The sequence below is a fragment of the Haliotis cracherodii genome, unplaced genomic scaffold (assembly GCF_022045235.1).
Source record: "Haliotis cracherodii isolate W230 unplaced genomic scaffold, xgHalCrac1.p SCAF_4, whole genome shotgun sequence".
In the NCBI taxonomy this organism is placed as follows: Eukaryota; Metazoa; Mollusca; class Gastropoda; order Lepetellida; family Haliotidae; genus Haliotis; species Haliotis cracherodii.
The window spans coordinates 40305496-40416224 of NW_027266297.1; the positions used below are offsets into that span (position 1 = coordinate 40305496).

Below are 110729 nucleotides of genomic sequence, written 5' to 3' on the forward strand. Positions count from 1 at the left end.
GCATATAGTGGTATATCTTCTACTAATCACGCCATATTGTGGTGAATCTTCCACTAACCACGCCAAATAGTGGTGTATCTTCCACTGACCACGCCATATAGTGGTGTATCTTCTACTGACCACGCCAAATAGTGGTGTATCTTCCACTAACCACTCCCTATAGTGGTGTATCTTCCACTAATCACGCCATATGGTAGTGAATCTTCCACTTACGTTGTACCATGCCATATAGTGGTGTATCTTCCACTTACCACGCCATATAGTGGTGTATCTTCCACCAACCACGCCATATAGTGGTGTATCTTCCACCAACCACGCCATAGAGTGGTGGATCTTCCACTTACCACGCCATATAGTGGTGTATCTTCCACTAACCACGCCATATAGTGGTGGATCTTCCACTTACCACGCCATATAGTGGTGTATCTTCCACTTACCACTCCATATAGTGGTGAATCTTCCACTTACCACGCCATATAGTGGTGTATCTTCCACTTACCACTCCATATAGTGGTGAATCTTCCACTTACCACGCCATATAGTGGTGAATCTTCCACTTACCAGGCCATATAGTGGTGTATCTTCCACTTACCACTCCATATAGTGGTGAATCTTCTACTTACCACGCCATAAAATGGTGAATCTTCTACTTACCACGCCATATAATGGTGTATCTTCCACTTACCACTCCATATAGTGGTGAATCTTCCACTTACCACGCCATATAATGGTGAAACTTCCACTTACCACGCCATATAGTGGCGTATCTTCCACTTACCACTCCATATAGTGGTGAATCTTCTACTTACCACGCCATAAAATGGTGAATCTTCTACTTACCACGCCATATAATGGTGTATCTTCCACTTACCACTCCATATAGTGATGCATCTTCTACTAACCACGCAAAATGGATCTTGGTGGATCTTGAAATGTATAATTTAAACACGACCTGTATAAAATTCGATGATTTATCATCACTTGCCAGTTACTTAGCTGCATTAACACCCAAACTCACTGACAGCTGTTACATTCGTTATCACTTCCAGTTACTAGAGTTATATCCCTTAGACCGCGTGCGCTTGTAGCTCGCACATTCCTTTATAACTGTTCTAGTCAGGTACTTCATGAAAGTGTCTTGGTATACTCCTAATATTGGTGATTGCGAATTGAAAAGTGCCGAGCATAATTTCATGAGTTGATTCTAAGAATGATGAGCGACGTAGAGTTCGACGCATCTTTAAGCAATATCAGATTCACCTTACTGTTAGGTATACCACCAATCTACTTACAATCAGTTGATGTAGTCCAATACCATACTCACCTGCGTGACGATATGAGGACACCGCCACAGCAGAATATAAAGAATATAAATCGAACATAAATCCGACTGAGATGAAGTAAAGCCGCGTCATTAAATTGTTTCTGACCGACATGACATCTCCAAACAAAAGGGAGTACGAATGAAAGAATATATGTGTCCTGTGTGAGTTTTCATTTGTACAATGAGGCGGTGAAGACGTGAAGCCGAATCGTTTTAGACATCTCATTTGCTCAAGAACTAACGCATCCTTCATTTAGATTTGGAAGTAAAAGTTCGTCCATGGTTCATCGCGACCTTGTATGGCGGTGTCCTCAGATCTTGACGCAGACAGAAATCGCATCGGAGTAAAATATCTGGTTTTAATGAGATTGGTTAACCCTATTTACATTATACTACAATGACTTGTTGTTTCCTTTGCAGCAATACTTGATCCCGAGGTTATTTGTCATTACATGATTAAATACTACCTGGCAGTGCATGGCTTGTACTCAGTCCTGGTCCTTTTCTAATGTTGTTGGAGGGTCTGTGTAATTGTTTTTCTGGCTTCATTTATTTAATACGAATCATATGTAAACAGCATATATAAAAATAACGCAATCTACCTAATCTAGCCTAGCCACACTCACACTGTGACCAGGCGAAAAAGGTACTTTCACAGGTAAAATGATGATAAACTTCGTATAAAAATATTCGTGTGTTGTGATGCATGTGTGAAGCAGCCTATAGTCTGAGATAATTCCCAAACACCTATCCCGGGGTGATTCGCACAGACAATATTATCATGATTATAATGGTGTCGCATGGGCATATTTCTATAGTACGTTTCAGACTTCCCTTGTTTCACGTTCGATAGGGCTCCTTTTGACTATAATACTTCAAACGACAGGTAGATAGATCGGTAGTTACTCGATATGTCAATACTAACAGTCTGTTCAATAATCTATCTTGTTTTAACGGATAAAAGCATTTTTCTAGCATTTTCGACAGTTGCAATTGGTGACGGAAGTTCAGTAGAATCACAGTTCAGTAGAACCACTGTTCTGTAAAATCACAGTTCAGTTCAATACATTACAGTTGTGTTTAACGCTGTACTCAGCAATATTCCAGCTATATGACGGCGGTCTGTAAATAATCGAGTCTGGACCAGACAATTCAGTGATTAATATCATAAGCATCGATCCACGCAATTGACCTGACCAACCGATCCGTTAGTCGCCTGTTACGACAAGCATAGTCGCCTTGTACGGCAAGCATGGGTTGCTGAAGACATATTCTACCCCGAAAAGTTCACGGGTCGAGCTGTTAGTAAAAAACCGAGTGAGTTAGTACATAAAAGAGTGAAAAGAATGTACCGTATGATTAGTTTGACTTGTTTTTCTTCTTTGTTTCAGGCCGTGTGTGGCCTTATTTCATCCTCCCTTTGCTCTTGTGTGGCTTCCTTTTGGGCAGTGTGCATAAGAAACAGATTTTGTTCATTGTACATAAAAGATTGACCCCTTGTTGGAATTCAAGGTAAGTATTTAAACATTATATATGTTCTGTAAGCCATATTGCCTATTGTTTCTAAATAGAATTTATGTATCATTGTCTATGCTTTTACTTAGAATTATTGGTTTTTGGAACATTTTCGCATATATTGGACCACGATAAGCAGAGTCATTAACATTCTGTACGTACACGTAGGTATTGAATTTGTTTTGGTACTAACATATTGTACGTCACGTTGGCCAAGAGAAGTGCATACGACTTTGACCTAGTTACCAGGAACACCTTCTAAGTGTAAAGTGAACATTATGTGTAGATCTAAGGCAGAAAGCGCGGATGTTTCGGGGGTATTACAGCATGAAAATTCATTATATGACGACCATATATGCATTTCGCAGATCAACTGTGACCAAACTACTCAAAGCTGTAGAACATGCGTCTGTTTCCCATAGATAGTCATAATGATAAAAATACACGTTTCACCTTGTCCCCTTTTCTCTGCATAGCCCTAATGAATCACACAATTACCATGGCCCCGATGAACCACAAAACAACCAGGACCACAATGAACCACACAACTACCAGGACCACCAGACAAAAAACAACAACACTTTTTCTGGTGTTATAAATAGTTTCTTAAACACCTTTGGGTGACAAACATATTTGATATATCAGATAAAAAACATATCGAATCTGGGTCCATGGTCGGCTACTTCTTGGTAATAACCGAAGGTCAGATTATGACGGACTACTTTCCTGTTTGTAATTCATTGATACGTTTGTCGTGCGTCAGTCGAATTCACCTACGTGACCTACGGCATGGTCGCTCTGACAATGTCAAGTCGTATCTCACGAGGCTAGCACAATAAAACCGGCGAAGGAGCCCAACTCAATCCCAGGCTCAAATCACTCTTTTAAATGTCCATGTTTGATTGTATGTTCTGGTTTAAGTTTAAAACAATAAATGTATTGGAGGCGTATGTTTTTGGTGTAGTGGGGGGTGCGTGTTCTCACGTGCCCTCACCCAACGATATTGCGTCACTTTCTCAGATGTAAATGTGTTCAAAACTTCAAAGATTCGTGTCACTACATATTTTCTTTTCCACTCTACTCTAAACTTACGAAAACACCTATTAGTTTTACATTAGAAATATATAAATTCGGACTGATGAACACTATTTGATAGTGTCCCACAGACACAGACAGATACAATCGGAATGAAACAATGAACTCTGCATTTAGATTTCTTATCATAATAGAAAATGTTTTGTCGTATACGCTTAATAAATTATACAAAACCAGGTTGAACATGTTGTTTTTGGTGTGTGTTTTTAATGTTTATTGCATATTATATTTATGTTTTATTTGAACATGGAAATGAGTTTGTGTATGGTACCTTTCCCTGAGCGTGTATAAATGTGCTTAATTGGAATCCAAATTATCTGTCTCATGTGCAGAAACAGTTCCAGATATCAATAGTCTCTGTAAACACGTTCTACATGTACGTACATTTTACACGGGATGTTGACAAGGCCCCAGCTTGCAGACAAGGATTCTTGGAGCTTACGGTTTCGGTATAACTTTGTATATTCATCTGAGACAAATACATTGTCTGGTGGGATGTTTGAGTGGGGTGGTGTATCTGTCAAAAGGTAACACAGGTGTTCTTAGGCGAGCTCGGAATCTGCCTATTGGAATCTGTTTCCTTGTATAGTCGAGACTGGTTATTCTCTTGCTTAGACGTTTTATATTTCTTCCACAATGGTTGTATACGACAAAATCTGGTGTTTCCTGATAGCAAATAAAAAATGTGTGTACATTCTCTGTCAGCTAAAGTTCGTTTCAAGGCGCCAATAGCGGTATTCTGACCGTGGTTGCTGTTAATAACGGTGAGTTGTGCGATCTTCCGATCGCTTCACACACGATTTCGCCGAAATTAACAAAAACAATATTATACGGAATTTTGTCATGAGTTGCATAATTGAAGGGAAGTAACTCTTCCAGTAAGAAGCTGGTTTCAGTTATACGGAAATTCGTTTATACGGACGAATTGTGAAGTGACGCAAGTGTCCGTATAAACGAGGCACGACTGTATGGCTGTAATGTTTGGCTGAGATTCAATAACAATAACAATAATTCAACACATTTATTTGGTGATGATACGTCTACTGGTGCATCGTCTGTTAGAATAATAATCACTTGGAAGAAATCTTGAATCATGATTTATCTTACCTTTACAACTGGGCGTATAATTGAATTGTGAAATTTATTTCCGACAAAACAATATATATATTATTCAGTTAAACAAACAGTATTGCCAAACTTAGTTTGATCTGTAAACATACATCCTTCGTCATTCGAATACTCATAAACACATCCGTATTATTCAATCCAAAACATGCAATAGTCTGCCCATATTATTAGTATAAGCAAGTCTGCTTCAAAAAGGATATTTTCTTTACTTCAATATTTACTTGACACACCATATCTATATCGTTTTTATACGATCTATTCTCGAATACGCATCGGATATCTGGGATGACTGTACCAATGCCAAACAGGAATCAGCTAAAATAGTTACTGGTCTTCCTAAATACACATCACGAAATAGTTTATATTATGAAACACTATATTATGACACTCACAAACAGATGTGAAGCTGGAAAAAATATGCACTTGATATAAAATTGTTAACTTTTGCCCATATTTCTTGAATAACCTTTTACCACCAAGAGTAGCCAACATTAGTTACCATATTCTTAGAAATAGAAACAATATTAGTATTCCACACTTTCGAACTGTCACTTACCAGCACTCTTTTATACCAGTCACACTCAAATTATAGATTAAACTTTCTCAGGATTTTCTCCCACTCTTTCATGTTTTACATGGAGTGTTAAACCAGAACAAAAATGGCCATCTTGTTACTTTTTAACTGGGGAAGAAGAGCAAAATACTTCACACTCGTTTAAGACATTCCTGTAGTTACCTCAATGCAGAGCTATTTAAAGCTAACTTGTCAGAAAACTTAACATGCACACGTTAATGCACGCAACAATATATGGGAAATAATCTGTATTTCAATTTGTCCTCCTCGCTAACCAGAATAATAGTAGCTTCGGTTTAACCAAACAGATCCGTTGGCGATGAAATCTATCGCTGCCTCTTGCGTTTTATAGGAGGTGAGCTTGCCCCCTGATGATAACTATATAATCGCCATGCCGAAAATCCTGGTTCGATTATGTTTGTTTGTTTGTTTGTTTGTTTGTTTGTTTAATGCCGCACTCGGCAATATTCCAATGTTACTGTATCTAGAATTAATATATATCCCCATGTTAAAACAAGGATATTTCTTTGATCATTGTCAGTTGGTGTACTAGTTTCGATACACAAAGAAGGCGTCTAACATAACACTGATAACTACAGGGGCATAACAATAAGTGCTTTATCTAATTATTCATATTTGTCATCAACATAAGACTAGTGTGTTTTGTTTGTTTTTGTTTTTAAAAAATCTTTATTCACATTTCCAATAAAATACAATGTGTAGCATTTCATCAATTATACATTATTCAAAAACCAATCCCTTTACATCTAACTTTCGAAACATATTGCAAATATAGACAATCATAAAATATGATATCGTACTAGTATTCTTTGCTAGGATTGAAAAGTCTTTGGAAGGAAGACCAGGACTGAGAGAAAGCTGTATAATTGCAATTTGAGAATGCAATTAACTTGGTCATATTGTAGTATCTAATAACTTCACGTTGAATATGTTTCAACTTTAGCTGAAAACCCTTTCATGATTGTTTAAACACAATAAATTTGATTAGTAATATAATTACATTGAGAGAGTTGTTATTCTTCAATAGAAAAATTAATTCCCAATAATTTAAACGTGATAGGAGTCCAGTCAAGATTCCACTCTTTACAGAGCTTATATCGTGATCTCTTTTTTGAACCAATCTATATCAGTTTGGTTTTGTCAGTATTAACTTTTAATCCTGAAAACCTAGCAAAAATGTCGTGTGTATTTAACACATTGTAGAGGCCTTTTTCAGATCAATCTAACATCAAAGTCGTGTCATCTGCAAATTGTGCAAGTAAATGTTCAATACTGCCAGTCGTTATTCCCTTAACATTTTTGTTGTTTTTTCTTATCATTATTGCAAGTATCTCTGCACATATAATAAATATATATGGCGACACTGGATCCCCCTGACGACAACCTCTTGTTATCTTAAAATAAGGGCTAGCAAAACCATTGACTAATACACTTGATTCAATATCGCTGAAAAATGTTGATATCCATTTTTCTATACTTGGACCAAAGTTGAAAAATTTAAATGTATTCAAAATAAAATGTCTATCAACAGAGTCAAAAGCTTTTTCAAAGACAATCAGCATTAGTAACCCAGGTATTTGATATGATTCAGTATATTCCATCAAGTCATATATTAATCTTGTAACTTCCCCAATATATCTTCCCGGGACAAAACCTTTCTGATCTTCACTAATAATTATACTTAAAACTTCTTTAATTCTATTTGCGATTACTGCTGACGCTAGTTTATACGAGGTATTCAAGAGAGAGATGGGGCGCCATTTTTTTAGGAAACGTTTCGACTTATTTTCCTTAGGAATACATGTTATAAATCCCTGATATTGTGTTACTTATAAAGATTCATTTCTATATGCACGATTAACAGACTTAATCCAAAATTGTCTGTAATAACATCTCTTAGTTTTGCATAAAATTCAGGCTTATCTGGATTCGGGCCATATATATTAACAATAGTACAAACAATGTCTTGTATCCTTATATTTAGTGCTAAAACATTTCCTTCCGCATCATCTCTGATTGCTTTTTAAAATTTTAAATTCAATATTATTATTAAATAAGATTGTCGTGCCATTTGCATAACTTTTGTAAGGACTAAAGTAACATTCCCTGTATAACCATTGCTGCTTTATTAATTGTTCCTGCTCTGCGGTAAAGTGTACATCTTGCAGACAATATATTTGTGTTTTACGCTTTCGCAAGAACCTAATTACCTTTTTCCTCTTCAATGGATTATTTAGTGCTCTACAATTATAAGATATAACTTTAACTTTTTTCCTTCATAGTCATATATTTGGATGTTTCCAATGTATTTCCCTAAGGGAGAGATAAAAGTGAAAAGGTACACATTGTATTCATAAAATTCAAATTTTACATCAAGAAAATATACAATATAAACATGAAAATGACTTAACCGGTTTTCCATCATATAGCGTTTCCCACACTCATACAAAACCCATACTTTTTCATAAATATTTAAAGGTACCCACACGCCTCAAGGAATCAAAATGAAAAATCATAGCATCAACCTCAAAGGATGTAGTCTCCCTTCTCCTCTAAAGTTAATAATGTAAACCTTCAGAGACCTATTCAAAGTCCTAGCTAAATTCGATACCAAGTCAGTTTGAAAGTTTGTCTAAACAATTATACAAATCAAATTTGGAAATAAAAATATTGGTAGACAGGTATCTTTCCCCATCATAAAATAAATCTACACGACCAGGTAAATTTTCTATTTAAGTCACGTATTTTTGCAGTGTCATGATAAACAGATATCTTGATCTAATTCAATCAAATCTACCTTGTCACTTGATATCTCTAACACTCATTAGTGCAAAATTGCCCGGGACCAATATAAAACTGTAGCTGGCTCCATAAACTTACTAAACATACATATATATATATAATGTTTAGATCTATTATAATGTTGAGAGTTGCACTAATCAAATAAAAGAAAAGTTGAAATCAGACAGTAAAAAGGTTCACATGCTAGTCACATGATTAATCACTCCACACCAAGTCAAACACAGCACTAGAGCTATTTATCCTGTTCCAACGTGCACCAGTTGTACGTGGGTAAATAAGGATCGCATTCGTTTCTTCGAAACTGAACTATCACTATATACTTTCCGGGGACTTAATTCTATGGAACTAGATTAGAAATGATGTTTAAACACCTTACGATAGTTCACATGAATACACTAAAGCGTAAATAAAAAGTCACGTGTTCATAACGTGATGTTCTATATTTGGGTGGTTCACGTGGGTAGGTCTACAAGTTCGTACTTTTAGCAGAAGAACTCGTTTAGTTTTTGAAATCTTAAAATAATGCGATCAAATGTTATTCTTGCTAAAATTAAAAAGTCATAAATCCTAGTTCCGCATGAATCAAATACGAATGATACGAACAGTTTTCTTAATAGTTTAACAATACGTTAATTATCACTGTAAATGCAATATCTGGGAAGGCAGGATAACATTCTAACACAATGAGCATTTGAGGCGATATTTATGTGTAAAACATCATTTATATCTAACATCTAAGGAAGAGTGAAAAGTAATAAACTACTTGCCTTTAGGAGTTCCTGTATAATCCTTTTCCAAGAAATTCCATGAAAAACACAAATCGCAACTACCTGTTATTTTACACACCAGCCACCTCACACTTTTGGCAGATAACATGAGATCGCTATGTGTCCCGAAAATAAAACTGGAGAATAACCGGTCATTTTCCAATGAAGAAAAGATGGACATACAGTCCTTGAACACTGTCTTAAACAAACACTGTCCAAACCGTTGCTAGTGTTAACACATGTGTAAACACACCCATGGTCCTGAATGACCCTGTAACTAGTCAATGCACCGTATCATCTAGTCCAATGCTGATCCACTCTGCACTTGAATTTCTTCTAGTGTTTTGGTAAGGTACAATGGACACAATAAGTGAGTCGCAAGGGTGTGGACATTTTACTCTTTGTTTGTCCATGTTGCAAAAGCTTTTGATTCTGTCCAGAGAAGTTTTGGATTCTTATTTCGAACGTGATATTAGATGGTGTTTGAAACAAGGTAGAATTATCTGAAACACTTAACATTGACCTTAACACTTAACTTAGACAAGGCTCTATAGTAAACCCCTTTCCATTTTATTTTTTCATAAATGAACTTGTATTACAAATTCATGGTAACTGTGAAAATGGTATACAATTAAATGCAGGTGTTGTTACAAATTATTCCTGTTACTATTTGCTGATGATAATGTATTGGTATCAAGTACTGTTTCCAATTTAACAGAAACAAATTGCATAACCTGACTGATACTGTGCCAAGTGGAAACTAACTGTTAATCGTAGTAACCTAAAGTAGTTGTTTTCAAAACTGACTGTCACTTACATGCATGTGGAAGTTATCACGGTATTAACGCCGTGATATGACTGGAATACTGTTAAAAGCGGCGTTAAACCCAACTCACTCACTCACTATCATTGTATTAAGACAGATATATCAAATGCTATGGCACATGGTGAATATGCCAGGTATCCTATGTTAATCTACTCTTATATTATGATAATGAAGTATTGGTTACAAATGTTAAACAAGTAACCCTTGGGGTATCCAAATATGTGTTAATAATATGATGTTAACGTATGACTTAAACGGGAAAAGAAATTGGATTACAAATGGAAGAAAACTGTTATTTAATCATGTTTTTGGCTATGTGTGGAATGAACAATATGTAGATTCTCATTTTCATTGTATAAACTCTTTGACACATGTGTAGTTGCAAAACTAGTGTCAATCTTTATCTTCATCCATTAAAGTTATGTATTTTGATATGTTATAACGCATTGTATGCATAACTGTATCTGTTTGCTGATAATGTTAAAAAAAGAAACCTTAGACGTGCTCTATCCAAAGGTAGATGTTCCACACATGAGCTTTAAATTGAAGTTGGACGCCATACACTGTGTAATCTTGATAAAGTTGGAGATGATTATAATTTTCTGCTTTCTATTCTCAGTTTAGAATTAAGTATATACTTTCTAGATACTCTGTGCGTCCAAATATATATACATTTCATTCTTTGTTAACAAGTTCTGGTTCTAAGAAGCATGTTCATGTATGTGTATCATGTACAACTGTACAGGAAATATATGTACCATTAGTCAATTACTCAACATAGTATGTGCATTGTACTATAGGCCTGTGGCCTTCTAAGTACGGAAATAAAACAACAAACAACAATATTCAGATAAGTAAAGTATTTAATCTTAGCACCTGGCGGCAACCCCCGCTGACCGTGTGTCGGGTCATCCCGCTGTCAAGGTCACACATAAAATATTGCGATCTGCTTGGATGGTACGCATCTACTTAAGGTTTTAACAGTCACCGCTCATAACATGGTACTCAATACACCCTCAATAACTTGGTAATGGTGCACAACCGATACAGTTTATCATTGTTAGTGTGAAACGTCATGTGATAGCAGCCACAATGGATATGCAATTTCTACATTGAATGAGTTTTGAAGCTTTGTGAAATGTGTATTGAAAGTTTCATTTACGACCGATGCAATCATTTGACGCGGCACTGTTGCTTTATGCTACACGTGAACATTAACAAATCAGTGAATGGCATTTCCCCATACCACCATCAGGTACTGAACGCTATTCATATTCTATTTATATTCACAGCATAATGCAGTCTTTGCAAATGCATCTAGCTCGATATTCCTTTTTCAGAAAACATCTGGTAACGCAATGCAAGATCGCAGTGTGTGTATGCTTGAACATGATATGGTTTATGGTTGTATTACGTTGTCTAGTCAAGGTAGACTTTAAATGTCATTATTTTAATACATTGTTAGCTGTGAGTGAGTGAGTGAGTGAGTTTTGGTTTTACGCGATTTTAGCAATATTCCAGCAATATCACGGCGGGGGACACCAGAAATGGGCTTCACACATTGTTGTTAGCTGTGGGTTGAAGAGGGTCAACCCTGTTACAAACTGTTTAATGGTCAAACCACACATTTACATGTGAAGGTATTAATCAGCAGATGTATGTATATGTATAACATATGATAGGTAACAGAGATTGAGTTTGAGTTATCTATTCATATCAGCTTCATCAAAATTTTGCCTTTTTCGTCAAATTACAGGGAACTATTTTTTAAATGTGCAATGTACATAATAATTTTCCCTTTTCAATATCTTCATTATGATTGATGTAAACAACAACAACCCAACGGTTTCCACCAATGTTGACAATATCAAACGTCGATACTAACACTACGTTGACAATGATATTGAAAAAACATTTCAAGTTAAATGTAGCTTATACATTTACATTTTTATTCAAATCTAAGGATAAACACATGACAAAATGACCAAAACAATAAGCCAATACTGATTATGCTGGCGCTACCAGATCACGATGTAACTATGTTGACCATTGCTAGCCTTATGTGAATGACTACAGCTTGTGAATTGGTATTCTAATGTGAAATGATCATTCTCTTTCAAAATATCAACTTTTGCACGATCAGAAGGTACATCCATGTGGACATCCGAAACTTCAGAACCATTCCGCTCGGTAAACACGTGTTCTGATTCTTCAGAATATGTCCTTGAACTCGGCTTATGTATTCTGAAATGTTAATAATGACTGTAAATTTCATATTCGGGTATTACTTAATCCATGTATACTTTCCACGAAACAGAACCATAAATATATATCAATCGAAATACAAATCTAAAGCTCTAATAAAATATGTTATCTGAACAATAAAATATTATGAGGGCATTTACTATAATCTTGAACAATATGTAATGACTAGAAGCTTGGAGATTGCGGTTGTACAATCAATAGACAAACGAGTATATTTTCCCCTAAACAAAGAGGGCTGTCGGGTAGCCTAGTGGTTAAAGCGTTCGCTCGTCACGCCGAAGACCCGGGTTCGATTCCCGACATGGGTACAATGTGTGAAGCCCATTTCTGGTGTCCCCCGCCGTGATATTGCTGGAATATTGCTAAAAGCGGCGTAAAACCAAACTCACTCACTCACTCACTCTAAACAAAGAAGAACATACCTTCTGTAGGTTGAGTACCGTAAAACGACAAGTACAGTCAATACTAAAGCTGGGACAACGGAAGCTATGATGAATGAATACGATGCTGTATCACAAGATACTGGAAAGAAATGTAAACTTGTATCAATCAAGTTTGCTATAAAGTGAACAAGTATAACTGAATTACATGCATAACCTTTTCACTTTATTGGCGTTCCGGATACCGCCATTTTGCGTTTTGCACCAATGGTGGATAATTTGCGGAGTTTCTGCCGATGATGTTTTGTATTTTAAAAATGACAAGGACATACTCAGACTGCTATAAATGAAATATGCCACACTGCAATGTTTTTGCAATAACTGTTGTAAATATATATTTCATAATCGGTGTTTGACTTCATGCCTTTGTTTAAAAAAATGTATAAAAGCGTTGTCGCAATTAGAACACAGTGATTCGATACTGTTTTCATGTGTATGGATTCTTTGACATCACATACCTTCGATGCTGTTAACATCATTGCGTTTTGTGTGCACCCTTGTGAAAGTGCTTCCAGCAGATGAACGATTCCCCTGAAAGCCTTTGGCAAGTCTCTCTTCTGGACAGCCTCCAGTGTGTTTGTCACATTTCAAACATCCAATAGGGCAATTCATCGTGCAGTTAACGCCATAGTAGCCATCTTCACATAGTTCAAAACATTCCCCAGTGTATCTGTCACATTTCTTACATCCCATGGGGCAATTCACTGTGCAGTTAACGCCACAGAGACCATCACTGCATTGTTCAACGCATTCCCCAGTTAGCTTGTCACAGTAATCACAGGGCTGAGAACACCTCTGTAAACATCTGGAACCATGGAAGCCGTTCCTGCAGGGCCCAGTACAATCCCCGGTATAACGGTCACATGTCAAACAGGGTCGCTTACAACGCGTGTTACACGTCAAGCCTCTGTACCCGTCCTGGCAGCCCTTAGTGCAGTTGACACTCCGACCACTAGACAGGAGCTCACAACACCCTTCTGCACAATTAGGAGGACAAGAACGGGTACAGCCGGGTCCGTAGAATCCAGTAGGACATTTGATGCAGTTGTCTGAACATTTGTGGCTAGAACATGCGTTGCATTCTTTATCACACAGCACGTTTGATGACAGAGATACACATATTGCAACTGTAAAATAAACAAATATTTTGAACATGATTCTATCCCTCCCACACACACGAAAGCCCACGCCACACTGCATCACATTATAAACTCTCAGTAAAATATCCAAAGCATCACGGCGTCGAGGAGCGATGACATAATACCCTATTGATCGACTCATACGTCATGGACCCAATGTTCCCGGATTCATTTGTTGAATAAATATTTTATACATGGTGTCCATATTTGCTTTTTCCTTATCGTCTTTCCTTTATCTGACACGAAACACTCTCCACAATGACGAGGCATGTATATACATGTATGTGCGGAACATGTTATACAGTCTGTCTCTAATATGTATGTCTCATAATAACGAAGTTCGGATTCCACGGAGTTCAAACTGATTGCCATAGAATCCTTACTTTACTTTGTTAACGTCAACTCAGTGTGCGAGCACTTTAAATCGGCATCAGTCCGGACTAGGACAAGCTGCCACACACACACGTGAGAATGGTTTTAAGTATTATAGTTAATGTACGTACCGCATCTCAAAGGGAAGATATGTTTACATATAATACATTATTACTCTAAATTTTAGGATAGACTATAAATTCCGTTTACAATGTCAACTATAAGTTATGACAACACTATGAATAAGGTGTTATATCACAATAATTGTACCCACATATTGCACCAAAAGCAAGGCAACATATGTAAAAGTACCCAAACACGAATCAGAGCACAAACAGGGAGATGTGGTTTATTGTTCCTTATATTAATAATAGATAGAGAATATTCCATGTGTCGAGTGAAATATCATGTTTCTCTCATCGAGTGACTGAGGGAAAGGAGATATTTTCACTCGTGGCTACGTCACTCGTGAAAATATCACTTCACGAGATGAGAGAAACATCATATTTCACGAGACAAATAAAATATCCTCTTTATTGTATACTTTTTGTTTAGTTTCTCTGCCGGAAATGAAAATATTTCATTGCAAATGTAAAACCTTGAAACGTAAATTCCCTATACCTCACACACAGGGACGGTTCACCACCTTTTATATTTGCGACTTAAAAAGTAGTTTATTGTTTGCAGAATCTTAAAAAAACATAAACAAAAGTATAAAAAATATTTAGCGTCACGAAAATTCTTTATCATACATTTCATATACAAAATCAACTTTAACAAAATATATTCTTGAAAAACTAGGAGACCACTGTTTGAAGCAAAAGAATACACGCTTGTCAAATAACAAAAATGGCGCTTTGCGAAACGGACAGTCTGGTTAACAATAAGAAATTTACAGTATATAACGAAACATTTTCGAGAAAATAACAAACAGCAAGAAGTTATATTAACTCCATATAAATGACAATCTGTCATTATTTTGCCAACCTTCTTTAGTCGGTAATAAAACAAATACAACTTCAAACAGAAATAAGTCGAGCGGCGAGTCCAGCAAAGAGGCGAATCCTGATAAATACTTGTGCAGTCGGAATACCAGACAACTACCAGTAAAGTAAACATATATATACACTCGTGAGCAACAATGGACAGGCTATTACGTTGCCTTGAACATGGGACTTATGGACATAGGACACGGTCAAGGGGAGGAGGGATTAATGATATAAATTTCATTATGTGAAATGCTGCGTTAAACAAATGCTCACTTTACCGCTGTTACCCATGGATTACATCATGTTAAATAGTCTAGATTTTCTTAACCATATGTAACTCAACACTGTACAACAGGGAAGGCTAGTTCATAAGCTATAATTCATAAAAAGATAATACAGAATGCGATTAAGTCACTCTGGGACAATATGATAACATTTCAGAACGTGCACTACAACGTACAATCGGAAATTGTCTTGAAGTGAGCACTATGATTATACATTATCATATAATGGATAGTGTTTTCGATACGATAAAACCGATCCCCAAAATATGCAAACGGGGATGTCTAGCAGGAATTATTTTTAGTTAGGTATATATTAATCCGATGCCTGCTTTCTCAAAAATATTTGCATACAGTTCTCGACATACTGAGATGGAGGTTTTCGGGTGTGATAAGGCTTATGTGAACGGACATGGCTGCATGTCAGTTGGTACTCTATCATTAATGGGTCGGTTCACTGATGTCACCCTGACCGCCTCCGTGGTCTAGTGGTAGAGCGTCCGCCCGGAGAGCGGAAGGTCCGGGGTTCGATACCCGGCCGCGTAGATGTTAAAAGATGGACTGTACGGCTCGGAGTCAGTATACTGTGTCTGAGTGGGGTATTCATGTTAAACTGCGGCATGGTATCTCAGTGTGCTAGCATCAGTCCGGACTAGTACTAGCAGCCACACACACGTGCATGCACGTCGGTATATAAGTGCAATAATCTTGGACGCGACGTTAAACCCCATTTCACCTCATCTCACCACTGATATCACGGTATTCTTACGAGATTTCTTAAGTTTGATTTGATAAAGAAAGTATTACTCTCTGGTGTTTCCGTTTCGTAAATGTCATATATTAGGAATTGTGAGATGTTGATGGCCTCAGTAATCCATGCGTGTCGTAAGAGTTGACTTAATCAATCAGGTGGTGCGATACGATGACTTGGCATGGGACGTAGCTCATACTATCAACCACAGTGTTGTCTTGTTTGACGTGATCATTTACAGGCTACCGTAAATATTGCTGAGAGCGGCGTAAACAACAAACAAATCATATATATTTAACAAATATAATATAAACTTGTACACAGTATTTCAAAGCTCTAATCATAGAAGATTATCACAAATCGTATGACAAAATGCCAAAGCTAAAATTACATATCTGTATATGTAAATGATTTATTGTATGTTTAGCAAGGTGTTAAGTGCTAACTCAAACAACATACCATCGACTGCAGCACTTACCTTCAGTAAAGGCGATTGTCAGGAATAGTGTTAGCGTGTGACAAAACATGACAACTGAAGACCCAGAGGAAGTAAGTCCGGGACGAGACGAGTGCACACCTGCCTAATGCGAAATACAAATGCGATTTACAAACGCCAGAATACAAATAACACAACACTTTTCATCGGTTTAGCGTGACCTACTTTGCAGTTGTAGGAAATGTACAAATCGTTGCGTGTGACATGTTATGGAAACACGCAAACAGACTCAAGGGCTATTTTAAAGGATATGATTTTATTGCTAATATAATACTTTATAACGCTGAAGTCGTTTGCTTAAACCCTCACGTACCATCTGCAGATAAATCCTAAATATGTCATCTGCTGATGTCAATGTAGACAGTCGGGCGTACTGCTGGTGTCAATGTAGACAGTCGGGTGTACTGCCGATGTCAATGTAGACAGTCGGGTGTACTGCTGATGTCAGTGTCGACATTCGGGAGTACTGCTGGTGTCAATGTAAACAGTCGGGTGTACTGTTGATGTCAATGTAGACAGTCGGGTGTACTGTTGATGTCAATGTAGACAGTCGGGTGTACTGCTGGTGTCAATGTAGACAGTCGGGTGTACTGCTGATGCCAATGTAGACAGTCGGGTGTACTGCTGGTGTCAATGTAGACAGTCGGGTGTACTGTTGATGTCAATGTAGACAGTCGGGTGTACTGTTGGTGTCAATGTAGACAGTCGGGTGTACTGCTGGTGTCAATGTCGACAGTCGGGAGTACTGTTGATGTCAATGTAGACAGTCGGGAGTACTGTTGATGTCAATGTAGACAGTCGGGTGTACTGTTGATGTCAATGCAGACAGTCGGATGTACTGCTGGTGTCAATGTAGACAGTCGGGTGTACTGCTGGTGTCAATGTAGACAGTCGGGTGTACTGCTGATGTCAATGTAGACAGTCGGGTGTACTGTTGGTGTCAATGTAGACAGTCGGGTGTACTGTTGGTGTCAATGAAGACAGTCGGGTGTACTGTTGATGTCAATGTAGACAGTCGGGTGTACTGTTGATGTCAATGTAGACAGTCGGATGTACTGCTGATGTCATTGTCGACAGTCGGGTGTACTGCTGGTGTCAATGTAGACAGTCGGGTGTACTGCTGATGTCAATGTAGACAGTCGGGTATGCTGCTGATGTCAATATAGACAGTCGGGTGTACTGCTGGTGTCAATATAGACAGTCGGGTGTACTGCTGATGTCAATGTAGACAGTCGGGTGTACTGCTGATGTCAATGTAGACAGTCGGGTGTACTGCTGGTGTCAATGTAGACAGTCAGGTGTACTGCTGGTGTCAATGTAGACAGTCGGGTGTACTGTTGATGTCAATGTAGACAGTCGGGTGTACTGTTGATGTCAATGTAGACAGTCGGGAGTACTGTTGGTGTCAATGTAGACAGTCGGGTGTACTGCTGATGTCAATGTAGACAGTCGGGTGTACTGCTGATGTCAATGTAGACAGTCGGGTGTACTGCTGATGTCAATGTAGACAGTCGGGTGTACTGCTGGTGTCAATGTAGACAGTCAGGTGTACTGCTGGTGTCAATGTAGACAGTCGGGTGTACTGCTGGTGTCAATGTAGACAGTCAGGTGTACTGCTGATGTCAATGTAGACAGTCGGGTGTACTGCTGATGTCAATGTAGACAGTCGGGTGTACTGCTGATGTCAATGTAGACAGTCGGGTGTACTGCTGGTGTCAATGTAGACAGTCGGGTGTACTGCTGGTGTCAATGTAGACAGTCGGGTGTACTGCTGGTGTCAATGTAGACAGTCGGGTGTACTGTTGATGTCAATGTAGACAGTCGGGTGTACTGCTGGTGTCAATGTAGACAGTCGGGTGTACTGTTGATGTCAATGAAGACAGTCGGGTGTACTGCTGGTGTCAATGTAGACAGTCGGGTGTACTGTTGATGTCAATGTAGACAGTCGGGAGTACTGTTGGTGTCAATGTAGACAGTCGGGTGTACTGTTGATGTCAATGTAGACAGTCGGGTGTACTGCTGGTGTCAATGTAGACAGTCGGGTGTACTGCTGATGTCAATGTAGACAGTCGGGTGTACTGTTGGTGTCAATGTAGACAGTCGGGTGTACTGCTGGTGTCAATGTAGACAGTCGGGTGTACTGCTGATGTCAATGTAGACAGTCGGGTGTACTGCTGGTGTCAATGTAGACAGTCGGGAGTACTGTTGATGTCAGAGATGACCGGTGGGTATTATCTTGGTTATCAAACGAACAAATCAAATTTATCACACAAATTGAGCAAAAGCATATTCTATAGAACATAGAAGGTCAAATATTACCCTTGCGCCACGTCGTTCCTGTCAGTATGCCCTGTATTGATTGCGTCGCAGTTTATACGCCAGGTGCACAGTAGCTCTATCATGTTTATTTTTAGATAATCTCTGTTGCTTGTCCAATGACGTGCTGCTCAGCTGAAACAGGCGAAACAACAGGATCATTTGTGGGTGGAATCGTACAGTGTTCTGTGTTTTTACCAGAGATTTCCGTTGGTTATGGGATGATTTAGTATTTCCATGAATTTGGAGACATAGTACATTTGGACTTATTACCTGTTTGGAAATCCGTTCCGGGTCCAACTATACTTTGACCTGTTGAAGGTGAGTCGCTTGCGTATTATCTAAATAAGGAAACCCACGTTTTATATAAATACAAAACATCAACGCAGGAGAATAATCAGTCTCCATTAGCGGCCAAAACAGATTCCATTAGGCGTGTTGGTAATGCAGTGATGCAAATTATATGTAGTTAAATCATGTGTATTTTTCACAAAAAGTATTTGTGAACATTTGCATTAAAATAAGAAGTGTAATATGCTCTATCAATCGGAGTGTGAGTAACACTGACGCTTTTAGAGTCAATCAAAATAACCACAATGTTGGTTTTGAAATATGTTTCTTTTTTTATATATTCTTTACTTGAACTATTTTATGCATATATCGTCTAACCCATGGGCATTCAGGGTACAAATGTAGGTCCCCAGCGACCTATGATTATAAGAGGTTTCTAAATGGATCGGGTGATCCGGCTACGTGACTTGACTGATGCGTGTCATCCTATCCCATTTGCGTGGATTGAAGCTCATGTCAAACACTGGATTGTCTGGTCCAGATTGGATTATTTACAGACCGCCGTCATAAGTTGGAATATAGCTGAGTGCGGCGTTAAACAACACCCAAACCTTGTTTGCATTAGGTGATAATAGCCACATTTAGAAGAATGGAGTAGAAGGTAGGGGTGGGAGAGTGATAACTCATTTTGTAACCTTTCGAGGGCAGTGATGACGACGCACATTTTCCGTGATACAAGAAGCCCATTTTTTAATCCAATATACGAAGATGACATTTTCAACTTGCAGAGTTCCTGGTCCTTCAGTCAGTCCTAAACATGCGGCCATTTCACGTCAGCCACATAGCCATTCTCTTAACTTGTTTGATACGTAAGTACGATTACTATATTAAGGACCGAATATTTAGTATTCTGGGGGATGCTTGGAATTTTTGTTACAGAAAAAATGTCTTTGGTGACTGTTGCAAGACATAAAACTATTCAATCAGAAATGATTAGTCTACAATTATACTTTTCCGAGACAAAATTATTATTTTATATTTCTGTAACAAGTACTCTTATTTTTAAAAAAACAAACATTCCAGCTCTGAAGAATATAAAACGACGGAAACAGTAGTTTCATGGTGCAGTATTCACTCGTGAATTTCCGGGTTAGAATTGGTCTTCAGCAACCTACAGCAACGGGATCGGGTGGTCAGGCTCGCTGACTTGCTTGATGCATGTCATCGTACCCACAGGGCCTTGCAACGCAAAAATAAGCAGCAAGATATATACGGTCACTAACGGGGTTATAGTACCAAATAAAAGTATCCTTTTATATAGTACTTTAACCCCGCTAGTTACCGTATTTATTTTGCTGCTAATTTTTGCGTTACGGGACCCTGTGATCGTACCCCAATTGAGTAAAACGATGCTCATGATGTCATTCACTGGATTATCTGGTCCAGACTTGAATATTTACAGACAGCAGTCATTTAAATGGAATATTACTAAGTACGGTGTTAGACAACAAACAAACGTCCAAAATGACATTTACGCGAATGTAATATTAAATGTATGGGAATAAGTGTAAAGCTTGTATTTATGTCACTGCTGATACATGAGCCAGAATAGAAATTGAAACGTTTTGTCTGACCTCACTACTAGACATATAGAGAATCGCACCCTCGGGTCTTTTGATATGAAATATATCAACACGAGTTAATAAAAGTGGAAAAACTCTGTGGCTTGCCGAGTTTTTCCACTTTCATCACGAGTGTTGATATATTTCATATCAAAAGACCCGAGGGTGAGATGTTATTCATCATCCAACATCATTATTCCAACTTTTTCAGTTTTTAGACAGTAATAAGCAGTGAATAAGCAGTGTCTAGGTGTAAAAGGTGCTGCTAACTGCTTCAGTAGAAGAGTCATTAGTGATGTCATTTGATTGTGACGTCATGGTAACTAATGACGGCACAATGGTCTGCAAAGCATTGTGATGCAATTTCATTGTAGCGATATCTCCCGTGGGAGCCAGTTTTGGACGATAAATAGAGAATCTCACCAGAGTGTCTTTTGATATCAAATATATCAACACGAGTTGATAAAAGTGGGAAAACTCCGAGGCTTGCCGAGGATTGTTTCCACTTTTATCAACGAGTGTTGATATATTTGATATCAAAAGACACGAGGGTGAGATTTTATTTATCATCCAACATCATTCTTCCAACTTTTTCAGTTTGTAGACAGTAATAAGCAGTGTCTTAGGTGTAAAAAGTAATGCTAACAGCTTCAATAGGAGAGCCATTAGTGATGTCATTTGATTGTGACGTCATGGTAACCAATGACGTCACAATGGTCTGCAAAGCATTGTGATGCAATTTCATTGCAGCGATATCTACAGCGTAGATATCGCTTGTTATTACTTGCCCGTGAAGGGATCACCCGTTTAATAAACATACAGCTTTACTACACATTGTGTAATACCAAAACGCGTGCTTATGTACTCTCGGAACACGTTTCACGAACAAATATTGAAAGCTCTCAACATCCCCTGGCGTATTCAACGACATTGTATGTGGAGATGATAGATCACTGGGAGGAGCTTATGCACACTCGATGACCCCAGCAACCTTGTTGCTAGGCTGACGTCACATGGCATTGTTTCGCCGATGGATCTTGCAAAAAAATTCCACAAATTACGTCATCGGGTATTGTGACGTCATTGTAAACTTTGAGGTGCAAGGCCCCGTTCCACAAGGCGATCGTACGGTAGCGCAACGACAGTCGCTGGTCTAAGTTAAATTATGTGAGTTGTGATAGCCTTAGCGCTACGATAAGTTTGTGGGACGAACGCCTGAATTCTAAAGGTGGACCATTGTATGATATTAAATTCATACGTTTCAACTTTTGACGTGTTTGAAGTATTATTCTGTTAAACTCAATTGGATTATGCCATTAGGATCGTGTAGGTGTCAGCCTATTTACACTCAACAGTATAATTCTAAAAACTTTATAAATGACAAGTAATAAATAAAATACTTAACTCGCTCTCGTGTAAAACCAATTTTATGAAACTCGTGAATAGTTGTGGTATTTGACTCGCTTTCGCTCGTCAGATACCAGAACTATTCACTCGTTTCATAAAATTGGTATTACACGGGAGCTCGTTTAGTATTCTATATATCTCACCCAAGCGATATCTCCTGTGGGAGCCAGTTTTGGATGATAAACATCTTTATATTTTTTATATTTTTGTAGTATTCTCTATTTATATATTATTATCATGATAGTATTTTGTTTCAGGCGTGATCGGGACAGGTGATACATGCAGACACATCAGCTTGAATTGTGAACATTGCAATGACATTATGTGTACAGAATGCCCGAACGGGTATTATGGTCCCTTTTGTGATAAAAAATGCATTGGACATTGTAGCTGGGGATGTCATGTACACACTGGCAGATGTCAGTCTTGTGCTGATGGCTACCATGGGATCGACTGTTCAGTTAAATGTAGCAGACACTGTTCAGCCATTGGTGATAGACAACCCACATGTGACAGGTCAACGGGAGCATGCAGTGATGGATGTTCACAGGGATTCTGCGGCCCCGAGAAGCAATGCAGAGTAAAATGCAGCAAGGCTTGCCTAAACAATACATGTGATTTCATGACGTGCGCTTGCATGGACTGCCCCGTCGGTTTTAAGGGTGCGCATTGTGAAAAGGCTGGAACTAATCAAACACGCACCATCGAAAGACCGGAATATATCCGCAATGCAAACGGTGAGCTGGATGGGAGGGGATGGGGGTGGTGATACGGACAAGATCCAAAGAAATGTTTTGTTACACTGCAGCTATCAGTCAGTCATATAAAGGCTTCAAATACGTAATTATTATGTAATTCATAATGATACTAGTGAAAGGGACCTTCAATGTTAACCAACAAGTGCAATCACAATTATAGATTTAACTTACCACCTGTTTTGAACAAATGCAATAACAGCTTAAGCTCATTTAGCATTTGGTCATTTGAACTGGAAATGCCTTCAATTCGTTTTATTGAAATGATTGTGTAGTTTGTACACTCATTGAATTCCCATGTACACTCAATGAATTCCCATGAACACTCACTGAATTCCCATGTACACTCACTGAATTCCCATGTACACTCACTGAATTCCCATGTACACTCACTGAATTCCAATGTACACTCATTGAATTCCAATGTACACTCACTGAATTCCCATGTACACTCACTGAATTCCCATGTACACTCACTGAATTCCCATGTACACTCACTGAATTCCCATGTACTCACTGAATCCCCATGTACTTTCACTGAATTCCCATGTACACTCAATGAATTCCAATGTACACTCACTGAATTCCCATGTACACTCACTGAATTCCCATGTACTCACTGAATCCCCATGTACTTTCACTGAATTCCCATGTACACTCACTGAATTCCCATGTACACTCACTGAATCCCCATGTACAGTCATTGAATTCCCATGTAAACTCACTGAATGCCCATGTACAGTCATTGAATTCCCATGTACACTCACTGACTTCCCATGTACACTCAAGGTAAAAATTCAAGATGTGGCACCCGACTTTAAAACTTACTGAAGACAAAATATCAAAAGATGATCCATCAGCCACTCCACCACCCTACTCCTCATAATTGATAATAAAAAATTGTGACCCTCCACCTTGAAAACTTCTTGGGTCCACCTGTCATGTATTGCCTTAACAATTGTATAGTTGCCACACTACCACACTGTCATTCAAACTAGACTAGAACCTGGATAAACAATGTGATTATTTTGTAAATCTCACTTTCCAAATACTAAATTCATGTTACTTACAGATGGACAATTTTCTTTCAAAGCCTTAAAAGTTTACCTTTATTCAAATGTCAAGCCTGTGGATCCAAGTAAATGAAGGCAATAAACTCCATAACGTACACGAACCAATATGCAATGAGGTGTTATTACTGCCTTATCTTTCAGTATCTCTGGGGTTTGGTTGGCTTTACTGTCTCTTGTTCCACACCTTCTGGGTCATCGTATACTTCATCATTAACCGCTGCATGAAGAAGATGGGAATGCCCCTCAACATATTCCTGACAACCAGTAGAGACATATTCCTAGCTAGAATAGGGTTTGTATGCACATTATCAATCGGTCATAACAGTATAAGCAAACTTTGCAAGTCGTGTTTATCATGTTTACAGTAAATATGAGTGAGTGAGTTGGGCTTAACACCGCTTTTAACAGTATTCCAGTTATATCACAGTGTGTCAGCTTAATGTGGGAGGAAAGTGAAGCAGGCCTCAGACGTTTACCACTTCGGTGAGACCCACAGGCACGGGTATGGTGCTGACAAACCTAGAAACATAATCAGGGAGAACCTGGATTCGAACACACAATGATAGATTTCTGGCATGCCCATGGGACGCAACTCTGCACAGCGAATCGCGGCGCCTTAGACGACTGTGCCCCCATTAAATATGGATGTGTCTTCTCATTACATCATATTAAATGACAAAGGGGTAATTTTTAATACTTTCAGAAATAGAAATATATTTCTTATGTTTTTTCAAGATATTTTCAATGAACAAGTTCAAAAATAGGAAGCTAAACTTTCCATTGAAATAGTTCATTGCATCAGTGGCTACAGTGCATCATCATTTTGGGATGGCAATACCATTCCAGAGACATTTCAGGAAATATTACATCACTCACCTATGTCAGGTAGCATGTGTCACCTGTCATTGAGCTCTACTCGATAATGAGTGAGTGAGTGAGTTGGGTTTAACGCTGCTTTTAGCAATATTCCAGCAATATCACGGCGGGGGACACCAGAAATGAGCTTCACACATTGTACCCATGTCGGGAATCAAACCCTGATCTTCGGCGTGACGAGCGAACGCTTTAACTACTAGGCTACCCGACCGCCCCTACTCGATAATGAAGTGTTAGTGGGGAAGACATAACAGTCTTAGACTATTCAAATACACAATCATGCATTAATGCTCAATTTGAATTTACCAAAATGTTTATTCTTGCAATTATAAAAGGCTATTGTATGTTGCAGGCATTTGAATCAAACTGACAACGAAAATGGTACAGCTCCAAGACAAAAGCCACACTGGTGCTGTTATATATTATTGGGTACATGTCTTGTAATGTTTTTGGTGTCATATGCATGCATCATATATTGGCTGACAAGCCACAGTTAACATGGATTCCCCATTCAGACACGGTATCAGAATGATGAAGAAGTGTACCCATTTGTCAAGATAAGCCACACAGATGTTGCACACAGGCTTAACTGTTATTTACAAATTTGGTTCCATATAACAATGCATGGAAAATATACATGGCTAAGTTTTGTATTATTAATTTATCAAGACTGTTTAACAATTGTCAGAATTTAGATCATTAAAAGTAGTATATAGGAATATCTTTTTGCCTCACAGTGTAGTACAATGGACAAACAAGTAAAAAGTGATATTCATCCTCTATATATTGGCTATTACACATTTTATATAATCGTTCTGACCGAGTTTTTGGATATTTCCCACCCTCGATGATTAAATCATGCGATGAACATCAAAATCTTGCCAATGAATTACAGTATTTCTTTATATTTACATAAACAGATACTGTCCAGTGTTTATGTGAGTTTTCAACATTCTATAATATATACATTTATTCGATAATGTCAACGAAAATGACCACGATTGCAGATAAATATCTTTTAGCCTCTGTAGTAAAGAATTGGAAAACACACTTTCAGACTATGTTACATCTTCCCAAAGCAAGAGAGCTAACTGACTATAAAATTCCAGTGGAAACTGGTTAAAGTTAAAGTCAGTTGACTCTCTTGCCTCAGGAAGATGACTATGTCGACCCTATGTCATGAATCAGTGGGTAGAAGGGTCAGTGTTATGCCTGGCTTGGAACCAATTCACGAACCACCAACCACGTGGCCTGATGGTTGCTGATTCAGGATTGTAGGCTATCCCCATCTACATATCTACTAAAGAGTTGAGCTTCCAGAAGTGGAAGATTTTGTTGAAATATGAAAACTGCAGTTAAACAAACATTTTGCACCACTTGAGTAACTTGTGGGTTTCTTTGTTTGTTTGTTACGGAGATTGTACTGTTTGTTTGTTTAAAGCCGCACTCAGCAATATTCAAGCTATATGACGGCGGTCTGTAAATAATCGAGTCTGGACCAGACAATCCAGTGATTGATATCATGAGCATTGATCAACGCAATTGGGATACGATGACTTGTATCAACCAAGTCAGCGAGCCTGACCACCCGATCCCGTTAGTCGCCTCTTATGACAAGCATAGTTGCCTTTTACAGCAAGCATGGGATGCTGAAGACCTATGCAACCCCAAATCTTTACTTGTAACTTGCATGGTGTATGAGGATTAGTAATGTGAATAGTAATGTGACATGTATCAGTATCGGTGATAATCAAAATATTATTATAATATATACGTAAAGTGACGATTATTTTGTTTTAAAACTTTCCACATTCTTTTGAGGTAATGCTATCTTTCTGGATCATATATTTGGCTATGTGTTAGCAGCCACAGATCTGTTGTCAGATATGCACTATGGGTAATTAAGTCTTTGAATGGCATATAGAAGTGATACACATAAGGAAGAGAATTTATGGATGGCAGCTTCTTTATTATGAGGAACACAATGTTTAGGAGTATATACTTACTCCTTCATCATTCATCTGATGAAGAAGTAAGCATAATAAAGGAGCTGACATCCATGAACTCTCTTCCTTATAGCTAAAATATGAACTTTATGAAAGTAACAGTTAGACAGAAGGTGTGTGTGTAACTGTATTGTGCCACTGTCTCTCGGCAATGGTCTAGACTGGTGTTGTTACTTAAGTGACTTAAACAGTATTACTGTGATACCACATGGGGGGGGGGGGGGGGAGAAGACGAAATGTTTTTATGGTGCAAACAAACAAGCAGGGGGCATTTTTTGCCTACATTTTTCTATACATGATATGTACAAACTCAAATAAAATGTTTTATTTTCTGACCTTGTCATGTTTTAGGAGTGACAAAAAGAAGACTGAAAAGATTCCACATGAACATCTTTCCAGTCCTAATTAAAAGTTGCCAGAGGTGCATGTGTTCGCACTAAAGCTGGTTTAATAATGCAAGTCCACTGATACCATGTTACAGATAAACATGGATACCCATCAAGACACAGTATACCAACTCCTAGCCGACTTACTTTTGTTTTATCCCCTTCATGCAGAGTGCCAGGCAGGGTAACAACAAGTACCATATTTTACTGTCGATTGCAAGGTCAGCCCATCTTCCTGAGGCAAGAGCGTCCACAAGCCTTTTCATCAAAGCCTTGTTTCCACCCTTGCTACATCAAGCCCACTTTCCTTTGCTAAATAAGATTGGACTATCGCACATATCTATAGTCCAATCAGAGAATGTTTCACAAAATCAACATCCATGAATTGGTACACCTTCAAATAAAGGTGATTTACCGCTGACTGTCTTTGTTGACACAAATTTGTTTTTTTGTCTTTTAAACCCCCCAACCATTGCCTGTTTTTATGTCAGGGATAAAATCGCGAATGTTGTTGTTATCTGATCAACTAGGTCGTCGCCAATGGTAGTGGCCATATTTGTGAAACTAAACAGCGATGTGGTTGGATATAGAGTTTTCCTAACAAGGGGCACAACACAACACGTGAGGTGGCGCCAGGGTCGAGCCAAGAAAAGTGGCTTTGATGTGGCAAGGGTAGAAAGGGTAGCTTTGATATAGGCTTGTGGACACACTTGCCTCGGGAAGAGGCCAGCTTTGATATAGGCTAGTGGACACACTTGTCTCGGGAAGATGCTAGCTTTGATATAGGCTAGTGGACACACTTCACCTGGGAAGATGCTAGCTTTGATATAGGCTAGTGGACACACTTGCCTCGGGAAGATGCCAGCTTTGATATAGGCTAGTGGACACACTTGCCTCGAGAAGATGCCAGCTTTGATAAAGGCTAGTGGACACGCTTGCCTCGAGAAGATGCTAGCTTTGATATAGGCTAGTGGACACGCTTGCCTCGGGAAGATGCCAGCTTTGATATAGGCTAGTGGACACACTTGCCTCGGGAAGAGGCCAGCTTTGATATAGACTAGTGGACACACTTGCCTCGGGAAGAGGCCAGCTTTGATATAGGCTAGTGGACACGCTTGCCTCGAGAAGATGCTAGCTTTGATATAGACTAGTGGACACACTTGCCTCGAGAAGATGCCAGCTTTGATAAAGGCTAGTGGACACGCTTGCCTCGAGAAGATGCTAGCTTTGATATAGGCTAGTGGACACGCTTGCCTCGGGAAGATGCCAGCTTTGATATAGGCTAGTGGACACACTTGCCTCGGGAAGAGGCCAGCTTTGATATAGACTAGTGGACACACTTGCCTCGGGAAGAGGCCAGCTTTGATATAGGCTAGTGGACACGCTTGCCTCGGGAAGAGGCCAGCTTTGATATAGGCTAGTGGACACACTTGCCTCGGGAAGATGGGTACAGATAGGTGATCGAACCTATGACCTTCAGCGCGAGGTAGATTCTGTTCCCACTATTACACAGTACAGAGGCATTCTTTTCATATAAGAACTTTTTTCATCCACATAATGAGGAATCTGACATATTATCTACGAACCCCCCACCCCATCCCCCATATCTTCAAGTTCTGGGATTTCACGACACTAAATTCATAATTAAAACGGTATTTAAATACGAGCCCTCCACAGGACAGATAAGTTGTATGTTTCATCTGTTCTTTGAGGAATGGGACAGTAGGATAGGTTGTGTTTTGCAAGACTTTATTTAGTTTATTATGAATACCAACAAAGCATGTTTGTACATATTTCAAACACAGATCAAATTCTATATATTTTGAAATATCTTTATGCCTTTTGTCCAGTTGAGTGAGTGAGTGAGTGAGTGTGGTTTTAAGCTGCTTTTAGCAATTTTCCAGCAATATCATGGTGGGAGACACCAGAAATGGGCTTCACACATTGTAACCATGTCGGGAATCAAACCCGGGTCTTCGGCCACTAGGCTACCCGACCACCCCTCGAAGACTGAGAACAGAAAGCCAGTGAATGTATATGTACTTTATTTCTCTTGTATAAAAGAAGTGATAAATGTCTGGATGGAATCACTGATATCTGGATAAAGCTATCACTATTTCCAGGTAATTTCTCTAACTAGCGAGTGATGTCCCCGCTGAATTGAGCATTAAGATCACTGTACATTCAATGAGCGGGTTACTTGGTAACTAAAGATTCACTGCTCATAAATACTAAAATAAAACATGTGTACAATATCTACATTAACCAGATAAATAAATGAAATAATATCACAGACAGCTAAGTGAGGTCACAAGCATCAAGTGTACAGGAGAACAGAGGAATCAAAATATCATGAGGAAAGTCTTCAGGAGTAGTGGACCCACAGTGGAAGATGCACTGGAGCAGTGCTGGATCCACAAGATTATAAGCTTCTACATTCATACTTCAGAATACAGAGGAGAAATAGAAAAAAGTAGAGTTTCACAGGACTGTAAACATTAACAGGAATACTGGGGCGCATAGGATTAATGGAACAAAATCTTCCACACGAAAAGAAGCATCTAAGGAATTGGTGAAAGATCTGGAGGAATTGTTCAGAATCCACAGGATTAAAAGCATCCACAGGAATAGCAGGACCTATAGGATGAGTGGCTGCCCCACAGGATTATAGTACACAAAGGATTGGGGGGGGGGGGGGGGGGGAGATACATAGGGGGGTAATTATTATCGATAGTAACAACATTGTACTTCATTTATCTACAACTTTAATTATTTGCATTCAAACAGCAATAATCTTTGTTCACGGAGGCATTACAATTTTCTCTTGCTGAGACCAATTTGCAATACAAGATTTCAGTTTGAAATTACTAAAGCTCCATCATCCAAAACACATCTAATAAGCGCCCATGGCGATATTTGCTAATATATTAACTTGTGAACAATCTCAATTAGCACCCCTTCTGATTGATCAATGTACAAAAGTCTTATTTATTCGAGTATAATACGCACTCGTGTGTTATATGCACCCTTAATTATGGGCAATTACATTCAGGAAAAATATATCTGTCTTACATAAACATTTCATGCTGTCAGCATAAAACACGAAATTTATCTTTCAACTGTTTTTTTTCACCAAAATGATATTCTTATAACAGCCCCCTATTTCTAATTTTGAGAGCGCTCTGGGCGCTTATTACGTCGAATATGGTAACCATCATTGCGATACTTTATCATATCAAAAGGGCACAAACTCAGAAGAATGCCCCATTAATACATGCATGCCTCAAGACTACACATCATCTTCATCTGCAATGAGCCTATCCACTGCATCCCAGTCTATGACACTGGCCACGCTGCCACTTCCGATGGAGGCTGCATCAGCAATGTCCCATATCTCGTCAACGTCGACGGAGTTGGTGTAGAGGTAGTCGTCTTCGCCCATCACTTCATTGTAGTAGTCGGACCTACCGTCGGACATCGGGTAGTCCAAGGCTGAGGCTGTTCCTCCCACCTAGCACAGAAAACAGTAGAGTTTCAGCTGCAGCTATTCATCTTTCATAACCAGGTGTTGGTGGGTGGCTTATTATAGTGGATGGATGGTACAGGTAGGTATATTTCAGCCATATGATGAGTCTGCCAAACAGTCTCCTTACTGAGGGGGGACTACTGTATAGGGTGAGTGAGTGAGTGGATGGCTCTTGACCATCCCATTGAGTGAGTGAGTGGATGGCTCTTGACCATCCCATTGAGTGAGTGAGTGGATGGCTCTTGACCATCCCATTGAGTGAGTGAGTGGGTGGCTCTTGACCATCCCATTGAGTGAGTGAGTGGATGGCTCTTGACCATCCCATTGAGTGAGTGAGTGGGTGGGATGGAGGGAGGGTGTAGGTGCATGGGTGGGGGAATGATTTGTTGTGGGAGGGTTGTGTGTGCATGGGTTGTTTGAGCAGGTTGTGGAGTGTCTGGGTGTTTGGGCAAGTTAATGGGCTGTTGCATTAAATCTGGTTTTTTTTGGTTGTTTAACGCTGCACTCAGCAATATTCCAGGTATACGATGGCGATCTGTAAATAATCGAGTTTGGAGCAGACAATCCAATGATTGACATAATGAGCATCGATCTCTATTTCGCTGACGGAAGGTCAGTTGAAAAGTTGCACGCCCAATGGTCAGGAGTTAAAGTTACAGAGTTGAAAATCCAACAGTTTATTGATATTTTCTGAGAACTACATTAAACAGAACTATTCTTAATTTTACCCTTTAATATTTTTTGTTCGTTACACCAGCAAATTCTGGACTGGCAACATTTTATCTGGTCTTGTAACTTTGCAATGTTGCCAGTCGGGTTGTCTGACTGAAATTTTGGGAAATTTTATACACTGGTTGGAGGCAAGGTCAAGGTGGATGAGTGGGTGAATGATTTCTTGTTTGGAGGGTTTGGTTGTTTGAGCAGGTCGTTGAGTGTGTTGGTGTTTGGGAAAGTCGGAGGGAAATTTGGTGGTTGGTTTGGACTTTGGGTTGGTTGGGTAAGTGCGTGGGTGGATGTATGGGAGGTTTGTAAGTGATGCTGGTGTGTTGTTGGGTGGGTTTGTGAGTGTTTGGGTGGGAGAGTTAGTGGGAGGGTTGTTGGGCAGGTGTTTTTGCTGTTGGTAGTGGTTTTATTTCTTTTTTGTGAGGGAAGGAGGAGGGTTGGGGTTTGGTTGGGTGAATGAGGGAGGGATCAGGGGAATCAAACCCCGGTGTTTAACTTGATGACCACTCTAAATACCATTCACTATGGTACCCCATTATCAACTCTCAGACAGACACCATATACGTTTGTCCTTACCGTGTAGACAACAGACGCATCATCCTCTGCATACAGCAACTGTCGGACATCATCCTCCATGACCCAGTCGCTGACCTCGGACCTCGCCTCCCATCCCTCAGCGATATCTTCCTCCATCGACCTGTACGGGGTGCTGTAGGGGCGGGGCCGAGTCACACCCCTTCCAGTTGGGTATCTGCGACTCTGGGCTGCAACAAGTGATAAACATACACATGTAGATTCTGTGACTTAAACAAAATAATTCAAACAATATTGTGTCCCTTTAACATTTTTTAACCAAAAATATTTATGAAGAATCTCTTCACATTTACATACTAATTGTGCTCAAAAACTTTTCATTACATACATCATATACACTTCACTCATGTATTAATATTAAATTTTGTGACACAATTTGCTACGACCAATCACAAGTCAGGCATATGCTTTATCGAATAAAACACAGCATATTCACAGCACAGCATATTCACAAAATGATGGTTAATGGTTACCTGTTCGCCTGAGAGTTTCTGGAGCTTGAGCATTGATGTCCTGCAACTGCTCTACATAATTCTTGGCAGGATGTGCCGGCTTTCTTGCCTTCATGAATGTACGAGGCTGGATGGTCACTGTCTTGCCTCCTGTGAAGCAAGGTTAGTATTGTTACTCTTGTGAGTCTTGTTTTACAACATTATTAGCAATATTCCCGCAATATCATGTTGAGCTTCATCCAGGGTACATGAGGGAACGAAACCCAGTCGATACCATGACAAACAACAACACCAAGAAAGGACTTCATCTAGGTTACATGAGGGAACAAAACCCAGTCTATACCATGACAAACAACAACACCAAGAAAGGGCTTCATCCAGGGTACATGAGGGAACAAAACCCAGTCGATACCATGACAAACAACTACACCAAGAAAGGGCTTCATCCAGGTTACATGAGGGAACAAAACCCAGTCGATACCATGACAAACAACGACACCAAGAAAGGACTTCATCTAGGTTACATGAGGGAACAAAACCCAGTCGATACCATGACAAACAACTACACCAAGAAAGGGCTTCATCCAGGGTACATGAGGGAACAAAACCCAGTCTATACCATGACTAAAAACGACACCAAGAAAGGGCTTCATCCAGGATACATGAGGGAACAAAACCCAGTCGATACCATGACAAACAACTACACCAAGAAAGGGCTTCATCCAGGTTACATGAGGGAACGAAACCCAGTCTATACCATGACAAACAACTACACCAAGAAAGGGCTTCATCCAGGTTACATGAGGGAACAAAACCCAGTCGATACCATGACAAACAACTAAACCAAGAAAGGGCTTCATCCAGGTTACATGAGGGAACGAAACCCAGTCGATACCATGACAAACAACTACACCAAGAAAGGGCTTCATCCAGGTTACATGAGGGAACAAAACCCAGTCGATACCATGACAAACAACTACACCAAGAAAGGGCTTCATCCAGGGTACATGAGGGAACAAAACCCAGTCGATACCATGACAAACAACTACACCAAGAAAGGGCTTCATCCAGGGTACATGAGGGAACAAAACCCAGTCTATACCATGACAAACAACTACACCAAGAAAGGGCTTCATCCAGGTTACATAAGGGAACAAAACCCAGTCGATACCATGACAAACAACTACACCAAGAAAGGACTTCATCCAGGTTACATAAGGGAACAAAACCCAGTCGATACCATGACAAACAACTACACCAAGAAAGGGCTTCATCCAGGTTACATAAGGGAACAAAACCCAGTCGATACCATGACAAACAACTACACCAAGAAAGGGCTTCATCCAGGGTACATGAGGGAACAAAACCCAGTCGATACCATGACAAACAACTACACCAAGAAAGGGCTTCATCCAGGTTACATGAGGGAACAAAACCCAGTCGATACCATGACAAACAACTACACCAAGAAAGGGCTTCATCCAGGGTACATGAGGGAACAAAACCCAGTCGATACCATGACAAACAACTACACCAAGAAAGGGCTTCATCCAGGGTACATGAGGGAACAAAACCCAGTCGATACCATGACAAACAACTACACCAAGAAAGGGCTTCATCCAGGTTACATGAGGGAACAAAACCCAGTCGATACCATGACAAACAACTACACCAAGAAAGGACTTCATCCAGGGTACATGAGGGAACAAAACCCAGTCTATACCATGACAAACAACTACACCAAGAAAGGGCTTCATCCAGGTTACATAAGGGAACAAAACCCAGTCGATACCATGACAAACAACGACACCAAGAAAGGACTTCATCCAGGGTACATGAGGGAACAAAACCCAGTCGATACAATGACAAACAACTACACCAAGAAAGGGCTTCATCCAGGTTACATGAGGGAACAAAACCCAGTCTATACCATGACAAACAACTACACCAAGAAAGGACTTCATCCAGGGTACATGAGGGAACAAAACCCAGTCTATACCATGACAAACAACTACACCAAGAAAGGGCTTCATCCAGGGTACATGAGGGAACAAAACCCAGTCTATACCATGACAAACAACTACACCAAGAAAGGGCTTCATCCAGGGTACATGAGGGAACAAAACCCAGTCTATACCATGACAAACAACTACACCAAGAAAGGACTTCATCCAGGGTACATGAGGGAACAAAACCCAGTCTATACCATGACAAACAACTACACCAAGAAAGGGCTTCATCCAGGGTACATGAGGGAACAAAACCCAGTCGATACCATGACAAACAACTACACCAAGAAAGGGCTTCATCCAGGTTACATGAGGGAACAAAACCCAGTCTATACCATGACAAACAACGACACCAAGAAAGGGCTTTATCCAGGTTATATGAGGGAACAAAACCCAGTCTATACCATGACAAACAACAACTTCAACAACTGGACAAGTCCACAACATCTCCCTGAAGAAAAGAAGCCTTCAAAACCAATAGGGTTCAAATAGTTGCTGGATCTTAATTCAACTCTTGTTTAAGAAGCATTAGAAAGTCGGAACTTAAAACCTATTAAATATTAATTTTAATGTATATATGTATAAAATTTAAAACAAAACCGATCAAGCCAGGACTATAAAACACAGTGGTCGATTGCATGCAGTATGATGACACAAAATCACCTAGTTGACACACCGTCAGTCAGGTGACACACCATCAGACAGTGACACACCATCAGTCAGGTGACACACCATCAGTCAGGTGACACACCATCAGTCAGGTGACACACCGTCAGTCAGGTGACACACCGTCAGACAGGTGACACACAGTCAGTCAGGGGACATACCATCAGACAGGTGACACACAGGTGACACACCGTCAGACAGGTGACACACCATCAGACAGGTGACACACAGGTGACACACCGTCAGACAGGTGACACACGGGTGACACACAGTCAGGTGACACACCGTCAGACAGGTGACACACAGTCAGGGGACACACCGTCAGACAGGTGACACACAGTCAGTCAGGGGACATACCATCAGACAGGTGACACACAGTCAGGTGACACACCGTCAGACAGGTGACACACCGTCAGACAGGTGACATACCATCAGTCAGGTGACATACCGTCAGACAGGTGACACACCATCAGTCAGGTGACACACCATCAGTCAGGTGACACACCGTCAGTCAGGTGACACACCGTCAGTCAGGTGACACACCGTCAGTCAGGTGACACACCGTCAGTCAGGTGACACACAGTCAGACAGGGGACATACCATCAGACAGGTGACACACAGTCAGTCAGGTGACACACCATCAGACAGGTGACACACCATCAGTCAGGTGACACACCATCAGTCAGGTGACTCACCATCAGACAGGTGACACACAGTCAGTCAGGTGACACACCGTCAGACAGGTGACACACAGTCAGTCAGGGGACATACCATCAGACAGGTGACACACAGGTGACACACCATCAGACAGGTGACACACCGTCAGACAGGTGACACACCGTCAGTCAGGTGACACACAGTCAGACAGGGGACATACCATCAGACAGGTGACACACAGTCAGTCAGGTGACACACCATCAGACAGGTGACACACCATCAGTCAGGTGACACACCATCAGTCAGGTGACTCACCATCAGACAGGTGACACACAGTCAGTCAGGTGACACACCGTCAGACAGGTGACACACAGTCAGTCAGGGGACATACCATCAGACAGGTGACACACAGGTGACACACCGTCAGACAGGTGACACACCATCAGACAGGTGACACACAGGTGACACACCGTCAGACAGGTGACACACGGGTGACACACCGTCAGACAGGTGACACACAGTCAGGTGACACACCGTCAGACAGGTGACACACAGTCAGGGGACACACCGTCAGACAGGTGACACACAGTCAGGTGACACACCGTCAGACAGGTGACACACCGTCAGACAGGTGACATACCATCAGTCAGGTGACATACCGTCAGACAGGTGACACACCGTCAGACAGGTGACATACCATCAGACAGGTGACACACCGTCAGACAGGTGACATACCGTCAGACAGGTGACACACCATCAGACAGGTGACATACCATCAGTCAGGTGACATACCATCAGACAGGTGACACACCGTCAGACAGGTGACATACCATCAGACAGGTAACACACAGTCAGTCAGGTGACACACCGTCAGACAGGTGACATACCATCAGACAGGTGACATACCGTCAGACAGGTGACACACCGTCAGACAGGTGAAATATAGTTGTTTCACTCCAAACTCAATATTCGAGCCTGGTCCAGTCAATCCAGTGATTGATATCATGAGTATCCAAAGACAACTTGTGATATCAACAAATAAAGCCGACTTTCTGGAGTCCATGATTTCCCAGAACCAGTATAATGTGCCTGCTCCTCCCCACTGCTCTGGGGTCCTCACCTTTCAGAGTTCTCCTCGAGGTAGAGTTGGCATTCAGTCTCTTCAGCTGTTCCACGTAGGTCTGGGGTTTGTGCTTGGGACCTGTAGGAGTTGGCTTCCGATACGTTGCCTGCCAGCCCGCTGAGCGTGTTCTCACTGCAACATAGAACAGATCGTTGACTTCAACTTCATTAAATCTATATTTCATAACAGATAAATACAGTCCAAGAAGAATCCTAATTGTCCTACAATTTGGCTGAACTACCGCTACTGTAGTTGAACAGTCCAGTGCACTTAGAGTTTCACTGTATAGGTGGATATTATAATAACATAGCGATAAAGTAGGTCGATATTATAATAACAGTGACAAAGTAGGTCGATATTATAATATCAATGATAAAGTAGGTGGATAATATAAAATCATTGTGATAAAGTAGGTCGAAATTATAATAACAGTGATAAAGTAGGTGGATATTATAATACCAGTGATAAAGTAGGTCGATATTATAATACCACAGTGATAAAATAGGGGCATATTATAATAACATAGTGACAAAATAGGTGGATATAATAACAGTGATAAAATAGGTGGATATTATAACATAGTGATAAGTAGGTTGATATCATAAAAACAGTGATAAAATAGGTGGATATTATAATAACATAGTGATAAAATAGAGATAAAATAGGTGGATAATATAACAGTGATAAAATAAATGGATATCATAATACCATGGTGATAAAATAGGTGGATTTTATAATACCAGTGATAAAGTAGGTCGATATAATAATACCATAGTGATAAAATAGGTGGATTTTATAATACCAGTGATAAAGTAGGTCGATATAATAATACCATAGTGATAAAATAGGTGGATCTTATAATAACATAGTGACAAAATCGGTGGATATAATAACAGGGATAAAATAGGTGGATATTATAACATAGTGATAAAATAGGTGGATATAATAAGTGATAAAAGAGATGGATATTATAACATAGTGATAAAATAGGTGGATATCAAAATAACTAAGAGATTAAATAGTGATAAAATAGTCAAACCGAAAACCAATTACAATGGCACCATGTCTAAAAAGTAGTGCAATGAAATATAATGGTTGTACTGCAACACTAGACATAACGAACTGAAAGAGACCACCAGTTTGTTAAGCATACTTCTGGAGTTTCACTGTATAGTTCAGTTCAGTTTGTGTACAGACAAGTTTAGGGAGCTATTTCCCTACTACAAACTTGATTGACTTGAAGTTGCGATGCACATCTAATACATAGACAGTTATCAAGGTTTCAAACAGCAGGAAGCTGATACAGTAACACAAAGTATCACGGTCTGGTTATTAAAATTTCTTCATGATCACACTGCATAATCATTCATATCATTTTCACAAAACAAAAATCTAAAGAGAGTAAATGTTGTTTGATGTCAGCAATAATCTAGCTTTATCTTGTTTATCACAGTGGTTTTCAAACTGAGTAAGGACCAGAAAATATAGTGACTGAAAACATAAACAATATATACACCACTGGGCAAGATTGCAGGATACCAGCCATGCAAGCAGGACCACCGGATTCTTTTGGCCAAGCCTTACGACAGGCATCCTTCCCCAAAGTGTAATTAAATAGAGAAGAGTGTTTCCTTCTGACCTGACTCTGGGACATGCTGTCTGGGGACGACTGGCGTGGAGTACTGCGTCCTTGGCTTCATCTCCTGTAGACGCTCTGCGTACGTCTTCACCCGCCGTGGCCCTGTGGCCGCCTTCCGCGCTGTGCCAGGGATGTGCTTAGAACCTGCAGATCAAGTTGAGATAACCACATCATCAGTGTGAAATCAACTGTCTACATCCTTTTATCCAATCAGTCAATGATCCTTGAAACTATGGCAAGGAATTGGACATAGGGCATATATATATATCAGGATTACATGCCACAAAAAGACATTCACTCACATCTTAGAACACAATCAACAAGAAACAAGCCCCCTCATCAACACGCATCACAAACAACAGGTCAATGAATGTTTTTCATGGCATGTAAAGTATAATAAATCTTGGGGCTAGGGACCACCGGCTGGTACAAGTAAGTACTCGGGTACTCGGGTCGGGTGGGTACTGAAAAGGACCCAGATACCCACAGGAGTACACGGCCCCATGGTTAGTCACGTGATATATTGTTTAATGACATAAATTATCAAGAACTCCATGGTTACACAACAAGTCACTAATGTTCACATTTCTTTCTGACTATGTACACATTCCTTCTGACTTTTATATGGTTGAATACAGATAAAACTTCAGTCAACTTTTGTGTTTGCAGGACCAGATCGTTTTATACATGTGTCTAAATACATTTTTCAAAGGCTACGATCAGACTACTGTAAACAGCTTTATTTCTGCGCCGTTAAAATATTGCAAATACCACGCCAAAGACAATACTGCGACGAGATATTTTTGCGAGTTGCCGTGTTGAGATGACCCCTCGCGTACCAAACAATAGACAGCTTCTCTCCGAAGCTAGTTTTTCTGAGTTGGACGGAAATTTGACCGGAAGAGATTGCGACCAATTATCAAATACGATAATCATGTCATGTGTGGACAAAATTGCAAAGGACACTGACGCAATCAAGCGAGGTTGGAAGAAGGCAGAATTACTGTGAGGTAACAGTGACACTAACTGGTCTGTTTATACTGTCATTTGTGACGTATTGTGTGACCATTCTGCATTCATTTGTGTTTTTAACTTATTGAGTAACTTGTAGTTCTGGTTGATGATTTCAACATTTGATGACGCGTTGCAATGAATAAAGTATGTATGTATTATTTATACGTATTTTTGCGTTTTTAATTTTTGCGATTGAGTCTCGTTTGCAAAACTCGCAATAATAAAACAGTCGCAAAAAATTCCCTGTTTACAGTATTCCCAATCAGACATTTTGTACCCATCTCTTGAGACCTACAGCGGGTACCCGGGTAGGGTCAGGTAACAGGGGTAGGGTAACTGGGTAGTAAATTTGGACTCATCCCAGCCCAAGTTGATAGTCTGAGCACCATCACCAAAATGAGCAACACAACAGCTGAGGGTTGCCAGGCATAAGCCAAAGTCAGCGATGTCAATATTCAGTCCGGGATGCTCTTTTTCATCCTCAGATCAGCACAGTATCCTCTGCCCCTTTCAGTTACACAAACACATGCCCTCTTTCCCAAAGATCAGCAAATAGATGCCCTCTTTCCCAAAGATCAGCAAATAGATGCCCTCTTTCACAAAGATCAGCAAATAGATGCCCTCTTTCCCAAAGATCAGCAAACATACCCTCTTTCCCAAAGATCAACAAATAGATGCCCTCTTTCACAAAGATCAGCAAATAGATGCCCTCTTTCCCAAAGATCAGCAAATAGATGCCCTCTTTCACAAAGATCAGCAAATAGATGCCCTCTTTCACAAAGATCAGCAAATAGATACCCTCTTTCCCAAAGATCAGCAAATAGATGCCCTCTTTCCCAAAGATCAGCAAATAGATGCCCTCTTTCCCAAAGATCAGCAAATAGATGCCCTCTTTCCCAAAAATCAGCAAATAGATGTCCTCTTTCACAAAGATCAGCAAACATACCCTCTTTCCCAAAGATCAACAAATAGATGCCCTCTTTCCCAAAGATCAGCAAATAGATGCCCTCTTTCCCAAAGATCAGCAAACATACGCTCTTTCCCTAAGATCAACAAATAGATGCCCTCTTTCACAAAGATCAGCAAATAGATGCCCTCTTTCCAAAAGATCAGCAAATAGATGTCCTCTTTCCCAAAGATCAGCAAATAGATGTCCTCTTTCCCAAAGATCAGCAAATAGATGCCCTCTTTCCCAAAGATCAGCAAATAGATGTCCTCTTTCACAAAGATCAGCAAATAGATGTCCTCTTTCACAAAGATCAGCAAATAGATGCCCTCTTTCACAAAGATCAGCAAAAAGATGCCCTCTTTCACAAAGATCAGCAAATAGATGCCCTTTTTCGAAAAGATCAGCAAATAGATGCCCTCTTTCACAAAGATCAGCAAAAAGATGCCCTCTTTCACAAAGATCAGCAAATAGATGCCCTCTTTCACAAAGATCAGCAAACATACCCTCTTTCACTAAGATCAGCAAATAGATGTCCTCTTTCACTAAGATCAGCAAATAGATGCCTTCTTTCACTAAGATCAGCAAATAGATGTCCTCTTTCACTAAGATCAGCAAATAGATGCCCTCTTTCACTAAGATCAGCAAATAGATGCCTTCTTTCACAAAGATCAGCAAATAGATGCCCTCTTTCACAAAGATCAGCAAACATACCCTCTTTCACTAAGATCAGCAAATAGATGTCCTCTTTCACTAAGATCAGCAAATAGATGCCTTCTTTCACTAAGATCAGCAAATAGATGTCCTCTTTCACTAAGATCAGCAAATAGATGCCCTCTTTCACTAAGATCAGCAAATAGATGCCTTCTTTCACTAAGATCAGCAAATAGATGTCCTCTTTCACTAAGATCAGCAAATAGATGCCTTCTTTCACTAAGATCAGTAAATAGATGTCCTCTTTCACTAAGATCAGCAAATAGATGCCCTCTTTCACCAAGATCAGAAACAGATGCCCCTTTTCAATCTGAGATCAGCATGTTCCTTAACAGTGGATGATAAAGCCCTATGATAAGGCTCCGCCACATGCAGCAGTTGACAAGTATGGGATACCAGGATCCCAGTCCTGCGGTGAACACTAACAGCAACAACAGCCAACACATCACACTCACCATACAGCCTCTCCTTTTCCTCAGTAGTGGAATCCCGTGCTGTGTTCTGCCGACTCATACTAGATAGCCTCTCAACGTAGTTGGGCCCCGACCGCCTCACTGGACCTGTCCGGAGCTTCTCAGGTCGCTGCAGTCTCACCAGCTCGGTGAAGGACTTGGGCTTGTAGGGCTTCACAGGGACGTTGTTCTTCTTGGGTTCTGATCTGGAGTCCTTGGTGTCGCGTTCAAAGGGCAGAGGCTTGTCATCCATTTCCTCCACATGGCGTGCATAACTCAGGAGATCTGACGAAGAGAATGAAACATGTCAGGAGTGAAACAGTGTATCATCAGAAACAGAGACAATATATACTACTCAAAAGAAGTAAAAGAAAACCCGATTCTTTCATGTCACTATCCATGTTTTACAAAATTTTGAACACTAGCTTCTGCTATTCATGTGAAAACACTTGTATACTCATAAACATGCACAAATCATGTTTTTACTCAAACTAACAGCACTGTAAGTAACAGAGCGATAGGATCGATGTCATCAAGGTTCACACCCTGGCTAAAAGTGAGTAGCCTCTTTTATCAGTTTTTCATTTTTATCACAATGACCTTGACCTTTGACTTGTTGTGACCAAACTCTTTTCAAAGCAGGGCCCCATCCTCACGAATGCATCAAGGAAGTTTTATACAGGTCAAAGGGCAGTTAAAGTGTCAATGTAAATCAAATAGTAATTATACAGATTTTTTGGCAGTGTTCCATGACATAACTGTATATATAGGTTAACATGGGAATCCCACTCACATTACAGTACACATCAGTAAACAGTCTCACCTGCTGTGGAACCACCTGTTCTATCAAAGTCGGAGTCAAGTCCTTGTTCCAATAACAGTTCATCCGAGAAGGCGAGAACATCGTCCAGGCGTCTTGGTCGTTCCTCAAAGTTGTCGGAAGTCTTCAGGATGCCCTTCCTCGTGGGACTATCGGGACTCAGGGTCCTCCTGAAGTTGGTCTGAATCACCCTCGTTCTTTCCAAGTTCCTGGACCTTAGTGACAAGGTTGGACTTGCATCGGTCAGCGTTGGTCGAAGCACCCTCTGTCCTGCCCTCGGCGGAGAAATCTTCCTCTTGAACTTGGGGGTCAGAGATGAAGTACGTTGCGGTGACAGGGACGCTGTTCGCTTGGGTGAAACTTTTCGAGGAGCTTTCCGTGAAGGCTGTTCTTTAGGAAGTTGTGGCTTGTCAACCAAAATATCTCCAAGAAGCATCTCAGCTTCTTCAAATCGTCTTTCCATGTTCTCCTTGCCAGTGTTCTTCCTGAATGCTGTTCGCTCCTTCTCAGCTTCTTGAAGTGCTCTGCTCCGTAGTGTCGCCTGCATCATAGAACACAAGTATTAGTTGCAACCATCGACATTTGCAGGTACTTCAGACAATGAAACCGTATTGTTTTGTATAACAGTATAAAAATATATGATGGAAAGGGCCAAATACTATCATAATGCGTACATAACATGAGGCAAGTGCAAATGGAGCTTTCAGTAGCCAACTGGAAGTTCACTTGCCCAAACATCATGCCAGCAATATTTTTCTCCTTATCCAAGAAACCACGATATCGAAATGGATTAAAAAGGGAAGCGCAAACAGTGACTTTAGACTTGATGTTTCTGACTTTGTGTGAGTTCATTAGAGTATTATATTGTATTAACGTTGGACCTGATGACCCCTCTCCCAGGCCCCCACATCATTCAAAGCATAGTCATATGATATCATTACATGAATTTGGACATTCATGTTAGTATACCTTTCCTGACACAATGCATTGCAATTTTCTGTTTCACTTTGATCATGTAGCACAGAACCCAAAACAGGCCTCTTCTAACTTCAGAGACCCCATGCCCTTGGTTACCTTGCCCTTGGTTACCTTGCCCTTGGTTACCTTACCCTTGGTAACCCTGCCCTTGGTTACCCTGCCCTTGGTAACCTTGCCCTTGGTAACCTTGCCCTTGGTTTCCTTGCCCTTGGTTACCTTGCCCTTGGTTTCCTTGCCCTTGGTTACCTTGCCCTTGGTTACCTTGCCCTTGGTTACCTTGCACTTGGTAACCCTGCCCTTGGTTACCCTGCTCTTGGTAACCTTGCCCTTGGTTACCTTGCCCTTGGTTTTTTCTTGCCCTTGGTTTTTTCTTGCCCTTGGTTACCTTGCCCTTGGTTACCTTGCTCTTGGTTACCTGGCCCTTGGTTTCCTTGCACTTGGTTTCCTTGCCCTTGGTTTCCTTGCCCTTGGTTTCCTTGCCCATGGTAACCTTGCCCTTGGTTTCCTTGCCCTTGGTTTCCTTGCACTTGGTTTCCTTGCCCTTGGTTTCCTTGCCCTTGGTAACCTTGCCCATGGTAACCTTGCCCTTGGTTTCCTTGCCCTTGGTTTCCTTGCACTTGGTTTCCTTGCCCTTGGTTTCCTTGCCCTTGGTTTCCTTGCCCTTGGTTACCTTGCCCTTGGTTACCTTGCTCTTGGTTACCTTGCCCTTGGTTACCTTGCCCTTGGTTACCCTGCCCTTGGTTACCTCGCCCTTGGTTTCCTTGCCCTTGGTTACCTTGCCCTTGGTTACCTTGCCCTTGGTTACCTTGCCCTTGGTTTCCTTGCCCTTGGCTACCTTGACCTTGGTTACCTTGCCCTTGGTTTCCTTGCACTTGGTTTCCTTGCACTTGGTTTCCTTGCCCTTGGTTTCCTTGCACTTGGTTTCCTTGCCCTTGGTTTACTTGCCCTTGGTTACCTTGCCCTTGGTTTCCTTGCCCTTGGTTACCCTGCCCTTGGTTACCCTGCCCTTGGTTACCTTGCCCTTGGTAACCCTGCCCTTGGTTACCCTGCCCTTGGTAACCTTGCCCTTGGTTACCTTGCCCTTGGTTTCCTTGCCCTTGGTTACCTTGCCCTTGGTTACCTTGCCCTTGGTTACCTTGCCCTTGGTTTCCTTGCCCTTGGCTACCTTGCCCTTGGTTACCTTGCCCTTGGTTTCCTTGTCCTTGGTTTACTTGCACTTGGTTTCCTTGCACTTGGTTTCCTTGCCCTTGGTTTCCTTGCACTTGGTTTCCTTGCCCTTGGTTTACTTGCCCTTGGTTACCTTGCCCTTGGTTTCCTTGCCCCTGGTTACCCTGCCCTTGGTTACCTTGCCCTTGGTAACCCTGCCCTTGGTTACCCTGCTCTTGGTAACCTTGCCCTTGGTTACCTTGCCCTTGTTTTTTTCTTGCCCTTGGTTTTTTCTTGCCCTTGGTTACCTTGCCCTTGGTTACCTTGCTCTTGGTTACCTTGCCCTTGGTTTCCTTGCCCTTGGTTACCTTGCCCTTGGTTTCCTTGCCCTTGGTTACCTTGCTCTTGGTTACCTTGCTCTTGGTTATCTTTCCCTTGGTTACCCTGCCCTTGGTTACCTTGCCCTTGGTTACCCTGCCCTTGGTTACCTTGCTCTTGGTTACCTTGCCCTTGGTTTCCTTGCCCTTGGCTACCTTGCCCTTGGTTACCTTCCCCTTGGTTACCTATCAGAGTTATCTGTCCTCAATCACTCACTCTCCTTCTCATCACACAAGGGATACACATGTAACTGATGCCTTCTGTCTTACACATACCTCTGTGACAAGGTTGCTTGGTTTGAATGGACTGACTTCCCTCTCCCGTAGCTCGGCTCTCTGTCTCAGGAACTCCCGCTGTCTCTCCGAGTACTTCTCCGCCATCCAGTCCTGCAGCTCCCTCTGGCGTTCCTGGTCATTCTGGTTGGCGTTCCCTTGCGCCTGGGTCACCATCTGCTGCAGCTTCTCCACACTCATGCGTACCCTCTCATCCGCCGCAGCCCTGCTGCACAAACAACCACAATACCAGAGATGCAGAAGCTCATCTTTATGCAACCAAATACAATTTGAGGAGTTACTAAACTAGATTTATTGTCTCATACCCATCCTACACAACGCTCAGATGGGATGTTTGTTTCTTTGTTTATTTGTTGTTTAACGCCTCACTCAGCTATATTCCAGCTGTATGACAGCGGTCTGTAAATAATCGACTCTGGATCAGACAATCCAATGATTGACATCATGAGCATCAATCAACGCAATTGGGATTCGATGACATGCATCAAGAAAGTCAACGGGCCTGACCACCCGATGCTGTTAGTCACCTCTCATTGTTGTTGTTCTTCTCAGAATATTTAGTGCTGCCTTTTATATTTATTTAGGTATTTGAACGCTATGAAAGGACTTATTGGTACTGTGATCTGATATTTCCTGTAATACATGATCAATACATTCCATCCAGCACTTACCTCCCTTTGGCTTTATAAGCCAACATCTCAGCCTCTGCAGTGGTTATTCCAGCCTCTGCAAGGTCAACACCCCCGCCGGCGATGACCTCACCGATAATGTCACTGATGCCGCTCAGGCCAGACATGTGACTTGCATCCGCACTAAACAGAGACACAGAGATAGTGGACATACACAAGGGTCACAATGACACACAGACGGTTAATCACTGCTGACTTTAGTTGTGAGGGTACCAGTATCTGCCCATCAAGTGAAAATATTCACATACCTTTAAACATGCACAATCCATACTTTAACTCAAACTAACCTATCTGAAATACATCTAGTTCCAGCAATGCTAAGATCAATGGACTCAACATACTGACTAAAAAAGTGCATAGCATCTTAACAATATGTCCGTTTCATCACCATGAGTCAACTAACTGAATGAGGAAAATCCTTATTAAATCATTCACTTATTTGTTTCGGGCGGTCGGGTAGCCTACTGGTTAAAGCGTTTGCTCGTCACGCCGAAGACCCGGGTTCTATTCCTGACATGGGTACAATGTGTGAAGCCCATTTCTGGTATCCCCCGCCGTGATATTGCTGGAATATTGCCAAAAACGGCGTAAAACCATACTCATTCACTCACTCACTTATTTGTTTCATATCGCCTATCTTTGATAATTTGACTTTTAATTCTTGGCAGTACCCCTTCACCCTTCATTCTTCAATTAAGATTTGTCATGAAGGACTCCTAATACATCAGAGTTTGAGTTTCACTGTGACCCTAAAATCATAGCAACAGTCTCCCTTGACCCTCAACATCTAGATGCCATCTGAGGACATGTTCAGTGTCGTTCTGTGATGACAAAAGCTTGGGGTTACCTGGTCCTGGTCGACTTCTTGGAGCGTGCTGATCTGGCGCTCGGCTGAGGAGATCTCTGGGAAGACTTAGGTGTCAGTCTGCCTGATACACGGCCCTGCTTGAGACAAACACAGAAGTCAACACAAGCTCAAGTGGAGCAAAGTGCAGTCAGTTATACCTTATTTTAGGAATGCTTAAATTGGTGTGACATAATAAAATCAGAATTTGTGGCTTGAAAAATAAGCAACAACTTGCCTCTTGAGAATCTCTTAATGGTGAGGAACTTCTTGAATCTGAAGTTACCTCCCTTTGAGCTGAAGGATGTGCAGCATCCACCATTGCATCCAGGGTGTTGAGCATCTGGAAACCAGTAATTAAATAAAATCTCCACATATATTTTGTTTCCTACAGCCACAATCTGATTTTTCTGACAAATTTAAAAACAGGGTTATTCATTGGATAAATGCAATTAAGTTTTCAAAAATCTTTTTTAAAATAACACATTAAACTGCATCAACTATTCTCCGAGAATGAGGCATAAATACTTTTTTCAAGCGGAACAAACTCTCCACCACTCACAAGATGGGTGTTCATGAAGTCTGACTCCATGTTGTTTGACATCTCGTCTATAGCATGCATCTGCTCGTTCATTTCTCGAAGTCGGCGGATCATGGCCACCTTGGACTCCCTCATGCTTCCTCTCGGCATCAGAGCAACCGACACGCTGTGACATAATAAACAACAAGGTCAGTGTTTACTGAAGGCATCAGAGCAACCGACACTCTGTGACATAATAAACAACAAGGTCAGTGTTTACTGAAGGCATCAGAGCAACCTAAACTCTATCACACAACATACAAGACCTGTGTTTACCGAAGACAACAGCATTATATATACATGATACATTATAACAACAAGGTCAGTGTTTACCGAAGGCATCAGAGCAACCGACACTCTGTGACAAAATAAACAACAAGGTCAGTGTTTACTGAAGGCATCAGAGCAACCGACACTCTGTGACATAATAAACAACAAGGTCAGTGTTTACTGAAGGCATCAGAGCAACCTAAGCTCTATCACACAACATACAAGACCTGTGTTTACCGAAGACAACAGCATTATATATACATGATACATTATAACGACAAGGTCAGTGTTTACCGAAGGCATCAGAGCAACCGACACTCTATGACAAAATAAACGACAAGGTCAGTGTTTACTGAAGGCATCAGAGCAACCGACACGCTGTGACAAAATAAACAACAAGGTCAGTGTTTACTGAAGGCATCAGAGCAACCGACACTCTGTGACAAAATAAACAACAAGGTCGGTGTTTACTGAAGGCATCAGAGCAACCGACACGCTGTGACAAAATAAACAACAAGGTCGGTGTTTACTGAAGGCATCAGAGCAACCGACACTCTGTGACAAAATAAACAACAAGGTCAGTGTTTACTGAAGGCATCAGAGCAACCGACACGCTGTGACAAAATAAACAACAAGGTCAGTGTTTACTGAAGGCATCAGAGCAACCTAAACTCTATCACACAACATACAAGACCTGTGTTTACCGAAGACAACAGCATTATATATACATGATACATTATAACAACAAGGTCAGTGTTTACTGAAGGCATCAGAGCAACCGACACGCTGTGACAAAATAAACAACAAGGTCAGTGTTTACTGAAGGCATCAGAGCAACCTAAACTCTATCACACAACATACAAGACCTGTGTTTACCGAAGACAACAGCATTATATATACATGATACATTATAACAACAAGGTCAGTGTTTACTGAAGGCATCAGAGCAACCGACACGCTGTGACAAAATAAACAACAAGGTCAGTGTTTACTGAAGGCATCAGAGCAACCGACACTCTGTGACAAAATAAACAACAAGGTCGGTGTTTACTGAAGGCATCAGAGCAACCTAAACTCTATCACACAACATACAAGACCTGTGTTTACCGAAGACAACAGCATTATATATACATGATACATTATAACAACAAGGTCAGTGTTTACTAAAGGCATCAGAGCAACCGACACGCTGTGACAAAATAAACAACAAGGTCAGTGTTTACTGAAGGCATCAGAGCAACCTAAACTCTATCACACAACATACAAGACCTGTGTTTACCGAAGACAACAGCATTATATATACATGATACATTATAACTATTGGGATCAGGACACCCTACACTTCACCAGCATCACCTACCTGTCTTCCCCAGCCTGCCGAGATTCAAACATTCGGACGGTGACGGCATCATGATGATAACGCCGAGGTGGTTCCAAGTCCTCACGCAGACCTTCCTCTACAGCATCTACAACAAAAACATCATTGGAGGAATTAGGATAGGGGGACTGACACATAGCAGCAGGATGTCACATGATAGGAGGACGGACACATAGCAGAAGGATGTCACATAGTAGGATTGTCACATAGTTGAAGGATTGTCACAGAATAGGAGGATTATTACATAGTAGGAGGATTGTTACATAATAGGAGGATTGTCACATAGTACAATGATCGTCACATAATAGGGTTGTCAAATAATAGGAAGTTCGTCACATGATAGGGAGATTGTCCCATAGTAGGAGGATTGTCACATAGTACAATGATTGTCACATAATAGGGTTGTCACATAATAGGAAGTTTGTCACATGATAGGGAGATTGTCACATAGTACAAAGATTGTCTTATAATAGGCTTGTCACATAATAGGAGGATTGTTACATAGTACGGTTGTCAAACAATAGGAGGATTGTCACATAATAGGGCGATTGTCACATACTAGGATTATTACATAGAACAAGGATTGTCATATCATAGGAATAGTGTACCATAATATGAGGATTGTCACATAATTATATGATTGTTACATAGTAGGGTTGTCACATAATAAGAGGGTTTTCACATAAGAGGATTGTCACATAGAAGGATTGTCACATAATAGGATGATTGTCACATGATAGGATGATTCTGTTACCTGATAAGAGTGTGGCATTAAACAACAAACAAACAAACAAACATGATAAGAGGATTCAGTCACATCATAGGATGAGGGTGTCACAAAATCACTAGAAGACTTTCAACTGATGACCTTGATCTATAAATGTTGAATGTATCAATATGTTTTTGTGTATACTTACCATGAAGCAGAAATACAATGCCGTCATGCAAGGGCTTGTTCATCTTCCCGAGGCAAGGGAGCTAACTGACTGTAAAAAGTCCAGTTTCCAACCTTGCCGAACTAGGCTGGAATTTCAGGGCTCAATCGTAGCACCTCCAGTGGCTATTATGAGCTTTGTCCCTTCTATGCCCCTCCTCTTGACCAATCGGATTCCACCTCTCCTTAAATTTACATTTGTTTCAAACAAAATGGCAGCGCCCAGTTTAGATGATCTGATCAATAATCAAGATCTATATAGTAATAAAACGGGTCTTACTCTGCAAAGTGCATCAATACACGTGAGCATCTTGATTAAAAACATGAAAGATTTTGAAAATTTCTGTTGATGGCATGTTGAGGGTACACATACTTTGCAAATCCTGCAATCGACCAAAATCTGCACAGCAGTTTACGAACCGGATGACGATTTTGTTACACGATTTTGATTGGACTATGCATAGACTTGTGAGTCCAGCCAATTTATAACTCCGTAATTCCAGCCTCAATAGGAATGAAAGAGGAGGGACAGAGGAGGGACATAGCTGGTTATAGCCGCTAGTGGCGCTACGATTGAGCGCTGAAATTCCAGCTTAATTCGACAAGGGTGGAAACTGGACTTATATAGTCAGTTAGCTCCCTTGCCTTGGGAAGCCTGGGCTTGTTCCTAATGCAAGCTGTGAGGGAACACTCACCCATCCTCTGGCCCATCCTTCGTGCTGCAGTAGCGGAGATGGAGGAAGGTTTGAGGCTGATGTCAGGCTGTATCCTGTCCTCGGCCGGCCTCTCCGCCAGATCTCTCATCACAGCAGATGCTCGAATGTCCACCACGTTCAGGTAGGAACGACCTGGCCCCTTCTCCTGTAACATCATGTAACAATGTCCTCACTTCTCTACAGCACACTAGTCATGTCTCACAACACACAAACAAACCAGGCAACGATGAGTGTTGTTTTACACAAACATCCAACTAACATCAGTGGATGTAAACAATCAAGTCAGACAACACCATGGTTGAAAGCATCCTTCCAACACCCTGGTGAATAATGACACACTATCAGCCCCAGTCCCCAATTTAGTTGGGGCCCTTTTGACTCAAAGGGCAGTTACCAAGAAATCAACATTCCAACCTCAATAACTACCCTATATCAACCATCACAAGATCCACCTCTATCATGTTTGATACGCAAGTGAAGTATCCCATAGGTATAAAAACATTAAACTGATCTTATCATCCTCTTTTTCCTCTCAGTGTTGTGGGGATGACAAGTTCCTCAGTAACCCATTAAGAGCCGTCCTTATTGTGTACTTTGTGGTAAAAATGGGTGGCCTGACTGATTGTGCCATCACACCCTCAAGACTCATTTCCTGTTCCACACTCAAGTCTTTACAGACAGGTAGCAGTAGTACAGACACAACACTCACTCACTCAAAGTCATTTCCCCCACCCAAAAGTCACTCACTCACTCACTCACCCACTCACCCTTCCTAACCCTAACCAAGCCCCCTCACTCACCCACCCAAACTCACCCACAACTCACTCACTCACTCACTCCACTTACTCCAGGGGCCCCTCCTGATCCAGGCTGAGCCTCCCCATCTGGGAACCGGAGCCCCAAGAAGACATCGGGTGGCACTACCGTCCCTTGCATGGCTTGATTATACTCAATCAGGGCCTCCTGGATTGGGTCTACACCTGGAACAAGACAGGAAGCAATCAGTCGACCTTGGACCGCCAATGTTATAACTTACTGACACATGTCCGTGCATGTGGATGTCTTTACAAAGCAACCTTCACAACACTTTTTTGGCATAGTCATTTCAGATATAAATAAAAAGTTTTGATTTAACACGGATATATGTATATCTTTTCGGAAATATTTCTCTCAAAATTTTATACAATTTTTAACATTGATATTGATATTAACTCATGCCGAACCTGTTGTATGACTATCTCACCACTCCTGTGTCCCATCTCCTCTCACCTGTGTCCCCAACCTCCTACCTGTTTCCCCTTTCCCCTCACCTGTCTCATCTCCTCTCACCTGTGTCCCCAACCTCCTACCTGTTTCCCTACTCCCCTCACCTGTCTCATCTCCTCTCACCTGTGTACCCGACCTCCTACCTGTTTCCCTACTCCCCTCACCTGTCTCATCTCCTCTCACCTGTGTCCCCGACCTCCTACCTGTTTCCCCCCTCCCCTCACCTGTCTCATCTCCTCTCACCTGTGTCCCCAGCCTCCTACCTGTTTCCCCTCTCCCATCACCTGTCTCATCTCCTCTCACCTGTGTCCCCGACCTCCTACCTTTTTCTCCCCTCCCCTCACCTGTCCCATCTCCTCTCACCTGTGTCCCCAACCACCTACCTGTTTCCCCTCTCCCCTCACCTGTCTCATCTCCTCTCACCTGTGTCCCCGACCTCCTACCTGTTTCCCCCCTCCCCTCACCTGTCTCATCTCCTCTCACCTGTGTCCCCGACCTCCTACCTGTTTCTCCCCTCCCCTCACCTGTCCCATCTCCTCTCACCTGTGTCCCCAACCACCTACCTGTTCCCCCTCTCCCCTCACCTGTCTCATCTCCTCTCACCTGTGTCCCCGACCTCCTACCTGTTTCTCCCCTCCCCTCACCTGTCACATCTCCTCTCACCTGTGTCCCCAAACTCCTACCTGTTTCCCCCCTCCCCTCACCTGTCCCATCTCCTCTCACCTGTGTCCCCGACCTCCTACCTGTTCCCCTCTCCCCTCACCTGTCCCATCTCCTCTCACCTGTGTCCCCGACCTCCTACCTGTTTCCCCCCTCCCCTCACCTGTCTCATCTCCTCTCACCTGTGTCCCTGACCTCCTACCTGTTTCCCTACTCCCCTCACCTGTCTCATCTCCTCTCACCTGTGTCCCCGACCACCTACCTGTTCCCCCTCTCCCCTCACCTGTCTCATCTCCTCTCACCTGTGTCCCCGACCTCCTACCTGTTTCCCCCCTCCCCTCACCTGCCCAATCTCCTCTCACCTGTGAGCCCGACCTCCTACCTGTTTCCCCCCTCCCCTCACCTGCCCAATCTCCTCTCACCTGTGTCCCCGACCTCCTACCTGTTTCCCTCTACCCTCACCTGCCCAATCTCCTCTCACCTGTGTCCCCGACCTCCTACCTGTTTCCCCCCTCCCCTCACCTGCCCAATCTCCTCTCACCTGTGAGCCCGACCTCCTACCTGTTTCCCTCTACCCTCACCTGTCCCATCTCCTCTCACCTGTGTCCCCCACCTCCTACCTGTTTCCCCTCTCCCCTCACCTGTCCCATCTCCTCTCACCTGTGTCCCCAACCTCCTACCTGCTTCCCCTCTCCCCTCACCTGTGTCTTATCTCTTTTCACCTGTCCCCACTCATCTCACCTGTATCCCTTGTTATTGATGTGGCTGCCTCTGCTGTGCGTACAACCTCCATGGCCGGGTCTGTCGACATCTCCCCATCAACCAACTCTCTTGTCATGGTGGCAAAATCAACCTGTAACATATGTAGGTAAGTCATCTTTAAAAGATCCAATACGTGCTGATTTTTCATTCCATTTCTGTGGTAACATAGAGTAATGGAATATCTGACTTATGCCCACCCTACATCTCATCCTAGCCCTTCCATCACCATCATTTCACCAAACTGCACCCTTAGGCTAACATATCCCCTTACACATACTGCCACCTGTGAGTAGTACTGAGTCATCCATTCCTAAAACCTGGAAACCAGCATTCTCCCTCACTCAAACCATCACAACGTGCTCCGACCCCTCCCACTTCTCACCATTCCCCACCTTGCCCCTGTCCCCTTCTCCCTCCCTCACTGCTCACCATCCCTCGCCTTGCCCCTGTCCCCTTCTCCCTCCCCCACTGCTCACCACCCCCCCACCTTGCTCCTGACCCCTTCTCCCTCCCCCACTGCTCACCATCCCCTGCCTTGCCCCTGTCCCCTTCTCCCTCCCCCACTGCTCACCATCCCCCGCCTTGCCCCTGTCCCCTTCTCCCTCCCTCACTGCTCACCATCCCTCGCCTTGCCCCTGTCCCCTTCTCCCTCCCCCACTGCTCACCACCCCCCCCACCTTGCTCCTGACCCCTTCTCCCTCCCCCACTGCTCACCATCCCCCGCCTTGCCCCTGTCCCCTTCTCCCTCCCTCACTGCTCACCATCCCTCGCCTTGCCCCTGTCCCCTTCTCCCTCCCCCACTGCTCACCACCCCCCCTCTTGCTCCTGACCCCTTCTCCCTCCCCCACTGCTCACCATCCCCCGCCTTGCCCCTGTCCCCTTCTCCCTCCCCCACTGCTCACCATCCCCCGCCTTGCCCCTGACCCCTTCTCCCTCCCCAACTTCTCACCATCCCCCGCCTTGCCCCTGTCCCCTTCTCCCTCCCCCACTGCTCACCATCCCCTGCCTTGCCCCTGTCCCCTTCTCCCTCCCCCACTGCTCACCATCCCTCGTCTTGCCCCTGTCCCCTTCTCCCTCCCCCACTGCTCACCATCCCTCGCCTTGCCCCGGTCACCATCTCCCTCCCCCACTGCTCACCATCCCCTGCCTTGCCCCTGTCCCCTTCTCCCTCCCCCACTGCTCACCATCCCTCGTCTTGCCCCTGTCCCCTTCTCCCTCCCCCACTGCTCACCATCCCTCGTCTTGCCCCTGTCCCCTTCTCCCTCCCCCACTGCTCACCATCCCCCGCCTTGCCCCTGACCCCTTCTCCCTCCCCAACTTCTCACCATCCCCCGCCTTGCCCCTGTCCCCTTCTCCCTCCCCCACTGCTCACCATCCCCTGCCTTGCCCCTGTCCCCTTCTCCCTCCCCCACTGCTCACCATCCCTCGTCTTGCCCCTGTCCCCTTCTCCCTCCCCCACTGCTCACCATCCCTCGCCTTGCCCCGGTCACCATCTCCCTCCCCCACTGCTCACCATCCCCTGCCTTGCCCCTGTCCCCTTCTCCCTCCCCCACTGCTCACCATCCCTCGTCTTGCCCCTGTCCCCTTCTCCCTCCCCCACTGCTCACCATCCCTCGTCTTGCCCCTGTCCCCTTCTCCCTCCCCCACTGCTCACCATCCCTCGCTTTGCCCCGGTCACCATCTCCCTCCCCCACTGCTCACCTTCTTCCTCCTCCTGGTCTGTTGTTCCTTCATCTTCATGGCCAGCTGGTACTGGAAGCCGGCGGCCGTGTTGTCGTCCCTGACTCCCAGAGCCCGACCGAGGTGCAGGTACGCATCAAACGCACCTGAAATTGGGAGAAGGCAACAAATGATGCACGCAATGAACCAGTCTCTGAATCTGACCATCCCAACCATGGTTGCTGGGAACCTATTCTAACTGAGCTTGGGGTTCAATTGATAAGAAAGATGAGAAACTGACAATTTATAAAAACAAATATTGATAATTTTAGATATATGAAGACAACCTGGTGACATACCCTCCTTGGATAAAAACACATCAATAATCAACCATCAATCTGAATACTTCTATAAATAATAATGAAAGAAACTGCATTATGTGTATTTGTGAGTCAGTCTGAAGGACACATATCTCCTAAGCAATATTCAAGCAATGTCAGAACTTGCGGCATCAAACTGTACCCATTGGGACTTGAACCAAGATCTACAAAATGCTTTAAATCATGCATAGCTACCCTTCATTGTTGTGCCGCCAGTCATAAACTCTACTTACCAGGCCTGAGAGCATATCCATCATCAATCTCCTGCCCACTTTCTTCCTCCTCTGTCTCAAAGCTCTCCTCCTCTTCCTTTCTCTCCACCTCTTCCTCCTGAGGTTTCTCCTCCTGAGGCTTCTCCTCCATCTCCTCCTCAGTCTTCATCTGTCTCTCCAGACTCAACTCATCCTGGACAGCACTCTGCACACAGTATCACAACATCAGTAAAACACATCACACTTACAGTCTCTTGACTACCTGATCAGTGGGTTAAGATTTACCTGATCAGTGGGTTGGTTTTACCTCATCAGTGGGTTGGCTTTACCTGATCAGTGGGTTGGTTTTACCTGATCAGTGGGTTGGCTTTACCTGATCAGTGGGTTGGTTTTACCTGATCAGTGGGTTGGCTTTACCTGATCAGTGGGTTGGCTTTACCTGATCAGTGGGTTGGTTTTACCTGATCAGTGGGTTAAGATTTACCTGATCAGTGGGTTGGATTTACCTGATCAGTGGGTTGGCTTTACCTGATCAGTGGGTTGGTTTTACCTGATCAGTGGGTTGGCTTTACCTGATCAGTGGGTTGGCTTTACCTGATCAGTGGGTTGGTTTTACCTGATCAGTGGGTTGGATTTACCTGATCAGTGGGTTGGCTTTACCTGATCAGTGGGTTGGTTTTACCTGATCAGTGGGTTAAGATTTACCTGATCAGTGGGTTGGTTTTACCTGATCAGTGGGTTGGCTTTACCTGATCAGTGGGTTGGTTTTACCTGATCAGTGGGTTGGTTTTACCTGATCAGTGGGTTAAGATTTACCTGATCAGTGGGTTGGTTTTACCTGATCAGTGGGTTGGCTTTACCTGATCAGTGGGTTGGCTTTACCTGATCAGTGGGCTGGCTTTACCTGATCAGTGGGTTGGATTTACCTGATCAGTGGGTTGGCTTTACCTGATCAGTGGGTTGGTTTTACCTGATCAGTGGGTTAAGATTTACCTGATCAGTGGGTTGGTTTTACCTGATCAGTGGGCTGGCTTTACCTGATCAGTGGGTTGGTTTTACCTGATCAGTGGGTTGGCTTTACCTGATCAGTGGGTTGGTTTTACCTGATCAGTGGGTTGGTTTTACCTGATCTGTGGGTTGGATTTACCTGATCAGTGGGTTGGCTTTACCTGATCAGTGGGTTGGTTTTACCTGATCAGTGGGCTGGCTTTACCTGATCAGTGGGTTGGTTTTCCCTGATCAGTGGGCTGGCTTTACCTGATCAGTGGGTTGGTTTTACCTGATCAGTGGGTTGGTTTTACCTGATCAGTGGGTTGGTTTTACCTGATCAGTGGGTTGGCTTTACCTGATCAGTGGGCTGACTTTACCTGATCAGTGGGTTGGATTTACCTGATCAGTGGGTTGGATTTACCTGATCAGAGAGTTGGATTTAGGCTGCTTCCATACTTCAGCAATATTGCATACAACATTAGACTTCCAGTACCTGTCTTCGATATTATGAACATGACAGATTGACTATGTCATCACGACACTGCATGTACCTAATGTGCAGAGAATAAAGGTCATACACTCACTGAGGAGTTGATGAGATAGACAGGACACTGTTCTGTGACATTCATCCATCTCAGTTGGGCTAAGAAGCTGAATTACCTGTATGATAGGTTTGCTTAATAGTACTTCCTGAATCATGTGGTAAAGACTCTTCACTTACTTGAGCTGCTGGCTTTTCTGGGGGAGACTTGATTCTCCTGACTCTTCGTGGACTGTGGAATAACAGAATGCATAAGTGTGAGTGAGTGAGTTTGGTTTAATGCCACTTCGAACAGTATTTAAGTTATATCCCTGCGTACCAGCTTCATGTTAGAAGAGTGATGGAGGTATAGATGTTACAACATTGCTAAATCCCACAGCAACTGGCATGATGCCGAGATATCAAGAAACATAATCAGGGCGAATCTGGGATTCCAACCAGTCATAGATTTCACAACTCGACACAGCAAACTGCAGCACCTTGCCGGACTTGCGACCAGTGGTCCCGAACTTCTGTTTTACATCTTTGAAGACTATTTCTTACCAGCATGCAATAATGTCCAGCTATTCACTTCCATCTCTGTGCTGACATGGTAAAATAACTAAGTGAGTATGGTTCAGTGCTAACAGTCTTTCAGTAATGTAAGTCATCTTCATGTAGGAGTTCAACAGGTCGTAGACATTTACCACTTTTGTGGAACCCATGATCATGTTCTTTGTGCTGAGAATCACACCTTGGGCTAATCTGGGAGTTCCAACTAATGGTCACTGCACAACTAACGGAAGCAACTCCACAAAGCCAATTGCAGAACCACAGACCACTTGGCGACCCTTGCCCCTATGGTTGAAAGACACACAAAATGTTACCTCAATAATGTCAAAAGCATAGCAACAAACCATGAAAAACGGTTTCTGTTTAAAGTTTGAAAGCAGTACCATTTATAATATTGCAACCATTTTTCTAAATCTTTACCTTTTCTTAATTCCATAGCTCTCCTGTACTCTCTGAGTCTTCACACTGAGAAGCTGCTGGCCGAACCGCTGCTTGTCCATCTCCGTCTGCTCCTTGACATACTGTCTATGAAATTCCTCTAGGTGGCGCTGCTTTTCCAGCTCCCTCTGGTGGACCTCCTGGTGGTGACCGATCACATACTCCGGTGGGACCAAGCGGCCAAATCCTGGTGGTTGTCCGATGTTCAGGAAGGCTGACTCTTGCTTGGGCATTTTCAGCAACGGCATCCCAAGGTGGCCATCTTGAGATGATGAGAACTGATTGGACGGACTGTGGTCATATGGCGGGGGATGGATGGGGAACTGCCCCGGAGTTGTCTTATGGAAGAAATTGGACGGAGCCTGATTGAGATGAAGTAACGGCATTTCGGGAACTCCCTTCCCTTGCTGTTGGGTCGGATCATTCCATGCTGAGACAGGGATGTGAGGTAGTTTGAAGCCATCGTTCATATCTCTTCCTGCTGGTATTCGTAGGAATTTGGGGAAGGGAGAATCAGCAGGATGTCTCAAGTCAGAGATACCAAGTGGCAGAGAGTTCTCTTTCCCTGGTGAAAGGCCATGCTGGAGATTGGAGTGTTCTGTTGTTGTTCTTAAGTTCCGCATCTCTCTCAGCACCCCTCTTATTGGGGGCTGATGTGAGCGGTTAAGGTCATCCACGGTCATTGACCTGTCCTGACCTCTATAGGATGGAGCTTGTTGTTGAGGTGTGATAGGATAACTCTCAACATCGGGACCATCAATAGCACCCATCATCGCCATCAAGCTCTTGTGTTGAACCTGGCAGGAAAAGTCAGTTTTATTCATCAGTCATCAGGTGTAGAATATATATTAAAACTTTCCCAAATCATAGTACTATCTTAAACAATAACAATGTGAATTTTTTGTACAGCGCCAAATCCATCCCTAAACATGCTCAAACATCATTATTTGAGTCAATGGTTCAGTGTGCACTCAATTTTCATCTTCACTCAACCCAAGCTGCCTGGTGAGGTGCTATCACATTGCCATCTAATCCTCCCAGGTAACCATTTACCATTGAGTGAACAGAGGCATATTTCAAACAAAGACACTTGCTCAGGGAGACACCACAAGTGCTACATGTGCCTCAGGGCAGGGCAGGACAGACGCCCTGGAAACTCTCAGGAGTCAAGCCCCCAAACTTGATCACCCATCCAACTACTAACCACGACCAATGTTCCTTAGCTTCACCTGATTTGTGACTGGGCGCTGTGCACAGGACCACGTGCCACCACAACATGCCTCCAAATATTGCTGTTTAGAATAACTAAGACTAAACTGACTGAAACAGAAACAGAGTCAGTCATCTAGTAGGCAGCCTTCTTAAAACATAACCCTCAAAACTCTACATACCTTGCCAGTGCCAGTCCATGATAATTTTGCCTGGACACTAGGGCTGGGACGAGTACAAATTTACTACCCGGGTACCCACCACCTTATTAACCGACCCTACCCGGATACCTGCTGTTGATATTTAGAGATAGGTACAAACTGTCCGATATGGAAAAGTTTGAAAGTTTGACCTTATTCTTGGCAAAATGTATTTAGATATATGTGTAAAACGATCTGGTCATGCATACACTGAAGTTTTATCTTTATTCAAACATATAAAAGTCAGACGGAATGGGTGCATTGTCAGAAAGAAAAGGGAACATTAGTGACTAGATAAATTTTGTCATTAAACAATATATCAAGTGTATAACCACCCGTCCGGGTAGTCCTGTGGGTACCCGGGTCCTAGTGAGGACCCACCTGACCCGAGTATCCGAGTTACCCGTCCCAGCCTTACTGGACATCTACACGGATTTTAAACATGCCAATAATCGCATTAAAAATTGATTATCTGTTTGAGAATAGGTAATTCTGTGCAACAGACATCGGGACCCTCCACACTGACCTCCATAATCCTCCTCATCTCCGAGCGCACAATGTTCTGCAGCTGTGACGCCAGATCTCCACCAACAGCTGACCCTCCGCTTTGCCGTGCATTCTCCGACTGGTGTATCGACTCCCTCAATGAAGGGCTTGGAGACCGGACTTTCCGACTCCTGGTGGTGCTGTTCGGGCTCAGACGTGGACTCCTGGAGTTACCTCCCCTGCGTGAGCCCCTGGAAGAGGAGGTCTTGGGGAGGGAGGAGTTGAGAGGCTGTTGTATGGCTTCTGCGGGCAACTGGACGGTTCTGTTCAGCAGGGACACACTACCTTGTCTCTGGGGGCTACCAGTGCTGAAAGAGAGCAGGCATGCATTATCAAAAGTCTTAACAGTTTTATGTTTGTTTGTTGTTTAACAGCACAACTCCATTATTCCAGCTATATGACGGCGTTGGTAAATAATTGAGTCTGGATCAGACAAGTCATCGATTGACATCATGAGTATCGATCTGCACCCTTGTGATACAATACCATTTGATCCCGGAGTAATTATGGTAACAATGTCATGTTCTTTGATCATATAATTATTGTCATAGTTATTATAATTAGCATGACAAATCACCTACCCCCTGATGATGGAGAGTTGTCCTCCATCCAGTTCATCACTAGCCAGTGAACTCACATCAATAGAACTGCTGTCATCGCGACTGTTGATGGATGGAATGAACGACATCGTGAAAATAAAACTGGACATGGGCACTAGAGTTCATCTCAATCTATGATAATTATTTAGTGCCTAAAATCTAAATACCATAATACATACAAATAATCAGGATAATGTTGAAACTTGTTTAATAATATTACTATCATCACATTCTTAGTCAGCATACAGAATTTTATATATTTATTTTCAATCCACACTTGATGCACATTTGATTTGACACAATAATTACCAATAAAAATTTTCCATATATTTTTTTTTTCCTTTTCTAAAATAGATTTGATTTTAGTTAAAATCAAATATAAAACTGATCACAATCTATCAAGCGATTCTTAAGACATAAAATGCATTAATACTCTGTCTAAAATGGCTGTAGTTGATTGCCAACAATGACACTTAGTAATGGTCACATTGGTCATGAAGCATTTGGACATTAATACAAAACTCACCTATCAAGGACTTGCTTGTATATTTCATTCATATTCTCAACATCCAGAACTGCTGATGACTTCAACTCTATATCCCGACCTTGAGGGGACCGACTCAATGTCCTCACCCCTAGGGATTCGTGGGAGGGGCTTTTCCCCCGGGGTGAGAGAGATGACCTTGTCATGCCCCCCGGGGGACTGGAAGCATTGTTGTTAAATGCAACATAGTCCGCTAGGCGGCGTCTGCTCCTGGACCTCCGACCTCCAGCCTTTGCATCCTCCACTTCTGAAAGGTGCAGCGGTTGTTTGTTCCCAGTGTATTTGTTCTCTAGGAGCCACAGAGACAGCAGGATGAGGTGGGCGGGGATCGATATCTTCATCGTGGGTCTCAGATCAAACTGATGCTCCTTCTTCCCGAGGCCCAGCGAGTGAGGCTTCCTGCTCCAATTCTCGAGCCATTCTAACTGATTCTTCAGAGGTGTATACCGACGGCCAAAGTTGACATTCAGGGTCCAGAAATGATCGTTATCTTCCTGAGGATACAATGCCTCTTCAGACTGATAAAACCTTGATGCCAGCTCTGACAGGTTCTGTTGGCTGCCTTGTCTTGATGATCGAGCAGGTGTTCCTACCAACTCATTAATGCCATTCTCACTTTCATACCTCCGAACTGGAGAAGAAGGTTTATCTGAAGATCCCATTTCAACCACACTCTTACTTCGGAAGAGACCCTTAGCTTTCATCAGCCGCATATGGTCGCTGTCTCCCACAGAACCCTGTCTCCGGAAAACTGAACTGTCCTTCCCTCTGGGCAGAGTCTCAACAGATCCATCTCTTGGTGTCAGTACAACCAGAGAATGTTTTCTGTTTCCGTGAGATGATCTTTCAAGAAAAGTTGTCATTTCCCTGTTCATGATAACTTCCGCCCACGGCAATAATACAGGGTATCTCTTTTGAATATGTCTCTCTAATTCTGATTCAATCAGACGGCCAAAACTGACAGAACAGAAAGTGTCCATAAATTCAATGAAATATCTCTTCGTCTCATATGGCCTGGAACCAATATTGAGATCTGGAGGGTCTTTTGATGAATTTGCAAAAACAAATTCGTCATAATTCCCGAAACAGATTCTCCTTTTCTTCAAAACTTTTCCAGCAACTTGACACTGCTTGTGAAAATAAACAGACAGCGACTTTCCACGAGGAGATGCTTTAAAGAATGTGACTGATTTCCGTCCACCTGTTGGATCATCATCATCGTCTACATCAGCATCTACTTTAGCTGACCTCCCATCATCCTCAGGCTGGACAATGACCGTCTGCCACTCGTGCAGGATCTTGTCCACCTTCTCCTGGACCTCTGCGTCGAGGTTCTCCATGTCGTAGAAATACTCCGCCAAGATGTCTGCTGTGTCTTCAGACGGGGGTAGCTCCAGCAGGAGAGAGAGGACGACCTTGTACACACAACCCTCGTCTGGCAAGAAGCGGCTGAACGCCAGAAGGTGGACAGCCCACTGGAGGTTGGTGAAACACTCCTGTAGCCATCGCTCAGACCCGTTCTCCTACAAGTAGATGTCATGTATGCAAACAGTGAGATCGTCACGCATATATTAGTATTTCTCATGAAATCAATTCCATAATTTTCCAAATGTTACTGTTGAGAAGTATTCACATCAATAATCTTTACTAATTTAATCACTGTTTGCTTGTTTTTAGGAAACATGTTTTCCTCAGCATGAATACACAGAGATAATCCAGCTTATGTTTTCTTCATTTCATCAATTTTATAATAAATTCACTTTCACTGCCCTGTTTCTAAATTGAATGGCAATAATATAATTTTCATCAATTTTAGCTTGTTTGTTTACACAACATTAATTAAAAGACATACAAAGTGTATTCTCTTTAATAGTATTTAGCAGTATATTACATTTATTCCAAATTGCAATTATTGTTATGCACTTTTGCCTACACCTTACCACATAAGTAGTGCTTACATCAGACCATCTTTGGATTTCAGTGAACAATTTGTTCATTGTTACTCTTGGACATAAAACTACCAATATGGCCTCGTATGAACAAACAACAATGATTAAGTCTTCCTCTTTCCAACCTTCATGGAAGCACAACTGGTCCTGCTACCTTTGTCTCTTACAAAACAAGATGGGCTTACACCAGACAACTTTTGGTGTGAATGAATTCGAGATTCCTTTAGGGTAAAAAGCAAACAAAATCAGCTTGTATGAAAATAAGACAATGCCCTGTTCCCACTGACCTTGCCCTGTCTGTGGAAGCTGAGCTGGTCAAGGTACTTCTGTCTCTGCCGCAGACACAGGGAGAGTTTGTCTCGGGCGTGGAGCATCCACACCACACAGCAGACGTCACGGAAAGCTGACAGCACCAGCTGCACGGACTCCCCATCCTCATGTTCTGCCAGGCTCAAGTCCGATGCCAAGTGGTCCATCAGTCCACTGAGGAACTTCGGCAGCTCTGTACAGGGTCCTTCAGTGTTGGCCTGAGGAAGTCAACCTTAGATCACATCTATACCTGGTGCTTGTATTCATATGCGTGGGATAAGCTACGCCTTAAACTGTACTTCAGTTATACCATGTCAGGCTGAAGGAAAGTACAATACAGTCTGTGGACACACTATCACTGTATGGTCCTGACAGACCAAGGATCATAATCACGTCAAGTCTGAGAGTCAAACCATCTTCGGATCCTGCTATGCGTAAAAGTCACAACTTTATAATAAAATCCAATTTACATGAGGTTCTAAAGTGTTGATCACTTTAGAACCCCTTTATTCATTATAACTTGCTACAAAGCATTTTCCACATCAAAGTGATCCCATATCAATTGTCTGGGTGCATGCATGTTGCTTCCCTCTGACAATAAGCAAATAAACATTAGTGGACTTTTATTTTTATCACAACCATATCATTTCCAACTTTAAAATAATTCCACAAAGCCCGAAACTCAATCCATGAATATGAATGGCTTCACTCAGAATAATCTCCCTAGTACACCTAATCAACGCTGACCCTACACTGACCTTGAACTGTGTGGCCTTGTGCTGTGCCTGCAGGAGTCGGGTCACATACCAGTGCGTGACGTGCAGGGAGAGGTGACTGGCCTGCAGGAAACTCAGCATCAGCTGGATCAGAGATGCCGCCTTCCTCCGCAGCTGCATCTCCATCCCCACTGCGGATCTCACCGACTCCTGTGGGCAACAACGTCATCAGCAAACAGCAGAATCGTGACATACAACAGTGGGCGTTCCCAGGCCCTATCAGCAAACAGCACCATCTTCACATACAACAGTGGGCGTTCCCAGGCCCTATCAGCAAACAGCACCATCTTCACATACAACAGTGTTCCCAGGCTCAAACACACCTGGGACATCATGACTCTCAAAATATACTGTTAAAGAAATTTGCGATCCAGTCTGCATTTGTGATGTAATTGCAACTTTTGTGGAGTAAAAGCAGCTCTGGTTGATGAGGCGAGGTGAAATGGGGTTTAACGTTGTGTCCAAGATTATTGCACTTATATAGCGACATACATGCACGTGTGTGTGTGTGGCTGCTTGTACTAGTCAGGACTGAAGCCGATTTAAAATGCTATCTCACTGACATACTATGCCGCAATTTAACATGAATACCCCCTCAAACACAGTATACTGACTCCGAGCCGACCAGTCCTTGTTTTAGCCCTTAATGCAGAGCGACAGACAGGGTAACAAGTACCATCATTTAACGTCTTTTGGTATGACGCAGCCAGGGATCGAACCCTGGACCTTCCGCTCTCCGGGCAGTCGCTCTACCACTAGACCAGTGAGGCGGTCCTCTAGTCGATGACATATCACGGCTTCCCACACCTTTTAACCATCTGGGTCATTGAGACTCACAAGCAATTGTCTTATCAAACAAATCAAATGTTTGTGAGTCTGGGTTTGCTTCACAATGTGACTAGAGAGCCTTGTTAACTCTGTCAGATATACCAGCTGTATCTCTTACAAATAATACAGAGCTCTCCAATCTCAAAATTATCAGTCTCATTGCGACACAAATATGTTGTCAGTTTGTTTTGTAGTGCTGTGATTGGTTTGTGAAATGGGACCATGACTGTGACTAACAAGTGAGCAATTTTCATACTGTACTGTTGCATAAATATGGACTTTATACACTTTTTGCACAGACTATCACAAAAATATTCATGGAATATGTACATTCACAAGTTTGAGTGAGTGAGTATGGTTTTACGCCACTTTTAGCAATATTCCAGCAATATCACGGCAGGGGACACCAGAATTGGGCTTCACACATTGTAGCCATGTTGGGAATCAAACCCGGGTCTTCGGCGTGACGAGTGAACGCTTTAACCACTAGGCTACCCGACCGCCCCTGCACAAGTTTGAAGGACAGAATAGGAATTAGTGTGATTCAACAACATCTTGCTGCCACAACAAACTATAGTATGTCCACAGTGGTCTTAGCTACAATTGTCATAAGTCTACGCAAGAGTGACAGTGGCTCAAGAGATGCATGAATGGGACAGGGTAGAGATCTGGCCTGCAACTGGGGGAAAGGGGTAGAAATCTTTGGGGACAAGGGGAGGCAACTCTGACACAACAGTCTTCAGTTAAGACTCACCTGGCTTGTAGCTGAAGGCTGGGGGCAGTAGAGGGGAGGGGCAGGTAGGTAGAAGTCCTTGGGGACAAGGGGAGGCAACTCTGACACAAAAGCCTTCAGTTAAGACTCACCTGGCTTGTAGCTGAAGGCTGGGGGCAGTAGAGGGGAGCGAAGGGGTATGAGTCCTTGGGGACAAGGGGAGGCAACTCTGACACAACAGTCTTCAGTTAAGACTCAATTGGCTTGTAGCTGAAGGCTGGGGGCAGTAGAGGGGAGCGAAGGGGTAGAAGTCCTTGGGGACAAGGGGAGGCAACTCTGACACAACAGTCTTCAGTTAAGACTCACCTTGCTTGTAGCTGAAGGCTGGGGGCAGTAGAGGGGAGCGAAGGGGTAGAAGTCCTTGGGGACAAGGGGAGGCAACTCTGACACAACAGTCTTCAGTTAAGACTCAATTGGCTTGTAGCTGAAGGCTGGGGGCAGTAGAGGGGAGCGAAGGGGTAGAAGTCCTTGGGGACAAGGGGAGGCAACTCTGACACAACAGTCTTCAGTTAAGACTCACCTTGCTTGTAGCTGAAGGCTGGGGGCAGTAGAGGGGAGCGAAGGGGTAGAAGTCCTTGGGGACAAGGGGAGGCAACTCTGACACAACAGTCTTCAGTTAAGACTCACCTGGCTTGTAGCTGAAGGCTGGGGCCAGTAGAAGGGAGCGAAGGGGTAAAAGTCCTTGGGGACAAGGGGAGGCAACTCTGACACAAAAGCCTTCAGTTAAGACTCACCTGGCTTGTAGCTGAAGGCTGGGGGCAGTAGAGGGGAGCGAAGGGGTATGAGTCCTTGGGGACAAGGGGAGGCAACTCTGACACAACAGTCTTCAGTTAAGACTCACCTGGCTTGTAGCTGAAGGCTGGGGACAGTAGAGGGGCGCGAAGGGGTAGAAGTCCTTGGGGACAAGGGGAGGCAACTCTGACACAACAGTCTTCAGTTAAGACTCACCTTGCTTGTAGCTGAAGGCTGGGGGCAGTAGAGGGGAGGGGCAGGTAGGTAGAAATCCTTTGGGACAAGGGGAGGCAACTCTGATACAACAGTCTTCAGTTTCTCTACCAGAGTCTTCAGTAACCCTGGCAACACATCAACCCTCCCAACCATGGCACCTGTCAGGATATCCTCCAGGGTCTTCGTCAAGACTTTCATATTCGTGTCCTCGTCAATAGCAATGTAGTCTGGAAAAAACAGGTCCATTCACATCAATCCATCATCCCTGCAGTGTTAACCCAAATATCTGTCATCCCAAACATTGGTCCACTCGTTGATAGCTGCAAATGGACATACCTTGAGTGAGCTGTCGAGACTTGCTCAGTGCCTCACTTGACGTCTCTCCCAGAAGCATGCCAAGCTTCCTCTGTAATATGTTGCCCGGCAACAGGGAATCAGGAAGTGTCAGCGGTTTCCTCTTTCTATATAGAAAATATTCAGGAAATTATATACGCCCATCAAAGTCAAAGGATTCACAATGTCAAACTATCCTATTGTTCATATCATCCTCGCACAATTAGAATAGAATCAATCTTTAACATTGTACCTAAATTGTGGGATAGCCTACTGATTAGAATATTTGCTCATCACACAGGAGTTCTGGGTTTGATTCCACACATGGTACAATGTATGATCCCATCCTTTATATCCCCCTTGATATTGACATGGCAGGAATATTGATAATAGCAGCGTAAAAGTCACCTAGCTCACTCACAATTATGCATATTTGAGATGTATGTCATCAATTCAAGTAGAAATGCATGTACAGTCAAGTCTTGTTAATCTGACACTCGTTAATCTGACAATCAGCTTTATCCGGAACAAATGATGGGAACCAATTAAATCAGTGCTATTTTCACCCAGTTAATCCGACAGTCTCGCAAAATCTGACACACCTAATTTGCAATGAATTACCAACAATCTCGTTAATCCGACACAGTGATCAGCACACTCAGTTGTCATCTGACCGCTTGTACACATACTTAGATTACCTCAATCTCATTAAAATCAGATACAAGTTCTTGCTACGCTGAGAACATCTCATTACAGGTCAAGTCTGAACAACCTTTCGCGAACTTTGACTGACCAATGAAATGACTAACAGGAAGTCGACATTAGCCACTAAGAAAGCAGCTTTCTTGATCTTTGTGGCACTAGTTTCAAACTGGCGACTACCATTCCAAACTATGCTTTTTTTTAAGTATTTTGAATCAGTCTTACAGTCCGAAACTGTTGTTTTGTGTTAAGCTTCAGAGGTTGCATGACCAGAAAACATATCCCACTAACAATAAAACATAACAATATGAATATTTCATTTTTCATTTTTTAATTACAATGTGTTTGTATCGTTATCTATCGTGAAGTTGGCCAATTTTCGACCACAAATGTTGATACTACTAAGTTTTGTTTATCCGACATCCTCATTAATCCAACATAATCATATGCAACCAACCATGTTGGATTAACGGGACTTGACCGTATGTACTATGTACCTACTTCTCATAGACTTTGGGGGCTGTGAAATGGTGCTGAACACAACCCACAGCCATCAGGAAAGCAGCCTTCCAGTCGCCCATCTTGTCGGCGAACCACGTGGCCTCACAAGCCAGGCCACTGAGCAGTAGATACTCCAGAGTGCGCTCCACGGTCCACACACTGCCCAGCTTGTGCTGTCGGATCACGCCCGTGATGTCCTCGTGGTACTGAGGAATGATCCGATTGTCTGAAAAACAATTGGCAATTAATTTGGTGTTATTTGTTGTGCATTTTAAGCTTATCTACTATACTTTACATACAATTGATATGAATATTGTAAGGGCTTTATCTACTTATGATTTAGGCTTAACTGATACACTGTACATTTCCATGATAATTGATAAGATTATTGTGAGGGTTCTACTTACTGTACACTTTAGGATATATGTACAGAACATTATTGGTATATTTACAGTACACTTTTGTCTCTATAGTATGAACAGTTTAGGCTCTAAATAATGTATACTCTAGACTTCATATTTGTGGCTCCATGAAAAGTACATTTTAGGCTCAACATATATACTTTAGGCTCTTTTTATAACTTAGGCTCTAAATAATGTATATTTTAGGCTTTATATAACCTCCCATTTGGGTTTATACCTGAAAAGTTTGATGTATTATTTATACCAGTCACATGGTGGATCTCGCATGAACAAGTTTCTCTTATAATATGTAAAATAATTGGTAAAACAAGATATCACAACTTTGAGTTTATTAGATAACCCTAATAAGTACATAGAGCCCAAAATGTACATTTTATCATCACAAGGGGACATCCTATTTTTTCAACCATTTTGAACACTCGATTTCCGGTGACATACTGTGACAGAAATTACGACAGTGTATGTAGATTCCACCTTTATTCCACTGAAACACTGCACGACAATAGGTGAAACCACATGACAGTAGCTTAAACTGCACAACAATAGCTTTAACTGCATAATAGGTGCATCAGGTTAAACAACATGACAGTAAGTTGAACTGTATGACATGAGATTAAACTGCACAAGAATAGGTGAAACTGCATGACAATATATTAAAATGGACATTAGGTTGAATTGCATGACAACAAGTTAACTGCATGACAACATATTAAACTGCACAACAATAAGTCAAACTGCATGACAAGAGGTTAGCGCAAGTCAAACAAACAAGCCTAACAAACACTATAATGGTTGTGTGTACATACTGACAACAGCTGCTTCGAAATGGATGGCGGGGAGAGGTTGTGGGTTGTGGGGAGGGAAGACGTAGACTGTCTGGTTGGAGAAGTACGCTGCCATGAATCGTGCCATGGTCTGAACCAGCTGTCGGATACTCTTGTCTCGGATACAAGGAACCATGTCCGGGCTGTCAAATGCCTGCAAAGTAAAACAAACAGTTTTACTCTTTCATCTAAACATGGAAATCCTCCCAAAAATATACCAACCAATGTATGATTCTAACTGTACATCCATCCCTCAAACTATAGGATAAAGCACATAAACCTATTTCAAAAGCATCGTGAGGAAAAACACAAGCCTAATGTACACATGTGGAGAGCTAGAGTGACTACAAAGGACTAGAGATCGTAACATTTGTGAGTAACTTTCTGATTTTGGAAATTGAATTTGACACTCATTTTACAATATTAGAATGATACACACTCAGGTAATAGTTTCCTACTCTTGGTATTAGTTGTATTTTCAATCATCAGAACCATGTCAAAAACTGCTGTGGTGAAATAATCCTAACACTTGCGCTTTGTGTGAGTGAGTGATGACGTAAGCATCATGGTCATATCACATATGCAGCCCAGAGTTATTTCCCTTACACAACAATAACTACATATCTGACCTACCAGTGTCTTGAGTGTACTGGCCACTATGCTGCCCAGAGTTGTCTCCCCTACACAACAATAACTTCACTTCTGACCTACCAGTGTCTTCAGAGACATGTCACAATGCCACCCAGAGTTATCTCCCCTACACAACAATAGCTACATCTCTGACCTACCAGTGTCTTCACGCCACTATGACGTTCAGAGTTATCTCCCTTACACAACAATAGCTACATCTCTGACCTACCAGTGTCTTGAGAGTACTGGCCACTATGACGCCCAGAGTTATCTCCCCTACACAACAATAACTACAAATCTGACCTACCAGTGTCTTCACGCCACTATGACACTCAGAGTTATCTCCCCTACACAACAATAGCTACATCTCTATCCTACCAGTGTCTTGAGAGTACTGGCCACGATGACGCCCAGAGTTATCTCCCCTACACAACAATAGCTACATCTCTGACCTACCAGTGTCTTCACGCCACTATGACGTTCAGAGCTATCTCCCCTACACAACAATAGCTACATCTCTGACCTACCAGTGTCTTGAGAGTACTGGCCACTATGATGCCCAGAGTTATCTCCCCTACACAACAATAACTACATCTCTGACCTACCACTGTCTTGAGAGTACTGGCCACTATGACGTCCAGAGTTATCTCCCCTACACAACAATAACTACATCTATGACCTACCAGTGTCTTGAGAGTACTGGCCACTATGACGCCCAGAGTTATCTCCCCTACACAACAATAACTACATCTCTAACCTACCAGTGTCTTCACGCCACTATGACGTCCAGAGTTATCTCCCCTACACAACAATAACTACATATCTGTTCTACCAGTGTCTTGAGAGTACTGGCCACTATGACGTCCAGAGTTATCTCCCCTACACAACAATAACTACATATCTGACCTACCAGTGTCTTGAGAGTACTGCCCACTATGACGCCCAGAGTTATCTCCCCTACACAACAATAACTACATCTATGACCTACCAGTGTCTTGAGAGTACTGGCCACCATGACGCTCAGAGTTATCTCCCCTACACAACAATAGCTACATCTCTGACCTACCAGTGTCTTGAGAGTACTGGCCACTATGACGCCCAGAGTTATCTCCCCTACACAACAATAACTACATCTCTGACCTACCAGTGTCTTCACGCCACTATGACGTCCAGAGTTATCTCCCCTACACAACAATAACTACATATCTGTTCTACCAGTGTCTTGAGAGTACTGGCCTCGATGACGCCAATAGTTATCTCCCCTACACAACAATAACTACATATCTGACCTACCAGTGTCTTGAGAGTACTGGCCACTATGGTCATCAGGGGTAGTCGACTGTCCGAGGATGTTGTCCTGTTCAAGTGCTCGGGGTCCACCCCTACTGGGACGTTGGCTCTCAGAATGAGGCTGTCCACAAAGTCAACGGCAGTGAGCAGTTCCCCTCGTATGAGGTACGTGTACAGCAGGGAGTGTAACAGTCGGGCGGCCTTGTTACTGTCCTCCTTGGCTGAACAACAGGAGCATATCAACATCCACTTGAAACTTCATCATTTTAACTACAGTCCGTTTGACTCCAAATGAGAACAATGAATTGCAAAATAACTCGAAATCCATTGTCCACGGTTTGTCCCCCCTATGTGTCATGTACACATTTACATATATACAAAATTACATGATAGTTTCTTAAAGAACTTCGTCCGTCATGGGTCTTAAAAAAACCAAAATTCATATTTTGTTGGGTACAGGGTATTCATGGTCAAGTACCGTATTGATGTTTCATACACTTTCTGGATTTCGAGTTATTTTGCAATTCATTGTTCTTATTTGGAGTCAAACGGACTGTACACATCTATTCCCAATGAAGCATGTGTTCCCGATGGTATTCTCTATGATAGAGTTAACTTCATTATGCTGTCAATGCGATGTTTCGATACAGATTATCAAGCAAACTGTGAATAGCTTGATAAAGGTACTAGCATCTGTACCGATCACATTGAAAGAACATCACAGTTGAATCCGTAAGTCCACTCTATCTTCACTGATACAACAGCTTCAACAATGCCTGCCTATTGCAAACAGCTTGTGAACCTTATCTTGCCAATAAAACATTGACAATGGTGAAATGGAATTTTATTATGAACTTTTTCTCAAATTCTAAAGCTTACAAATACTTTTTCTTGATGATAAATAGAAATCACAACCTTGTTTTAAAACTAATCATCAAGTACTAGCCACCAACCTGACAAATACTAGTGAATAAACCATGTTTGAGATCAAATAAAGACAGTTGAGTTGGATAGTCTATGTAGGCTATCTACGGTACATATTATGGGAGATAAACCCTGCTCTCAAAGCACACCTCGCACTCACCTCCAATAGCCTTGAGCTGCTTGCTCCATGCATTCACAGCCTGTGTGTGGTGGCCGTCAAGGCTGTGTCTGTCACCTGCAACAATACAACACCAGCATAACAGAACAACATCAACTGCATCACAGGATCAAGGAACACACTAGTTTCAGGTATCCTGTTCAATAACTTGGCTGGAATTCATATGCTGGAGTGCTGTCAGGAGGATACCCATTAGGATTTAGCTTCAGCTCACCCAAGACCAACTTTCAGGTTTAATTGTCCGACCCACCATGGCTGATCCTGGGAGACAGCTAGTGCTGTATGGATGTAAGACTCACCATGGCTGATCCTGGGAGACACCTGCTGGGGTAAGGGTGACTCACCATGGCTGATCCTGGAAGACATCTAGTGCTGTATGGATGTAAGACTCACCATGGCTGATCCTGGGAAACAGCTAGTGCTGTATGGATGTAAGACTCACCATGGCTGATCCTGGGAGACACCTGCTGGGGTAAGGGTGACTCACCATGGCTGATCCTGGAAGACATCTAGTGCTGTATGGATGTAAGACTCACCATGGCTGATCCTGGGAAACAGCTAGTGCTGTATGGATGTAAGACTCACCATGGCTGATCTTGGGAGACAGCTAGTGCTGTATGGATGTAAGACTCACCATGGCTGATCCTGGGAGACAGCTACTGCTGTATGGATGTAAGACTCACCATGGCTGATCCTGGGAGACAGCTACTGCTGTATGGATGTAAGACTCACCATGGCTGATCCTGGGAGACACCTGCTGGGGTAAGGGTGACTCACCATGGCTGATCCTGGGAGACAGCTACTGCTGTATGGATGTAAGACTCACCATGGCTGATCCTGGGAGACACCTGCTGCTGTATGGATGTAAGACTCACCATGGCTGATCCTGGGAGACAGCTACTGCTGTATGGATGTAAGACTCACCATGGCTGATCCTGGGAGACAGCTACTGCTGTATGGATGTAAGACTCACCATGGCTGATCCTGGGAGACAGCTACTGCTGTATGGATGTAAGACTCACCATGGCTGATCCTGGGAAACAGCTACAGCTGTATGGATGTAAGACTCACCATGGCTGATCCTGGGAGACAGCTACTGCTGTATGGATGTAAGACTCACCATGACTGATCCTTGGAGAAAGGTACTGCTGTATGGATGTAAGACTCACCATGGCTGATCCTGGGAGACATCTAGTGCTGTATGGATGTAAGTCTCACCATGGCTGATCCTGGGAGACACCTGCTGCTGTATGGATGTAAGACTCACCATGGCTGATCCTAGGAGACATCTAGTGCTGTATGGATGTAAGTCTCACCATGGCTGATCCGGGAGACAGCTAGTGCTGTATGGATGTAAGACTCACCATGGCTGATCCTGGGAGACATCTGCTGGGGTAAGGGTGACTCACCATGGCTGATCCTGGGAGACAGCTACTGCTGTATGGATGTAAGACTCACCATGGCTGATCCTGGGAGACACCTGCTGCTGTATGGATGTAAGACTCACCATGGCTGATCCTGGGAGACAGCTACTGCTGTATGGATGTAAGACTCACCATGGCTGATCCTGGGAGACAGCTACTACTGTATGGATGTAAGACTCACCATGGCTGATCCTGGGAGACAGCTACTGCTGTATGGATGTAAGACTCACCATGGCTGATCCTGGGAGACATCTAGTGCTGTATGGATGTAAGACTCACCATGGCTGATCCTGGGAAACAGCTACAGCTGTATGGATGTAAGACTCACCATGGCTGATCCTGGGAGACAGCTACTGCTGTATGGATGTAAGACTCACCATGACTGATCCTTGGAGAAAGGTACTGCTGTATGGATGTAAGACCCACCATGGCTGATCCTGGGAGACATCTAGTGCTGTATGGATGTAAGTCTCACCATGGCTGATCCTGGGAGACACCTGCTGCAGTATGGATGTAAGACTCACCATGGCTGATCCTAGGAGACATCTAGTGCTGTATGGATGTAAGTCTCACCATGGCTGATCCGGGAGACAGCTAGTGCTGTATGGATGTAAGACTCACCATGGCTGATCCTGGGAGACAGCTAGTGCTGTATGGACGTAAGACTCACCATGGCTGATCCTGGGAGACAGCTACTGCTGTATGGATGTAAGACTCACCATGGCTGATCCTAGGAGACATCTAGTGCTGAATGGATGTAAGACTCACCATGGCTGATCCTAGGAGACATCTAGTGCTGAATGGATGTAAGACTCGCCATGGCTGATCCTAGGAGACACCTGCTGGGGTAAGGGTGACTCACCATGGCTGATCCTGGGAGGCAGCTACTGCTGTATGGATGTAAGACTCACCATGGCTGATCCTGCAAGACAGCTACTGCTGTATGGATGTAAGACTCACCATGGCTGATCCTGGGAGACAGCTACTGCTGTATGGATGTAAGACTCACCATGGCTGATCCTGCGAGACAGCTACTGCTGTATGGATGTAAGACTCACCATGGCTGATCCTGGGAGACAGCTACTGCTGTATGGATGTAAGACTCACCATGGCTGATCCTGGGAGACAGCTAGTACTGTATGGATGTAAGACTCACCATGGCTGATCCTGGGAGACGCCTGCTGGGGTATGGGTGTCTCCATATGCTGCATGGTCTCCTGGATTTGACACATGAGGTTCTGGGCCTGTCTGTATTCAGCCTCACTCTGACACTGGTGGGTCTGGAAGTGCACCAGGTTCTTGTACAGCATCATCCAGGTTGCCGACAGTCTGGAACAACAATACATAGCAAGTCACTAGACACCAGTACTGAATGACAAGCCAAAACACGATGCTGAATGAGGAGATGTTGATTTAATGTGCATCAACTTGGATGCTGACAGTGATACATCTCTAACCATGGCAACAAAAAAAGTCGTCACAATGCTGAACATAAAAAAACTTTTCAAATTACAAATACAGTAAACTTTGGTAACTACGAACTCAAAGGGACCACTACGTTTAGTTTATAATAACCACAGTTCATTATAGTGAGTGAGTGAGTGAGCATGGTCTTATGCTGCTTTTAGCAATATTCCTGTATTATCACGGCGGGGGACACCAAAAATGGGCTTCACACATTGTATCTATGTCGGAAATCGAACCCGGCTCTTCGGCATGACTAGAGAACGCTTTAACCACTAGGCTACCTGTGTGCCCCACAGTTCATTATTATAAAAGCATATATACGGCATATATAGAGTAAATGGCCGGGACCCCCCCCCAAAAGTTCATTATATCCGTCCGTTCATAGTTTACTGTACATGATTTTCCTTCACATTGTAAAATTGTGAAGTGGCTCTGTAAACAACGATAGAACCCAAGGGCCTCACCTCTTGGACAGCAGCTGGGATGCTGCCGTGTTGTCCACCCCATCAATCCGCCCCTGCTGGTACTGATCAGCCCCTCCCAGCCCTGACCGCGGAGTGAAGGGCTTGGAGGACACCGACTTGGGAAGCCACACATACGTCTTGTTGAACGTCTTCTCCGAAAACCTAAGCAGCGTGTAACATCCAGACAACGTCTTCAGTCTAGGGTCGAGCTGGTCTAGACCCGGGCTGTCCAGGACAAGCTTGGCCGTGTGGTGCATGAGCTGGAGTGAGACCGGAGTCAGGTGCTGGTGAAGCACGTCAAACTGCAACAGGTCCAGCATCTGCCGATACATCGTCATCACCTGGAACAGGCCGCTGTTCTGGATGGCCGGAGACTGGACGGACGGATTTATCATTTCACTGACCGGCGGACAGTTCAGGATGAGGGAAAACATCTTAACCATGTTCTGTGCGATCGACTTAGCTACACGGTCCAGAGCAGATGTCCAAATGTCGCTGTGTGATGCTGCCAGCTTCCATGACATGAAAAGAGCAACTTTTGCTGCCTGCATCCGTTTAGCTACAGCCTCCTGTTCCGCCATGCTGAGATAGGAAGAGTCCACAGTGGCCATCATCATCTCCGGCTCACCAAACATAATCTTCCCTGAGCTGAGGTTCTGCATAGCACCAAACTGACCGAAGCCGTCGTCCAACACAGCACTCACTTCGCTGTCCTGAGTGTCATTCAAAGATCCTGTCAAATCTTCAAAACTGTACCGTAAATTTTTCAACCTTTGAGGTTTTGATCTGGACTCTGCTAACATTCTCTCCCTCTTCCGATTCGCCATTCTGTCGTGTTCGGCTTTGTCCACCGGCAAGTTGTATGGACTTGCTAGAGTCATATCAATTCCTTCTTGGTCCTGTATCCACTTTAGATGTTTTGACGACTCAAAGACAAGGTCGCGCATGAAGGCCATGCATCTTGTGTCACATGGCAGTTGGACCACGGTCACCATGTAGCCATCAGAGAAGAGGATGATGGGAAGGGAGGGGTGTGTGGACACGGAGAATATCTGCTGTAGGGGGTCATCTCCGTGTTCATCCAAGACTGGCTCAGTTTCACCTTCTTGTCTAAAACAGAAGGATTTTTAAGAAATAACTACACCATAACATATTGTATAATAATAACAGAAGCATTCTTACATGTATTCATATCTCCAAATCTCAACATGCCAAAGGTGGACTGTCCCCTCAATCTAGGGCCTGAATAAATCTACAAAAAGCCTTGTGCACCTATTTACAGTCTAAGTCTACAAGAAGAGGTGAGGTGAGATGAAATTGGGTTTAACGGTGTGCACTAGTCCGGACTCATGCCGATTTATAGTGCTAGCTCACTGAGATACCATGCCACAGTTTAACATGAATACCCCACTCAGATAAAGTATACTGACTCCGAGCAGTCCAGTCCTAGTTTTAGCCCCTAATGCTGAGCGCCAGACAGGGTAACAACAAGTACCATCTTTTAACGTCTTTTGGTATGGCGCGGCCGAGGATCAAACCCCGGACCTTCCGCTCTCTGGGCGGACGCTCTACCACAAGACCACAGAGGCGGTTTCTACAAGAAGAAGCTTGAGTACTTTCTAGGTCTTCAGTAAGAGCATTCTGAGTTTGAATACAGTCTAGGTCACAACAGCCCTGAATACCCGAACAGATTTAAAGAGAAAAGAACAAAAACACAAAAACAATCAAAAATTATAAACATCTTTTCTCTCATTTCAAGAAAGCACTTACTGAACTCTAATGACGGGGTGTATTGGGATGAAGCGAGATGGACCAAGGTCAATAGAGCAGCCCGACGTCTGAATGCTGATTGGCTCCCCAAGCCGGGACACCAAACAAATGGAACCGTTCCGTAGAATACATGCCAGAAACAGATTGTCACAGGTCCAGGACATCGAGGACACCCAGTAGCAACTGAAATTGTATCATGTATCAGTATGTATTAAAATGTATCACAATGTAAGTTGTAACAATATGTATCATTATATGATTATGTACCAGTATGTAGAAGTACGAGTCAATATGTATCAGCATGTATCAATATGTTTGTTTGTTGTTTAATGCCGCACTCATCAATATTCCAGCTATGTGACAGCAGTCTGTAAATAATCGAATCTGGACCAGACAATCCAGTGATTGACATCATAAACATCGACCCTCGCAATTGGGATACGATGATATGCATCAACCAAGTCAGCGAGCCTGACCACCCGATCCCGTTAGTCGCCTCTTATGAAAGGATAGTCAACTTTTACGGCAAGCATGGGATGCTGAAGACCTATTCTGACCCGGATCTTTACATCGATCAATATGTATCAGGATGAGTCAATATTTACTACATATGAACAACGTTCAGCTTATAAGTCCTGTATATCCCACAAGTGACAAATGTATTGAATTTGTCATTACTAGTTGACAACTTACAAAGACATAAATACAGTGAAATATTTGCCTGTGACAATTAAATCTATCTCAGGACCACCAAGGGACTTTCAGTATGGTAACCATGGTGACTCAAAGTGCAACGAGAAACATTAAGACATGATAAGCAAGTGTATCATCCATACAGCCCAGCCAGTCAATTTGTATGGCTTTATCAAACAGTTAGCCAGATTCTTTAACAAGTAACAAATTTTCGTTGTGTTCATTGAAATTCCTGCATTCTGATTAGCTGAAATGGTCACGTGTTATTGCATTCATTTCTTAATGAATGTAAAAAAAATTTACAAACCCGTAGAGGTTATGAATTCTCTGATGAAATCCTCCTTGGGGCACTTATTGCATTTTCCTTGCTCAAGAAAATCTACATGACAAAGTTGTAACCATTTTCCTTAATAAAAAATGTTACCACACAAAAAACTTTGTTTTTGTATGATATACGACCACCCTTACGGGGCCTCACCACCAACGGCGCCTCACGCCAGGGGGAGCAACTCTCACCCAAATCACTTTCCATATGTCAAATGCTGACGGAATGTGGGGAGGTGGGTGGCCGTGCCCCAAGGAGGATTTCATCAGAGAATTCATAACCTCTACAGGTTTGTAAAATTCTCTTTCTGATTAAATCCTCCTTGGGGCACTTATTGCATCAGGACAGACTCCCAAAGATAATCTAGGAAGTGGCATCCGTCAGCAACAGGCGTAAATAAATACATCGTATTTGATTATTCAACAGAATAAAATATTGAGTTCAATAAATGGAACCAACCTTATCGTGAGGCACCACCGTCGAAAGGCGGGGGCTAGAGACAGGGCGTGGTCGACCATATATTATGATAAAGCCTGTTTTTGCGGCTTGTCATAAGTTGAGAACTCGAAACACCTCCCACCCCCACACTTTTTTTGAACAAGTGATATAGGGGCGTAGATCACGAGAGACCATAACCAGCGCTGAGCTAGGCCAGAGGGTCCCCGAGGACTGAAGGAGCGCGTGCGCAAAATACGAGTATTATCGAGTAGTACGGACTGATATTTATCGACCGCAGAAGATAAAATCCGGACCATTACCGAGCAGTATAACCGGAGGACTGTCTAAAATCTCGAATGCTCAATCGGCTAGAGATTAGAACTTTGCCCCGTTCGGAGAACTGACTGACCAAACCGAGTACGCTCGCTTGAGTGTTTGTTGAGTTGGTAAGGTTTGATGAATCGTGCTCGGCTGGCTCCAAATAGCCGCGGAGCAGATCTGCTCAATGTGCAGAGCCGCGGCGTACGCTTTTGACGCAGCCACTGCTCTAACCTAATGAGCCTTCAACCTGGTAGGGGGGTCCCTGCCTGTAAGCGTATACGCTGTACAAATGGTTGAAACTATCCACCTCAAGATAGATTGTTTACTCGCAGGTGAGCCAACCTTCCTACCGCGGTAACAGCAAAATAGTTGGTTATCCTTACGGACACCAATATTTCTGCTGATATAGGCCTTGAGAGTCGTGCGGACATCCAAGACATGAGCATGTCTTGCAGTGGTCCCCGACGAGGAAGGCTGTGAAAGAGCAGGTAGCAGGAGCCGTTCACGTGGAAGCGTGTGCGACCCTTTGACGGTAAGAGTCCGGTAGTCGAAAACTGACTCTGTCCCGGTGATATTTATCGACCGCATGGAAGACAGTTATTTCGGGATCGGCTGACATAACACGAATGTCGCCTACCCGTCTGCCGGACGTTACCACCACAAGGAACGCCGTCTCCCAGCTCAACAGCTGAAGAGAGAGAGACGACAGATCCCGAAAGGAAGGACCGGACAGCCAATCGAGAATGATTGACAAGTCCCAAGGGGGACTGATCCGCCGGACTGGCGGTCGGATCCTGTCCACACCTGCTAAAAAGCGCTGCACTAATGGGTGTGCACCCAGAAGTGCCCCGTCGACAGTGACGTGAAAAGCTGCGATAGCTGTAGAGTACCCCCGGACTGTTGATGCGTCCAGGCCGTCATCTAGTCGCGACTGGAGAAACTCAAGCACAGATACGAGATCTGCAGAAAAAAAGATCTGCAATCCCTCTATCGACACACCAGGGCGCATAGCAGGCCTATCTATCGTACTGACCGTTTGTCGAATCTCTCCGCGAAGCCAGTATTGTGTCTGCAACTCGTGCAGGAATACCGCTCTTCTGGAGGCGATTCCTGACAGTGGCCAAGCCACCCATTGAATCCTGGGATTCGGGTGGAGGGCCCCGTTCTGGGATAGGAGGTCCGGTCATAAAGGTAATATAACAGGAGGCTGAGCCAGAAACCTGAGTATTACTTGAAACCCACTCTGCGCCGACTAAAGAGGTGCCAGGAGCACAATTAGTCGTGCAGGCTGAGTGCTTAGCTGAGACAGGACCTTGGAAATCAAAGGTACTGGGGGGAATGCCCACAGAATTCTGTCCGTCCAATCTAGCTGGAAGCCGTCCGGTGCCACCGACCTCGGGTCGTGGACTTGGGAGCAGAACGTTGGTGTCTGGTGATTCATCACAGACGCAAACAGATCCACCTGTAACGGCCTGTATAACAGGGAGAAAATCCCGAATATCCCCGGGTCGAGCCTCCACTCGTGAGGAGCGAGGATCTGGCGAGACAGAGCGTCCGTACGGACGTTGTCCACCCCCGGGAGATAAACAGGTAGCACCCTGATATCATGAGAGTCGCACTATAGTAGGAACTGCCACGTCTTTCGTCGAAGCGACGGAGACGCCGTTCCCCCCTGCTTCCGGATGTAAGTCATCGCCGTTTGGTTGTCCATCTCTAGACGAACCACTTGGCCACGAAGCAGACCCGGGAAGCGTTGGAACACCAACCTGACCGCTCTCAGTTCTAGCACATTGATATGCAGTTTGATCTCCTGCTGGGACCATAGTCCCGAGGCAGTGTGATCATTCAGAACGCCTCCCCAGCCGGAGAGTGACGTGTCTGTTTGAACTGTGAGAGACGGAACGGGAGTGTCGAGGTGGAGCCCCCGGGACAGATTCCCGACCTCGGTCCACCACTGGAGGTGTGTAATGAGCCACTACGGAGTCTCGAGCACAGTCTCGAGATCTTCCGAGTTCGCCCAAAGTCGACAGAGTGCTTGTTGAATGGGACTCATTCTCAAGCGCCCCGCCAGACCAAATCCACTGTCGCCGCCATGTTGTCCAGTAACTGGAGCTATGTACGAGCAGTGTGACTTGCGCTTAAGGGACTTGATATCTTGTGACAGAGATACACGTCCTCTCACCATGTTGAAATTAGCCACTAGGAAGACTAGATTCTGAGTGGGGCTCAGATCTGACTTCTTGAGACTGACCATCCACCCTAGAGTGATCAGAATATCTATCACTTGTTGTGTAGCTATCTGACTCAGGGATTGCGATAGAGCTCTTAGTAACCAGTCGTCGAGGTACGGATGGCAGAACCGACCTTTTGACCTGGCCACTTGGGCGGGAATCAACATCAGCTTGGTGAACACCCTCGGGGCCGTGAAGATCCCGAATGGTAGAACCCTGAACTGATAACACCTCCCGTCGAAAGAAAACCTCAGGTATTTCTTGAACTCGGGGTGTATTGGTATGTGGAGATAGGCGTATTTAAGTCTATTGACGTTAGCCATTCTCCTGTCTCAACAGGTGAGATCACTGTTTGGTGACTAGGAAACAAGTCGAGTAGAAGCCCTCGCTTTCCTGTCCCCGGTTCGATTGCAGCTTTCATAAGTGCGTCGACCTCGGCACGGAGGAATTCCGCCTTCTCTCGGGTAGCAGGCACCGGAGTGTGCTTTATCCCGGAGAAGGGGAGGGGCGGATGATGTTTCCACCGAGGCAAATGGCCATCCCTTAAAATGGACGGGGTCCGGGGATTGTGATGTAACTGTCTCCGATTCCTTCAGGAATAGAGCCAGTCGGCCGCCTACGGGGACATCCGGCTGGAGGCAGTGGACCCCGGCTGTTGGCAGTTCGATAACTTGCGACTGTGGGTTCACCCGGGGCTCTTCGGGCGCTAATGGGAACCCATCGTTCCCAGCCCCGCGAATAAGCTGTTGGTCTCGACCAGCTGCCTTGCCCCGGCCCGTGCCTCTCTTGCTCCTCCCGGCGCCCTTATACCTGAAGGAAGCGGCGGCTTCCAAGCAGGTGTGGACGTCTGACCCGTGCGTTAGCGTAGGAGGGGACAATTGGAGAGGCCCGCTTACGCGGTTTTAACGCTTGGTACCTCCAACATGGCCTCATGAGTCTTTGATGGAAGTATACAATTGAGCGGCCTCTCGGACCACCTGCTGAGCCCCAGGGAAGAGGGTGGCACCCTCTTATACGGCAAAGCAAGTAAGTCTTGGCGTGTGTAAGTCGAGTATTTAGATACCGACATCCACCGCCTGCGCATGCCCATAACAGCGCACATCATCTGCGAGGCACAGCTACGAATAGCGTCCCGTGTAAGATAACTGAACTTCCGTTAGTTGCGCGGCCAGCTCCGAAGAGTCGACCGGCCCCTCTCCCGCTAACTCCCTCTGTACAGCCGACAGATACACGGAGTGTACGGACACACGGAGCTGTTGGCATGCATTATGATATTGCTCCTCGAAGCATATGTAAGCAGCCTTCAACTCCGCACCGCACGCGGGAAAGTGGGGGCAACAGCCGGCCCTGCTTGACCTTAGTCAAGTTGGGTGTCTCCGACTCTGGCATGGGCGCAGCCACCTGAGGCAGTATCTGGACAATCCTGTCCCGCACGTGCCTCTGCACCCGGCCCGATGCCGAGGTGCCGGAGGTTCAAGGGAACCCACCTGGCACCGGGCTAGGTATCCACTAGTGGAAGCCTCGGCCTCGGAAGAGGCGTCTGGCTCCGCTAGGGAAAATTGTGCGTCGGTAGTGCACGGGCCGAGCCGGCGCCCGCCACCACTACGCTGAGGATCGACCGCGAGCCAGAGCCGAAGCTCGGTCTTGGATCGTCCCCGAGACAAAGGGAACCAACCTTGCTCCGGGGCAGGTATCCACTAGTGGAAGCCTCGGCCTCGGAAGAGGCGTCTGGCTTCGCTAGGGAAAATTGTGCGTCGGTGGTGCACGGGCCGGCGCCCGCCACCACTACGCTTGGGAGCGACCTCGAGCCGGAGCCGAAGCTCGGTCTCGGATCGTCCCCAAGACAAAGGGAACCCCCCTGGCTCCGTGCTACGAATCCACTAGTGAAAGCCTCGGCCTCGGAAGAGGAGTCTGGCTCCGCTAGGGAAAATTGTGCGTCAGTAGTGCACGGGCCGGTGCCCGCCACCCCTCCGCTGGGGAGCGACCTCGAGCCAGAGCCGAAGCCCGGTCTCGGATCGTCCCCGAGATCAAGTGGCCTGCCTCGGCCGACGCCGGGCATAACACAGATCTCGAAGCCGCGTCCGGCGCCGACAACGGGGAAGGCTCAGCCCGTAGCTCCTGCCGGAGCCGAGACTTCACCTCCTCCATCATCGACGCCATCGGCGACTTAAGTAACGCAGAACAGTCTGCCAAAGACAGTGCAGGAGAGGGTGCAGTGCTTACTACGGGGACCCTCTAGCCTTCTCCCCCGGTCCCCGGAGAGGGAGCGGGGGGAGACAATCTCGGCAGCTTTTTTACCCTTTTTAGATAGGGAGGGGGGGGGGATGTCTTAGTAGATCTGATATCTACCCCCGCCTTTATAGACCTCTTTAAAGTGGAACAAGTCAACTTGTCTCTTTTGGGGGGTAAAGGCAATGTCCTCCGCCAGACATATCAGGCAGCATTCGTGCCTGTCTTAGAACAACCCGTACACAGTTTGAAGGTCTTTGTAAACAAGACCGTAATTTCTGAGGTGGGCGGGAAGGGTATTAACGTGTATCAGTGCGATATAAAGATTGGAAAGATACGTGCTTAAATTGTGAAACTAGAAGCAAAGGCGTAATGTAGAATGCGATTTGTAACGCGATACTAATAGCCAATGTCGTAGTTTAATTATAACACCAAAGGGGCGTGTTACGCGCTAAGGTGTAAAACCCGTAAAAAAGGTAAGTGTAGTTTATAAATTAACACACCACCTTGGGTTTTGTAAAGGAAAAAATTGTAGACCAATGCTGTATGATATAACAAAACCCCAAGCCGTTTCTTAATGGCCTTGGTGTTACATGTATCAGCCCGTGGAACTACAATATGGACGCCATTACGGCCATTTGAATTCAAAGGTACCGTGCACGTGGCGTCAAACAATGCGAGGTATTACGCCTTTGCAATGAAAGAAATGTACCATACATACAGTTTGGTCAGCCATGGTTCTTGTCGAACGATAGATTTCTCTTATTTTGTCTTGTGTGAAAAATCAACACATCTGTCTCTTACAGATGACATAAGGAAAGTGATTTGGGTGAGAGTTGCTCCCCCTGGCGTGAGGCGCCGTTGGTGGTGAGGCCCCGTAAGGATGGTCGTAAATCATACAAAAACGAAGTTTTTTGTGTGGTAACATTTTTTATTAAGGAAAATGGTTACAACTTTGTCATGTAGATTTTCTTGAGCAAGGAAAATGCAATAAGTGCCCCAAGGAGGATTTAATCAGAAAGAGAATAAGCTATGCCCACCGAAGCGGACTACATTTATTACTACGTATGTATGCAGCATTAAATAACTAATTATTTTCCTTATAACCTTTATCACAACCTGCAACATGGCATCTAACACGTACCTGCCAAACTTCCGGTCAGCGTTCTGGATGCCACAGTCCTTCATTTCTGACACAAGGACAGTCTCAGTCAGTGGTGACAAGAACAGAAGACTTGTGTCAGACGGACGCTTCTGATTGGCTGCTACAGCTATCACCTGACCATCATGAGAGTAGCATGCGACATAGGCTCCCTTCGTGTTGATTGGCTGACAGCCAGTGCTGATGTTCTGTACAGGGTACTCAATGCAGCTCCACTCTGTGTGATAACTTGGAACACTGTGGACAGAATGGTAATGGTGAATTCACACATGGCCAACTGATAAACGAATAAGATAATACTCAGCATATAGGCTAAAACACACACCCTTGGTTCTGAAGCACCTGTCACCCTACAATTCTGTTTGATAAACAGGGGGATAACCCAATATCCAAGGATGGTAACCATGGAGCTGCTATTGTAACTGGGGGCGGTCGGGTAGCCTAGTGGTTAAAGAGTTCACTCGTCACGCTGAAGACCAGGGTTCGATTCCCGACATGGGTACAATCTGTGAAGCCCATTTTGTGTCCCCCGCCGTGATATTGCTTGAATATTGCTAAAAGCGGCATAAAACCATACTCACTCACTCACTATTGTAACTGTGGCGCCTGATGATGCGGCACCTGGTGGAGCGCCAAAGGTGAGGGGCTTGGAGATAAGCCTAGAGACTTAAGATCGACAGACACAATGGAATGAGGCAGATTTTGCCGATAAGCATCGGTGTCTGATGACAGTAGTCATGGTGACGTCATTGCCGAAGCGGTGCCATCATAGTACTCGTCGTACAGGGTCATGAGCAGACTGATGATCAGGGTGATGACCAGGGTGTGAGGCACTCCGCCCACATAGTGGGTGTCAGAGGGGACAAAGTGGGAGTGGTAACCCTGAGGGCTCACCCACAAGATGACTGCATGCAGGTGTTCCTGAGGGTTGGGGGAGGCGACAGTCACAGGCTTGCGAGGAGGGCACAAAGCCTGGCACTGGAGTTGTTGATGAGTCCTTTTGCGTAGTTTGGCTAGGTAGACGGTGAAGAGACAAGTGAGCACACTCGGTGCAACTCTAGACTAAGGCCCAGGGGACCCTGCAGTCAGGGCATAGACCATAGATCCTGGGCTGATGTCCTCCCATGACAGTCCATGCACTTGCAGAGAGGGCACAAGAGGTCATCATCGACCCCAGACACTGGCTCAGAGATGACCACCGCGTCCATAATTTCTCAATATCAAAACAGATCAGTGATCCCAAACAACAAACAAAGCCTATTCCAATCAAAATTTGAGAGCGTAGTAAAACATGTCCATCCAATACGGGTGATGAAGGAAACAGTGACAAGTAATACAGGAGCATGCTGGGAGCGAGGTGGTCTGAGGGTGTGTTCGGGTGAATGTTTTACATTGTTCTACACTATTATATGATCGCAGCAAGAAGGAAAATTGCTACTGTTGAGGAGGGATAAGTTAAAAATGAAAGGATTTCTTTCTTTTGCCTTACTTGAAACTTTAAAAGATGACAGTAACTCTATAATAGCTTCTGGCTGACCTGGTCAGTCTATGTGATGCTAGCATTACATCTTACCTGTCCTTGTATATGTTGTGGAACTCTGAGAATCTCAATAAGACTGTCGTCACACACAGCTTGTCTGCATTGTTGAAGGTCAGGGAGCACTGACAGCATTCACCAAGAACCTACACAGAGAGGTGTACTCATAGAAAACAGTCACATCAGTAAGTTTGGTCACCAAGAACCTACACAGAGAGGTGTACTCATAGAAAACAGTCACATCCGTCAGTTTGGTCACCAAAAACCTACACAGAGGGGTGTACTCATAGAAAACAGTCACACCAGTCAGTTTGGTCACCAAGTGAGTGAATGACTGAGTATGGTTTTATGCCGTTTTAGCAATATTACAGCAACATCACAGCGGGGGACACCATAAAATGGGCTTCAGACATTGTACCCATGTTGGGAATCGAACCCGGGTCTTCGGCGTGACGAGCGAACACTTTAACCACTAGGCTACCCGACCACCCTTTGGTCACCAAGAACCTTCACAGAGAGGTGTACTCATAGAAAACAGTCACATCCATCAGTTTGGTCACCAAGAACCTACACAGAGAGGTGTACTCATAGAAAACAGTCACATCCGTCAGTTTGGTCTCCAAGAACCTACACAGAGAGGTGTACTCATAGAAAACAGTCACATCCGTCAGTTTGGTCACCAAGAACCTACCAAGAGAGGTGTACTCATAGAAAACAGTCACATCAGTCAGTTTGGTCTCCAAGAACCTACACAGAGAGGTGTACTCATAGAAAACAGTCACATCAGTAAGTTTGGTCACCAAGAACCTACACAGAGAGGTGTACTCATAGAAAACAGTCACATCAGTCAGTTTGGTCACCAAGAGTGAGTGAGTGAGTATGGTTTTACGCCGCTTTTAGCAATATTCCAGCAATATCACGGCGGGGGACACCAGAAATGGGCTGGTCACCAAGAACCTACACAGAGAGGTGTACTCATAGAAAACAGTCACACCAGTCAGTTTGGTCACCAAGAACCTACACAGAGAGGTGTACTCACAGAAAACAGTCACACCAGTAAGTTTGGTCACCAAGAACCTACACAGAGAGGTGTACTCATAGAAAACAGTCACATCAGTCTGTTTGGTCACCAAGAACCTACACAGAGAGGTGTACTCATAGAAAACAGTCACACCAGTCAGTTTGGTCACCAAGTGAGTGAATGACTGAGTATGGTTTTATGCCGTTTTAGCAATATTACAGCAACATCACAGCGGGGGACACCATAAAATGGGTTTCAGACATTGTACCCATGTTGGGAATCGAACCCGGGTCTTCGGCGTGACGAGCGAACACTTTAACCACTAGGCTACCCGACCACCCCTTGGTCACCAAGAACCTACACAGAGAGGTGTACTCATAGAAAACAGTCACATCAGTCAGTTTGGTCATGGTCCCATTTACAGTGAGAGAATTGAGAACATTTCAGTTGTGGCATGGTGTGTCAGCTTAATGAGGGTGAAAAACTGAAGAATTCACCTTGTAGACATTTCCTCTCAGTTGAAGGAACCCATAAACATTAGAACATTGTAACATTTTCCTGGATATCGGGGAGAAACAAGTGTTTCTTATCTAAAGATCTATGAAGAAATCTCTGATACAATCAGTTTTTATTGTAAGTAATAGCTGTAGCATTAAGCTATTCAAATGTCCATTCACAAATCTTGGATAGCTTTAGTTTTGTATATCTTGTTCTATGAGGATTAAAAAAATGAAAGAATCGGTTCTCAGGCAATGGCTTTCGAAAATATAGTGCGAGCGGAGGGGCAGTGTTTTGGGGGGGCTTGTTCAAACTAGTACGTAACCAAATAAACAGTTGTGTGCCATCAAACTCCTATAGCTGCCATGACCATAACACGAGTTGTGCAGTAAAGCAGCGCGCCAAGCTCCTCACAGCGATAATCCGTTCGCGGAGCTCTCTATACTATCGCTGCCACCAGTCAAAACTCCCCACTGTGAATAGGTGGCCACAACCATGCTTGGAGTTGAACTCGCAACCGACTGACCGTTATGTTTACAAACAATTGACGACTGTCGTGACACTTATGGCTGCTAAATTACTTTCTTCGTTTGTCAATTTGAATTTCTGTTTCATTAAAACTATCATGTTATTGATATAGTAAGAATGTAAGGGAGAAGTTGGTTGATTTTCCGTTAGTCTGTTAGTCTCGAACCAATCTGATTATCAAAACAACCAAGTAAATTCATCTTGAAAACATGGTCAGTCATAAACCTTTTCAAAATGAAATATAATGGCATTCCCAAAGACATAAACAAAAGTAAAAACTTTACTACATATGGGGTTAGAGGGCAAATTTCAAGATTCTTGTAATGGCTGCGCCCACACTGGTGACAGCGATGTTACCGAGAGTGTAACGAAGGTGTCACGCGCTGGGAAGGAGCCTGGCAGTGCGCATGTAAAGGGAAGTAACTGTGTGTCATATTGGATCTCACTGTTTTTAAGCATTAGAATTTTTTTTAAATGCGGACTGTGCCTAAGATCATGGTGTCAATGTTTGTAGGTCAGCAAGATGTGTGGCAGGTTCCATCACACTCACCTGGCTGGAGTAGAAGATGGCAGCCACACTGGTCTCCCGGCACTCTGGTGATGCCAGGGGAATCTTGTTGGGGATGTTCACCCGTGTCCATGCCCCTGCCAGTGTAGCTGATTTAGTGGACCCGAAACTATCGTTTGGGTCTTGTTGCCAGAGGAAGATCTGAGACCAGTTGATGACAACCAGGGCCCGGGAGCAGTCATCTGCTACAACCAACTTGCTGGTGCCTGAAACAAAGGAGTGTGAGTGAGTGAGTGAGTTGGGTTTAACGCCGCTTTTAACAGTATTCCAGTTATATCGCTGTGTGTCAGCATGGGTATGGTGCTAACAAACCTAGAAACATAATCGAGGTGAACCGGGATTCGAACCAACTATCATAGGTTCCTGGAGTGCCCAAGGGATCCAACTCTGCACAGAGAATCGCGGAGCTTAAGACAACTGGGCCACCCGTGCCCCCATAAAGCAAAGGAAGAATGTGTACATATGGAATATTATAGCAGAAATTTACTGTTGACAAGATTCACCTCATTTAAAATCAGGTCTGAGCTAATCCAGTCACAATCTCATGGAAGGAGATAGCATCAATGTTTTTTGTTCTGGCTCTTGGTCATTTCACAAATATTTTTTCTGATATCAAACATTGTTTAACAATAAAGTCAGCACTTCCACCAGAAAACACCAGAAATGCAGGACAGACGTAGGATGTTACCTGGTTTGAGTTTGTCTATGGAGACATGGTTCACGAGTCCTGTCACCATCTTCAGGCTGTCCCTGTCTTTGTGCCACACAAACAGATCTCCAGACCGCATCAGACCCACCAGGAACAGACCTGCAAGTGGGTGAGGAAAACAAAGGTGAAAACGGATTTTCATGTGTTTCTCTTAATCTGTGTTGTGTTTTCTGAGAGAAATGTTTCCCCTGCACACTCATATTAACAGATGCTTAAACAAAACATATTATTTAATTTAATCTAACATTGATTGATTGATTGATTGAGTATGGTTTTATGCCACTTTTAGCAATGATCCAACAATATCACAGTGGGGGACACCAGAAACGGGGCTCACACATTGTACCCATGTGGGGAATCAAATCCTAGCTTTCGGCGTGACTAGTGAACGCCCTAACCACTAGGCTACCCTACCGCCCCTGTAATCTACCATGTCTTCATGATCATTCTTAAGCTTGGTGCAATCGACCATTCTGTCTGTTCTCAATTTTATCAAATATCACAGAAACATCTTGTTCAGAATATTCTTACACTCTGATGAAGAAACCCAATCCATGCAAGAGAAAACATTCTACTCAACTGTCGCCATGTTAATGCTTACCATTCTTTGTATGTGTGAGATGGACTGCTTCCCCAACAAGGGGAGATAATGCTGGAACCTTCCTCTTTGTCTTGCCTGACGGCACGTACAGCACACTGATCCGCCCGATGTCAAGGAGGAACAAGCTCTCCTTCTCCTGGAACAAGGCACTCTCAGAATTACGGCAGACACAGGTACAGAATAGTTCAATATATTCTGTAAACAGTTACCATATTTTCTTGAGTATAGTGTGCACCAATGTATAATGCGCACCCCCCTCTAGCGGATTCAGTATTTTGGGGAAAAAATAGATTCGCTTATCAAACGCAGAAAAAAATTACACCATACCCCTTCAGCAAAGTCCGGTACGAACGGGTGATGAGAAACTTGGTCAGTACAAATTCTAAATTTGAGATAAAAAAATCACCAGACATGTTGATTTACTGTTTAATTTGTATTTTTTGTTCTGCTAGGCATTGTTTTCCATCCAGGGATTAAGATTACCTTGTGTATCAGCAATCAGCTGTACACACGTTTTCTTGGAATCTACCGGTGATTCAGTCAAGACACACCCAATGATATAAATTTACAGGATTTTAATGCAAGGATCGCAAAAATTGTATCTGAAACTATTTTTTTTATCAGGAATAATATATTCCCTGGTAATCATTGTTTCCGACTGCCACAGTCAGATCATTTTGTGCTATTGCAGCTGGTGTCTTTCCTTAAAGTATTGGGTGAGTTTGCTAATATGTAAGCCAACAACTTAAAATTATTTGGTATCAAGTTTTCAGCTGGTTGCTATATACATTTCTAAATGAGATTTGTGCACATTGAATACTGATAACTCAACAATATATGTTTAGTAGCCAAGGAAGTGATGATCACCTTTCTGCATATTTATGGCATTGCATATTTGTCCACAGAATCATCTCTTATTAGTTACTAAACTGTGTTGCGTACACCAATCTCATTAAAATCAGATCTTAGTTCTAACTACCACCAACCAAAGATCTTAGCACATCCCATTACGGGTCATGTTAGAACTACCTTTCATCTGACCAATCAGAGCATCGCTTACCAGATCAGGAAGTTACAGCCAGAATGTGTTTTCTAATCATGCAACCTTGAAAAGTTTAAAATGGTGTATTCCGAAAGACAGTTATGACTGTACGACCGATTCCATCAAAATCATTGTCTATTTCTTGTTCAGTGGGATAAACATTTGAATGGAAGAGACTTTGCATTGCCTTTTGGAAGTACTGCCATACAATCTCGGCCATCTATTAGACATTCCAGTATGTTCTTTTGTTTTCACATTTTTAATCAAGAACATTGTCAACATATTTTTCAAGCATAATCTGAAATGGAAGTCGAAAGTTTAAAACTAGTGCCATAAAGCTTGAGTGAGTGAGTGAGTGAGTATGGTTGCAGCCACTTTTAGCAATATTCCAGCAATATCACGGCGGGGGACACCACAAATCGGCTTCACACATTGTACCCATGTTAGGAATCGAACCCGGGTCTTCGGCGTGACAAGCGAATGCTTTAACCACGAGGCTACCCGACTGCCCCCCATAAAGCTCGAGAAAGCTGATTTCAGATTGGCTGATGTCAACTTCTTGTTAGTCATTTCATTGGGTGGTCAAAGTTTGTGAAAGGTCGTTGTGACGTGACCTGTAATTGGATGTCCTCAGATCTTTACTTAGCAGAAGTGAGAACAAAAGATCTTAATGCAGTTGTGAATGCGCTGAACAAGGGAATTCCATTGAGACATGTCGATGACACAAGACACTGACAGTGTGGAAGCCTTTTACTTGTGCTGCATGATGACCATTAATATGTTTGGCACAAATATAAACATGATAATTAGGATAATAATTAGGGCCATTGTACATTGCATGTCTTCAAGTATGATGCTAGCTGTACAAGATGCTGATGTATCCACTCACCTGCCCTGCCCAGACAATCTGTGGCCATGGCTTCCTGCGCTTGATGCTGGTAGAGGCCAACACATCGATGTCCAGCTTCATGGCTGCAGGACAGAAGTGACCCTCGGCTTTACTGACCTACACCATCTGAAAGGTGCACATGCCCTGTACAGGAAACTCACACAAAAATATGACTGTAACATAGAAGTGTTGCGTTATTGACGACATACTTGTGTTTCACTACATTATCTAATGAAACTTCTGCCTGTGCAAAAATGTGCAAAAAGCTAATTCTATCTCACAGTTAATTGTCAGCGGGAGACTAGACTCAGACAATTGGTAGTCTTAGCTAGGGGTGTCACGATAAATCGAAATATCGATATATTGCTATTAGTAAGCACTTAACGTCAATAAATCTACTGTTAAATCAGTTTCCGATCATAGTATCAATTTCAGTTATGAGTATCGATAGTTTCGATTGTAGTTACCATATCAATAAAATACATGAGATGCTGTTCAAATTTGTTTTTCTATTGATCATGAGTGGTAGTGATTTACACATGGTAATGTGGAAGTTTCTTTTTCCTAAATTATTTGGGTAAAGAAAAAAACAAATCAGTCATATCTCGAACTTTACTTTTTATTTGTTGTTATGGTTATCACATTCAAACGAAACTTCAGTTTGAAGGTTTAATTCAACTCTAAAATCCATCTAAAATGATACACTGAAAACTATCGATATTTATCGCAATAGTTGCTTGCAATATTAATAGTTATCGCAATAGTTTCTTTGAACATCAATAGTTATCGCAGTAGTGATTTCCAGATCAATAGCCATCCCTTATCTTAGCAAAATATTTATGCAAATCATTCAAACATCACTTTATGTGCCTCCATGGTCCAGTGGATGTGGTGTCTGCCTGGAGAGCGGACAGTCGGTGGTCTAATCCCCGGAATATCATGCCAAAAGATGTTAAGAGTAGAATGAGTGGAGTATCCATGTTAAAACTGTGGCATGGTACCTCAGTGGGCTACCACTATAACATTATACTATACCATTAGTCAGGACCAGGACAACTAGCCACACACACGTCGCTATGTAAGTGCAATAATCTTGAACATAGCCTTAAACCCCATTTTACCTCACCTTGCTTGTGTGTTTGCTACCAAAATGAGTATGACTATGACACATAACACTCTAACTATTAATAATTACCATAATTACATGGAGACAATGTCTAATTTCATACATGACATTATTACAATGTTAACACTAAGACAGAAATGGGCTCTAGATTGTGGTGCAGTCTCCCATTAAATCCATCCCAGGTTCTATATATGGGTACGATGATGCATTAATGTCATCATATATACTAGTGTAGGTACTTGAAATGTGCTAAGTAATTAGCATGTGCAAGATTCCATATCTCAGACCAAAGGAAATGTTCAACAGTCAGAGACTTTGTACGGAATATCACAGACCACCGTGAAGATGCCGATCCCCTGTGAGCAAACTGAGGAAGAGGGTCAGAGGTGTCCCTCTTGGACAAGTACAAGACACCTGGTTGGACACCATGGATGAGTCACCTGAAGTTCCCCGTGCTGAGGGCTTCAATGACTATATGGTGATGAACTGTGACTATTCAGAAACATTCAATTCAATTAATCAGTGCTACTACCAGTGCTAATAAAGAATTTTAATTAATATATTTATAACATCTGTCTTAGTGTGCATAATCTTCCCATAAATTAAGTACCAAGTATATTTTTCGGCAGTATTTTATCTATATCTTTAATTAAGTATATAAAGTACATAAAGTACATAAAGTACAAGATTACTTTTCTACTTTTCTTGGATCACTCCATTCTAATTCTTAGGTAACATACCGTAGGGTAGACCAGTCAGTGTCTTCAGCCATGACCTATGTTGTTTCAAGTGTGTGACAAATGGGACGTGTAACTAATGGGAAGGTACTCTCAGACCATTGCAGTCAATCTTGCATTATTTCATCAGTTGGTCATGACCACACCCAGAATTATTTTGAACAATGTGTGTACCCATTTTTGATACCTTATTTGTCATTGTATACATGGTATATGGGACTGTTACACACATGAAAACAAATATCATATTCAGTCTAGGTGGAATAGTATGACTCAATATTATCGGGGGCTCTAAATTATTGTGGTATCAGCAAATCTTGTAATCCACATCCCGTCGACTGTTTACTTATGCAAATCTAAGCAAGATATTTCATCTCTTGATTGAAAACGGGACTTGATGCGGTATGTCATAAAAACTCGTAAGTTTACACGTTAACTTTTTTATGATAGTTTCTGGAATGTTTTTGAAGTGGAATTGCCCTTACCTCCATTTGAAATTGGTCAGAAAAGAACCCATTTGGTAAGACGAAGTCCCTTGACCCAGCCTAGGTAGTATGCATACTGTGTATGTAAATCCAAAACAGGAAGTGATGTAAACCACATAATACACACATATCACACCACAAAATAGCCATACCACGATAATATAGAGTTGCCTGCCCTTGAGTCACTAATGATAGATACCATTGTTTACCAAACTTGGTAAAGAAAATCAGCATGGATCAATCCTAACTGACGGATCATAAAAGTTATAAAGAAATGAAACATTTTGCTTAAGACATATTTAATAGGTCAGTAAGCGTGCACCAATACGTTCCATTATAAATTAACTACGTCGATAATATAGCGTACCATCCTCCATGCAATTCCTTCACTCTGGAGTTTGGGTATTTCTCATAGAAGCAGGTAGTGTAATGTTCTGTGGGCAGTGATCTTTTTCAAACCAGGTTTTAGCACAAAAACTCTTATTGGCAATAAATATATTGTCAAAATGGATCTCCAACATTGCTGGACAGCATACTACACAAATTTAAGCACAGTGTCTTAAGTATGACTGCTTCGAATGCTGCTATAGTAGGAGCACCAAACAAACATACACATCAACCCAACCATATACACTACAGTGGGTAAACAGCAACCTATCCTTGCATGTTGAGGGGCGGTGATGTAAGCACTTCTTTATTATTTATTATTGCCTGTCACACCAAACAACGCTACTTTTATGACATTGTAACAATATGCTAACGTGGAATTGATGATTACATTTGAATACCCGGAGGTTAATCATATTTCAGCCTTGAAATCCAAAGTGATGATAGGACATTCAGGCAATTTACTTGAGATAATTACATTTCGTGGATTGTTGTCAATGCTAGATCTGCTACTGTCTGGGAATGCAGGGCTATTAAATAACTGCACATAGGCGATCCACTTAAAGAAACTTTGTATAATTACACTAACCGACAAAATAGACATCAAATTATAAATACCTTCACTTTTGGAAACAACAAGTGTCTTCTTAATTAGTAATTATATAATTCGACATGTGTAAATCATGTCAAATCCTGTTCTAAGAGGCCGCCATGAGAAATATCTATACCAGAATGCATCACTGTAAACAAAAGGGGAGTCACTCTAAAGAGCCTTGTGCTAAGCGAGTTTGTTGGTAAAGTAACCGTCGTAGACCCATACAAACATTCACATGACTTTTTTGTACTTTGGGGAATATCAAAAAGATATTTCAAAATGTCAAGATAAGTGGTATTTATTGCGAATGCTTGCAATAACAAAGTATTAACATAAAAGAAATTCAATTTAGAGATTTAAGTTAATACTTTTCACTTAATTCATTCATTAATGTTTCTGATGACGAATATAATATTTCGTTGCGTTGTTATATTGAAGTCATTCATCTGATATTAACAGGGAGTATAACAACAGCAAGACATTATGGATTGTCTTTTTAGGGTTCAAGTTTGTTTGTAGGTTAAGAAGTGCCGTGCAAAATATATTTTCTCTGAGACGTCCCCAACATCCTAGGCCAGGTTGGTAGCTATGGACTTATGGAACATTGAGATTGCGTCATTATTCCCGGACATAACAACCATATAAAGTTCGAAGAGTTCTGTAAACGGCGTGTCGACTGTCTGAAACTAAAGCATAAGGAAGCATACTGAAAACATTTGAAACAAATACCGAATTTGATATAAAACTGTATTGTTCGACAATATCCCAATACGCAAAATAACATTTATTTATTTGTAACTTTTAAAGGCTTATATGCTAATCATGACATTTTCTCACTGTATGTATTCCTTTACAAGTATATCTAATTCAGTATAAGATTGATCAATCATACCATCATAAATGACTCACCTTGCATACTTGCTGAGCGGAATTTTTTAATTCTTGTTCATTTATTTCTGATCCGTCACAGAGAAGCAAGGTAATACGGGTTCCAACACTGACTCTATTTCTATCATCATTATTATTATCACGAGGATCACAAATCTAGAAAGAGCAGATTGGCGTGGGTTTCGTACTTTCAAAAGCGACGCTGTTCAACTGTTCTGAATGTATTGGTATCTTAATCATTCTTAGTTAGAATATAGCACCTTAGAATAAGCAGATAGTGTCACTTCAGGAACAAGGAGTATCAGTTTCTATCAGCAGTGATGACAAGTGGTCAAGCGTTATCTCGCCACTGACCACGCGGTGCCGGGGAACTGGACAGCCGCCTGTGGGATGTCGGTGATGTCTCTGTCAGCTGCAGCAGCCCCGTAAACCTCAGATCCATCAACCGCCAGGTGGCGTTCCAAGGCCCTGGGCGCTGAATCAAAAAATCAAAACTACTACTGCTGCCACTACCATTGCCAATAATAATGATAACGATAATACTGCTGATGATGTTACTACTGCTTCTCCACATCCCCCTACTACTATTGCTTTTGCTACTCGTACTTCTATTTATATGTCTACACCTACTGCTACTGCTACTGCTACTGCTACTGCTACTCCTAAGGTTATTGCTATTGTTATTGTTAATATTAATATTGCTACAGTTCCAGCTATCACTGAACTTCAACTGCTGCTACTGCTATAAATTACAGGGTGTTCAGCATTTTAGAAAGTTCGAACAAAGTGTCTGCCACTGCGGCTACCACTACCACTACCACTACCACTACCACTACCACTACCACTATCCGGGGCAGAATAGGTCTTCAGCAACCCATGCTTGCCGTAAAAGGCGACTACGCTTGTCATAAGAGGCGACTAACTTTTGTTTGTTAATGCCGCACTCAGCAATATTCTAGCAACATGACAGCGGTCTGTAAATAATCGAGTCTGGACCAGACAATCCAATGATTGACATTATGAGCATCGATCTACGCAACTGGGATACGATGACATGCATCAACCAAGTCAGCGAGTCTGACCACCCAATCCCGTTAGTCGCCTCGCCTTTTATATGTGGTGCTTAAGACCTATTCTAACCTGGATCTTCACCGAGTTGTAGGGTTGACACCCTAAACGCAGTTACGACAATACACATTCCAAGGTTATGATTATGAAAGTCTGAATAGCGGTCTTGACTTCTGTGAAACATACGGTGATTACATGATAATATTCCGTGTTTCTGTGTAATCCAACACATGGTTTCTATTATACATAACACACACACTAGCAGGCCAACCATCGCGTCTCTGACAATCGCAGCATTCAACGTGATAAACATCTTGACCATCGTTCCAGGCAGAAAGCATTCCTTGTAATGGCGATACGCCGCGGTATCAGCGGAGAAATGTCTCTGATATGGCTCATTTCCATCTTCTGACAAATACAGAGATGGGCGCTGGTCTGATAATATCAGTGTTGATGGCTGGCTGAAAACAGGCCTCGGTTGAACCAGCATTATGTAACATGTCAGGCGTCCTGCCGGCGCGTCATATGGTTTTGCACGCACCGATTATTACGCACTGGGGTGGGTCTTACTTGTTTGAATATGAAGTATTTTACGATAATGTTGTTGAAATGGATTTTGAAACTAATTTGTGTAATTGTAGTGTTGACCAGTCAATATACTGTATGACTATGATTACCGCCTCTAAACAGAGTATGTACAGTACTAGTATTACACCGCATAAATACAGTGTGTATAATTTTACCCCGTGTTACCATGGTTACTACAGTATTTATTATTTAAACACAGTATATATAATAATACCTCGTTTAAACATTTACGACATCGGGTACTTTTAAAACAAATGTAGAAATTCTTTGATATGAAATAGAGAGAGGGGTTTAACGATATATATATTAGAAGCAGTGTATATATAAATATATATATATATATATATATATATATATATATATATATATATATATATATATATATACAGTAAACTACGTTTATAACGAACACGCTTATAACGAACTGACCGATATAACGAACTTATTTTTTAGTCCAGGCCATATGTTGTATATATGCTGAATATACGCTCATATCGAACTACGGTTATTACGAACTAAAATTAGTGGTCCCTTTGAGTTCGTTATAACCGTAGTTTACCGTAATCGCATATCTTACTATATGTTCAAAACACATTACCCATAGGGGGAAAACATTACCGCCCGCCCGCACGCCCGCACGCCCGCACAAACGTATGTTAGAGGCAGTGTATATGACTAAAGTGCCGGGCAAAAGAAAGTATACACCCATGTTTGATGGTGGTCAAGAATGAAACAAACAGGAAATGTTTATTCGATGGTAATGTATTTGATACTCCTGTCATAGATGTGTTTTGGGCCTTACGTTTTCATTGCATTGTTTTGGTGGCAGTTGTCGTCCTCGTAACGTTTTGATACCGTTCGATCGTTATTTTTTGGTCAAGTTTCAAGTACGTCTATCTCTCTTTTGCCCGGCAGTTTAAATAAAACTCTACAGACTAACATATACATCTAGTCTGAATTATTTTTATTACACAACACATTTCTCTCCTCCAAAGAACATTTTTTCCCGACGCTACCCCCATGTGGAATAGAGCTGCCTAGACTTGCTTTTTTATAATCTTAGATTGGTTTTGGTTTCATAAAATATATATATTCCTTACTGATGGTGCAGGACCTGAAACAAATATATCCAATAAGCCCATGCAAGTCTAGAATACTGAAGAAAGTCCCTGGGCTCCTTTTTATTATGTATAAATTTAACTGTGTTTTTCTGTAAAATATGTTCATTTCAGAGACTAGATGTTACTCTAGACTGAAGACTTTGCTCCAAGAAGGACGGTGGGTAGGATAGTGGCTACTGGTCAAATCGTTGGCTCACCACACCGAACAGCCGTGATCATTTCGATAAGTACAGTCTTTGAAGTCTGTTCTTGGCATTCCCGGTCGTATTAGAAGCAGTGTAAAACCATTCTCACTCACTCATAAAAGCTATCAGAACCTCACACGGTATGCTTTGAAGAGGGGTCTACTCTGCGAAACTGTGACTCTGTCCGTGTTGTTGTTGTTGTTGTTGTTGTTGTTGTTGTTGTTGTTGTTGTTGTTGTTGTTGTCTTAAGTGTTTATAAAGGTCGTGTGTGTACAAATAGGGAAGGCTACTATTTGGGGTTTTTTAAAGAAGGGGGTCATATATAGATGTCACTGAGCTACACCAAAGCTATGTGTGTACCAGAATCCCTGGTGTGTGCAATTACAAAAAGGGTTGCAGATAGGAATCCCGAGTTCCCTGTGAACAATAAAGAAGATGAAGCCGAGGGGGAACTATTCAAGATAAGTGGCACATTTACAATGCGATAACGGTCTGCTATATCTCACTGTATAGATAATCACACACAGTCGAGCGTGTGTGTACCCACGTGGTACATTTATTACGAAACACCCTTGTCACGCATGCGCACTAATCACATCAACAATGATGGAGTAATTAGCGTAATTTCCAAGGTCACGACCGAAAATCACAAATCTTGTCCAAAGTACAGAAATTAAAAGATTTTTTTGTGAATTCCATACAACCTCTTATAAGTCCTTCAGACACTTTTGTCTAGGTCAAAATGAATGAATGAGTGAGTGTTGTTTACCGCCGCCGTATTTAGCAACGTTTCTGTATACAGCCTGTGAACGATCTACGCCAGGGTAAGGGGGATAGTCAATGCTAGCAATCAGTCAAGTCCTTATAACATGCATTTGTTCCTCGTGTTTTGCATCCTCGTGTTTTTCATACAATATCTACATCTGTTCCTTGTGTTTTTCATAAGATATGCATCTGTTGCTCGTGTTTTTCATAAGATATGCATCTGTTCCTCGTGTTTTGCATAAGATATGCATCCGTTCCTCGTGTTTTGCATAAGATATGCATCTGTTCCTCGTGTTTTGCATAAGATATGCATCTGTTCCTCGTGTTTTGCATAAGATATCCATCTGTTCCTCGTGTTTTGCATAAGATATGCATCTGTTCCCCGTGTTTTGCATAAGATATGCATCTGTTCCTCGTATTTTGCATAAGATATGCATCCGTTCCTCGTGTTTTGCATAAGATATGCATCTGCTCCTCGGGTTTTGCATAAGATATGCATCTGTTCCTCTCGTTTTGCATAAGATATGCATCTGTTCCTCGTGTTTTGCTTAACTATATCTGAAAGTAACCACCGCAATAGAACAGTGCAAAGCAGTTACGAGGCTAAGACTCAGTGCTAACGACCTTCAAATTGACCGAGGAAGATACTTTAAAACTCAAACAGAAGAAAGAATATATGTACCTTTTGTAATATTAATTAAATAGAAGACGAGGAACACTTCCTCTCTACAAAGATCTGAGACAGGAACTAAATTCATCACCCGCCTTTGCTATGCACCCAATATCACTGAAAATACTACTAAATCCACCAGTGCCTTTTGCAAACATTATCTCTCATTTCATTTACAAAATGGTCATGCAAAGAAAATCTGCATCTCCTCTCTAGACCTTAATCATAGCAATATTTGTATTCCATTGTGTACATCGATGTTTATAACTTTTCATTACAACAAGTCATGTTCATGTTTTGTACCCTGCCCCCTGTGGGTGTTTATGTACAATACATTTTCTTCTTCTTCTCTGTTCCTCGCTTTTTGCATAAGATATGCATCTGTTCCTTGTGCTTTGCATAAGATATGCACCTGTTCCTTATGTTTTATATATAGGGGTTATATATTTTAGTTACTAACCAGTAACGAGTTCCTGTGATTCGTACGGGTCAGGGTGATAATTTTAGATTTCATAAACTACGCGAACCCAATTTAGAAGGAAACATACACAATTACATAAAATACATGTAACCCTGATCATAACATCATCAACAATTAACGTGTGTATAATGTCCCGGCACATGTGTTTCGGAGTATGAGAATTTCCGCTCTACAGCCAATGACAAATTCTTTATGTCAAGTGATTCAGTTCTCACTGAAGTAGCGCTTGTCATCAAGACCACATGTGTTGGTCAAGATCTGCTGACCGCTCGCATCGTGATGTCGACCCCTGCTTATAGCCATGAGCGTAGGGTCATTAGAGGGCGTGAGTGATAAGATGTCAGTGGTCAGCCGTTTAGGCAGCATCTTAACAGATGCGCCCGTCGTACGAAGCTGACCACTCGACCCATGAAGTCGCCTCATACGGCCAACTTAGCTTGCTGGGGACCTATTCTAACCCGGAATCGCCATTGGGGATATCTCAGCCCTAGACCAACTTGAGATCACCCATTTATCCCAGTAGAATGACTTGAGACTACACCTATATCTCTGTCGACTGACTCGATATCACCCATATTTCTTAGTCGACTAACTTGAGATCGTCCATGTTCCGCAGTTGCGACTTGAAATCACCACGTATCCCACCTCTCATCCTTCCTAGTCTCCGTAAGGACGTTAAAATATTACTTTTGTTTGTTGCTAAACGCCGCACTCATATTCCACCTATATGACGACATTCTGTAAATAATCGAACCTGGACCAGACAATCCAGTGATTGTACATGTACATGTATATGTATCTGCAGATTTCGGATCTCGACTACATATTGTACAGCTGTCTTCCCTTGTACAAATACGTCATACGTTGTACACCCCTTATATGCAGAAAAGACACCAACATAAAAAGTGAACTATATAATAGATAAACTGAAACAGGTAACTGGTTAATTGTATACCCAAGTATGGATGGAGATGGCCCGGGTAGACCCGTCGACTAAGGCGCCGCAATTCGCTGTGCAGAGTTGCGTCCCTTTGACCCCTTGGGAACGCCTGAAACAAATGATCGTGGGTTCGAATCCCGGTCCGCCCCGATTCTAGGTTTGTAAGAACCATATACCCGTGCTCGTGGGTTTCACCAAAATCGTAAACGTCTAAGACTTTCATCACTTCGAGCTTTCCTCCTAAATTAAGCAGACACGCCGTATGACTGGAATACTGTTCGAAGCTGCGTTAACCCCAACTCACTCACTCATTACTAGGCCTGTAGCTGCATAATCTCAATTTGAAACAGAGATACTGAGCTGTTTCATACTTTTTCAATGTTCTCAGTTACCAATATATTGTACATGAATATCCTTATCAAACGTTGAGTAGTATAGCCTCCTACATTTGCCGCTGGACAAGTAGACTGTATGAGCACCTACAAGACGCAGTGTATGGCTTGGTGGCAGCATGTGAGCACCTACAAGACGTAGTGTATGGCTTGATGGCAGCAACACAGCAGTCATAGTGTTAATATGGGCACAGACCGGGAATGATGCGTTTTCGCGTGATTTACGATCTCGCGTGAACACGGCTGGAGTGACAACGCGAGAGTTCAGCGGGAGTAAATCGGGCACACGTGGTCTCGGTTGCATGCTACTTATTAAACCCTTTTCTCCTCCGATGGTAGGGCGTACTTACAACGTAACTGCAACAACATATGGCCATGTTATATGCTAATAGTTCTGTTTCACAATTCATAGAAATGTAAAGGTGAAGCATAAAATACTTCGGTGTTGGTATTCCCATAATAACGCAAAGAGCGGAGTTCACATCTTTCAAATATTTGAACATAATTAAGCGATTCTCGAATCTGATTGACAATGTAATTTGGACAGTCAAATAATTCATTATTGATATAATTAATAACTATATATATATATATATGCTATCTGAAGCATAGTACGAATTCAGTGAAGTTTCTTAAAATTACAGAAGTCAGGCTCGCTAACTTGGTTGATACATGTCATCGTATCCCAATTGCGTCGTGAAAGCTAGAATATTGCTGAATGCAGCGTTGAACAACGTATAATAATCGAACCGTGTTCTTAGAGTAATTAGTGTTTCATTCGTAAAGTGGCAATGAGTGAAAGAAGGAGAAGAAGAACGCCCACTCGGACAGAGTGCATAAATATTACAATATTACCTATAATATATATATATATATATATATCACATTTAATAACATCGGAAAATATACATAACTTTATGACATATTACGAAACTATATTAAAAATTTGTAAAATTACAATTTCTATAGTAAAATTGTCAAAGAGTCTCTGGTATGGTCCAGGGCACACTTACGGAATGACTTGTCATACTTGCATGTGTTGCCTCATCAATTGAGGTCAACATGTTTGACAATGTCTATTACTTCAAAAAGTGGTGTTAAACTTACTACAAACAACATGTAAATAATAAATAAGAAGTTTTCACAAATAATATCCAAGGCTGAAAATACCAACGATAATATTTCTTAAAAAATAGTGCATAGCAATTGTCGTTTTGATAAATCGCACAATCGTTTCGGAAATATGTCATATTGCACTTTGTATTGTACATAATTCTGATTGATGAAGGAGAAGTTTCAAAATTAATCATAATGACAAAAAGCCACGAGATAAAGCGAATGAGTTTGCTTTTGTTACGCTTTTAGCGATAGTCTAGCCATGTGTAGGTCACCAATGATGGGCATCACTCGCTGTACCTATGTGTGAGAATCGAACCCGGTCTTGGGTGTAACGAGACAACCATTCACATGGCTACCCTACAGACCCTTCTATTGAACAGCAGCACCACGTCACAATTTCCACAGCTGGTATTTCACTGTTGCAAAGCAGGTTTTCTCAAATGTACTTCTGTTTCAAAGTTAAGGTGAGGAAATTGTGCCTAATTTGCGTTCTTTTTCACCTGCGCGACCAGATTTAAATCCAATTTAACGCCGGGCAGATTCCAGGGGAAGCAGCTCTACCTTGAAAACAGCACAACGTGTTCTCCTCAACTAACGCACATGGAGTTTTCTCTCCTCAACATACACACGTGGAGTTTTCTCTCCTCAACATACACACGTGGAGTTTTCTCCCCTCAACACAAGCACGTGATGTTTCTCTCAACATATACGCCCGTGGCGTTTCTCTCCTCAACATATGAAGGTGGAGTTTTCTCTCATCAACATGTACGCACGTGGAATTTTCTTTCCTCAACATATGCACGTGGTGTTTCTCTCCTCAACATATGAAGGTGGAGTCTTCTCTCATCAACATGTACGCACGTGGAGTTTTCTTTCCTCAACATATGCACGTGGTGTTTCTCTCCTCAACATATGAAGGTGGAGTTTTCTCTCATCAACATGTACGCACGTGGAGTTTTCTTTCCTCAACATATGCACGTGGTGTTTCTCTCCTCAACATATGAAGGTGGAGTTTTCTCTCATCAACATGTACGCACGTGGAATTTTCTTTCCTCAACATATGCACGTGGTGTTTCTCTCCTCAACATATGCAGGTGGAGTTTTCTCTCCTCAACATTTGCACTTGGTGTTTCTCTCGACATGTGGTGTTTTCTTTCCTCAACATTTGGACAGGAATATTTATTTCTGATTAAAACAATTAAATAGCATGTGTTATTTTATTATCAAAACCCCATCTACATTGTACCAAAACTATGGATAGATGTGCTTAATTTGTTTCAGAATCATAAAAGCGGAAATAGGGTTAATTTAATGACAATGCCATCATTTATTGTCACTTCTTGATAACCTGTATCTTTATAACGTTACATTTAGCCCGCCTATTGCACTGACACTTAAGTTTCAAACGGTCATTTATAAGAAGTATTTGTCCTGTTAAGCCTGACCTCTTTGTTCACAAAAGCGTTCTTGGAATCTAATTTAGATCCGCCGTGTTTATATTGGCGTTCATTCCCATTTGAGTATAATCTTGAAACGTCCAAAACCATGACGGTCAAGGGTGGCCAGCTTGTAACAGGTGCCCGTTGAATGGTGACCAGAGGTCAGTGTGTCCATATTGTAACCCTAACATATATTTACCCATCCGACGGTATCATTAATACTTCGTCACGCCAACCTACATCACTTCAGGTTAATTAGGTCTTTAAAGTATCATTCAAAGGGAGATAACCGATGTCAGTTTGTTGTCTTTACCTATCTGTCTCATTGACAACAACTGAAATTGGTTGCAATAAAACAATTGACACGAGTTTGCTAGACGCTGGGTTTAACAGCGTGTCTGTGGTAGAACTGAATCCCACGTTGGCTGGGAGATGTGACAGACAATTGGCGACGTCTCTCGTGGGGGTTTAATTAAGATTTATTGCTGATTCATTCTGCTAAAGTTACAATATGTCAAATCCTGTTTCTTTTGTTTTCGCGATTTATAACCATTCCTCTTTCATGCTGTAAAATAAATATACCTGTCATAGCATTAGACACTTTTTTTTGAAAAACCGTTTGAAAATGAATGAGCAAATATGTTTAAATTGTCAAATCAGAAGTATCTCTCCTTTAGGCGTTGAAAAAGCGGTGAAAATACCGTGGCAAAGTAGGTCCCTTGAACCTATGCTAATCTCTGGAGTCAATTAAAATTGGAATCTGATGTTTACAATGGTTACCTGGCTAATTGTATGCAATCATAACATGGTGATGTAGGGCATGGCGATGTACTATCTCAACAACCGTATACAGAGGCCTAGACTCGATGAACCAGTCGTTGTATACATAGAAAAGTGCTGGTTGCGACGGAAAACAACATTAAGGTTAACCTCTTTGAGTGAGTGAGCGAGTATGGTTTTACGCCGCTTTTAGCAATATTCCAGCAATATCACGGCGGGTGACACCAGAAATGAATTCACACATTGTACCTATGTCGGGAATGGAACCCGGGTCTTCGGCTTGACGAGCGAACGCTTTAACCACTTGGCTACCCGATCGCCTAACTTCTAGTTCATCCGAGGTCGATAGATTTGCGTCCTTTGTGCCGTGACATTACTCACTGACGTAGGTTCGAATCCTAAGTTGTGATCCTCGGCCAATTAGTATCATAGACCCACTCTCGCCATCTTGAAACGCAGTAAACGTATACGTCGGACCTGCATTATTGCGGGGACTTTCCTCCCACTTTAAGCGGACACGTCAAAGCTGCGTTAAACCGAAACCATTCAGTCACACAGCCATCCAAAGTAAAAGATATAACAACAACAAAAACTTAACCCTTTAATCAACCAAACAAACAGTAACAGAGATCGTCAGACTTTTAGGTAATCTTGACAGGCGGACACAGAGAGAGAGAGAGAGAGAGAGAGAGAGAGAGAGAGGGGGGGGGGGGGGGAGAGAGAGAGAGAGAGAGAGAGAGAGAGAGAGAGAGAGAGAGAGAGAGAGAGAGAACCTTTTTAAAGGGTTTTTTATTTTTTACTTCTTTAGGGTTTTAGCATTGTATAGAATGATTTTGTAGTTTAATAGATGCGGCGGCCTAGTAGGCAATGCCTAATGCCTTGAAATTTTGTAGGTTGTTTAGTGAGTTTAGAAGTGTTGCCAGAGACATTTGTTTGTTACAGTTTATTGTGGATTTGGGGGTTGTTCTGTGTTGTTGGTGGTGTGTGCAGTGTAATAGTGCGTGTTCAGGTGTTTCTATGTGGTTACAGTGAGGGCATTAACTGTTTGGTGATTTCTGATTCTGTGCAGGTGAGAGTTTAGTTTAGTGTGCCCTGTCTTTAATTTGATTATTGCCCTGTCGATATTTCTGGATTTATGAAGAACTTTTTTTAGTGGCTTTTAGAGCACCTGTTTTAGTTTACAGTTTGATTTCTGTTATTGGTTTTGCCACTTTTGGAGGATTTTACTCAAAGTGATACTTTTAATCTCGTTTTAAAATATTGGTAGGTTGATACTTATTTCTTCTAATTTTAGTAATGCTTCTTTGGCTGCTTTGTCGGCGTGTTCTTACCAAACACTCGGACGGGATCCATACGAATTCTATTTCTTTACCTAGATTGTGGAGCTTGTTGGAGCTTTTGAGTATCTGTTGAATTAATTTTGGTCGATTTTTTGTGTTTTTGTTTTTGTTAGCTTGGAGTCCACTTAGTGAGTTAGTAAGGATTAGGGTTTTTTGGTGTGTGTTTTTTTAATCTAGGGGTTATGTAGAGCTGTGGCTACCGAGTTAGTTCTTACACCCACTGTACACACACTGTTAGTTCGGCCGTGAAAATTGATTGATTATTTGGAAGCCTTTAGCATTTGGTTTCTTTTGTGGGGTGGTATACATGGATGCTGAATCCTCAGTCAGGTGTATATCGGCGGGAGTATGTATATATCTGGTTGTAAAGGGGGAGCTTATTATGGTCGGAAAGTGTCATTTTAATCAAATTGCCCAGTAGTATCGATAACAAAATCAACAAACTGCACAGAACTTCAGCATGAGACTAAACCCCTTCAGCTGTTATGAGTAAATGGGCAAATCGCGAAAGCAACAAACATAGTAATTCCACACAGCACGAGCGGTGTTTTCCGGTATAGAGCCGGCGCCATGTTTGTTTCTGCACGTGAAAGCCCGGAACAGCCACCTGTCTAGGCAAACAAGTCATAAAACTGCCGTCACTGGCGACCCATAAACTGACATGTTTGTTTTGATTTTCGATGACGATACAGACAGACGCATAGATTGATATATATATATTATGCTGATAGTGTTTATCAAACATGTCAGGAATTACTGACCTGTTAAAACAGAAGTCGTATTCTTCACTTACAAAATGTTGTTTCAACCAAAGAAAACATGTTCACGCCGTAAACATATCATGGAAAATAATACTTTGGTGTTTAATGTTTTCTAACTTTTAAGTTTCTTGTCTAATGTTGATGAATCGTAACGTAACGAACATAATAAAGCGAGTAAAACAAAAGTGACATTGAAAAGTCGATGTGATGAATAAGGGGGATAATTCAATGAATATACAACTTCTTTATAGCAGTGCTTGATAAGGGTGTTTGTCTCTTCATCGAAACGTCGTATTCATTGTAATAACGAAGTTGCATATTCATAGAACTATCCCCTCGTTCGAGAAATACATTAAGAATTGCTGGTGTACATTGTACAAGATTTAACGAGCGCTTCTCGTTAATACTGTAACAGCACACTGTCGTATCCCTTGTGTCATGTCATGATATAATGAATGATTACAATATGGGTGCCTTGGCATTAATAACTTTAATGGAAGTTACGTATGAAATATCTGAGTTATGTCAAAATTGATGAATATATTTCCCAAGTTGGAAAATAATCATTTTTTATGTGATGCTTAAAATGATTATAAAAGTGGGCTTACGGCGATGCTGCATTAAAGCCGAAAAATGATACACCTTGTGTGAAAAAAGAGTATGGAGAGAGATTAAAACGCTACGCATACAAGCACGCTCGCGTCTTACTATATCATCGCAACGTGTCAGTATTTAAAATATTGCCGATAGCTGGTATCATATATTCCCCGCGACAGAACATGTCGGATATGTATAAGTCTGGGTATATCTTTCTAATTCAGTGAAGCTGTTAAGGCAATGTTGTCGTTTTTCAGTGAATGTTCTATTGGAAAATACAACATATTGAAAAGTCTTGAGCCACGCAGAATCGTCAAGACTGAAATAAGAAAAACACAAACCAGGTTTATTTTTTAAACTATTAGACTAAACTCCCGGGCAAAAGAAAGTATACACTTGAAAATATAATTTGACCAAACATTTAGAACCGTTATGAAAACGTTTCTGGGCTGTAAACAGGCACCAAAACACTGTAAACGGAAAATCCAAAACATAACTATGATACCGGTATCAACATCGAATAACTATTGTTGTTGATTTCGTTTTTAGACACCATCAAACATGAACGTATACTTTCTTTTGTCCGGCAGTGTATATTCAAAGATTCTGTATGAAAGTTCTGTTCGGAATATATATTTACGCCCAAACTATTATCACTTTGTTAAAATGTACTTTATCACATCTTGTCTTGCTTTTTGTACATATACATAATTATTTATTGTAATATGCTCTTGTATCCCCTTTTGTGTTTTTTTAGAATAAACTGAGACTGATTCTGACAACAACAAGCCAAGTTGTTTTAAAGGCAGTAAAGCATTATTACATAAACGTGTGCACAATATCCCACCTTATCTTATGTTGCCCGATATTCAATAAACTGCTTTCCTACCTACACATTAATGGATTTGTATTCTTTAGCCTAATAAGATAACATTCGTCAGCTAACATGTCTGACGTTTTTGTTTTGTCATCTCCACATCTGATTCAACAACATCCTCCTCTTCACGTAAATCTGTCTCATCACCAACACAGATAGAAATCGTTTGGCGGCATAAAATATTTACTCTTGAGAGTGGTACATACAAGTTAATGAACTTGTGTATATGTGACTTAATTTGACAAATATTGACACCGGCATTGTGGGAAAGTATCTTTGAAGTTGGTAACACATTTTGCTTATTCCCGCCATCACACTAGTATACAAGGTGTGAGACAGCGAGTAAATATTAACTTTGACGACAAGGAGATGGGAACGTCTGCTCACTCATACCCAAACATCCGACCACGCCGCCTTTGATATTCACACCCTGGTTCATAACAATTAACCATTTCTATTCATCTCATAA

General features: G+C 42.7%; 2 protein-coding genes and 1 long non-coding RNA gene across 5 annotated transcripts; 1 reads left to right on the plus strand and 2 right to left on the minus strand.

Annotated features, from left to right (window-relative positions):
• Positions 1 to 10855: 10855 nt before the first annotated feature.
• LOC139479015 (multiple epidermal growth factor-like domains protein 6) lies at positions 10856 to 19194 on the minus strand. 3 transcript variants are annotated; one of them, XM_071261747.1, is made up of 5 exons: positions 19105 to 19129; positions 16768 to 16866; positions 13216 to 13884; positions 12740 to 12839; positions 10856 to 12296 (listed from the first exon to the last, which is right to left on the minus strand). In XM_071261747.1, exons 2-5 carry the CDS (start codon positions 16814 to 16816, stop codon positions 12071 to 12073), a joined length of 1044 nt encoding a protein of 347 aa, XP_071117848.1. In that variant the 5' UTR covers positions 16817 to 16866; positions 19105 to 19129; the 3' UTR covers positions 10856 to 12070. The 3 variants fall into 3 exon arrangements, with proteins under 3 accessions (XP_071117848.1, XP_071117846.1, XP_071117847.1); XM_071261746.1 differs by having other exon boundaries at positions 10857 to 12296; positions 16768 to 16870; positions 19105 to 19194; XM_071261745.1 differs by lacking the exons at positions 16768 to 16866; positions 19105 to 19129 and having other exon boundaries at positions 13216 to 14459.
• A 42-nt stretch (positions 19195 to 19236) lies between these two features.
• LOC139479016 (uncharacterized) lies at positions 19237 to 27314 on the plus strand. The gene is made up of 5 exons (XR_011654338.1): positions 19237 to 19422; positions 20181 to 20261; positions 22679 to 23158; positions 24391 to 24541; positions 25478 to 27314. It is a non-coding gene; the product is annotated as an uncharacterized lncRNA (long non-coding RNA).
• Positions 27315 to 30214: 2900 nt separating this feature from the next.
• LOC139478544 (ciliogenesis and planar polarity effector 1-like) lies at positions 30215 to 96359 on the minus strand. The gene is made up of 41 exons (XM_071261042.1): positions 96273 to 96359; positions 92920 to 93045; positions 90989 to 91124; positions 90367 to 90486; positions 89661 to 89884; positions 87100 to 87209; positions 85509 to 85763; positions 78128 to 78310; positions 76358 to 77467; positions 75583 to 75755; positions 72985 to 73059; positions 71904 to 72121; positions 69963 to 70134; positions 68735 to 68960; positions 67535 to 67659; positions 67199 to 67425; positions 64633 to 64800; positions 63853 to 64092; positions 61599 to 63139; positions 61055 to 61135; positions 60454 to 60781; positions 58501 to 59315; positions 57709 to 57760; positions 56019 to 56202; positions 55448 to 55572; positions 53726 to 53837; positions 51905 to 52038; positions 51038 to 51203; positions 49391 to 49496; positions 47743 to 47887; positions 47419 to 47523; positions 47184 to 47278; positions 46319 to 46459; positions 45630 to 45855; positions 42856 to 43393; positions 42036 to 42317; positions 38907 to 39050; positions 37265 to 37399; positions 32834 to 32962; positions 32343 to 32530; positions 30215 to 31028 (listed from the first exon to the last, which is right to left on the minus strand). The coding sequence occupies exons 2-41, from the start codon at positions 92998 to 93000 to the stop codon at positions 30807 to 30809; spliced, it is 9837 nt and encodes a 3278-aa protein (XP_071117143.1). The 5' UTR covers positions 93001 to 93045; positions 96273 to 96359; the 3' UTR covers positions 30215 to 30806.
• Between the last annotated feature and the right edge of the window lie 14370 nt (positions 96360 to 110729).

Excerpts from the sequence above, each read along its gene's own strand:
- LOC139479015 (XM_071261745.1), bottom strand. The coding sequence starts at position 14,038 with ATGAGTCGATCAATAGGGTATTATGTCATCGCTCCTCGACGCCGTGAT. Across the intron at positions 12,840-13,215 it reads TGATGTTAACAGCATCGAAG|TATCTTGTGATACAGCATCG; the intron begins GTATGTGATGTC and ends ATTTCTTTCCAG. Across the intron at positions 12,297-12,739 it reads CGGTACTCAACCTACAGAAG|AATACATAAGCCGAGTTCAA; the intron begins GTATGTTCTTCT and ends TTAACATTTCAG.
- LOC139478544 (XM_071261042.1), bottom strand. The coding sequence starts at position 93,000 with ATGAAGCTGGACATCGATGTGTTGGCCTCTACCAGCATCAAGCGCAGG. Across the intron at positions 91,125-92,919 it reads AGATTGTCTGGGCAGGGCAG|GAGAAGGAGAGCTTGTTCCT; the intron begins GTGAGTGGATAC and ends GCCTTGTTCCAG. Across the intron at positions 32,963-37,264 it reads CTCGAGGAGAACTCTGAAAG|GAGGCAAGACAGTGACCATC; the intron begins GTGAGGACCCCA and ends CTTGCTTCACAG.